Source organism: Neovison vison, chromosome X, assembly GCF_020171115.1.
Source record: "Neovison vison isolate M4711 chromosome X, ASM_NN_V1, whole genome shotgun sequence".
In the NCBI taxonomy this organism is placed as follows: Eukaryota; Metazoa; Chordata; class Mammalia; order Carnivora; family Mustelidae; genus Neogale; species Neogale vison.
The window spans coordinates 35,514,006-35,658,184 of record NC_058105.1 but is presented as its reverse complement, the minus strand read 5'-3'; the positions used below and the strand labels follow the sequence as shown (position 1 = coordinate 35,658,184).

The 144,179-nt window shown below is 42.3% G+C and overlaps 1 protein-coding gene across 5 annotated transcripts; it reads right to left on the bottom strand.

Annotated features, from left to right (window-relative positions):
- Positions 1-67,860: 67,860 nt before the first annotated feature.
- On the bottom strand, positions 67,861-131,203 carry AMOT (angiomotin). 5 transcript variants are annotated; one of them, XM_044234639.1, is made up of 14 exons: positions 130,755-131,203; positions 122,987-123,064; positions 116,399-116,547; positions 113,498-114,431; positions 106,446-106,926; positions 102,197-102,341; positions 101,262-101,354; positions 98,684-98,829; positions 83,729-83,878; positions 82,633-82,823; positions 74,664-74,786; positions 73,688-73,920; positions 71,952-72,632; positions 67,861-71,609 (listed from the first exon to the last, which is right to left on the bottom strand). In XM_044234639.1, the coding sequence occupies exons 4-14, from the start codon at positions 114,367-114,369 to the stop codon at positions 71,512-71,514; spliced, it is 3,213 nt and encodes a 1,070-aa protein (XP_044090574.1). In that variant the 5' UTR covers positions 114,370-114,431; positions 116,399-116,547; positions 122,987-123,064; positions 130,755-131,203; the 3' UTR covers positions 67,861-71,511. The 5 variants fall into 5 exon arrangements, with proteins under 5 accessions (XP_044090574.1, XP_044090575.1, XP_044090576.1 ...); XM_044234640.1 differs by lacking the exon at positions 116,399-116,547; XM_044234641.1 differs by lacking the exons at positions 116,399-116,547; positions 122,987-123,064.
- Between the last annotated feature and the right edge of the window lie 12,976 nt (positions 131,204-144,179).

The window sequence follows — 144,179 nt, the reverse complement described above, 5'->3', positions numbered from 1 at the left end:
GTGTCCTTAGCTAGCAATCATGCTAATAAATACTAAACACTTACCAAGTAGCAAGAACTGTGGTGTTTTTACATAAATTATTTCATTTGAGATTATAACCTGAGCCAAAATCAAGAGTTGGATGCTTAACCAACTGAACCTCCCAGGCACCCCAACATATGAATTTTGAGGGGACAGAAACATTCAGTCTGTAACAATGTATATACTACATTTTTGTTTCCATTTATCTGTCAATAAACATTTTGGTTGTTTACACCTCCTAGCTACAAACTGTGCTATCGACATGGGTATAGAAATATCTCTTCAAGACTCTGCTTTCAATTCTTTTGTATATATACCCAAAAGTGAGATGGTTAAATACTGTGATAGTTCTATTTTTAATTTTTTGAGGAAACTTCATAATGTTTTCTTAGTGGGTTGGACCATTTTATAACCCCAACTGTGAACAAGGGTTTATATTTCTCCACAGCTTCACCAGCACTTGTTATTTTGTGTTTTTATTTTTATGGTAGTCATGCTAGTAAGTGTGATGTAATATCTCACTGTAATTTAATTTTCATTTCTTTGAAAATTAGAGATGTTGAACATCTTTTTATATGCTTGTTGGCCATTTGTAGCTCATCATTAGAGGAACATCATTCAGGTCCTTTGCCCACTTTTATTTGGGTTGATTTTTTTGTTGTTGAGTTGTGGGAGTTCATTATATATTATGAGTATGTTGACTGTGTCCTTTGATGTAAAAAAGAAAGCTGTTAAGTTTGATGTAGTCCCAGTTCACTATTTTTTATTTTATTGTCTGTGCTCTTAGTGTCATTTTCAAAATATCACCACCACATGCAATGTCATGAAGATTTTCCCCTGTGTTTTATTCTAGGAGTTTCAGAGTTTAGGGTCTTGTGTTTAGGTCTTTAATTCATTTTGAATTAATTTTTGTGTATAGTGTAAGATAAGGGTCCAACTTCATTCTTTTGTATATGGATATCAAATTTTCCTAATACAGCTTGTTGAAGAGTTTATCCTTTCCCCATGGAGTAGTCTTGGTACCCTTCTCAAAGATAATTTCACCATACACGTGATGATTTATTTCTAGGCTCTTTATTCTACTCCATTTGTATATATGCCTGTCTTTATGCCAGTAACACACCACTTTGATAGCTGTAACTTTGTAATATATTTTGAAATCAGGAAGTGTGAGGCCTCCAACTTTGTTCTTCTTTTTCAAAATTGCTTTGGCTATGTGGGACCCCCTGAAATCCCACATGAATTTAGGATAATTTTTAGTGCAAAAATAGAAAATTGGAACATCAAACTTAACATCAAACTTAACAATTGTTGTACATCAAAGGACACATCAATGGTCTGAAAAGGCAACCTATAGAAAGAGAGAAAATATTTGCAAGTCATATATCTAAGAAAAGATATCCATAATATATAATGAATCCTGGGCGCCGGGGTGGCTCAGTGGGTTAAGCCGCTGCCTTCGGCTCAGGTCATGATCTCAGGGTCCTGGGATCGAGTCACGCATCGGGCTCTCTGCTCAGCAGGGAGCCTGCTTCCTCCTCTCTCTCTGCCTGCCTCTCTGCCTGCTTGTGATCTCTCTCTGTCAAATAAATAAATAAAATCTTTAAAAATATATATATATATATATAATGAATCCTTTTTCTGAAAATAAATGCTGTTAGGATTTTGAAAGATATTTCATCAAATCTGTAGGTTGCTTTGAGTAGTATGGAAATCTCAATGATTGTTTTCTAATTCATGAACACACATATCTTCCCATTTATTTTGGCCATTTTAAATTTCTTTTACCAATGTTTTGGTGTTTTCAGTATATAGGTTTTTCTTTTTTATTTTTTAATAAGATTCTATTTATTTATTTGAGAGAAAATGAGAGAGAGAGCATGAAAGGGGAGAGGGTCAGAGGAAAAAGCAGACTCCCTGCTGAGCAGGGAGCCCCATGCAGGACCCAATCCTGGGACTCCAGGATCATGACCTGAGCTGAAGGCAGTTGCCCAACCAACTGAGCCATCCAGGCCCCCAGTATATAGGTCTTTCATCTCTAAAGTTAAGTTTATTAAGTATTTTATTCATTTTGATGCTAATGCAAATGAAATTTTTTAAAAATTTCCTTTTCAGATTTTTTGTTAGCATATAGAAATGCAATATATATTTTTGCTTCTTGCGTTTGTATCCTGAAACTTTGCTGGATTTATTAGTTTTGATAGTTTGTATGGAATTTTTTGGGTTTACTATGTATACAATCGTTTCATCTGCAAAGAGGAATAATTTTACTTTTCTTCTAATTTAGATGTCTTTATTTTTTTATTGATTAATTGCTGTGGCTAGGATTTTCAGTACTATGTCAGGTAGAAGTAGTGAGAGTGGACATCTTTACCTTGTTCCTGATGTTTTCTGAGTAAAAGCTTTCAATTTTTCACCATTGACTATAACATTAGTGATAAGCTTTTTGAATATGGCTTTTATTATGTTGTGGTAGTTTACTTCTATTCCTAGGTTGTTGAGGGGTTTTATTATAAAGAGGTGTTGATTTTTTGTTGAATGCTTTTTTTCTGCACCCTTTGAAATAACATGTGAGTTTTGTCCCTTATAATGCTAATGTGATATATTACATTTGTTGATTTGTCTATGTTGAACCATCCTTATATTCTAGGAATATATTTCACTTGACTATGGTGTATAATCCTTTTAACATGCTGTTGAATTCAGTTTGCTGTTATTTTGTTGAGAATTCCTGCATCAATATTCATCATTTTGTATCAGTGTATCCTAGCCTCACAGAATGAGCTTAGAAGTGTTCCTTTCTCTTCAATTTTTTTGGAAGAGTTACAGGAAGATTGATGTTAATTGTTTTTTAAAAATATTTTATTTATTTATTTGAGAGAGAGAAAGAGAGCATGAGTGAGGGAGAGACAGAGAGAGAGGAAGAAGCAGACTCCCTGCTGAGTGGGAGCCTGGTTTGGGACTCAATTCCAGGCCCCTGGAATCAGGACCTGAGCTGAAGGCAGATGCTTAACCCGGGTGTCTGGGTGTTGTTATTCAAATCTTTGGTAGAATTCTGCCTTGAAGTTGTCTGGTCCTAGCTTTAATTTGATAGGAAATTTTTCATTACTGATTCCACATCCTTACTTGTTATTGGCATGTTAAAATTTTCTACTTCTTCATGATTCAGTCTTGATAGGTTGTATGTTTCTAGGAATTTATTCATTTCTTCTATGTTTCCTAATTTTTTGGTACACAGTATTTCACATTATTCTCTTACAAGCCTTATTATTTCTTTGGCATCACTTATAGTTTTCCCTTTTTCATTTCTGATTTTAGTTTTTGAATCTTCTCTCTTTCTTTCTTAGTTAATCTAGACAAGGGTTTGCCAACGTTGTTGATATTTTCAAAAACAATGCCTTCATTTTGTTGACCTTTTTCCCAATATTTTTCTATTTTCTGTTTCATTTACCTCTGTTCTAATCTTTATTATTTTCTTCTTTCTATTAGCTTTGGGTTTCATTTGTTTTTCTTTCCTAAATTTCTTGTTGTGTAAAATTATTTTGTTGATTTGATATTTTTTTCTTTTTTCTTTTCCTTTTTCTTTCTTTCTTTTTTTTTCACACACATATCTTTAAAATTCCCTGCTTTCATTGCGTCACATAAGCTTTAGTGTGTTGTGTTTCCATTTCATTTATCTCAAGGTGTTTCCTAATTTTCCTGTGACTTATTCTTTGATCCTTTGGTTGTTTAAAAATGTGTTGTTTAATTTCCACATATTTGTGGCTTTTCTAGTTTTCCTTATGCTATTGATTTCTAGTTTCATTCTATTGTTATCAGAAAAGATACTTTGTATGATTTCAAGCTTCTTGGTTGTTAAGACCTATTTCATGACCTAACATATGGTCTGTCTTGGAGAATGCTTCATGTATACTTAAGAAGAATGTGTATTCTGGTATTGTTGGGTGAAGTATTCTATATATGTCTATTGGACCCAAATGGTTTGTGATGTTCAAGTCATCTATTTCCTTATTCAACTTTTGTCTGATTTTTCTATAAATTTTTGAAAGTGGGGTATTGAAATCTCCTACTATTATTGTGTTGCTGCCCTTTTCTACCCTGAGTCCTGTCAAAGTGTGCCTCATTTATTTAGGAGCTCTGAGGTTTGGTGCATAAATATTTATAACCACTATATCTTCTTGGTGAACTGACCCTTTTTTCACTATACGATGCCCTTCTTTGTCTCTTGTAACAGTTTCTGACTTAGAGTTTATCTTATCAGATATTAGTATAGCCACCCCTGCTCTTTTTTATTTACTGTTTCCATCACAGTCCTTACTTCTAGTTATCAATATTATATGGCCTCTTTTCAAGATGTTGAAAAGAGTGAGAGTGAGAGAGGGTGCCTTGAGGGTGCCTGGAGTGAGAGAGGGTGCCTTGAGTTCCTTCTAGAAGTTAGGTATATGCTACTAGGATATTTTATTATTTTTCCTATAAATCAGGTGGACTAATGAGCAAGTTCTTTGGTCATCCAGGGATGTAGCTGGCCCCCTCAGAGAAGAAGTTTGTATAATATCCGACACTCTTGCCTAAACATTCATGAGGCCACTTCTTTAAAATCTTCCATTGCTCTTATGTAACCACCTCTGACCAAAGAGTTAATGATTCAACAACTCAAATCCTTTTCTAAGGGTCTCTGATATTGCCTCCCACTGAAATGGAATGGAGCTTAAAGAACTCTAACCTTTTAAACCTTCTTCATCTTGTCTTTTGCCAAGAGTGTTCTGTGACCTTAAAATCCAGACTTGGCTGTGGTCAAGGCTGATGGAGGCCTTTGAAGTCTTTTCTGTGAAGTCAGAAAAGAGAAAGAATAAAATGAGGATTCATGCTAGATCTATAATCAACTTCTATGCAAGTCAGGTTTTCTAAACTAACGTAAAAGTCTGCTTTCAAAGTGAACCTTATCCTTATCTGTATGCTTGGGTTCCAAAGCTACTCTTGGACCTTTCTACTGAGTGGGACCTTTCAAAGCAATCTCTGAAAGCAATGCCTGCAGGGAAGATCACTCTCTAGCCACTGCAGCTATGACTTTACCAATGGCACACATTCCCATTTTCATCTTCCCATACCATAGCCAGTTTCAGTTCTCACTGACTTCCAACCTTTGCAGAACAACATCTTCCTGTAAATGCAAATATTCAGGTTGTCCATAGCTGGCTTTGTGCCTGTGGCTCTTTGATAGAAATAAGGCTAATAATAGAGTTTTGTGTGAAAATAGAGAGCTGAATCACATCAAATAATCATGAGGCATTCTGCTGATTAATGGGCTGATTGTCCTGAAGGTCATATGGTCTGAGCTTGGCTAGAAATCATTAAAATGCGGGTGGTTACTCAAAGCAACAGCTGCCTCTTCTGAGCTTCCATTTTGGCCCCGAATAAGAAATGACAATCAAATTTTTGACTTAAAAATGGACTGTACCTTTAACTGAGGTTGCATCAGTTTGTTTTCTTCTTTCCCCAAAGGGCAGCTAATCCTTGATGCATATAACCTGATTTTCCCCTTTGTGGGATTCCCAAATGTCCCATCTCTAGGTGCTTTTTCTTCTCCAATTTCTATAAAAATTGGCTTTAAAATTGGTTTATTGAACCACTTGTGTCTAAGCCCTTGGTTTCTCCCCTAGTTTTTCTTACTGTCATTTATTTTGTTTTCTTCCTTTGGGCAAAGGTAGGAAAAATGCTTTCTAGTGTTTCCCCTACAGAATAAAGGAAGCCCTTAATAAAAACATTCTATCACTGAAAATAAACTATTGGTAGCCCTACCACAAGGGACAAACAAACAAAATACATCATCAGGAAATGAAAACATCTTGGTAGGTTTCAGTGCGGTAGCTTCCACTTTAGTGAATTTTTACTCATGTGCATTTTTTTTCTCACTCTTTCTCAATTACTTTATTTTCCTTATTTACCAAGAGGAAGCTATTATAATACTTTAATAGAAGATGAGCACTTTGGCTTTGCTAAAGCAATCATTCAGGACTGATCAGAAAGGTTAAGAGATTTCCTCACTAATGATTGTCCATTCTGGGCCTGCTGCTCATCCTGTCCTTGGGTCTAGCAAATAGACCCTCTAATAGGAGTTGGCCTTACCAGAAGGCCTTCTGTGTCTTGAATTTTTACCCCCTACTCCCACCCCCACATACACATAAGAATCCTGAGAGACTCATCAGGCCTCACCGTGTAAGACACTCAAGCCATAAAGTTTTCTTTTACAGATCTGGCATCACACAAATGACTGGAGGCCTTCATGTGTGTTCCCTAGAATCAATGCTTTTTGTTGCTTTTTGTTTGTTTGTTTGGTTTTGAAAATGTTTATGTTCTTCTTTTATTAAAAAAAAAAAAAACTCCCGTGTTTCATCAGCCAAGACTAACTCCTGTGGATCCTAAAAACTTAAAGACATTCTCACCAGTGTCTATCTATTCTTCAATCTTTAAGTAATAACACACTCCACCTCAGGCCAGGCCAAGACAGTCTCCTTGGGGCAGACTTGGTACCCTTGGACTTTGTAATTCAAAATACAAACAACTGGGAGAGTTCAATGTGGTAGACATCCCTTTTCTCATTTTTTCCCTTTTTGGCAAAAGAATGGATTTCTTATCTTTAAAAAAAAAGAATAGTACCATGTAGTTAACTACAGCAAATGTGCAGAATGCATTAGAATGAATGGTTTCCTCATAAAGGCCTAGAGATTACCTCATGGACAACTGTATATTCTGGAACCCTAAGTGTTTTAATCTGAGCATTCTTCTCCCTCTTGAACCCTACCTTCATGTGTAGCTGGTAGACCATCAAAACCAGGGGTTTGCCATTCCAGGAGGTACTCCACATTTTGGCTTTTTAAACTTATTATTATTGACTAGAAGCCAGACCTTTGACAGCCCTCTTGCCTTGCCCAGCCATAAAAATCAGTATTCTCAGTCCATTATCCAGTTAAGCCTTAAAATCTTATTCTAAATGTCTTAACACCACACAAAGAAATGGTGGTCTTCAGGTGTTATCCCACAAAGGGATACTACTAATAGTTACTATATTTTTTGAGATATATAGTTCTTTTAACTTCTCTTTCAACAGCAGGACCCCAGTCATGTGGTTGATCAAGGTGAAACCCTATTCTAAAAGTTTCTCTTTTGTCAATGTCTATCTGTTCTGTTACCTTTAAATAATAGCACATTACTACCCCCTATATCCAGCCTTCTGAGTGTTTCTGGATATTACTTCCATCTGGGCACACATGTGGATAGACATGCAAGCCCTTGGTACTTAGTATACAAGGAGCTTTGAGGAACCATGGCCACAGTTTATCAGTTGAGATGCTGAGAAGAGGTGTACTTGAGGACCAGGCTGCAGTAAGAGTGCTTTGGAAGACCAAGGTCAGTTTAATGTATTAGAGAGGAGGTGGTTGTGAACTTCAGTGGCAATTTGTACTGGCTCTCCTCCACCAGCCCTAGATCTCAAAGGAAGTCTCTAGCCTCTATCAGAAGATGGGAAATCAGGTCCCTCTCCTTGAGCACAGGCCGAGAGGAACCTGAGAGGGAGGCCTGGAGTTTGCTAGGGCAACACTGATTGGTGAAGAAATCCCTACCTCTTTGGCAGGGAAGTTATTAGGTTCCAAGTTGCTGGAAAAATGTGACATAAGTATGGTCAGTCAGAACTGATTTGGAAGCACTCCACCCCCACCCTTCACTACTAACTTCCTTTTTCCCTCTGATAGAAGCAGATACATAATAATCTTCTTGATTTTACTCATACAAATCAGGCCTAACTGATCTGCCAGTGTCTAATGTGGAATTTTGAGGAGGAATGATAGCTGAAAAATACAGAAGAAAATAATCATCGAGGAAGGGAGCCCAGGAGGCAAGGAGAAAGGAAAGAATAGTCATACATCATGCTAGGAGATGCCATGTGCTCCCCATCTACCTGGTGTGTGAAACTTTGTGATGTTGACTGACACCCTGTTTCAAGGCCTTCTAAATCACTTGAGCCATAAATGCATGCCCTGGCACCTCACCACACCCGTGGGTGGTGCACTTCATGTGTTATCCTTCTCAATGACATCTACTATTTTGCACAGCCTTAAAAAAAACTTTTAGAGTATATTTTTAGATGTTTTCTTCTTTCTGTCTTTTGTATTTATTTTATGTGTACTTCTGTTGTTGTTTATTTTCTTCTTGCAATATAAGTGCATGCCCTTTAAGTGCTGTAGTTGTTCAGTGTGGTTCACTGTGTAAGCTGACCTTACTCTGGCCAGCCTTCTCCCTTTTGGGTTTGTCTATTGCCAGAACCTTACCCTGAGCTTTGCCCTTTTTGGACAAAACTAAAAATCAATTTAGCCTCCAGAAATTATAACAGTCAATGAAAGAATCTATGACTGATAAGGCTGGATGTGGTAGTCTCCTGTTTTTCTTGACTTTCATTTTAGTCTTATTTTCCTGGCGAGAAGGAATAATTTGTATCTTTTAATGGAGGATAACTCCTGGTAGTTAGCTAGAGAAAAACATGGGTACCTATTCTGCCCTTTCTTAAATCAGAGCTCACTGTTCCCTTGACCTTGGGTCAAGTCAATGGACCCCTTAAGCAGGGAGCTTGCCTTCCCAAAAAGCCCTTTGCATTAGTCGTGGTAAGTCACTAGAAACCAGTTTCTTGACTGACCTTTCTTACATTCTCACCAACTGCCACAGGAATCCGTAACCCTGAGGAACCCACAAGGCTTTCTTCCTTGAGTTACTTAAACCAAAAAATATTCTGTTAAATATCCTGGCACCGAAGGAAAGAGTGGTGGTTCTCAAGCATTATCCATTAAAGGAATACTTCATGGTTGTCTTCACTTTTGGAAATTTGTGTTTGTTTGTTCTTATCTAGACAATAACCCCCTAGGTCTTGTAGTAGCCAAGGTAAAAAATGAGTGGTCATCACATCAGCTTGGAGAGTCCTTGTCCAATGTCTTGAAGTTCCATAATTAATTAACAATGATGGGTTGTACTCAGTGTCCCCAGAGTAAGCCTTTAGCCAATGGGCTCTTCTCTTTTTCCTTCCTATTACTCTTGCTGTCTTCTTGGATCCTGCTTGCAGCTTTATGTCAAAAGAAGCACGCATACATGTGTACATGCACGCACACATGTGTACATGCACGCACACACACACACACACACACACACACAATGTGTTCTCAAGAAATTTGTAAGTCTTTCACATGCACTATATAAGGACTGATTTGAGAGCCCTTTAGGGTGTTTTCTCCTCCGTGTGAAATGTATAGTTGTTGGGAGAGGTTATTGGCTTTTTTTATTGTAAATTCATTTTATTCTTTGTTGCTTTTTTAGAAATGTTCTCACTGGTAACTCCATTTTCTATAATCCTTAAACCACAGCATATGCTGTCATCTTCAGTCTAGCAAAACTGACCTTCCTGTATCTCAAGACCTTCTTACTTTTTTTCTTCTCAATACCAGGCTTTTATTTCAAGCTTTTCCCAAAAACATTAAGAGATCTTCAAAAAAACAAATATTTATTAAGATGGTCGTAAAAATGACGGGCAAGTCTGACTGTCATAAATCCCAAACATTTCCCCCCTTGTTATGTTTGTTTTCTTTTAAAATGAGAGATTGTTTTATTCCCCCTAGCTTATTTATTTACAAATATCCTCTAACAGAAGTGTATGTTGGCTCTCTGGGTCAAGCAGTGGTGACCCTTCCTTAGGAAGTATAAATTACTGGGCTGGTGCCTTATGGCACGCTTTTAATGCTAAAAGCAAGGAATTCCCATAAAAGAAAAAAAGAAGAAGAATATAACTTTTCAGTTAAGTAGAAAAAATAGGAAGCATTAATTTTTCAGATGGCTTCAAATTTTGCATCCTTAAATGTTTTAATCTGAGAACACTGCCTCCCAAAACCATGAGTCAAATTTATAAACCCTCTTAACTGGAAACCTATCTTTGCAGAAGGTTGTTAGCATTTCCGTTTTCTATTCACAAAATGTGAGCTTTTTGCCTTACCCCTTTCTTTGCCATCCCCACCTGCCTCTAGCCTCCTAAAACCCTTATAAATGACTGGGGGTGGTCTGTAGTATGTTGAAGTATTTAAAAAATTGATCTACTAGATTTGCTTTCCTTGGTAGACTTTTATCTACAATCATTCAACATCATGTGTTCACCCTGAGTGGAGACCCCTTAATCAATGTCTACCTGGGCTGCAATATTTTAATAATTGTGCACTTCAGCCTTTCGGTCCAGCTGACTGACCTTTCTCTGGACAGACTCCTCAGTTTTTGGAGGAAGACTAAGGGAGCACAATCCCAGAGCCTCAAGAGGAGGCCCTCTGGGTGCCATTTGACCAAGAAAACCCACACCAGGACTGTCTATAAGTGCCACATATATGCTAATGTTCAAAGCCCAGAGACAGCCTCTGAACTGAAACAGAACCTGGAGCCTCTCTGGGCCTTTAAGAGATGCACTGCTGCTTCTGCTTGCATTCCACAAATGTGTAGTAGCTCCTCATTAAGGATGAGCAGATCAGACCCTCCCTGTGACCAGATGTGAGATGAAATCCTACACAGGAGGGAGGTATCCTTCAAAAGGCAGCAGGACTTGTGTACTGGTCTTAAAGAAGCCCCATCTTGTTTGGAGAGTCACATCAAATGTGCGAGGCTGCTGGCCACCAAGACATGCATGCCCAAGAGTGTGGCAGAGCCTGATACAGAGATAGATGTGTCAAGAGGACCAGTTCTCACAGGAAAGGCAGCCAATGGCAGTGTTGCTGAGATGTGTCTCTCAGGGACCTGGAGCCCCACTTCTTTGACTAAGGTGGCCTACCTTTCTCATGGACCCAGCAGAGACAGGTGGGAGAATTAGAAGGGAATTGATCCCTAACAGGGGTAGAAAAGGATGAACCTTGGGGCACCTGGGTGACTCAGATGGTTAAACATCTGCCTTCAGCTCAGGTCAGGATCCCAGGGACCTGGGATCAAGTCACTCATTGGGCTCCTGACTCAGCAGGGAGTCTGCTTCTCCCTCTCACTCTCCCTCTGCCTCTCCCCCTGTTCACGCTCTCTCTATCCATTTCAAATGAATAAATAAAATCTTTATTTTAAAAAAAGGATGGTCTTTGGGGGAAGAGGCACCTGGGCCATGAGAAGGGACAGAATAATCATACCTCATGTTAGGAAACCCCGTATGCTCCATGTCTGTGTGCTAGATGTGAAGGTAAACACACAAATGCACTGGGGGGACCGGTTGTCTGGGACCAAGGTCTGCTCTTAGAAGGCCAGCGACCTTCATTCCTCCATTTAAGACCTATTTTTCTTGCTCAAATCTCACTCTCTGGGGCTGGATCTGAATGAATTCAGCCTTCTTAGGTTTATTTCAATGACAACAGTCTCCTTTTACTAGACAATTATACACTGTTCACCATTATACACTATCTGCCATGCACTAGATTAAGACTCTTTGTCCAGTTCTCAGGCAGAAAGCGTGTGGGCCATCAATTTCATACCAAGGGGAAGAACCAGTGAAATCAGTGTGCCCCCACGAGTGTTTCTTGGTGTGTCCAAGGTAGAAGGTGCAACCTTCACACCTTGGGCTTCCTAATTATAAATACCCTACTTTGAGAGAAAGAAAATAATCATGATCTTAGAGGACTAAATAAAATGTTCATCAAATGAAGGTATAAATGAAGAGGAAGCTTTTCTTTGATTGCTTGCCTGTTTTTCCTTCCTTTTTTAGTGACAAGAACGAATTTCTATCTTTAATGAATAATGTCTTGTAGTTAGTTAAAGCATGTGTCTTTATGAGTTGTCATTTTAAAGATTCCCTCCTACTGGCTAAATACTCTGTAACTTAATTTGTTTAATACGACTAATGGTGTAAACTTGGGCAAGTCACTGTCCCACCTAGTTTCCTCATCAATAAAGATTCTAGATTGGAGAATTGACTTAAATTTTGCTGAGTATGACCTACACAAAAGAAATTGATTTTACAAGGATATCGGATTTTTTTGTGTGTAGGAAACTAAACATTTATTATTGACTAGTACCTACCATTACTTGTGGGCGAGGGTCTCTGATAGTTTTTGTTCTATTTACCATTTTAAAAAATATTACTTGTTGTAACTCATGAAACCAACTTTACAGTCCTGTAAGGATGGTGACTGATATTTTATAGATTATGGAACTGGAAAGTCTTAAAGATTTGTTTTTCTGTTCTAATATCTTAAATAAAAATCAGAGGTGTGTATTCAGAACATGGCAAAACAAAATAACATTTATCCACAGTCTTAGTCTTACTGAGTCTTTCCCTTTGACCTTCCTCTACTTATCAACTGTTCTAAAATAAAAGGGAATTTTCTGCATCTCCAAAGAACAAGGTCCCCTAGACACTGGTCTAGGCTTAATCCCCCAATCTGGACACACAACTTCAGGTAGCCCAAGGCACTTAGCATCTCTAAACCCCAGCACCCTCATCTGTAAAAGGTAGCTATAATGGTGACTTTACAAGTTGTGATGAGGATAAACGAGATCGTAGTATGAAGGTGTCCACAAGGGCCATGGCCTGTCGGTCCCTTGAGCTGAACGTGACCTACAGGTGTAGTTTGTCATGCATCGTGCACATCTTCCACTTTGCCATTGTCCATACCATCCATATTTGACATGTGAAAGTAACAAAGGGTGCATACACAGAAGAAACTTGAAGGACATGCACTTTATTATGAATTAGAATTTTGGTTCTCATCTTCTCCTATAAGGACAAGGGTGTATGTTTGCCTGGGCTCCTTTCACTCAAGCAGCCTACCACACAGCTTTGATCCCTTAAACTCCAATTATGAAGCAAGAGAAAGCCCTAGGTTACCTTGCTTCACTACCCTTAAATTAGATGATCCAAGATATTTGAAGAGAACTAAATAGAGGCATTTTAACCTTTTCAAACTTTTTTCCGTATACCACCATCTACTCTGTAGTTGGGTACTTTATCCTTAAGAATTCCATTATTTTGCACTTAGTTCTTATTCATTAAGGGGACAGCTATAGGAAAATGTTTAGGCCCTGAGACAAACCCCACCTTTTCTTCCAGGGGTTAGAGAATATAACTGGTATTTGTTCTAAATATCTTATTTTCTTTTTTTAAAATTTTTTATTTTTTAAAATACATGTAGCAACATGGACGGGACTGGAAGAGATTATGCTGAGTGAAATAAGTCAAGCAGAGAAAGTCAATTATCATATGGTTTCACTTATTTGTGGAGCATAATAAATATCTTATTTTCTTTCTTGACAACTTAGGCCGATGTTCAAATAGTGGTGTTGCTGTTCCTAACAAGGAGAGAACAGTGGATTATCAAAATCCTGTGTATACTTTGAAGCTGCATTTACAGTCTTTGCTTTTACTATATGTATCTTGCTAGAACCTGGAATATAAATGTCTCAAGAATAGAAATGTTTGGAGGCACCTGGGTGGCTCAGTGGGTTAAGCTTCTGCCTTCAGCTCAGGTCATGGTCCCAGGGTCCTGGGATCGAGCCCTGCATCGGGCTCTCTGCTCAGCAGGGAGCCTGCTTTCTCCTCTCTCTCTCTGCCTGCCTCTCTGCCTACTTGTGATCTCTCTGTCAAATAAATAAAATCTTTAAAAAAAAAGAACAGAAATGTTTGTCCTTTGTTCACAGATGAATCTCAAGAGGCCTGGCCCATAGTAAATGCTCAATAAATGTGTTGAAAGGATGACCTGGAAAATGAATAATTAATCCTAGATTCAACTCAATTGGGCTTTACTGAATGCATATATTTCTGTTACTTTATTGCCTCTAGAAGCCACAAGAAATAATTAACCTCAAACCCAAAGTATATGGTAGAAGACATCCTTTAATTCTATTTCATATTTTAAATTATACATAGTTATGTTGTCCAGACTTATCAGAGTACTGTGTTTAAGGTGTGCAAGAAACACACACATTGCCAGACATTTGCTACTTCAAATTTTAACTTTTCTGTAAAATGTAAGATTACAAAGTCTATCATTTTGTCAACTCAGCCTTTTGTTTGAAATTTAAAGCTCTAACAAAATTAATCTCCCCAGACAAACCATGAGAGACTCTTAATCTCAGGAAACAAACTGAGGGTTGCTGGAGTGGATGGACATGGGAGGGATGGGGTACCTGGGTGATGGACGTTGGGGAGCATATGTGCTATGATGAGCACTGTGAACTGAGTAAGACTTATGAATCACAGAGCTGCAATGCTGTACTCCTGAAACCAATAATATATTATATGTTAATTTAAAAAAATAACCTCCCCAAAGATAAGTCAACTTAATAATCAAAATGCACAACTAATTGACTAAGTAAGTAAGTAAATAAATAAATTACTAAAGCAAAGTGAATACCTTTTAAGAAATGTATAAGAATGGTCATCCCCTACCATTTTCTACTGAACCCATTGTCCCAGAAGGATGAGGGATAGTAACATGTTGAAGTCTATGGTAGGCTCATGAACCTTTTAATCCAGGTCTGATGTTGAGTTACTGCCACATCAAATCTCTCACAATTCCATTTCCGAAGCTGCAACTAAACATTAGGAGATAGCAATGTCTGTGCTTATACCCACAAAAGAGAGCAAACACAATCATAACCAATGGGACCACAGCAATAGCCTAATTTAGGTACCTACTCTCCCACAGGAAACACTTCCCAAGCAAAGGTAATGTGCCCCATATCCAATACAGATTTTATAATGTAGGCTACTGTTACCAGCATAGAACATAGAAAATTTTCAGGTGTGATCTGGAATGAAAGAGAAAATGGTCAGATAAGAACAAAGAACAAAGGAAAGGAACGCTCTTTTTTTTTAATTTTTGATAAACATATAATATATTTTTATTCCCAGGGGTACAGGTCTGTGAATCGCCAGGTTTACACACTTCACAGCACTCACCATAGGACATACCCTCCCAGAAAGGAACACTCTTCTTACAGTGAAAAGGGAAGAGTTGGGAAGGGACTCTTGTAAACAAAAAGTCTGTTAGGGTAAACTGAGAGCTGGAAATATAGTGGCTTCTCATTGGCTGGGATTTTGCTGGAGGTGGGAGAAATTTTCCTTCCTCCTGGTCCCATAGTAAAGCAGTATCCAATTAGAATGTAAGTCTCTTCCTGTTGGTTCTGTTATTCAATGTGTGTGGTACCTCATTGGAGCTCCTTCTGCCAACTCCCCATTCTACATTCTAGTGATGTTTCCTTTTATTGTCATACAATTCATTTAGACTTTATTTAATATATTGTGAAATCATGGGGAAAAAGGACAGTTGATCCAACTGTTAGCTCTGTCAGAACCTCTGTAGTTAAATGATTCCAACTGAAATTATCTAAGGTTTATTCTTTACTAAGTTTGAACTTGGGATGACAACCCATCAGTTCCTATTGTCCAGAGTCCAGCATCTGGGAATCAGCACAGTCGAAAAATTCTACTGTCAGGGCCTTGGCCTTGCCCTGAGTAGTGTGACTATTATCACATTGTGTGGCATCTGGAGGTGTGGGTTTCCCAGCTGAATGGTACCCAAAATGCTCCCTTGAGACCCTGGGACTTTGTACCCTCTGGCTTTGCACGAAAAACTGAGGAGGCTGTCCAATGTAGAATCAGACAACTGGGCCCAAGAACCACAGGACACTTTCATTAAAATGCTATATCACAAGTGGACATTGGTTAGGGAATCATGACTTCAGATGGTGCTAGGAAAAAGGAAAGTTTACACAAAGAGGAAAGAAAGGAAGAAAGAAAAGAAAAGAAAAAAAAAGAAAAGAAATGAAAGAAAGAAATATATAAAGAAAGAAAAATGGTATGGTCACCATACACTGGAAAAAATACAACTCTGTGAACTCTCTGCTCTCGGAGTGGTATTTCAGACACTCCTGTCTTCTTGCAAAACTTCAAAAATATGCAGTATGCCACATAAACAAATGCCCCCCAATCACTGAAGCTTACCCATAAAGTCTGTCCCATACATTTCATATCTTTAAATTCCCACATTTCCTATGAACTTTGTGCTTCAGAGCATCTGAAAGTTGAACCGAGGATTGTCTCTATCAAGTAACTTGACCTTCTAGTGAGCAAGGTAACTGGCTACTCTCCAAGCATTCTATTGCCTATGTTCTTCACAGTGCCAGTTTCCTGCCCCTTTTTATCTATACTTATCAAGATATTAAGGTGTTTTTTATCCCTGGGCCACAGGAGCTTGCTTTCGCCCCTGTAATTCTATGCAAACGTCTGACTTATTTACACTAACTGGTGACTACGTTCATAAGGGAAATTTAAGCACATAGCCTTGATTCGTCTTGTTAAACGATAACTAAAACACCCCCTTATTTTATTTTCCTCATTTATTTTGACATTTATTGATGAAGATTTGCAGACTTTTATTTAAGTGGGACACTTTTGTCACAGTTTCAGTTAAAAATCCCAAAGCTGAAGATAGTAAGAGTGAACTACCTTGCCACACATACACATCCTAAAAAAAAGCATCAAGCAGCTGCTAGACACCCACTCTAAGGCTTTCTAGCATATTTAAACTGTTCCTGTGAACCTCACCCCACCCCCACTCCAGTTGAGCTATAGGGTACAAGTATGTTGAATTAAATTAATTCATAGGGACAGTGACTGGTGGAGAGATTAAGGGGTTTCCCACAGTCTGAATATTGCTTTAGGTAAGAGACAGTGGAAATGGAAAGACGTATGCGGATAACAAAAACAAAGTCCCGTATCCTGGTTTTTGGCAGTGTGGTTGTGTGAGGTCTCATGACTCCAGAAAGAAAATACTATGGGATGTGTATCTAAGATAGGACAAAAAGAAACCTCATAAAATATATCAGTGTCCCAAATGTGGAAGAGAAGCCATAGCAAAATTGCTTTGTCCCGAGCAGGCATTGAACAGCAGCTCTGTGCTGGGTCGCATGAGTCATCAGACAGGGACAGTAGCAACAAGGCAATGAGGCAACTTGTGTGAATGCATAGATAAGAACAGGATGGCTCCAACTTTCCCTCTTCCCAATGCTTTGATATTGAAAAAAGGTCTCACTTGAAGGAGTAGCCATTACTTAGCCTAATTATTTTATGGGGGTAGATTCTTAATAAGACAACAAACTTTTTACTGAGGGTAATGGGGTGGGAAAGAATATAGTAGGGCATATTATTATTCTTATCAGGAGACTTGGTGGAGCTAAGAAGAATATTATACTAGGATCTAAGGATTCTTCTGGGAAAGAATCGTATGGGAAGAACCAAGGTGAACAAATTTGATTCAACAGAAATAGACAAGTGTTTGAAGATAGTGGGGAAGTAGAATTTAAGTATAGCATGGTAGATCAGAATGTATTTTAGGCCAGGCCTCAGACACTTAAGTCTGAATCCCTTAGCAAAGAGGATGCAGTAAACAGAGTAAATCTCCATAAGACACCAAAGCCAAAGAATCAGCAGCACTGGTGCCAACAGCTTTGGCAGTAATAGAATGTACTATCTTTGAGGCAGTGTTAGTACTCTAAATGCAGGCAGCTGCAGCATTGTCACAAGGAGGGATTCAGCATCAGTAATGTTGCCTTGGTCCAACAAAGAGTTTAGGCATTAGTGTTCCTGGTGAAGCCTCAGCATCCTGAAGTCATCTGTGGAGAGTAGCAGCAAGAGACATCATAATTGTAGATAGGGACAGAAGTTGGCTGAGATTCTTTAGAAGGAGATTATTGCAAGGGCTGTAAACTGGTTAAATTAATCAAGAAGCTTATGTTCAGATTCTATTTGGCCAATCCCAGTACATTCCAACCCCATTTCACTATCTTAGTCAAGGCTACTGACTGGACAATGGCAAGGAAGGAGGCTAAAAAAAAGCATGGATTTTGTAGTAACAAAAATAAAAGTAAGAAGAATAAAACTCGTATGAGATTCTCAAAGGTGACTACAGAATTCCTTCAGATTTATGGATGAGATCTGATGTGTGTCTAGTTTCTCCCTCCCTCCTTCTCCATTCAAGACAAGGCCATGTGGACACAAAACATTTTTCTAGGCTAACATCAGTACTTGGCTCTTTGCACTGACCCTGCTTAACATTAGGAACCTAGGAGAAAGTGGTAAAGGAAACCAGCATCAATGGTGTCTGATGTGACAAGAGGAATAGTGGGAAATTCAAGTAGAGTACAGAGGATTTGACCAACATGGACATTTACCACTTGAATGAGATAAAGAGCAATAAAACTTTATACTTTTTTTTTAACAATACAATTTTATCTAGTATTACCTTAAGCTTAGTGTAAATATAGAAAATACCCCAAACTGAAGGATTTCCATTTCAGAAAGGAAGTGTGCAAACAAACATCAGCTTTTCTATGTGGGCGGTACCTTCAGCTCCACAGGCCTAAAATGTAGCAGAAATCATGTTACTGAGACCTCTGAAACCTGCCAATATGACCCATAAAAAGGAGTTTCCAATTAAAGTGTCTTTACTCCCAGGAACTTTTAATTGGCATTATTACTGCATAACAGAAATCCATGTGTAACTATTTTTATGGACTGGATGATGACATACAGATAGGGAATACATTTTTTTAAACCAAAAATTGGGGCAAATGGTTTTTCAAAATTTTCTTCTCTGATTTGCTAATGTATTAAGAACATTCCTGCAAGTGAATAAGCATTAAATCACATTTAGTCATACATTTATATCTTCTTTATTTAAAATTAAATAGTAGTATTTACCCTAAAGATACAAATGTAGTGATCTGAAGGGGCTTGTGCTGAATGTTTATAGCAGCAATGTCCACAATAGCCAAACTATGGAAAGAACCTAGATGCTATCAACAGATGAATGGATAAAGAAGATGTGGTGTATATATACAATGGAAAACTATGCAGCCATCAAAAGAAATGAAACCTTGCCATTTGCAGTGACATGGATTGCACTACAGGGTATTATGCCAACTGAAATAAGTCAATCAGAGAAAGACAATTATCCTCTGATCTCCCTGATAGGAGGAATTTGAGAGGCAGAGAGGGGGTTTGGGGAGTAGGGAAGGAAAAAATGAAACAAGATGGGATTGGGAAGGAGAAAAACCATAAGAGACTCTTTTTTTTAAGATTTTATTTATTCATTTGACAGAGAGAGAGATCACAAGTAGGCAGAGAGAGAGAGGGGGAAGCAGGCTCCCTGCTGAGCAGAGAGCCCGATGTGGGGCTCGATCCCAGGACCCTGAGATCATGACCTGAGCTGAAGGCAGAGGCTTAATCCACTGAGCCACACGGGCGCCCACCATAAGAGACTCTTTTTTTTTTTTTTAAGATTTTATTTATTTATTTGACAGAGAGAAATTACAAGTAGATGGAGAGGCAGGCAGAGAGAGAGAGAGAGGGAAGCAGGCTCCCTGCTGAGCAGAGAGCCCAATGCGGAACTCGATCCCAGGACCCTGAGCTCATGACCTGAGCCGAAGGCAGCGGCTTAACCCAGGCGCCCCATGAGACTCTTAATCTCACAAAACAAACTGAGGGTTGCTGGGGGGAGGGAGGTATGGAGAGGGTGGTTGGGTTATGGACATTGGGGAGGGTATGTGCCATGAGTGCTGTGAAGTGTGTCAGCCTGAGGAGTCACAGACCTGTACCCCTGGGGCAAATAATACATTATATGTCAATAAAAATAATAAAAATAAATTAAATTAAATAGTAAAAAATTGGAACTGTTCCAGAAATACCCGTGTGTATTTTTTACTTACTTGTGCAATTAATATGTTGCTAACTATTTCAGCTATATTCAGCAAGCATCCTAGAATCCCTCAATTCCTCACTTTTCCCAGATCTTTACCCTGACACCATATCCAAACATCTGTTTTGTCTCTGCTGAATTCTGCAATAGAAAGTTCGCTTCACTACAAATGTATGCCATTTAATCTCAGTTCAGCGTTAATTACTGATTGACAATTCCTTATTCATCCCTATGTTGTTGCCCCTCAAACAGCTGTTGAAAATGATTTCACTTTTCATAGGCTCTCAATCCTCAAAGAAGAAAACCAAAGGAAGAGAACAACAATTTTTAAAAAGTGTAATTCATGAAAATGTCCCTGAAATAGGATTTAAAGCTACATATCAAAAAAGGAAATTGACCTAGCCAAAGCAACCAACACTGAGATATCTTCTGGTAAACTTAGTAGACTTTAAAGAGAAAAAATTTAGTAAAAGGACCAAAATCACTCATAAACGAGAGGAAAGTAGACTGTCAACAGACTGTTACAACAAATCATTATGCCATCAGAAAATGGAATAACATATTTAAAATACTCAAGGAAAGAATGTGTGAACCAAAAATTTTATACTCAGGCTAATTTTCACATAAAAAAAACACAAACAAATCTGTCAACATCTGAGAATTCAGGGACCATTGTTCCCACAAGTCCCTCCTTATTTTAGAGAATGAGCTTCTAACAACTAAAACACCTGGAGAAATTTCATCAACCTAAAGACTGTTGGCACTGATCATTAATAGCAAAAAAAACATATATTACTATGCTATGAAGTCAAAGGAAAAAAAAAATCTGGTCCAGTCTGTAGAACCAGCTACCCATCTTTAGGAAATTCAGGACAGAGCAACATATTAAACTACAACAGAGTATAACATCGAGTAAAATCTCGACTGTGGGAAACTCTAGAGTTCAAGGTACATTTCTTCAACAAATAAATCACAAAGACAAGCAGGACAGTCTCCAGCTTAAAAGAAACTTATGGGAAAGGAGAAAGGATAGCTAAACTAGTGCTTAGGAAGGAACATTTGAGTGATAAATTTATAAAGAAAATTAAAAATTCACTACCATAAAGGTCATAACTGTGATTACTTTTGAGGAGAGAGAAGGCCTTGTGATTAGGATAAATGGGTTGCAAAATTCTACCTTTTAGCCTACATTGTGGTTATAAAGCTATTTGCCTCATAAAAACCAATTACACTATACATTCGTTTTAAGGGGGTTCTTATTTCTGTTATATTTTACAATAAAACAGTATTTTTTAAAGATTTTATTTATTTATTTGACATACAGAGATCACAAGTAGGCAGAGAGGCAGGCAGAGAGAAGAGGAAGCAGGCTCCCTTCTGATCAGAGAGCCCGATGCGGGGCTCAATCCCAGGACCCTGGGATCATGACCTGAGCCGAAGGCAGGCTCTTAAATGACTGAGCCACCCAGGTGCCCCAAAACAGTATTTTTTTTTTAAAGAAAACACTATATGTTCTTTTGTATAGGTTATTCTTCTATTTTATAGCAGTGAGGTATTAAGATCCAACCCAAAATATACAAAATATACCCAAAACAGGGCAAGTCTGGAATGGTCTAGTACCTTAGGAAATAAAGAACAACTCAGAGCTTATTCAGATTCTTGCAGTGAAAAAGTAGTAGTAGTAGTAGTAGTAGTAGAAGATGAAGAAGAAGAAGAAGGATGAGGAGCAGGAGGGGGGAGGGGAGGAAGGCATGGGGGTGAAAAGGGAAGAGAGGGAGGGAAAGGGAGGGAGGGAGAGGGAAGTAGGGAGAAAGAAGGAGGGAGGGAGAGAAGATAAACATCATGAGATACATTCCTCTGCTTTTGTCCATGAGAAGTATCATCACTTCTATTATTTCTATTATAAGTGGTGTTTCCTTGTGCTTTCAACAAAGTAAAAGAGAATTGTTTAAGAGAACAGTTATGCACAAAGACTTAATCAAATGTTTGCAATTGATGCCATTGCCTGCAGAAGATCAAGGCCAACAAAAGCCATAAACTCATATTCTGCTAAAGTTAAGATTTCCCACTTGACAGTTGTAATTATACTGCCTGTTAACACCGGTGCTTATGGAAGATTGAAGCCAACACATTCAACAACTTTTTCTGGACATTTTGTAATACCTTACTAAACTTTAAGTTTGCACTGTAAAGGTTGTACTTTAAAGTTCAATCCATCCATATGAATAACCGAAGGAGAATTTACCTGGAAGCAAGGTTTGGGCTAGCCGCAGCTATGCTCTAGATGAAATCACTTAAAATTTTGAACCTGTCACCTCACAGGATGAGTGATACCAAAATTTCCTTGAAGTTCTATATTTCTATGTGTTTAACAAATTGGTTTTGAGTAGTGTTATCTTTCTATGGAGTTAGAAAATAATGCTTAAAAGCTCTTTCCAGTGAGTTAACTCTAGTTGAAAAATGCTTCAGGAAAAATTAGGTTAGGATATATTAACAATTTAAAGAATGTTTTAAATAAAAGTTTTAGCTAATTATACAATCACTGGTATTCTGAGGAACTGCTGTTCCTGAGACTTTTTTCCTAGCATAATTTTGGAAATACAAAGAGATGTTTTTCTCTAAGGAGCTGGAAAACTATTGCCTGGCTATCTAATGCAATACTCAGTGAAGAAGTATGTGGAAATAAATAAGAAGAAGTACACTAAAGCAAGATTCTGCTTCAGATAAATCTCAGAGCCAAGTTTTTACCCTGATCTTAACCTCTGGAAATGATAAAATATGGTTAGCATTGTCATTTCTAGAAAAATATTGAACGTGAGAAACACTTCTTGATAGGAAAAGTAATCTCTGGATTGAAAATGCTTGTTCACCATTAATTGAAATTATTAGTGCTCCAAACCTTTCCTCCTACCACCACGAGGAAAGCCTAGAATGTGGCATGACCGAACACATTCTAGTGCTGTCCTTTAGCACATTGCAACTGCCATGTCTTAGGACCATGCCACTCAGAGCAATGAGACACAACTCCTAACCCCTTCAAATACTCACTAAAATAATTATAATAAAACTCAATTTACCTCTTGATATCTTACCCATGTAGAGAAAGGCTTCAGTTTTCTTTTTTCTTTCTTTTTTTTTTTTTTTAGGCTTCAGTTTTCTATTTCAATTCTGATCCTTTTACAGCTGCTCTTAACTGTGAGTGGGGGTGGAGGGTTCAACAACTTACTGGCACTCCTCAAAAGTCCAGGAGCCCAGTCTCCAAGATCTCTGCTTCTATACTGCTGACCTAGCAGATCATGGTTGACTGGCCACTATCTGGCATACATCTCTGTCCACTTCAAGATTTGATCAATGATTCCTGACTACCTAGGATTCTCTGTCCTCTTCTCTTTGCCCATGTTCCTTTTCACTGTAAGATTTCTTTCTGGCTCTTCATTCACAATCGGGATTCCCTGGCAATGTGGTTGCCCACTTTCCTTTCCACTAAGAAAGCAGATTTGCTTTCCATTGTAGTTGGAATTTCCTGTCCATTGACAGATTTCTCATTGGCTGCCAGGTAGCTGGAGTTTCCTGCCCGTGTTAGCTGTCCACTTCCTTTTCTACCATGACCCAGGACAATGTTGCCACTATTCTAGAGTTCCCTGACCACTCTAAGATAAGACTTCTACCACTTCTTTCTATCATAGCTTGCCTCTACCATGTTCTGGTGTTTTCTTCTTACCAGGAGACTCTTTCATGCTCCTACCCATTTTTCTTCAGCAAAATTGCTGGGATAAAAACCAATGCCACTCACATCCACATAATCTTTTCAATAAACAAGTGGCATATAATTCAACTTATCTAGCCATGTATTTGGTGATTACTTCTTTTGTCCCTCTCGTTCTTCAGGCAAGATTTACTTGTATGCATCAGGCAAAACTAATAACCTGTCCAGAAGCAAACATCACTGCAATTAACTTGAGATGCCACTTTTTCTCCCCTTTCTTTAAATCAGCATTTACTTATATTGATCAGGCCCCACTTTTACTAATTTGCCCAGGATCCTAGATCACTGGAACCCTTTTCGCTTTTAGCATTTGTTCCCCTCCTCTTTCATATAAGCATTTACTTAAAATGATTAGACAACACATAGAGTCTAGGAAAAAAAACATCGCTTCATATAATTTGGGGAGTGGCTTTCTTCTTTCTCCCTCTTCAGAGAAGGGGTTACTTATATGGATTAGACCCCATGACTAATTCATCCAGAATCCTATATCATTTGGATTGATTTTGGTGGTGACAGTTTTGCTCCTCCTCCTTCAAATAAATATTTACTTCTGTGGACCAGACAACATAGTAGAGAAACAAACATTGCTGGATGTTATTTTGACAATGACTTTTTAACCCCTCCTCCTTCTGATAAGCATTTAAATGCATTCTCCAGACCCCGCAACTATCCTAGCCAGCCTCAAATAGCAGTGGAATTTATTTCAGTGTTCACCTAGAGCCCAAGATTTCCCCCCTTGGTTTTGTCAGCTTCTTTGCCCAGTCCCAACCTCAAGTCTTGCCCTTTTTCTAGTACCTTTCCTATTGTTTTCACTTTATTTGGCACTGTATGTCACTTTTATTCCCCATAAGAGTGAAAGATATCTCCAACTTGGCACCTCTAAATTATTCGTCTATCTGGTTTAAGGAGTGTCTAAGGCTGACACACTCAATTGGATAGCCAGAGTCCATGTTTAAAGATATAAAGAAGGAGAAAGGAGGGACAGAAGGAGATCAAGATAATACAAAGAAGTTGGCCCCATAATGTGACTTACAATTAGAAAGAGCTAAAGTGTGCCAGCTTTGATAAAAGGAAGAAAATACACATAATAAAAGCAGTTGGTCCACCGTCTATTTAGAATCTTGAGACTCATGATCATATATGATGATCAGTCTCCCTATCCAAAAACAGCGTCTCCTAGGCTCTGCCTTTTATCATATAACTCTTTCCAGAAAGTTCTTTCTTCATTCTTCCACCATCAGGGAAACACCCAGGAGAGGGGAGGTTAGTGCAGCAGTTCCTCAACCAAACTTCCAGAATGTTGTGTCTTCCGGTCTCTGCCCTTGCAGAAATTCCTTGGGAAGGAGTGCTACTCAGCTCTCTTTTAATCAATCATGTTTTGTGCCCACCCGTGATATTTTCCTCTACCACTCACAAGCACTCCTGCTCAGTCTTTTCCTTGTCCCTTAGTCCAATTTGTCTGGCCTCTCCTTCAGAGCCTGGTGCCCAGACAAGGCTCCGAAGTGAATTCTCTCAGGGGCTGTAGCAATGGCAACAGAGGGCTGGTTTAGAGCAAGGGGTCTTATGGATACTATCTGCTCTGCTTCCAGCATGCACCCAGCCCTCTCCTCAGAACACATATGTGGCTAGACATGCAGGTACGGGGGAGTGGGCCATGGACACAGCTCCTCAGGAGGAGCTGCTGAAAAGAGTCATGCCTGAAGCCTGAGCTCTAATGACTTTCTTCAGCTGTTCCTCAGTTCCCTATCAGTCCAGCTTAAGAGCTCTGCCCAGTCATCCAGACCATAAAATAGCTTCTTAAAAATACTACCCTAATGAAATTTATAAATAATGATGAATGGTTTTAGAAAAATAGTCCCATTCCCAGTGTGTACAGTGATGGTATTTTCATGAAGCAAAAAGTAGGGCACGGCTTGTGGCATAAGGACTTAGTGCCAGTCAGAGATTTTGGAATTGAGGCTACCTCGGGTCGATTCAGAGCTTTCATTTCCTGGGGAGTAGGTATAGACTAGTTTTTTTTTTAAGGAATCTGAAGTCCACTTCACTAAAATGAACATAACTCTGTCAGCTGGAATTTATGAGATGCTCATGTGGTCAATGCTGTGTGCTATCATATCAGACCCTCTACCATTTCCTTCCTCAAGAGAATGACAGAAATTGTTCCAGCTCCAAAATATTAGAAGGGACACGAGGTTCTCCTTAAATGTGAACATGTGTAATAGCAGGGACTGCAGGGATTCTGATGGTTGATCAGTGTGAACACCAAGTAAACATGCTCAGAGTGATTATTTATTGGGTGTAAGTTTGTTTATATACCACTGAAAATCAGTATATATTGCAAATATTTCCAAATAATACCTTTTATAGGTACATTGATGGGTGACAAGAGCTATGAACCAGTAATCAGAACACCAGGCAATACCATTCATTAGGTTGTTACCTTAAGCCAGTATAAGTTGCTTAAAGCAAGTTACCTAAAAATCTTTGCCCATGATGGATCAGAGTCTGGACACTTTCAGTTTTCAGGATCCAACAGAAAGGAGAATAGTAGCAATTTGGATTGATAAATTCTTGGCTCTATAGGCCCTCTTCAAGTCTAGGTGTACCTGCAGATCAGCAAAGGCATCTCAAAGAAGGAGTAAGTCCTCTCTTTTTCCAGGTTAAGAAAGATGTTGTGGTCTACACTGCTATGTTTGCTCAAATACAAATGACCACTTTACTCAATAGACTCCTGAACAAGGTACCAGGCATTTCTCTTTTTCATCCGGAACCACATATGTATTGATAAATGTGTAACAACTAGCTTTCTAAGGGGAAAGGAGTCTTGATTTGTAGCATCTACTTATTTCAGTGGTCCAGCTATGGCTTATATCAAGTCAGCAAGGTGATGTCACTGAATCATTAAATCAGTGAAGTATGAGTTACACAGAATTAGTTCTGATAAAATGGTGTGAGCTGGCTCCAGTTCTGTGACCAAAAATATAATCCATCCAGAAGAGAAGACCAAGTTAAAAGGATAAAGAACAGAGGCTTCCAGTGGTGAAAGGCTATCATTTAAAAAAATGGTGTTTATTCATTCTTTACTTCAATGGTGCACAAAACAAGTGGAACAGTCTATGCAGGAAGATGAGTAATTGATATGGACACAGAAGTTAGAGCCAGTTTGGGTCCAAATCCTGGTTCTGTCATTACAAATGTGGTCTGTTTATCTTATGAAACTTTAGAATCCTCATCTAGAATAATTCAAAATGTAATGCAAGCAGGGTTCTAAGAACAATATATGGCACATTCAATAAAATATCAGCTCTTATCAATATCACCATCATTACCATTTTTTGCAGAGTTGGTATAACAACCAGACTGCTTTCCTTAAAAATGTATTACAGGGGCACCTGTGTGGCTCATTCAACTAATCTCTGAATTTGATTTCTGCTCAGTTCATGGTCCCAGGGTCATGAGATTGAGCCCTACATTGGGCTCCATGCTGGGCATGGAGCCAGCTTAAGATTCTCTTAAGATCCCCCTCCCTCTCTAAAAGGTATTACAAACTGAAATATTGCATGTGAAAATAATCTGTATTCTACAAACACTATTCCAATAATTTCCATGATGATTTGCTGACCTCAGAGATGTAAGAAAGCTAAAGGTATTCCTAAAGGAAATGCATGAGTTCTCCAGAAAGCTCTAAAATTAAAAGAGTCTCATCGTCTATGAGGGATCCTGTCATGGTCACAGTCACAGGCAAGCTTCTTAGACATTGGAGATCATTGGATCATATAGAGGTGAAAATAGTTGCTGAAAGTTTAGGAAACTTAATGAAGAGTTAGCATCAGAATTAGGATTAGCATATGGGGCATTTGACTCCATATTCTTGCCACCAAGGGCACATCAGTATTTTACCCTTTTGGAAAAGAACTACTTAAGAAAGAGAGTTGATTTGAGTCAGACACTATGCTAGGTCTAGGAGTGAAGACCTAGGGTAATCTGATTCCAGAGGTCAATTAGACTTGTAGATCCTGCTGTCTCCCAGCCAATGAAGGATAATAATTTTTTTAAAAATTGACTAACTCTTGTGATCAGAAATTAGTGGGAGTTTTGATACAGTTATGTGTTTAATTCAGTACCAGGTTGGGAATTTACTCTCATGATATTTTCACACAGGGTGGAAAAACTGAAGGATTTGGTGTAATCTAAGTTGTACTTCCAACAGTTAACAAAACCAAAAGAAGTTAACAAAACCAAAAGACAACTGACAGAATGGGAGAAGATATTTGCAAATGACACATCAGATTAAGGGCCAGTATCCAAAATCCATAAAGAATTTAGCAAACTCAACACCCAAAGAACAAATAATCCAATCAAGAAATGGGCAGAGGACATGAACAGACATTTCTGCAAAGAAGACATCCAAATGGCCAACAGACACATGAAAAATTGCTCAACGTCACTCACCATCAGAGAACTATAGATCAAAACCACAGTGAGATACCACCTGACACCAGTTAGAATAGCTAAAATTAACAAGTCAGGAAATGACAGGTATTAATGAGGATGTAAAGAAAGGGGAATCGTCCTACACTGTTGGTGGGAATGCAAGCTGGGACAGCCACTCTGTAAAACAGTATGGAGTTTCCTCAAATTGTAGAAAATAGAGCTACCCTCTGACCCAGCAATAGCACTACTGGGACTACTCGGGATTTACCCTAAAGATACAAATGTAATGATCCGAAGGGGCATGTGCACCCCAATGTTTATAGCAGCAATGTCCACAATAGCCAAACTATGGAAAGAACCTAGATGCCATCAACAGATAAATGGATAGAGAAGATATGGTGTATATATACAATGGAATACTATGCAGCCATCAAAAGAAATGAAATCTTGCCATTTGTGATTATGTGGATGGAACTAGAGGGTATTATGCTTAGCAAAATAAGTCAATCCAAGAAAGAGAACTATCATATGATCTCCCTGATATGAGGAAGTCGAGAAGCAACATGGGGGGTTTGGGGGGGATAGGAAAAGAATAAATGAAACAAGATGGGATCAGGAGGGAGACAAACCATAAGAGACTCTTAATCTCACAAAATAAACTGAGGGTTGCTGGAGGGAGGGAAGTATGGAGAGGGTGGTTGGGTTATGGACATTGGGGAGGTTATGTGCTATGGTGAGTGCTGTGAAGTGTCTAAACCTGGCGATTCACAGACCTCTACCCCTGGGGCTAATAATACATTATATGTTAATTTTAAAAAGTTGTACTTCAAGTTATAGTAGAATTCTGGGGTCATTTTTTGCCTGTTCTTTTCAAGCGGAAAAAAAAATTGTCTACTGAGATCCAAAGTGTGATCTTGTCCAAAAGTGCCATCAATTCCCTGAGCCTCAATGTCATTGGCTCGTTTGATTAGAAAATTGTTTCCAGTCCGGAAAACATTTATTGAGTGCCTATTATGTGGCAAATGTTGTGCTAGACTCTGGGGATACGAGGAAGAAGCAGACAAGCCCCCATCCCTATTGACTTTAAGAGTCTAATGGAGGAAACAGATGAAGTATGCTACAAGTGTAATTATACTACAATTTGTGTAATAATAACAATAATATGTACACAGTGCCATGGAAGAGAAAATGACTCCTGGTAATAAGGAAGGCTTCAAACAGCAAATGATATTTAGCCTAGGTCCTAAAGGATGAAGAGGAGTTTAATAGGTGAAGAACTTAAGGTAGAGCACTCTAAGCAGGAGAAACAGCCCTCACAAAGCTAGAGAAGAAACAAAGTGTCTGGTCAGTTTTAGTAACATCAAGAAATTTGGAATGACCTCACTTGAGTGTCTAATAATAGTAGCATCTAACACGTATTAAACACATCATATGGATGAGGAGCTATTCTGGAATCAACATAAAAATACTGATGACATATTGGCTTTCTTTTATATTTGATATGCATTTAATGTCTGCTTACATCTCAGTTCAAACCAGACACATCTCAGGTGTTCAGAAGCCACTCGTGACTAGCAAATGCTCTAAGTTGCTCTCCTTATTATGCTGTAGTGTGTAGAGGGTTTTTTTTTTTGTATTGCTTTGTTTTTTCTTCTGTTTCAACACTATCACAGTTCATAATGTCTTTCAAGGTGATACCCTGTAGATCCTGAAAACCCAGAGACTCCCTTAACCGACCTGTTCTGACTTGTATTCTTTGTATTCTTGGGCTTTCCAGTAACTAAGCGAATGTTTATACCTGTACCTCAGCATAGACTAGATTTATAGCAGGAGATATGCAAGGTGACTTATTCATCAGCATATAATGGTAGTTGAAACCTTGAGAATGAGTAGGTTCATCCAAGGAAAGTATGTATATATGACAGAATGAGAAGACAAGATGGCTGAGGGGCTCAAGAAAGGGAAGAGCAAAGGACGAAAAATGGTCTAAAAGTTACAAGCAGAGCCAGGGACAGAGTGGTGTCTCAGCAGCAAAGGAAGAAGAACTTTTAAAGAAAGGAGTAGGCAACCGTAGCAACAACTGGAGAGAGGTCAGCATGATTAAGGAGTCTATCCGCTCTACCACTATACAATTCCAAGATCAGTCAACTAGTATGTTTTCAAAGATAACCAAGTTCAATTTTTAGTGGAAAGAAAATAAAGATAACAGAGCCTACATTAAATCACCTTTATTTTCATTTTAGCTAAAAGCTCCCTCTTGTGTCTAGAATGGGGATTTCCTTGTCAGCTCACAAAAAGTTTTTAAGAATAGCATCTGTTGGCTTATATTTATTTTCCTAATATTCTTCCATAATACTCATTTTTGTCAATCCATGTGTATTAATGTTATAATCAAACAAATATTATGATAAAAAGAAAAAACAAGACTGTTTTTCGTCTAGATTTAAAGCTGCATTGGACAGAAAGTCATAGTGTAAACACAAAAAATTCCATTCAGTGGTCTGCCTTTCTCAAGGAGGTAGAGGGTTCATTGAAATCCAGTAACATCTGGGAAAGACTGACATGTTTAATAATCAGCTCAGGTGAACCAGATCACTTTGGAGTTTGAAAGCTATCTCTCTGGGCACCAAAACTCTCATGTCTCCAATAAAAGGAGAAAAGAGGAGCAAAAAACTCCGTTTAGGGACCCAGGAGATCTGTAAAGCTCAAGAGTCCAGACACAGGGAATAGAGTAGTCCTGGAAGGTGCCAGAAGCAGAGGTCCTAGCCTGGTTTGTTCCACTGGTGGGTGTGCTGGGGAATTGAGGAAAAAACACTGTCCTAGAGAGTTGGAAGCCTGGAGGCTAACATCGTGAATCTGCCTCTAAATGGCTGTGTGTGTGTGTGTGTGAGAGAGAGAGAGAGAGAGAGAAAGACTGACTTTGAGCTGGCCTTTTCTTTCTTGGACCAGACTTCAGATTCTCTTCTGATGGGACCTTTTCATTCTGTGGTCTAAGAGTCACACCTCAAGGGAGGCTGGATTATAAAGCAGGTGATGTTTCCCATCTTCCTGTCTCACCTATTTTCAGGACTATTACCCAGCATGAGAGTCCAAGGCCCAAAGACCCTCTATTTCAGCACCTGTGCAAACCATGAGCACTTTGGACCAACTTCCTCTCCACAGTGCCGTTTACTTACTGGACAAGTTAACAATACTTTGGCAGTGGTTGCATTTGCAGGATGAACCAAGGGTTGCTGTGCCAAGAGTAGAGCTTTTGCTGTATACCTTTTGTTAAGCTTGGATTGTTTACCATGTACACACTGTGTGGGTACAAGTATATGTTCCCGTGTATGCATTAAGCCACTCCCTACTTTGCCTGTCAGTTGAAATCTGGTTTCCTCATAGCCAAACACAGGTGAGAAAAGTGGATTCCCAGTGAAAGATTACTGGCACCCCACAATGATAGAAAAATACTCTACATCCCAGTAGTGTTGGCATTGCTGCAGGAGGTGTGAGAGAAATAGAACTTCGTAATAGATCCAATAGAACCTTCTTAAGAAATGGAGTTTATTTGAGTCAGACACTGTGCTAGGTCCTGGAATGAGAACCCAGGACAATCTGATTCCTGTGCCTTCCCTCCCTCCACTATATCATATACTTTGCTTAACCCCACAGTAGAGACTGAAAAAGCTATAGCTCAAAGAAATATTCTTTGTGTAATGAAGTGCTGAGCAGAGAAGCAGGGACAGCCACACGAGCTAGGTGTGAAGCCTGAGAAACCGTTGTTTCAGAGCTTTGGTCTTTTTTCATTTCCTTTCTTTTCACTCCGTTCTCCTTTCCTGTTCTTTCCTTTCTTTATCTTACCTTGCCTTTTCTTTTTGTAACAAAGGCTGCAAAAACACCTCTCTTCCTCTCGTCTCCTGGAGACAGGGGTCAATAGAGTGACAGCAGTGACAAGGATGTGGTGATGTGAAGGTTGATGTGTTGGGTGTAGTAGCTGTAGCCTGGCAAGGGATTAGCAAGCCCATTTCCACTGATCAAAGCAAGTCTTACCTTGGATGAGAGCACAGCTGACCTGTGGAGGAGCAAAGAACAGCAGTTTTGTAGGGGAGATAGGGAGGTGTAGGCTGCTGGAACATTGACTAGAGTTGTTTTTCTTCTAAAACTCAAAACTGTACTAAAAGAAAAAAAAAGGTGTGTAGGAAACAAAGGATTCCAACCTCTTCTCATGAAAAATCAAGGGTTACATTTGGATTGGATTGTTACTACTAGTCATTGGGAAGGAAGTAGCTTTGTGGGATTTAGGACACATCTGGTATTAACCATTGCAAGTACAAATCACACATGGAAAAATAGCACATGTCAGGGGCAATGCATATTCTCTCCTTTCTGTCTCCCCTTCCCTCCTCCTCCTCTTCCCTTCTTCTGTTTCTTAATTTCTCTCTTTGCATCTTTCCTCTCTGTCTCCCTGTCTCTCGCCCTTCATTCCTTCCCCTTTTCTCTCTCCCTCTCCTCCTCCTACCCCTTCCCTTTCCTCTCTTTCTCCGTTTTCTTCTCTCTCCCCCTTTCTCTCTCTTTCTCTCTCTCTCTCTCTCTCTCTCTCTGTCTCATAATCCGACCAGAGAGTACCTTCAGAGATTTATTACAATTATGTTGAAAGAAAGCAGAGTAGTTTGGTTCTCTCCTATAAAACCTTATGCACAGATGGCAACTCAGTACTCACCAGGGAGTTCTCTAACTTCCCTTCTCCCTTAGGAGGGAGAGGATGTAAGCAGCTAGTCAGGCCCGCCTGCTGAATGGAGGCCAAGTGTAGTGGAAATGACAGAGTGCTACTCCTGTGCTGTCGAACGGAGTTTGCCTTGAGAGCCAAACCCACTAAAATGGGGTCTGGAAGCTATCAGAGAAGAAATCTGATACATGTATGTTTTTACCCACAGTCGTCCATCACCAAGGATTTTTGCATTTGAGGCGTGTTGCATAGACTCAGGCAAGCTGCTGTATATCAACTGTGATCAATTTTTAACATGCTGTAATAATCTAAAGAGAAACAGCCCTTGGAATCTATACCATTTTTTTTGTTGTTCTTTTACTAATTTGCCTTTCAGTGCCAAAAATTAAAACAAAAACCTGAAAGGCAAGATTTTTAAAAAGATTTTATTTATTTTAGAGAAAGATACAGAAATGAAGACCACAAACAGAGGGTGCAGGCAGAGGGAGAGGGAGAGAGAGAGTCTCAAGTAGATTCCATTCTGAGCAGGGAGCCTGATGCAGGATTTGATCCCAGGACCCTGAGATCATAACCTGAGCTGAAACCAGGAGTCAGATGCTTAACTGACTGAGCCACCCAGGTGTCCCTGTAAGGCAAGACTTAAATTCAGCCATCACTACTTCAGAAAGACCTAACTTACTTGCATGTTTGTCTAGCTACAGGGCAGAGTGCGCATATAAAGGTAAATGGTAAATTCAGGTAATGAGTTGTGTTGGCCGCCTGTGCTCCCAAGCACTGGGTCTGGTGCTGAATATTTTACATAGGTTAAAACTAAGAGGAGGAAACTTTAACTGGGTCAAAAGTGATGTGACATTTCAAAGTATTTTAGGTCAATGAAACAAAGAAAGTACATCCAATTTTCTGCTTAGAGAGGCTTTCAGGTAAGGAGCTCAAAAAACTTTATCGTGAACACTGTCACAAAGCAATTTGCAACAATATTCAGAAAAAGGTACTGTATTAGAAACTGAAAATATGCTGTCCTAAAGTTTGTTAATATCCTCAATTATATAAACTACAAAAGTTTTACAAAGCTCCAAGAAGGAAAGATTGAGGTTACTATACTGGGGTTTCTTACTTAATCCCACAGTCCCTAAAATATACAGTCCAGACAAGTACCAAAATTTCCTGGACCCTCCCCTCTGTCTTCCCCTCAAATGGTGATAATCTTCCAAGTTTTTACCTTTGGCCCTCCTCTGTTCTCACTGTATGTCTTCTCTCTAGGTGATCTCATCCTCTCTTGGTGACTTTTACCATCATCCATCTGCTGATGTTTTCCAAATCTCAATCTTCCATCTTGACATCTCCCTAGAGCTCTAGACTCATATATTGAAAAATGTCCAGTGAACATCTCCACTTGGATGCCTCCAAACCATCTGAAACTCAAGAGGACCAAAGCTAAACTCATCATTTTCTTCCAGATTCTATTCCCTATTCTTTGTCTTGGCTGGCAAAACCCAAGTTCACTCCTCATTTAGCCCATAAATCTGGGAATCTTTCTCAACTCTTTTCCCTTCAACCAGCATATCAAACCACTCACCAAGTCCTGCCACCTTTATCCCCTAACCCCCCCCATCACTCCCCTCCTCTCTGTCACTGCTGCCTGGCCTTAGTCAAGGCCCTCATCATAAGTGTGAACATTCCATGCTGTTACCTACCTCTGCATCTTTGCTTGTGTTATTCCTGAAACTAGAGTAATAACCCTATTCTGACCTTTTCTTTGCTTGGATAACTCTTTTTACCCCCTCAAGACTTCATTCCAGAAGTCCCACTTGTGAGAAGTCTTTCCTGAACCCCCTGCCCCGAGAGCAATGTTCTTTCTCTGTGCTTCTCCAACACCTTATGTGTGTGTGTGTCACTGAAAGTACCACATTGCATCATAACTGTAGGTTTGCCTTTGATTTGGGTTCTGTCTTCTGCACTGTGTTGTCAGCTCCTTGAGGTTAGAGTAGAGGCTACATAGCAGTTGGGCTTATCTCACCATTGGCATGGCTGCCATGTTAGTGCAGACCATCACCATTGCTGGCTTGAACTCTCTCCCTGTATGCAGCATTTTCATGTCCTTGATGATTCTCTAGAGGGTAAAATCCAAAATCTTTAGCTTGGCATACACCAATGGGTCTTGGCCAATCTCCGAGTCTATTTCCTGGCAATACATAACCCTGCTCACGTCTGTAGTCCAGCTATCCCCAACTACCATGCATTCGCCTTTGCATACTTTCACCCCTTTTGATGGACCACCGCAGATGGGCCACCCTCTGTGATGCCTTCCCTAAATCTCCCAAGGCAGGACTGGACATGACCATCTTTGTAATTCCGTTGAATCTGTTATAGCATCTTCTACACTCAATTATAATCATCATTTTAACTTCTCTGGGTCTCAGCTTTCTCATCTGGAAAATGGAAGATTACCATAACTTCTACTTCACAAAGTAGTTGTAGTAAGTAAAGGAGAGACACACAAACACAGAGCCCAGAGCCTGGTACATCATAAGTGCTGAATTCATAGTGGCTAACATTGTTTGAGCTCTCAGTCTGTGCCAAATACTACACCTGCATGAACTCATTTCATCATCCTCATGACATACATAGAATTACTGCCTCTGCATTCCAAATGAGGATAGAGTGACTCAGAGAGGGAAATGACTTGCCCAAGGTCACATGGCTGGCTGGTTAGCAGGAAATGTAGTTGAATTCATGTAGCCTGGCACCAGGACTGTACTCTTAACCATTATACCTCCAAGTATTCTCTTCTTATTCTGACTCCTCAGAGGAGAGGAACCCCTCTAGGAGAGAAATTACTTTTGCCTCCATCTAAAAGTCAGACCCACAATCTCTCTTTCTGATGTGATCCCAAGAGGACCTACGGATGCTGGTGGCCAGCCCTCAACTCTGCTTAAACAACAAGCTCTTGCTCCCTCACTTGCCCCTGTTCTCAGTCCCATTGCCCTAAAACATTTCTAAGTATTTTACATCTCTAAGCCTGTCTCCCACTGCTGCTTTTCTCCTTCACACTGCCTCAATGCCTTTAATACATTCCAGATCTACCTGAGGAACCCGAGTACACTTCTGATAAATAGAATACGGTTCTACACTACATAAGGATTTCAGTCAACATTCATTAACTGTTTTATTGAGTGTAGTTTTACAGTGATTACCAACAGAAATGCAAATGCACCACAGAGGCTGCTATTCTGATTGATACGTCCAGGCTACAATCTGGGAACGATACACACCAGCTAAATTCGACAAACATCGCCATCCATTTCAAAGATGTTAAAAGTTGGTATTGTTTAGCAGTCTTGAAAAAGGCAGCAGCCTATGAAGTGAATAGCTCCAGAATGTCTATACGGGCATCGTTCCCAAACATTGTGTTCATCCTCTGTATTTATGTGGGAAGGGGCTTGAGGAGGCTGCAGAGGAGTAAGGGGTTTGCCTTTAAAGTGCGTTTGTAGAGCAGGTAAGCATACTTTTTGCAAGCATATTTGGGGTACCTCAAGGGTGACTAATATCCTTCTCCCCAAGCCAAATGATACTGTCAGTGAGAATGGCTCACGGTCACCTAGTGAGTCTCAGGTAAAAAGCAAAAGTTTCCACTTCTCCGCTCCAGGTGCAGGGTTCCTGAAAACTTTGTTTCACTGTCCTTTCCAGACTTACTAATTTGGGAGAAGATGGAAACGCTTTGCTGGTGAGAAGTCCCAATTAGAAAGATAAGAGAATCAAGCCAGGAAAGGAGGGAGTAGGGGAAAAGTGGGACAGGAGCCAAGAAGAAGGAAATCACACCCACACCAGAGTCAAGGCAAGGTTTGTAGTTCCCACTAAGAAACCAAGAAAGCTCAAAACAGGAAGAAAGAGGTGAGGTGCAATCCAAAAAGCAATCAGCTCACTGACATTTTATTTATTTTTACCTGGGGTAAATGGGTGTGGGGAGGGGGTTGGGGCCCCCAGCCTGACCCAGCAGCTGCAGCTGCCATAAAGCAAGAAAGTGTTGGAGGAGAGGGAGAGGGGACCAGAGCAGGGAGGGGGGTGGCAGGCAGGGACAGCCTGTTCCTTGCTCCCAAGAGAGGCCCAGAGAATCTGAAGGAAAGAACCTGAAACTGTGTGAAGCCCAAGAGACTAAGGTATTTCCAAGCCTGCAGAAAAGGAAGCTGCTCTCCAAGGACACGGAATTTATCCCAGTCCAGACGTGGAGACCCAGAGGAGACCTCCCTCCCCCACTGCCTTTAGACTACACTGTTCTATTCACCTGGGGCCATTTCAAGTACGGGTGAAGGTAATGGGGGTGCAGAGGGGATGAAGAGAAACTATGCCAGTAAAATATACAAAATTAACTGAAAACAAGACTTTCCTGGGATTTCCCCCCTCTGCCCCCCCCACCCCGGTCTTAGAGCATCTGGTTTCATTTCTCTTCCCCAAAGGAAAAAAAAAAAGAAAAAGAAAACGGTCGGCGGTGGGGGGTGGGGGGGTTGGTGACCAAAGCACATGTGTTTTCAATGGAGTCCCTTTAAAACGTACACAGCTGGAGCCCCTAAAGTGGAGCTCGTGTTGCTGCCAGAGCCAACACCACCCTTCCAGGTGGAGATACCGGATTCTGAGCGGTCCTGAGGAAGTCACTTCGCTCTCCGTCCCAGCTTCTACCTCACAGAACGAGTAGTGAGACTTCCAAAAGAAGTAACAGAAGAAAACACGGTACAAAGCACAGTAACAATGGCACTAACATTTTCTAGAAGCTTTCTTGTGCTTGAGCTGCAATCTCCTTTGATTCCCACAAAACTCAGCATGATTGTTATTCTTATTGTCCCCCTTTATAGGTGAGAAAACTGGATTCTACTGAGGTTCGACTTGTTAATGTCAAAGAGTCATTAATTAGAGGAATTTGAATCCAGCTCTGACTGACTTCAGAGTTTTTAACTGCTAGATCATACAAGGTTAAGATCTGGGGTATTGTCACTAAATTGTACACGTTATCATTTCCATATTTTGTCTGGAGAAGAGATGCGATCGGAATAGGGTATTCTTAATGAACTCTGAGAGATGAAGACAGGAGATACTTCTGTCTGGAGAGTGGGAGTTCAGAGAAGGGCATTTGATGCCACGACCCAAATTCCAAAGTTATAACTGAAGCAAGTGACACCCCCCGCCCCCGCATTAGGCATCCTAGACTCAGTAATGTCACTCTGACCTGGTCAGGGAATGCTTCCACTAAGTACTGAAATCCCCAAACTCTCTGTAATTGTTTTCTCATCTATAAAATGGGGCAATAATAGTACCTATCACATCAGATTTTGTGAGACACAAAAAAGCTTCTAGAAAATGTTAGGGCTATTGTTGTATGTCTTCTGTCACTCAAGTGCACCATCTGGGAGCTTCTTCCAGCTGCACCCTCCTAAAATCCAGATCGTGTCAGGGAAGGAGCATATCCACTAGGTATGGAGCTGTGGAAAGTTCTCCAGAGCTAAAGACGAGATAACGATGTTCCACCTCTAGCTTTGTTTCTCTCTCACAGTATAACCATGGGCAAGTCACTTGCCTGTCGGTATATGAGGGTTAATCACACTTGTCCAGTCTGCTTCCCAGGGCTATAGCCTAAAAGAGAGTGAGTCATACAAATACAGAGTTCTATAGTTGGTTCCACAGACCATGTAATGACTATGCCTTGTAATATCAAAGACTGAAAAAGCATTCTGAGATGGTAAAAGCAGCCTTTTTGCAAAGTGACACTATTATTTTTTATTGGTATGTCACACCATTTTTTCAATGAAAAGATGAGATTTCATCTTTGTCCACACTGAACAGGAACAGCCCCCCACCCCCCTTTACTTCCTAAACCTTAAACATATACATGGGTGGCTAGGAGAGGATACAATGATCAGAGGCAGTGAGTAGAGGAGAATGTGACCAGCCAGGAAATCACCCTGGAGAGAAGAAAATACAACTCTCTTTTCTGGCTATGACTTAGCCAGCAAAGATGAAAAGGGAGTCAGAGAAGTGGGAGACAAAATCCGATAAAGGAACAGAGAGGCAGGAGACAGAGCTGGGAGGCAGAGGGGAGGAAGGCAGGGTGAAGGACAGAGAATTGAAGAAATCCAGATGGGAGTCTTGGGCTTTACACACAACCAGCAGATGCTTGACCCTGGAGCAGACAGGGAAGGGTATACAGATTTTCATTTCCTCCGTGAAACAAAATACAAAAGAAGCCTTTGGCTTACGTGAAGATAGTTTGTGATTTCTTGAGTCACCGATGCTTGCCTGAGCCCAGACACTAAAGGGTGTTTCTGCTATGAACTGACTATACTCTTTCTCCAAGTCTTTCCCATTACCCAAGCTTTGGGCCTCTCAGAAAGAACTGGAAGCACTAGGGTTGGGAGCAGAGAAGGAGAGAAGGATTCAGAACCTAGGTCAGCAGGATGAGGATGGGCTTCCTGGCCTCTGCATGGATTCCCCAAGTGGCCTAGGATGCCAGTATAGTATAGTCATTGGGATATGGGCACCAAAGGTAGCCAGACCTGGGCTTGAATCCTGATTCTGCCACGTACCAGATGTGTGTCCTTGAACTAGTTGCTTCCAGCTTCTGTGCCTCTCTTTCCTCACAGGTAGTGTAAATATAACTCAAACTTCTTTCATGCAACCGTGAGAGTTAAATGGGTTAGGACAAGTAAAAGGCCTGGCCCTGGACCCAAAACCCATTTGTAGGCACTTCACAAGTGTTTGACATTACTCTAATAAGTTGGTACCAAAACAGGTGCCACCCGAGCCATATTTTGCAGAAGCGTCTTGTTTCGTTCAGCGTGATTGCCAGAACCACAATGGCCCATACCCTCCAGGCTCTTGGAAAGGCTTTCTCAAAATCCTGAGAAGGTTTTTCTTTTCTCAGTGTCTTTCTCGCCTTAGCTCTCTCACGCTCTCTGGTGCTCTCAGCCTCTCTCCCCACACCCCTCCTCCCCCGCCATCACCAAAGAAGCCCCCAGTGCTCTAAACAGATATAAAGATGCGGCGGTACACAGGCCTCGCTTCATTTGAAGCGGGGTAGACTTGTCCAAAAGGGATGACAATATTGCTTTTGTTTCTCAGATCCTAGAATCTCCCACAAATCCTCAAGTGGACATTCCAGCGCCTCTTCAATCCACTCCTAGCTACTTCAGCCCAGGCTCTCAGGAATCCAACAGTGCCACCTTTAAGGCCTCACTCACAATTCTGACACCTGCATCCTGGCTCCTATAGAAATGCTTTCCCTCTTCTCAATGTATGTGATGTTGAGAAAACCGCAGGATGAATGGGGAAGGCATAATCATAATGTTAATGGGACTTTAGACATGCAAATGTATGTTCTGAGCATGGGTGAGCTGAACAAAGTCGATGTGAGAGGCAGGAATGGACAAGTGCCATCAGAGCCCCAGATGTGCGACGCTGGGAAGAGAGGACCAGGAGAGGATGAAAGGAAACACAAGGGTTATTTAGAAAAATGGGACATTTGAAGGACTCAGTGAGAGGTGTGTAAATGGACGGACAGCATGAGAAAGTAGGAGAAAGAAGTCTGAGTGTCTGTCTGCAAGGAGCACAGATCAAGAGAATTCTTGAAAGCCAGGGAGCAGGAGAGGAGGAGCCTGGGTGGGAAACTGCCTGCAGCTGGGCGCTTTGTGCTCAAAGGGCGACAGGACACGAGGCCATGGGAGCCTGGGCAATCAGGCTTCCAGGTAGATTTAGAGCTTTTTCCACCGGGGACCAAAGGACCCACCGAGAAATGAGGCTGAAAGGCTCTTGCTTCCCGCTGATGAGTCAAGCTAGACTGTGAAACTGGACTCTTCTTAGCTCTCTTTTCCTTTGCACCTTGCATTTCTTCCCATTGTAATAACGCATTTCAAAATGGAGACCCAAAACTCCTGGCCAAGAGCACCAGAAGAGGCCAAGGGACACAGGGAGGGCCCGCTCTTGCGTCTAGCTCATATCAGTATCTATGCCCCAGGAAACTGCTCTGCTCATAAGTGTTTTTCAGACTGTCCTCTGAGAGAAGGCCGTGTCCTCTGAAAGCCAGACAAGCAAACAAAAGAGTATTTGGTCCCTAAAAATGGAACAAACTGAACTTGAAATGAAATGGCGGTCTTTCCCCAAAAATTTTTCAAAGAAAGCAAAACATTGATGGATTGAGTATTCCCGTAAATTCTGCAGACTTCCTGCTTCCAAGGGCCCATACTAGAACATAAAAGTTAGCGTCTGAGTTATCACAGAATTAAACAGAGAGAAATTTTATGGTTCAAGTATGAATATTTCATGATATTGAGCAAAGAGCGCTGTGATTTCCAGTGCTACGTCACTGAAACAGGATTAAAAGTGCCAGAATCAAGGATTGGGGTCATAATCTTTATCCTGCATGACGATTTTCTCCCTTTTATTTTTACTCTGTTCCTTCATTCTCCACACAGTGGCAAGAATGATCTTTCTCACATGCCACCAGATCATGTCATTTCCCAGCTTTAACCTCTTTCCTGGCTACTCATCGGCCTCAGACTAAAACACGGACTCCTGACCATGGCCCCTGAGCCCAGCGTGAGCTGTCTCCTGCCCACCTCTCCATCCTCATCTTGCCCCACTGCTCACCTTGTTCGCAATGTCCTGGCTAAGTTGGCTTTTTCAGTTCCTCAAATATGGCAAGTTGGAGTCCATCTTCTTGGACTCGTTCATGTTGTTCCCTTTGCATAGAATATCCTTTCGATGTGTGGTAGACAGAATTTGGGACCCCATGACCTTCACTCCTGGGGTTACACTCATTGTTATATAACATTATACGGCAAAAGGAATTATTCAAACGTAATTCTGATTACTGGCAAAGCTCCCCTTAAGACTGAAAGGTTATCCTGGATGATCCAGGTAGGCCCAGAAAGCTGAGAGGAAGCCCCCAGAAGCTGAGATGAAGAAAAAAGGAAGTCAGAGAGACTGGAGGCGTGAGAAGGACTTGAGTGACTCTTCCTGGCTTAAAGATGGAAGGGGCCACATGGAAAACATGAAAAGGAGAAGAGCTCAGAAGTGGATTCTTTCCCCGAGTCTCCAATAAGGAATGCAGTCCGGCCTACCCCTTAGTTTTGGCCTCGGGAGACCTTGAGCAGAGAACCTAGCTGAGCCACACTGTGCCAGGACCACTGACCCATGGAAACTGTGAGACAATAAATCAGTGTTGCTTTCATTGACTAAGTTTGTGGTAGTTTCTTCTAACAGCAATCAAGTACTAACACATCATCCTTCCCTTTTCATGATTATCTCCTCCAAAACTTTTGGATATCAACTGAAATGTCACCACATCAGAGGGTCTGGTGCTGACCATCCTACTCTAAATGAGTCTCCTTTCCCCACTGCCATCATTCTCCTTCTCAGTCCCTACTGTTTCCTTCCTTTGGCACCTATCATCTTTTTAGCTGTTTTACTTATTTGACTTTTTTTTTTTTTTAACACAAGCCCCATGAGAACAAGGACTTTTGTTCAGCATTGTAGTTCTGGAACACAGAAGGATGATTGATCCAGAGTGAGCATTCAATAAATATTTGTTGAATGAATAAATGAATACTTTTTAAAGATTTATTTATTTATTAGAGAAAGAGAGGGAGGAAGAGAGAGACAGAGAGACACAGAGATAGCACATGCAGGGGGAGTGGCAAAGGGAGTAAAAGACTCCCCACTGAGCAAGGAATCTGAGGCGGGGCTGGATCCCAGGAACCCGGGCATCATGACCTGAGCAGAAGGCAGATGCTTAACTGACTGAGCCACCCAGGTGCCCCTGGAGAAACGAATATTTAGTAAGCACCTTTGTGCCAGGCACTATGTTCTGCATCAGATCTATCTCATTTCATTGCAACCTCACAATACCAACTCAGGTTAGGCACTATTATTTTCCCTATTTTATAGATAGATGATACTCAGATGATACATACCTTGTTCAAGATCACACAGCTATACAGTGGGGTAGCCACAATTCAAAGCCAGGTCTTTCTGGCTCCAAAGCCTATTCCTTTCGCCACACCACACTAACTCTCAAGTATTAACACAAAGGCCTATGTTCCGGACCGACAAGAGCTTCACAATGAGTAAAAATTTGGAAAAATGCACATGTGCGCAGGCACATGAAACTTTGGCCACAACTGCAGGTAATTCAGAGAACCCACAATCCTCAGATTAATTTATATACTACCTGCATCAAAGAGTGTTCACACTTTAATAGAGATTAGCTGGGTTGGATCAGATGCATCTCAGACACCCTTCCAGTTTTTAGACACGCATTCCTGAAGGTGGGGAGAAAAAACTCCAAGCCTCGAACACTTTAAAGCCAATAGTAAGATGACAGGTATGGTGGCAGCTAGGATTTTAGGGATGAGGCTCTCTCTAATATTCTCTACGACTGAAAAAACGGTAAGACCTGTGGCACTGTAGGAGTTCCTTCGGTGGAACCTAATATTCCAAGTATTTGTGAAGTCACCAGAGATTTGAGAATAGCCTAAAGCAAAGCAAGTGACAAAAAGCTTACAGTAGAGTTGGGAACTTTGAGGTAGGTCAGGATTCCTAACCACCCAGCTCCTGTGGTTCAAGGTCTGGGAGCTGTAACAGTTTCCCTTGCTTCAAAAGCTCCCACCCAGCGCTGGCTCTGAGGAGCTTTCCAATCCCCCTCTGAGCACTATTTCATCGAAACCAAGTATTTATGTTCCCTCGCAGCTTTGTGTAACACTTGAAATTCCTTCCAGATAAACAACAGGACTGTGGCCAAGAAGGAGCCAAGAAAGAAGTAAGAGATAAGACCTCGAGGCTTGATTTATGAAGTTGAGTTTCTGAAAGCTGCTCCTATCCTTCAGTGGCCAGACAGCAGCGGGCAGATTTCTCCCTTCCAGCTTGGCGGCTGCCACCCGGGAGTTTGCTGAGGCTCTTCTGGTGCCCGTGGCCTTGGAATGCTACTCTTCTTTCCCTCATTTCTCCCATCCCTTCCTCACGGTGAGTCCTTACGACAACCACAGACTCCCAGGCCGGACTCCCCGAGTGCAGCCGAAACCCCTCCGGGACCGACAGCAAGAAGAGCATGCGCACAATGAGTTCACACACAGGGCTTGCTCATGCCCCACAGATAGGGGTCACCCCCCAACCTGCGTTCTCTTAAGGGTCTGGACACTTTCCAGCTATATCCCCTTCACTTGGCTAAATAGCCTCCTCACTCCCCAGAGGCTCTCCCGGGGCTTCTGCTTCGAATTTGCAAGGGCATAACATAGTGGTGAAGAGTCCAGGCTCTGGAGCCACACTGTCTAGGTTCGTATCCAGCTCCACTACCGCTCGCTAGCTAGATTGTGTGGCCTGCAGCCAGTGACCCAACCTCTCTGGGCCTCTTTCCTCCTCAGTAGACGGGAGATAAGAATGATAGCCCTGAACTTGGCCGGGCTCATAGTTCACACTCAGTGGACACTTTTTTTTTTTTTTTTTTTTTTTGCCTATTCTGGAAACATTCTCTCACGTATCCATAGCACAAGTGGATAGCTTACCTGCTGCGTCCAGTGCTATTACTATGTACTACCTAGAGCAGTATGTGGGGTTTTAACTAGGGACCATGCAATGCCCCACTATGATAACAATGGCAGATAGGACTTCTTGAGCACGCACTCTGTTTTGGGACCTGCCCTGTTAAATGCTCCTAAAGTGCATTTTTTATTGAATACTCACTGGAAACCTAAAAGGTGGATGCTGTTGTTTTCTTCATCTACCCCATCAAGGCACAGAGAGATTAAATAACTATGTAATGAAAAATCAAAGTAAGCTTTGCCTAAGGGGTACTTATCGTGGGCTGAGGCAAGAAAGAAATGCTCTAGGGAGAAAACCGAACTTTGATTCTGAATCACATACTAGAATTTGGCCAAGCAGAAGGGAAGAGGAGGGGGAAATGGAAACAGAGGAAACCATGGAAATGGGAGGTGAAAAATGAGCCTAGTGTGCATGGAGTAAGGGCGTACACTGTCCTGAGGTCAGTGATGGAGAAAAGACTAACACAAACCTCATGGAGGTTCCACGAGAACAGCATGATAGAACAACTGAGCCTTGTTAGCAGAATAGCACCACTCGGCACTCCGATCCTGCGGCAAACTTTTGCTTTCCTGCCCTACTCTATCCACTTTAGATCATCATGCCTTCTAGATCATCCCTCTGGGCTCCCCCCAAAATGGCCATTTGGCACACCCTCTGTTTCCAGGGCCACATCCCTCCTTCCTAGCACCCCATGGAGATTCTGCAAGGTGCTTGGGCTGGGTCAGGAGAGTGAGGCTCCTGAGGTTTGAGCTAAAATTGATCTATTCCCTACCTTAGGATCTCAGAGCACTTTAAATCAGAGACAGAACTTTGCCACACTCCCAGACCGGTCTTCATTTAAATTTCTTGTTTCACTGCTGACCCTGACCCTTGGGTTTTGCTCCAGGTGGAGACAGCCCTTTAAGAAAAATATTTATTTTTGTTATAAAAACGTGGGAATCTCTCATCTGCGTGCCATTGGTGGAATCCTATTGCAGCATATGAAATCAAGAGAAAAGAGTTAAGGAGAGCTGGATTTCCAAGGAAGGACATTCAGCTAGAAAAATTTTTTTCCGGGCTAGAAAGGGTTAATGGCAGCGCAGTGTTTTATATTGCAAGCAAAACACCAATGGGGAGAAAAAATAAAAGCCTCTCCGCTTCCTCCCTCCTTCCCTCCCTCCTTCTCTCCTTTGCTCTCTTCCTCCCTCTAAACCTCCCTCCCTCTGTCTCTTCCTTCCTTCCCTCCCTCCCTTCACCTTCAAAAATGAGGACATTGCAAACAGGAAGAAAAGAGTGTCCACCTTCCCATCACCCTCTTCCTGCCCCCCTCCCATTGACAGTTGGCGGTCCAGGCTCTTTGAGTGATGAATCCCATCTTGACAGGAATGAGAGGCCAGGCAGTATGTGAGAATTCTATCTTCTCCCTGGAGCCTGAAATGCATGCCCAAATGTTGCCATGGTAACTCACTAGTAATCAGGCTCCAATCCACACAAGCATGATGCTTCTCCAGTGACCACCCAGTTCCATAGCTTTTATGTTTGTTTCTTCTTTTCTGGACATCAATAACATGCTGGAGTCTTAGCAGATCACAGACTAGTCTGGGAAACAATCACACCACTAGTAAATACAAAAGGAAGAAGAGGAGGCTAAAACAGGTCTGTGAGGAGGAAGATGGTTTTACTTGCAGCTCTGCGTCAGAGCTATGCAAGTTAGCAAGATGCTTCACCTCTCCTGATCTCACATTCCCTTTCTAGTATATAACAGGTGTGGACTCTCGGATTTCCAAGGGCTCTTCTCTCCCCCACAAGATTTTGTGTATATCTTCAACATGCACAGAAATGTCATTGGTAACTGTTTCTAGAGCATCAACTGGGATCCTGAGAATTTTAAAAAGAGGCTGTTTAATGAAAAGCCTGTGAAGGGAGCGAGGAAAAGGGACTAAATGGGGGTTGGAGGTGACTAGGAGCAGGAGACAAACTGTAACATCATACCCTCCAGTTTGGTGGGAAAACACTCAGGGTCAAATGTAAGTGGAAAATGGAGCCATCCTTCACTCTTCTGTCGTTTGCAGCTTCTGGGTAGGTGGTATCCCTCACTTTACTTGGCCTCCCAAGTTCCCAGATTTCAGGAGCTCATGTGCACTTTCTGGCCTCTATGGGAACAGATTTCCCCATCGGAACTCCCTATCAGTTCTACCAACCAAATCCAATGTGTGTGTAGAGTCTAGTGTAAGTCCCAGTACCCCCATGCAAGCTCTCTGTAGCTCTATCACACTACAGGGATCACTCACGCTTCCAAAGTTGTGTGGGATGTGCACCTCCTAATTCTTAATCACAGACGGCTCTCCCATTTGGGATATTTTTATTTTTATTGTCGTAAATGCATTTCTTTAAAAAATTTACTTACTTTCATATTAGTTTTCATATGGAAAGGTACAAAGAAGAAATGAAAATGAGCCATAATTTTCTCCCTCCTGTTGAGGTATTTTTTTTATACATTAAAGTAATAACACATTTAAAGGTGAGCAAATTCAAACTATGGAAAGGTAACAAATGAAGAGCAAAAGATTTTCCCTGCCATCCCAAGTCCCTTTCTCAAAGATCACTATAAAATATTTCGTGTGGCATCCTCCAGAAAAGAAAAGAAAGTAACATAAACTAACATATGTGTGTATCTGTATTCAGGGCATAATTGCTTATCCTAAACCCTTGAGGGCAGAAATATGCTGGAATTCAATGTTTTTAAGATTTTAAGATTTAAGATGATGATGTAGTGCCTTTGACATTTAGTATGTCACTCCCTCAGCAGGGTTTGGGACAGCAAAGACATAAATTATATATGTTTGGTATTAATCAAGCACATTAACATTTATGGAGCAAAGTGAAAATTCACACTGCTTGGGATAAACGAAGATTACAAATAGCCATGTGTCAGTTAATACCAGGTTTTTCCCCAAATGAATCTAGGCCAAATTTGGGGGAGGGTGGGAATTGTTCTGTTTTCAGAGCTTTTGAGATTAAGGAAAAGTAGGTAGGGGATTTCTTTATATTAATGTTCTCTTTCTTTCTTTCTTTCTCTCTCTCTGTCTCTCACATGCATGCACACACAAAGAGGGTATATAGTACTATACCCATACGATACCCACAGTTCTACCCTTGCTTCTCTTTCCCCTGAAAAACATCTATTAGATATGTTTTTGTATCAGCCTGTACTGTTCTAACTTATTCTTTTTAATTTAAAGATTTTATTTATTTATTTGACAGAGAGTGAGAGAGAGAACACAAGCAAGAGGAACAGGAGAGGGAGAAGCAAGCTCCCTGCTGAGTAGGAAGCCCAATATGGGGGTGGATCCCAGGACCCCGGGGATCATGACCTGAGCCAAAGGCAGATGCTTAACGACTGAGCCACCCAGGCACCCCTAACTTATTTTTTTCAAGGCTATCCCCCAACATTCCAATGTATGGCTGTACCAATATTTACCTATTTACTTATTTATTTCTTAAGTCCCCTACGGGTGAACATTTGGGTAATTTCCAGGTTTTTCATTGTGGTTTTTGTTAGTTTGTGCATGTGGTTTGGCTTGTTTTATTATTATAAAAGTTGCACTGAGTATTTCTTCAAACTTCCTGGTGAGCCTTAGCAAGTCTGCGGGTAGGGGAAATTCTTACCAGTAGAATTTGATAACGTTTTATGTGTTTGGGTCTTGCTTTATGGATAGACAGCAAGCTCCAAAGAGCACAGTTTGTATCTTTAAATCCTTTGTATCCACCTGAGTCTTGACATACAATAAGTGGTAGTAAATGTTAAATGACTAATAATGAAGATTATGAAAATTTTGAAGGTAATGAAAATCCTCATGAAGATCTTCATGTAGATCTTAAAATATGTAGCACAAATTTTGTCTATTCTCTCGACAAAAAGATGTAGCAAGAGCTTAAAAATTTCATAGCATTTGATCCTGTAGCTCCACTTCTAGCTTTTTTTTCCTAAAAAAATCATTTTAAATGTAGAAATTTATGAATAAAATGATCGGGTGAAACAGTGTTCCTAATAGCAAAACCTTTGAGAATGCTTCTATGCTCAACACAGCTGGCGTGTAGTGTGCATGTTTGCAAAACTTTTTTATGATATGGGGAAAATTTTAAGATCACGTTGGAGGGGGCAAGTGAGCTAAAAATAATATACACAATTCTCACCTACATAGAGGTGTTTTAAAGGCGCTGGAAGGAAAGCAGACCAAAGCAGAAACAGTGACTGCGTCTAGGTGGAGAGTAATAAGGAACGCTTTTTTCTGCTGTTTTACACCTTCCTATACTATGCTTATTACATTTCCACACCAACTTGTATTGTTTTGATAATTGGGACCAAGATTTTTTCTTTAAGTTAGCCAGAAGGAAAGGGCCATAGTCTATCTGAGTGGCTCTCACAAAATACCATAGATTGGGTAAACAACAGAAATCTATTTCTCACAGTTCTGGAGGATGGGAAGTCCAAGATCAAAGAATCAGCAGATGTCAGTGTATGAGGAAGCCCACTTCCCAGTTCACAGATAGCACCTTTTCTCTGTGTCCTCACATAATGGAGGGGATGAGGAATCCCTTTGGGGCCTCTTTTATAAGTCAGGAACCCCGTTCATGAAGGGTCCACCCTCATGACCTAATCACCTCACAAAATCTTCACCTCCTCATGCAACCATCTTGGGGGTTAGGATTTCAACATATGAATTAGGCAGAGAGCGGGGGATAGGAGCATTCAGTCTATGGCAGAAAAGATTTTTCTTTCTGTCTCCACATAGAGGTAAGGGGACATCTTTCGGTACTTGCTCATACCTTCCCCCACCTGGTACCCTAGTGGATTCTGCCAAGTTCCCCAGGATGCATTGCTGGCCATAAGATATGTTCTGTCATGTACCCTTTTCATAAACTCCAGCCCAGCTTGAACTATACCTTCCTCAGAAAGCCTTTTTCTCCTCATCCCTAGCTCCGGAAACAATTATCTTTCAGACCCATTCTAATTCAGATCAGTCAGGTTGACTACTTGATCATTTTAACAGCTTTTTTCATTCTTGGTATTGTCTCCATAAAAGTTGGCTGGTTTCTCTTTCAGAAGCTTGCCTACTTGAAGTCCCCTAAGACCTGGGGAATAGTCATACCATACATCAGAAGGACAAAATCCAAAGAGGTTAATGAGACAGTCTGTGCAATATGCGTCACTATTTGACACCAGATCTCTTCTGCCTGATTAGTTTCGATGGGTATTTTTTCCTGAGTTCTTTATTCTTGCCTTGTCTTTGGGATTTGCATGGAGGGTGGAGGCTGTTTATAAAGCCACATCTATGTAGTATCCTACCTGCATCCAACCAAAATTTTAGCCTCAAGCCAGTCCTGTCTTTATTATAGCCATAACCATATTTTTTTCCCAACTTATACACATGATCATATGTCCTAACTGGGGGAAGGGAGCCTCTGATCTACATGTTACCTACCACATTAAATATATGGATTCTCTAGGCCAAGAATTGGCCAATGAGAACCTATCTCTCAAATCTGCTCAAGCCGCCTACCTGGGGTGGCCTATGAGCCAAGAATGTTTTCAGTTTTTACTTTTTTTAATGTTTAAAAATGAAAAGAATAATTTGTCATGACCATGGAAATTATATGATATTCCCATTTTAGAGGCCATATATAAAGTTTTGTTTTTGTTTTTGTTTTTTTTAGAGAGAGAGCATGAGAGGTGGGAAGGTCAGAGGGAGAAGCAGACTCCCCATGGAGCTGGGACCCGGATGCGGGACTCGATCCCGGGACTCCGGGACCATGACCCGAGCTGAAGGCAGTTGCTTAACCAACTGAGCCACCCAGGCGCCCCAGAGGCCATATATAAAGTTTTATGCCAAGCCTATTCATTTACAAATATGTCTATGTCTGCTTCTCCACTACCATGCCAGAGCTCAGGAGGTGATTCACAGACTACATGTCCCACAAGGGGAATAGTATTTACTATCTGTCCCTTTACAGAAAAAGTTTGCCAACCCCTCTTCCAGCACATGCTCATCTATTAATTGCTAGCATTCTCCTGGAGTCTTGTACTTGGAGAGTGTCAGTCTGTTGACACAGATGAGGGAAGCAGCCTGGATATAAAGCAATAGGGAAGGAAGTGGCAAAATAAAGAGCACATGTCTATCTAAAGATGACAGCCATGACTTGGGACCATTCATGGTGCAGGCTCAGCTTTGCCATCTTTTCTTATTTTTCCAAGAGAGGACAGAAATCCAGATTTTTATGTGACCTTTCCTGAGTTTTTATGTTGGCAAACACTGCTCAGGTCAAATAAATCATATTTGCCAACTACCAGTTTACGAACTCCTCCTCTACAGCTTCCAACATGTGATGAGCCTGTTCTGGTGGTAAGTCAGAGCCCCACACTGCACCAGCTTTGCAAACCAAGAGTGCAAGCAAAAGACAATTAAGCTCATTATGATAGTCTGTTCTACTACAGGTGCCGCAGTGTTCAGGGGTATGGACTGGAAACGAAAATCAGGAGAGAAGCCCATCAATTTCTTCTGCTGCCTTAGCTATGTGACTTCTCTGGTGGCTTTTCATGTAAGTGACCACTCTGGGATTTTTCTCTTCCCTCTCTAACTTTTTTACTCTTTGTTTCTCTGTCTCCTCTTCTGCTCTCATCTATTTTCTCTCTTTGATTAAACTGGGGTTCTCTCTCTCAAATTGCCACTCTCTCAGGCACCTGGGTAGACAAGGGATAACGGAATTTGCCCTTGGCTCTGTTGTTCTTACAGTTTCCTCCAGAACTACCCAGAAAGTGATAGGCTCTAGAAGGTGGAAACCCTATTTAGGCCTGTGACCTAAGCTATGTACACCAACCCAACTTTCCTAAAGAGCCATGCACCAAGTTTTTAGCCTTTCTATTAAGTGATACTTTGTCCCCCATTTAGATACTGTTCTTTGCAAATCTTTCCCTAAGGAATCTCACAAGAACAAAGACCTGATTGGCAGTGAAAGATTTGAACATGCCCATGTACTGTGGACAAACTCGTAAAATTTCAGCCCAGATCCCAACAGAAATCTTCCCTCTTTGTTCTCTTCTTTCCTCTCTGGCTGTTCTACCCCAGGATCCATTACTAACCACTCTTCTTGTGCTCACCCCTTGTATGCCACTGTGAGCCAGGGTTCTCTTCATGCCCCTTTCTTTTTGCACTCTGTATACCCTTCCTACACAATCTCAACCGATCCAACATACAAATTGATGATTCTAAAGTCTTTATCTTCAATCTATATCTCTCTCCTGAGCTTCAGACCCATATATTCATCTGTCTACTGGTCATCTCATCTCAAATGTCCCAAAGGCATCTCAAACTCAACATGTCCCAAACTAAATCAACTGTCGGTACTCCCTCCTGTCAAACCTTCTTCTCTTCCTGTGTATTCTTAGTGAATCGCCCCACTATTCACTAAGATACCCAGGCCAGAAACCTGGGAGTTATCTTAAATTCCTCTCTCTACCTTCCCCTACCACATTCAACCACTCACTATGTCCTGTAAATGCCACCTCCTAATTATCTCTGACATCCATTCCTCTTTTCCATTCTCTTTGTTTCTGGTTGCCCTAGTTCAAGCATTAATTATTACCTATAGAAAAAGGGGGGAAAGAAAGCTATAGGAACAATGTGTCTCAAGACTGTCCCCTTTCAATCCATCCACGAGAGTGCTGCCGGAGTGATGATCTTCCAAATGCAAAACTGGTCATGTCCCATTCCTGGTTAAGGTCAAGTCTAAATCCTTGCGTGTAGCATGTGAGACTTTATATAATGTGACTTCCGTTTGGACACTCTACTTCAAATACGCCCTGACCAGTTATCTTGAGACTCTGGCCGTCCTCAGTCCCAAACATACCATGCTATTTCTGACCTTCATGCCTTTGCCTGGGATACCCTTCTCCATGCCACCTCTATCCCTTTCAAATCTTATAGTACAGCTTATCAGAGCTTTGCTGGCTGACAAGCTAGCTAACATCTCATAGACACTCATACTGAAATGGCTGGTGGCTACTTCTTGTCAGAGAATAATGCTAGTTACAGCCAATACTTATGTGGTGCTCATTATGTAACAGATGTTCTTCTGAGTATTATCTTATATTAATGTATTTAATCCTGATCACAGCTCTATGAGATAGGTTACCACTAGCATCCTCATTTTATACATGAAACCAATGATTCAGGTTCACAACAGCTTGAAAGCTGTAGAGCAAATTTAAACCCAGGCATTCTGGCTCTAGGTGGTGTGCTCTTAACTCCAGGTCTCTTGTTGTTAATGTCACATTAACTGTATTACCCCTTTGTGGAAAGGCAATATAGTATAGCAGTTCAGACTATGGGCTCTAAGGTCATCTGGGTGGCCCAGTTAGTTAAGCATCTTTCATTGGCTTAGATAATGATCCAGAGGTCCTGGGATGGAGCCCTGCATCAGGCTTTCTGCTCAGTGGGGAGTCTGCTTCTCCCTCTCCCTCTGCCTACAGCTCCCCCTCCTTGGGATCTCTCTTCTTCCCACCATCCTGTCAAATAAATAAATAAATAAATAAAATCTTAAAGAAAAAAAAAGAATGTGGGATCTTCAGACAGAACTTGTTTCAAATCAAAGCTTTGCCCTTTGCTCACTGTGTGACCTTGAGCAATGAACTAACCTCTTTGATTCTCAGCTTCCTGTTTCTTAAATGAAGATAGTTGATACAAAGGTTAAGTGATAAAGTCATAGCTATAAAATACTTAGTGCAGCACCTGATACGTAGTAAGATTTTAATAAATGTAACCATTGATGACTGTTACAGTGAATGAAAACAATGACTCTCTGGTGGAGATTTCAGATATCAAAAAGAAGGGAATATAAGACAGTGGTTAAGAAAACAAGTTTGACCCTTAGCTCTGCTTCTTGACAATTTAGGTGAGTTACTTAATCTCTCCGTGACTCAGTTTCCTCATCTATAAAATAGGGTAATAATAGTACTTATTTCTTAAGATTATTTCGATGGTGAAATGAATTAATAGATTTAAAAATTTAAAACAGTGCCTGGTACTTTAGCAAGTACTACAGAACTCTTGGGTTAAGACAGTGAATTTATTTCTTTGAAGTTCTTGCCTCTTCTGGCCATGTGTATGGTCCACCCTATATGCAACTTTGTTTTGGTAACATTTGTGCCAGACAGCTACTGCTGCTTCTTTTAATCACTAATGTCCTTAAAGGCAGATACTTAACTTCTTCACTATATCTCCAGAGCCAGCACACTATTCTATGACATCATTTGATGAATAAATGAATAAATGAATGAATGAGTGTCAATCAAAACATGAACAAATACACAAAAGAATAAAAAATTTGGGTGAAGTTCTGGCACTGCTACAACATCAGCAAGTAGGATCAATTTTTCTGACCAAACAGTAAAATGAAAATTCCTTCCTGCCCACTCTGGGGATTTATTAAATATTCACTAAATGGCAATATGCACATGACATATTCCCATTCCATTTAGTTCAATGTGCTACTTCAGGCTTCTTCGTTTGAAAGCATGCATGAGAGATCATTCATTTGCCTTATATATCACACATCAGCACAAAATAACTAACTTTTTTCAAACCATGGTGGCCCGAGGGTCTGGAACTGATCTAGTTAAAGAAAGCTGAGACTGACTCTTCTCCAGTTATGTCCACCTCTTAATTTTGGAGGCCCTCTAAGGAAAGGGCTTTTAATCCTGACTGTGTAACAGAATAACTTGGGAGTTTATTCAATAGGCAGATATCCAGGTCTCATAACCCACCTACCAAACCATATCCTCTGGGAACAGATTCCAGGTCCCTGTATTTTGAGAAATCTGCCCCCAATGACTCTAAAGCAGTGCCTCACAGAGAGTCAAGATTGGCCAGTAGTTGTCACCAAATCCTACCTAGCCTACATCCCCTGCCTGTCCTGTTGCCCTAAACTTGATGCATTTACTGAGAAAGCTGTCTGTAGCAAGTAGCTCTGACCATATCTCAGAGTCATCCATAGCTCAGGTCACACAGACCATGAGAGAGAACAAGGGCCCTGGATATCTAAATGTGTTCTTAGGCATCTTGGTGAAGTAAACTTCGTACAGCCTGTACAGGAAGCAATCCTCAAACCTGTGGGTTTGTTTGTTTGTTTGTTTTGTTTTTTGTTTCATCTTGATGCATTGACTGCTAAGATGATACAGTCTGAAGGAGCCACTGTTGGCTTTGGATACCTGGAAATAAATAGATCTGAGCACAGAATCAGAAGCAGCAATAGCAATACTTTAAAAACAAAACAAAAGAAAAAGAAAAATAGTTTACTTTCTACATGGACTTCAATTTTGAATTTACTTTTAGTTCTAAAGAAACAGGAAAAAACCATAGCAGAAGAAGGTACAGAAATAATCCCATCTGCTACAGAATGCTTCTACAGAACTTGACCACTAAAAAAAGAAACAGACTGTTTCTTGCTTCAGCAACTCAGCTTCTCATGGTTGCATCGAGCCAGCCTTACTACAGAAGGTTTCAGCAATTTGCTCAGAAATGTGGCTTTAGTTTAAAACACAAGTGACCCCCTGCTGGAAAACAGTTGTTGATTCCACAAACCTACCACTGACTTTCAGTGATCCTTGTCTGGGAATAATGGCACCACTCATTCACACACCACACACCACTGCTCCCCATGTTTAGGGACCTCAGGTCAGGGTGGAGTTTCCGTTCCTCTTGATTTGTAGCCTTTTCTTCCCCTGCTTCTGTGTTATAAGTCTGCATGTGCCCAAAGTGTGATGAGATGTGTCTTAGTCGGCTCACACAAATACTGTCAACTGCCTGGCTTAAACGACAGATACTTATTTTCTCATATTCTGGAGGCTGGGAAGTCTAAGATCAAGGTCTGCCAGACAGCCATCTTCTTTTTTGTGTTTTGCATGGCCTTTCCTCCTGGCGTGCTAGTGCTCCTGGAGAGAGACATCTCTTTTCCTCTTCTTACAAAACCACAAATCCCATCAGGTTAGAACTCCACCCTTATGACTTCATTCTACCACAATTACTTCCTTTTAGCCCCATCTCCAACTACAGTCACACTGGGGGTGAGGGCTTCACCATATGAATTCTGGTGGGGGGGCACAAATCAGTCAATAGCAAGAAGGCAATGTGGGAAGACAGCAAACAGACACTTAGCCCAGCCTGCAAACAGCTTCTGGAAAGACCAACCCAGGAAAAAGCAGCACACCACAAACAAAGGAAAAGTCAGCTCCCAAAGGGCCAATCAGCACTCCCTAACTCCCATCCTCCAACCCCACAGCCACCCTGTTTCCATCTTCAATGGTTGGATGTGTATGCTCTACCATGGAGTGCCTACTATAACCCACATTTCAACAGTTACTCCAGACAGTAGATTTATGGTCCCTACAGCTCAGTTTTCCTCCCTCCAAAGAGAAGGATTAAGGGAAGTTGGATAAATTAGGTATCAGTGATCATTAGCATGTTATGTTAAAAAAAAAGAATACTAGCTATGTAGCACAAGAGCAAGGATGTGAAATGCTTGTACAATGATGATTACAGTTTCATCTGTAGAGCATGGTTTACTTTGACTAAATGCTTTTTAGCCCATTACCCCATTTGGTCCTCAAAGTAAACCAGGAGTTATTGTTCCCATTTGATAGATGAGGATAAAGATGCAAATGAGCTATGACAGTGCCCAAGATCACAAACCAAGGTACTGGTAGAGTCAGTACTGAAGTCTTAAGGAATGTCAGTAATCATCAATAAAGTAATAGGGACACACTGGCTCCCTGAGCCCCAAAGGTGCTGTTATGTAGGCAGCACCACACATTTAGTACTGAAGTCCTCTCCTATTATTTCACGTACATTTATTCAGCCTCCTCAGATTGTCACCTTCTCAAAATCAGGGACCTAAGTTTTAATATCATTGAATTGCCCATAAGATTTAGTACAGGGATGGGCCAAGAGGATGAACTCCCTAAAAATGCTTAAATGTTAGTATAATACTTAAGAGCTTGCAAAGTGCTTTCACATATATTATTTTATTCCATTTTTATGACAAGCACCAAATGGCATTTTAGGGAAGGTCATGTTGTCTCTTCATCCTTGTGATGCTTATTTTCATTCTATTACAATGCACTCATTTTATGAGACATTAAGAACTTGCTATTATTTTTATCATTAGTAACTAACACTGATTGAGCACCTACTATGTAGCAGGCATTGAACTAGGCATTGTACCAAATGCTGAGAATACAGACATAAATCTTATGTGTCCCTGCCCTGAAGGAGCCTTGTGAATAATTACGCAGTTTGATGAATGCCTGTTAAGTGATCATTTGGCCTCTGGACTGTCCTATTCCAATGATGAGAATCTAATCATCCTCTAAGCAGCTCATTCCATTTTCAGATAGTTCTGATGGAAAACTTTTCTTAACCTTGCATAAATCTTCCTCATTTTTGCTGCCACTCCTCACTCCTAGACCTAGCCCTTAGGGCACAGAATGTAAATCTTCCTTTTCACTTGACAACCCTTCAAATATTCAAAGGCAACTATCCTCTTCAGCCATCCCCTCTTCAGCTTCCCTGTCTCTGCCTCTGCCTGTCCCAGCTCCCCACAAGTTGGCCTACTGATCTACGCCTAGCCCATTTTCTGAGCAAGTGAAGTTTGAGGTAGGAGGTGCTCAAGGGGCCACTCTTAGCCTCCTCTATTCCACATTCCAATCACTGTCCACCCCTCTTCCCACATTAGGGACTCTCCTTGTTCTCTTAGTTCTTCTGCCTTTGAAGATGTGTCTAGCAAGAAGTTGCTGTGACCAAGGTCAAAGAGGTTGCTATTTGTGTTCTCCTCAAGGATTTTGATGGATTCCTGTCTCACATTTAGGTCTTTCATTCATTTTTTAGTCTATCTTTGTGTGTGGTGTAAGAAAATGGTCCGGTTTCATTCTTCTGCGTGTGGCTACCCAATTTTCCCAACACCATTTGTTGAAGAGACTGTCTTTTTTTCCATTGGACATTCTTTCCTATTTTGTTGAAGATTAGTTGACCATGGAGTCAGGGTCCATTTCTCGGTTCTCTGTTCTGTTCCATTGATCTATGTGTCTGTTTTGGTGCCAGTACCATGCTGTCTTGATGATGACAGCTTTGTAATAGAGCTTGGAGTCCGGAAACATGACGCCGCCGGCTTTGGTTTTCCCTTTTCAACATTCCTTTTCTATTCAGGGTCTTTTCTTGTTCCATACAAATTTTAGGATTATTTGTTCCAGATCTGTGAAAAATGTTGATGGTATTTTGAGAGGGATTGATTTGAATGTGTAGATTTTCTCTGGATAACTTGATACTTACTCTTTGTTGAAAACTCAAAAGAGTCCACCTCAAAATTTTTAGAACTCTGACAGGAATTGAGCAAAGTGACAGGATATAGAATCAATGCGTAGAAGTAAGTTGCATTTCTATACACTAACAATGAGACAGAAGAAAGGGAAATAAAGGAATTGATCCCATTTACAACTGCACCAGAAACCAAGGGATACCAAGGAATCATCCTAACCAAAGAGGTAAAGGATCTGTACTCTGAAAATTATAGAACACTTATGAAAGAAATTGAGGAAGACACAAATAAATGGAAAAAACATTCCATGCTCATGGATTGAAAGAATAAATATTGTTAAAATGTGTGGAATACATTCTGAAAGGAACAAGAAACTGGCCAAGGGCAAATACAGAAGTTCCCAGCTGAAACTGGAGTCTCTAAATGTGTAGTGGCACCAGTTTCTTCATCTTTCTCCGGAAACTACAGTAACTTAGTTACAGGAGTGGAGAATATAGTTTGCTGGACTGAAAAAAAAAAGAGTTAGTAAGTATTTACTTTTTTTTTTTTATTAAGTAGGCTTTACATCCAACGTGGGGCAGAGGTTGGGGTGGTTCAAACTCAGGATCCTGAGATCAAGAGTCACTCAACCAACTGAGTCACCCACTTACTTTTTAATGAGGCACTATTCTATACTCTAAGGATATAATAATATGCAAAAATAAGGTCGTTTACAATATCAAAGTAGTGTATTGCAGTATCAAAATAGTACATTTTTCCCATTCACTCTCTGGGAAATCATGCAAAAGTAACAAGGAGAACAAAAGATACCTTACGAGCTTCATCTATCCACTAAGACAGATATATACAGACTCAAAAAAAATTGCATCTTCCAAAAGTATCTGAGATAAGAGAGGAATGGGAAGAAGGGATGGGAAGTGAAGAACTGAGAGCACAGCAAGGGTATAGCTGATCTTAGGAAGCTTCAACAAAAATATACTTCCTGTAACTGACTGGTACATCCTGAGTTATAAAAGCTTTGTCTCTAGTTTGCAGCAACATGTCCAGGCATTGGGACGGATAGAGCAGGGGTAGATGCCTTCCTGAACTAGGTTTAGCTCAGAGAGACTGATGACAAGGGACAAGCCAAAGAACCACTCTGAGGAGCCACATTTGCAGTAAGATATCCACCTTTTTGCCTGTAGGGGATAGAGCTTTTGGATAGTGAAGCATGGAAGGCTACTCTGGCCCATTTCCATAGCCAGAATCTTCTGCAAATAGCCAAGACCAGATAATCCAAATCATTCAAGGATGAGTAATAAAAACGGAACTGACACAGTACTGACAAAAGTATACTATCTTTTAAAAAGTGGAAAAGTGCAACAAAAACAAAACACCATAAAAATTATACCACTGAGTAGATGAAAATTGTATGCAAATGTTGCTCCTTAAAATTAAATAGTGAGGTAGCCAACTCACTGACAACACAAAGCAGACATGAAGAAACTGGAAGAGATGGTGATGCAACAGAACATTAAACTAGCAGAACTCAGTGGGAAGATCAGATTCTGGGTATATTTTGAAGGTGGAACTAATGAGATTTGCTGATGGATTGGATATGGGATGTGAATCTCATGGGCCCATTCCAGTGCTGTGGGAGGGTCTCTGCAGTGATCGGTAACTGTGTGTGTCAACTTTACTAGGCTATGGGGTCCAGTTGTTTGGCAAATACCACTGGAGGTGTTGCTACAAAGATATTTCTTAGATGCAATTAACATTTAAATCAATAGACTGTATAAAGCCGTTTATGCTTCATAATATGGGTGGGCTCCACCCAATTAGTTGAAGGCCCTAACAGCAAAGACTGAAATTTTCCAGAGTTAAAGCAATTCTGCCTCAATATTTTGGACTTGCCAGTTTCTCTCTCTCTCTCTCTCTCTCTCTCCATATACATATACAAGTCATATACATACATTTATACTGTTGTCATTTCTCTGGAGAAACCCAATATAACTGCTGTCTCTTTCCACTCTGACATCCTCTCTCATTCTTGAGATCTAACAAAGGGGAAGTTCAGTTGGAGATAGATTTAGTTTGTGTTCAGTGACATGTATTTGTGGTTTGCAGTCAGTCCTGTGTATAGATAAATCATTGCTAAAACATCCTGGTAAAAGAATAGCTTCCAGAAATACCCCAATTGCTCACTCTGCTGACTTCTCTAGCACGGTAGTAGAAAGGTTCAAAGCCAGAGGTCTTATCACTATATGAATGTGTCTTATGTTCCTTGACACTGAAAATATGTGGGTACTGAAGTGAGGTTTGAAATGTATAGATCCAGATTCTGATCCACAGAAAATGCCTTTGATCACCTGATTTGCAAAACGGGATGCAGAGTATTCAATTCTCACTAATGTATAAAGACAGAGGAAGTTTTCTTCTGTTAGGAATACACTCAATAATGTAGTGTATACAGCTATGCATAATATTTTTGTTCATTCTGTGATGGGAATTTCATGCAGTACAATTTATCAGAATTCTTATGTTTATAGAGTACAAACCTGGGTCAGTTCCATAAGCATCAGTTCTGCTTCAAATGTGTAAATTTGCGTGCATTAGCTTGTCAACTATTGATAATAACAATACATTTTCATCAACCATGCTAGTGAAAAGACTAAATTAACTTCCTGTTCTCTTGACAGAAAATGATATTGTAAAACCATTAGCATATGAAGAAGCAAACACAAAATGTGAAGACAAAAGTATAGGAAAATAGTACTATTGAGGTGTGTTGGACAGTTAATGAAAAATAATGTGTTGATAACACCTCACACCTGTCAGAATGGTGAAAATCAACAATACAAGAAACAACAGGTATTGGAGAGGATGTGGAGAAAGGGGAACTCTCTTGCACTGTTGGTTGGTATGCAAACTGGCACAGCCACTGTGCAAAACAGTATGGAGTTTCCTCAAAAAGTTAAAACTAGAACTGCCCCCATGATCCAGCAATAGTGCTACTAGCTATTTATCCTCCAAAAATACTAATTCAAAGGAATACATGCACCCCCATGTCTATTGCAGCATTATATGCAATAACCAGATTATTAAATCAGCCAAAGTGTCCATCGACTGATGAACAGATAAAGATGTAGTATATGCGATGGGATATTACTCAGCCATAAAAAGGAATGACATCTTGCCATCTGCAATGACATGGATGTAGCTGGAGAGTATTATGCCAAGCAAAATAATTCAGTCAGAGAAAGACAAATACCGTATGATTTCACTTATATGTGGAATTTAAGAAACAAAAAAAAATGATCATGGGGGAAAGAAAGACAATCCAAGAAACAGATTCTTAACTCTAGGGAACAAACTGATGGTTACCAGGGGAGAGGAGGGGACTACGTGATGGGGATCAAGGACAACACTTGTTGTGATGACCTTTGGGTGTTGTATGGAAGTGTTGAATCACTAAATTCTATACCTGTAACTAATATTATACTCTATTAACTAACTGGAATTTAAATAAGAACTTTTTAAAAAATGTGTTTTTTCTTATTTATTATCATGTTTGTGATATTTGTCAGCTTTCAAAAATTATAATTAGCTGTGATTTCTCATTCTAAATAAATACTTTAGAATCTAGTGTATGCATAACATTTTAAGGTCTTTTTTATTAAGAGGGTCTTCCAAATTGTCTAAACTTCAAGAATAACAAGATGTGGCTCTCCCCCTGGGCATGAGAGAAAGAAAAGAGTTTTTAAAAATACATGCTTTTAATTTTTTGGATCTTTTAACTTTGGTCATTGGGAAGAATACATGTTTTTTAGATTGATTATTTATTTATTTATTTATTTATTTATTTATTTGAAAGAGAGATAGCCAGAGAGGGCACAAGCCCTGGGAGACAGGGGGCAGAGGAAAAAGCAGACTCCCCGCTGAGCGGGGAGCCTGATGCGGGGCTCTATCTTAGGACCCTGAGATTATGACCTGAGCCCAACGCAGACACTCAACCACTGAGCCACCCAGGTGCCCCGGAAGAATATTTATTGTATGTGTTTTTTGCACAACTAGTTTCTAACACCTAACAGGTTACCAAAAGAAGTTATTTCCCTTTCCCCTTTCCCCAGCTTCACTTAGTTCCTTGGGTGTAATGGTGGCTCAGCAACTGTCATCATTTACTTGGCCATCCACTGCAACATGACACATGTCTTGATTATTTCCCTTGTACTCTCCCTTGTTTGTGCCACCCAGTCCCTTACAACTGGATAAATGCAAATTACCATTGACTCATGGTTTAAAAGAAATGTAAACTACCCTGCTTTCCTCCTGTTTTGATCTCAGATTTTCCTGGGAAATTTATTCTTGTGGACATGTCTTTGTTGGAAAATGACAGGCCTAGTAGGAGAATAGAGTAGGTATAGCCAAGACCAAATAAAAAGTCAAGTGTGGGCACAACCAGTGGGGAAAAGAACTGAAGCTTGATGAACAGATCTTAGGCCTGTAGAATACTTTCAGTTTATTCAGATTTTAAAATGTCTTTTATCTGTGCTGCACAGTCAATTTTGGATGCATGTGAAAGAATTTATGAACTCAGAGGTAGTATTTAGTCTCGTGGGGTCAAGGAATGTAAGAACCAGAAGGGACATTAGAGATCATAATCCTGTGACCTCATATTATAGAATGGTCACTGAGGCTAAATAAGCTGGCTAAGATGATAAATATGTTTGTGGTTGTTTCAAAGACTATAAATCATGTAAACCAATAACAAAAGTGACCAACGACATGTCTTGTTTGATCAGAGCAGTAAATCCACCCACCTAAGAGTCATATCTGGGAAGAAAAGACAACCATTTTGCCATCAGTACTAAGGGTGAATGAAGAAAATAAAATAGCTGCCTATTAAAGTAAGGGTATGTTAATAGCTAATGTCCAAACTGGATTTATTCATTTAACTATGTGCACTTGGGTGTCAGTTATGTAGCAGGGTGGAAGGGTGGAAGAGTGGAAGGGAAATAAGATAAATGCCCGGAAATTCTCAGCCAGTATTTGTCCAAGTATGTGCTGTCAGGACAAGCTACATTAAAATCTCCCAGGAAGCTTGTTACAGTGCAAATTCCAGGGGCTTGCCCTGGAACAACAGGGTAAACTGTTCTGGGGGGAAGATCATGGGGTGTGCAGTGAATAAACACTTGAGGTGATTCCAATACAGATGGCTTGGAGATGACTGCAAGAAATACTGTTTTAAGTTAACATCAGAGAAGATAATGACATCATAGCAGTAGTGTCCTATAAGCATGAGAACAAAAGATATTCAAAACAAAGCATGATGATGATCCTGCTGGAATAAAAGTCTGAGATATCTGGGTTTTTAGTCTTAAATCCATCAACAGTAAAACTTTGAGTTAGTTGTTTTATCTTTTGTGGCCCCATTTTATTCACTTTGCAATGAGAAGCTTTCAAAAGATTTTAAGTAGGAGAATAACAATATGATTTATATTTGCTGCTGAGTAAATATAAAATTTTATATAAATATATATAAATATATATTTCTATATATGTTCTATAAGTAAATATATATTCTATACATGTATATATACATATGTATATATGGAACACATATATGTATATGTAGTATACATATGTATGTATATATATAGTAGAACAAAAGTGGACATGGCCAATAAGTTAATATGCTATTGAAATGGGCTAGGCAAGAGGTGCCTGGATAGCTCAGTCTGTTAAGTGTCTATCTTCAGCTCAGTTCATGATCCCAGGGTTCTGGGATCCAGCCCGGCATCGGGCTCCCTGCTCAGTGGGGAGTCTGCTTCTCCCTCTCCCTCCACCCCTGGCCCATTCTCTCTCTCTCTCTCAAATCAATCAATAAATTTTTAAAAAGAGAAGAACTAAGCTAGGTGAAAGATAATGGTAGCTTAAAATAGGTTGTTGACTATAATTAGATAGTGGATGAATTTTTTTCATTTTGTTAGGATTGATGGTGGATTGGATATCAGCTATGAGGAAGAGGGAGATGTTAAGGATGACCCATGAGGTTCTGGTTTGCAAAGAATGGTTGAGATTTTAAGGGTTATATATGATTCCAGGTGATTGAGCATGATGTCCAGATTAAGTAGGTTGGGGCTAAAGGTGATTGAGCATGATGTCCAGATTAAGTAGGTTGGGGCTAAAACCTAGGAAGAAAAGGGGGACATCAAAGGATTTCAGGTCTCCTGGAAGTCAAAGGGCAGATAAAGTTAGACTAGAAGAACTGGAAGGATGGGAGCCTGTGGACAGAGCATGGAGTACTGCTGTATGTGATTTCCATGGTTGTTCAGTTCTCCCTGATGATCAGGTCTGGGTTAGCTGTGAGCACAGCAGGCTGAGGCAGAGTGTATGTGGAGGTCAGTAGAGTTGGAAAGGACAGTGAGCTAATAGTGCAGGATGCTGATTGGGTAGTTTGGGCCTGGAGAGCACAACTGTGACTTAGGGGCCAAAATCATCTGAGCTTGGGATAGTGACCTAATCAGTAGATGAAGATAAATAAAGAACAGGTGGAGGACAGGGACTTTAAAGAAGCTGGAGCATTTTATATGAGTGGAGGAGAAATAATAGCTTAGAAGCTGCACTGGGGAGCCTTTAAAGAAAATATATTCCCCTTTGATATTTGGATTATGGGAGAATGAACCCCTCTATTTTTGAGAAAGTAGGTTTCTGTTTAAGGCAGGAGCTGTGAGATCAAACAAAGAAGCTTTGTCAATGACAAAGCACAGACGGGCTGTCATCTTGTTTGGGTTCCAGGAGTAGCACTTCACACTTTTCATTATTAAAAGTTTCATTTTTATGAATACTGAAATATTTATGGATGCACACTAGGATGTCTGGGATGTGCTTCCAAATAATATGGGGCTGATGGGCACGGGTGATAAATGAAGCAAGATTCACTACACATCGATAATGCTAAAGCCCAGTAATGGACACATGGAGTGGCCTTGTCCTATTCTGTTCTATATATGTTTTTTTTGGTTTTGTTTTTTATTTTTTATTTTTTCCAATTTATTTATTTTCAGAAAAACATTATTAATTATTTTTTCACCACACCCAGTGCTCCATGCAAGCCGTGCCCTCTATAATACCCACCACCTGGTACCCCAACCTCCCACACCCCGCCACTTCACACCCCTCAGATTGTTTTTCAGAGTCCATAGTCTCTCATGGTTCACCTCCCCTTCCAATTTACCCAAATTCCCTACTCCTCTCTAACACCCCTTGTCCTCCATGCTATTTGTTATGCTCCACAACCATATGATAATTGATGCTCTCTGCTTGACTTATTTCACTCAGCATAGTCTCTTCCAGTCCCGTCCATGTTGCTACAAAAGTTGGGTATTCATCCTTTCTGATGGAGGCATAATACTCCATAGTGTATATGGACCACATTTTCCTTATCCATTCATCCGTTGAAGGGCATCTTGGTTCTTTCCATAGTTTGGCGACTGTGGCCATTGCTGCTATTAACATTGGGGTACAGATGGCCCTTCTTTTCACGACATCTGTATCTTTGGGGTAAATACCCAGGAGTGCAATTGCAGGGTCATAGGGAAGCTCTATTTTTAATTTCTTGAGGAATCTCCACACTGTTCTCCAAAGAGGCTGCACCAACTTGCATTCCCACCAACAGTGTAAGAGGGTTCCCCTTTCTCCATATCCTCTCCAACACATGTTGTTTCCTGTTTTGTTAATTTTGGCCATTCTAACTGGTGTAAGGTGATATCTCAATGTGGTTTTAATTTGAATCTCCCTGAGGGCTAATAATGATGAACATTTTTTCATGTGTCTGATAGCCATTTGTATGTCTTGATTGGAGAAGTGTCTGTTCATATCTTCTACCCATTTTTTGATGTGTTTGCCTGTTTCGTGTGTGTTGAGTTTGAGGAGTTCATTATAGATCCTGGATATCAACCTTTTGTCTGTACTGTCATTTGCAAATATCTTCTCCCATTCCGTGGGTTGCCTCTTTGTTTTTTTGACTGTTTCCTTTGCTGTGCAGAAGCTTTTGATTTTTATGAAGTCCCAGAAGTTTATATATGTGTTTGAATTTTTCCTTAACAGACGTTACAGAAACCTCATCCTTATAAATTCATCCCATTGTTTCTGACTGGTACCTTTTTATGTTCTCATTTTATGAAGCTTTCTTACTCCCTCTCCATGAGGTCCACAAAAACGAGTATTTATCCCCATTTTACTGATAAACCTCTCTGATCCTGTTAAGGGATTTAACAAAGGTAAACAACTGTTTAGCTGCAGATTTAGGACTAGACACCCATGTTATTTCAACTACTGGACCAGTACACTACATTCTACCACCTAATCCGGGAAGCTTGTAAATTTCCATTTAGAGGTGTTAGAATTCATAGTTCTCTCAGGCCTTTGATCTTGGAAACAGTCTTCATTTGATCACAGGTCCAACAAAGTAACACTGCCTTTGCACATGCTATTCCTTCTGCATGGAATGTTCATCCCCATTCCCTAGTTCACCAGGTTAATGCTAGTACATCCTTCAAAGCCCCCCCTTAGACCTCCCCACCCCTACACACATACTCTGTGCCATCCCAGCAAATATTCTGTCCTTTGCACTAGTTCTGAATCTTGTTCAAACATTTTTCATTTCATATGCCAGAAAGAATTGTAAATGTAGGTATGCGCGTGCATATGTGTCATTTTCTCTAGTAAATTAGAACCATGGACTATGTTTTTGTTCTTTTTTTTTTTTTTTTCAAACTCTGAGGCCTTTTACATAATGGCAACATCTAATCCGCAGTGAGATTCCACAACTCATACGTGCCTGAAACCATTGATTAGAGGTATTCAGCAAGCAAAAAACCCGTGGGAGCCTAAATAAATAAATACCTTGAATTTGGCCAGCTGGTGCATCTGAGCATTTGTGGTGTGGTATGAAATTTTGGTGTCATTTCCTTTTTGGAAACTAAGTCCTGTCCTCCACAGGTCTTCACTCAATTATCATGATGATAGCCAAGTAATTTAGAAAGTATTCTAAAACTAAATCACACACTTTTTTCCTCCCATAAAAACCTCCCTGCAGGAGAAGAGGGAGGTGAAGAAGGTGGGAAGCAGCAGGTGTTTTTGTTTTTTTTTTTCCCTGCAACTGTGGAACTCACATAGACTGTGAATAGCTTCACAGTAGGGAGGCCCACAGCAAGGGGAGATGAAGTACCCACACAGATGATCAGATCAGTTATAATACCAGCTAATTCTACAAAGCTCCTACAACGCAATCTCAGTCACTTTTGAAGGAACCTGTTTCTTTCTCCCTGCAAATGACTGCTCATTAAGAACTGGTCACAATATACTTCTGAAAAAAAAAAAATGTTTCACAGAGCTTTGTAAGGTGCGGTTGAGGGCGCCTGGGTGGCTTAGTGAGTTAAGCGACTGCCTTCCGCTCAGGTCATGATGCCAGAGTCCTGGGATGGAGTCCAGCATCAAGCTCAGGCAGGGAGCCTGCTTCTCCCTCTCCCCCTCTCTCTCTTCCTTTCTCAAATAAATAAATAAAATCTTAAAAAAAAAAGATGGGTTCACTTAAAGCCATCTTCATCCCCAAAAAGAGGAGTGGGCTTTCATACCTAGTGTGACGTTTCCAATGTATTCATCATAAATATGGAGCGAATGTAGCCCGACTTCATTATAACAAATCAAATTTAGAGTTTAATGAATTCTATATCCCCTTCCCATACATTTTGCAACACCCATCCAGCCAATTTCCCTGTAAGAAGTGTCATTTCAAAGCCCGTGTTGTAAAGACCCAGTTGCAAACAGGAGGTGCAGGGAGGGCAGTGGAAAGGCAGCTTTAACATTTTTGGTGAAAAAAGCCAACTTGTTTGCGGTTTTGATTTGCTTTTAATAACAAGCTCCCTCAACCAAAACTGATGAATTGGCATAAGAACAAGGGTACAAAAGAAGCATCAAGGGGGCCTTCCAAATTGCTAACTAAAGGATGAATTCTCTGCTTTGGGTGGCCATCATTTTATCCCTCTGAAACGGGAGATAAAAAGATGCAAAGCTTTTAATATATGCTGCCCGAATACAGAAAGGAACCGATTAGAGCATGTGGCCTGTGGTGTTGTCTTAATACTTTATAATCACACTCCATACTTTAAGCTGCCCTTGAAAGGCAATTTCACTGCATACTAAATTCAAAGTGATCACCCATACAGTGTAAATAAAGCCTCTGCTGGGTAAACACCAAAACATTTTCCACACGGCACTGCATTTTAAAATAGCTAACTTTATTGTCAGTGAAAAGATAGGCACAAAGTGGATTCAAACCTGCTTATCTTTATTGGAACTAGCTCAGTCGATTACAGAATGGGGTCTCAATCATTATGGGGCCACATACATTTTAAACCGAAGGTGCTTCTTCTCTAGCCATCTGCCAACCCCAGCTATCCATCTTATAAACACATGCCATTAATCACAAGGGAGGCCAGAAGGAGGTTTGACAACTCCATGTAACCATCGTTGCTACTGGAAAAAAATAAACAAACTCCCGACACTTGTCCTACTGATGATGAATGATACTTGGGAGATCTCTTTCCAAGGATCATGGCGGGCTGAAATTGATGGCAATTAGCCCATAGCTGATGCCTTCCTGTGACAATATGTTCAGGAAGAAAGCACACATTTGAAGTAACACATTCCATATGTGAAATGAGTAACTGAGATAACAGGAGATTGTATGGCTAACAGACATGAGAATATCATTTATAAAAGTTAGTCCATATGTATGCACTTTAAGCTGCCGCATTCTGAGTGTTTAGGCTGTTCCTAAAAAGTAGTTTGCACAGTCACTTTGTTCATTTTCCAATCGTTGTACCCACCCAATTGCGTAACAAGAGAACACTTGGTGTTTCCTGCAGCAGATGATGGCAGATATCTCAGGTTTCTGCTATCCTGTCATCCCGAAGCTCGAAAGCAGCATGGAAAATAAATCCTTCATTGAAACAACAATCCAGATACATGATTTCAAAAGAACATTCAAGCTACTTTTATTTAATAAAAATTGTTAATAGCAGTTTTATATCAAGTAAAGTTCGTTCTAATGAAGTTTTTCTGTACATGGGACATTGGGGTACAATTGACTGGAAAGGTCCCCAGAGACCACTGGGCAGTACACGTTAAGACAAGGTCACCCTTCTGTCCTGAGGTGCCGGTAAAATGCATAGATAAGCGGGAGTCCACAAAGATCCCCCAAATGTTACATATCCACACAACTGTGAAAAGGTGACTAACTTGACATTTCTCCCATAAACCTGAAATTTTAAAAGGACACCTATTAGAGATTTTCTGAAAAGGCTGAATCTACCTTCCTCGTAAACATAATACACTGACATGGACTTCCTCCATCTCTCGGATGTACGGTATTACTTGAGCCAATTACCAGGGAGTAAAAACTGAGCCAAAAAGGACTGCCTCTGGTGTGAGGCGGCAGAGATGCGGCGGAAAGTTCAAGGTAGCACTCAGCCAAGAACTTCCTCCTTTCCCAAAATGACATGAGTCTAAAGAGATGGCTGCCACACAGTATGGAATGTATGACATTTGTCACCTTACAGAGTGTGATTAGAATGATGGCTCCCAGAGCTAGCAAAAATTCTGGCAGTGTGTTATAACCATAAAAGGAGTAGATGAAAGGTTTAAATTTATTTGGATTTATTTATTTGGCTAGAAAGTAGCAGTCCCGAAGTTTGCTACCTGTGCCTTCTACTAGTTGAGGACTTTCCTCCTTATGACTAAAGGGTAGTATGAACCAGTATTAACACAACTGCACTTTTAATTTCTATTTGGGATTCACTTGAGGACAGAGGACTAACGCGTAGGATGATCACTTCATTACTAAAATGTCAAGACTGGCTGAAAATCACATCAGTCTCCCTCTTGTCTCTCCCTCCACCCCGCAGGATGATCCCTACGGAAGAGAATTAGGAATGGCGCAAAAATACTGTTAAACAGGCCACCATTCCCGTGGTCACAGAGGAACCCTGTAAGATGATCTGAGGCAGTCAATCCACAGCAAGAGAAGAAGTGAGGTCGTTTCCTTCGGGGTTGGGGTGGGGAAGAGTTTCATGTGACTCAGTATGGAAATGAGGACCAGGACAGGGAAGCCCTTGCAAAAGGCACTGCAGGAGAGGCAAAGTAGGAATTCAGAACCCTGGACAAACTACTCAAGCCAGGAACGTTTTACAAAATATGTATGCCCTGGTCTGACAAGATTCCTTTTCTCAAAACGAGGCTTGCTGTAGATAAGGATTTCCTGAAAGAAGCATGGTAAAATGGAAAGCTGTGTTGTGTGATCTTGAGAAAGTCACGTAACCTCTCCGGATCTCAGATGCCTCATCACTAAACTGAGAGTATAGGGCTCTACTGCTACAGTTCTTTCCAGCCACTATGCCTCACAACGTAATATTATCAGGCCTACTCTTCTATTAATCTGGTTTCTAACTAACACATCCCCAAACTTCTACCCCCCACCCTTCCCTAACCCCCCCCACTTCCCTCACCCTCCCATACCCCTGAAAACTGATCTTAATGACATTGTCAGCAGATTTGTCACCTTAATGAAGGGCAGAGAGGTGACACAGAGCAGGGACCTGTGGCAAAAAGCAGCTCTTTCGTCCCTCGAGGCAGCCCCATGGCAAAGCTTGGAGCTACGGTCTCCTTGGTCCCTGTCCACATGCACATTTCCTGCTGCTCTCCGAAGGTGTTCTGAGATGGAGTCACTGGCAGTGAGAGGGGACAGCTAAGGACACATCTGCAACCCACCTCTCCCCCGGCTGCAGCATAGTACTTTGGGTTTCTGAGGCTATTCCCTTGGAGGTGAGAGTCAATGATGCCTTTTAAGACGTATGCTAAGAATTGGGGAAAACAAAAGGAGTTATTTCAGAGGAGTCACCAGAAATTCAAAGCATTCGGCCCATCACTGAAAATGCTTCCTGGTTTTGTCAACGACTGGAAATTTGAGACTGGTGATGCAGCCAGTGGGTTCATGCTGGAGAAGAAATAAACACTAAGCAGACTGGTCTCAGGAAAGGCAAGCCAGCTGTGTTCGTGGCCGCACACAGCACCTCAAACAACTCTCCATCAAGGCCTCTGATGGTCTAACTCCCTAAGAAAGAGGAAGTTGTACATCACGCAGCTAATTTACTGTCCTAGCATCTGAAAGCAATATATTAATTATCCAAATGCATAAATTACTCCAGAGTATATATATGAATGTATGAACCTCCATGAGGGAACCAAAAGAATCCACTTCCAAAGCACCACTGAAATGAAGATAAACACAATCTCCTGGTACAGGGCAACTGGGAAATTGGGAGGGAAAATTAGCTCCAGCACCCTTCCACACCCCCAAATTCCCTGCCTTTTCTCTAGCTTACACAGCTCCCAAAACTATTCCCTTTCACGAGCCCGAGCTGTAGAGCTCTCTCTCTCTCGACGCTGTGTAGATGGTTAAGTATACAAAACAGCACACGTGCAAATTCTCTCCGGCTTCCCACTTCTGAACTACATGTTACAAACTGTCTTCCAAACGTACTGTGCTCTCCAAAATGCTAAATAAAATTATGCACGTTGAAAACATTCATGTATATCCAGCTATCAACAGTCCAAGTATTTGTCTAATTCCAAACAGTAAACTTTAGAGCACATTCTGATAATCGGTCTTTAGAGGTACTCTCTAAGCGTGTACCAGAATAGACTGGAGTTTGTATAGTATTACTTAGGTACTAGGTCGTTTCAATAAAAAGTCCCTTTAAAAAACATCCCCCCCAACCCTTGTCCTCACCCTCAAAATAAGAACAAACAAAAGGGAAAACTGATTAAAAGCACTCTCGCTGATAAACTGCAGCTCTCGAATACGCCGTTTAGATGAGATATTCCACCATCTCCGCATCAGGCTCTTGTCCCAGGATCTGAATGGGAGCTTTTCTTTCCAGAGTATTGGAGTGGAACACAGGGCCATCTAAATGGAAACAGGGATTGGAAAGCACTTAGGAACAAGGTAAAGCCGCAGATTCCTAAAAATAGACAGCTTGGGGGCCATGAAGCCAATGGCGAAGTGAGACTTGCCTGCCACCCTCTCCCACTGTTCACCTGAGCATTTACTTCTACTGAAGAATGGTCTTGGCTCATTCCTCTTCCTATCCTGGTGTCCCAAGGAGTCATCTACAGACTCTGCACTTATGTCTTGTGATCAATCCCCTCTGAGAACATGAACAACTCTGGCCAAATGACCAACAGGGTCTACGCGGCAGGGTGCCAACAAACAACCTGTAACTGAGGGCAGAACCCAAAGAATCTTTACCTGTCTTATCCAGATTGCAGGTCAGGCTTGGTATAGACAAACGACGTGACCCAGAACTGGCAGCTGGACTTGCAGAAGTCTCAGCCTGAGCCAGAGCCGGAGCTGGAGGAGCAGCCGCAGCTGGAGCTGGAGCTGATGCTTGAGTCTGAGCCGGAGCAGAAGCCTGAGGTGCTGTTGGAGTCGGAGCCGGAGCTGGAACCGGAGCCGGAGCAGCTGGAGCAACCTGAGCAGCAGCAGTGGGAGCAACAGCAGCAGCGGCGGCAACAGCAGAGGCAGCGGCTGGACTCTGAGCAGCAGTAGCTGGAGAAACAGCAGCAGCGAGAGCAGCAGCAGCAGTTGCGGGAGATGGGGTGGCGACAACGGCGGCGGCAGCAGCCGGAGAGGCAGCGGCGGCAATCGGAGCAGCGGCTACCATGGTGGTGGTGTTGGTAGCGGCGGCCGCAGTGTTGGTGGCAGCGTTGGCAGTGATGGCGGCAGCAGTGGCGGCGACAGCGGCTGGCGTAGGAACAGAGATTGGAGCGACAGCTGCGGTTTTGTTCGGTTCTGCTCCCCGCTCCGTTTGGGTGCTGCAGTCTCGGCTGCCTGTCTTGGAGTGAGCCGAGAGCAGGGGAGTGGAGGGCGGCACCGGCGATGGTGTGGAAGGGACAGACTCAGTGCGGTAGTCTCCACCCAGGAGAATACCTAGGAGGGAAAGAGGGAAAGAGGTCAGAGAAGTACAGGCTCTTCAAACGCAGACGTCTGGTTGCCTCTTCTCTCCTGCAGAAGGTTCGGGAGAAACTTTCCCTGTGCCTCTAGAGAACCCAGTTATCAGTTTGGCAGGCACATCCCTCCTGGTCCTGGCTCTCCACCCCAAACCAAGGTATGAAACCTTGAAGTGTCGAGAATCTGTTTTATTTCTCCAATGGCAACTCCTTTCCAGCAAGCTTTCAGAATGCTTCCACTCAGTTCCACTTATCGCCAACATCATTTACCAACAGACAACTGGAAAGGATTGGGGGAAGAAGTCTGTGGTCATGGATGAGGGTGATAATAATTGTGCAACCGAAGATTCTAATCCTGACCATGATCCCCAGAATGCCTCTTCTACCCAACGGACGCTGCAAGTGTCAGAGGACCAAGAAAGGTATTAGAAGCAACAAAGAGACCTAAAATAAAAATACAAAGTGGGCTTTCTCAGGCTTTAAAAATGTGCCTCGTGGTAGCTACGATATTTCTGGGGTTTTGATTAGAGGGGAAGGAATGGACAGGAATGGAATGAAAAAGTACATTTGATTCTCATCTCAGAACATACTGGTAACAAAAACCTGCCACCCGGCTCCATTTAGCTTAACTAGAATTCTGAGTCCTCCTATTCCACGAGAGGAAAGAACAGAGAAAATGTGAAATTTTGAGATATTGACTGACGTGAAGGACACATAGGCTTTGGACAAAGACAAAGGGTCTCACTTGGCAAGACCAGATCTGAGAATTTTTAAAAGGAAACTGAAGTTGTCTTCCTTCCCACCCAAACAGAACTCAGAATTCTTATCTTCTAAGGCCTTGGTTTCAACCAGTATTCTCTCGGTGACTCATCAAAGTGTGGAGGAGCTCCTCTTAGGAGGACAGAAACCCAACCTGATACATCGTCCTTTCTAGATTCTGGACCATCACTCCTTTTCCTTGCTGAGTGGGTACATATCTAAGTCGGGGCTCTCCTTAAAGGCGTCATTTTCATCTTCTTCATTTACTGCCATTACCTAGGCTCCCCTTCCAGCTCTTGTCATCCCGCTTCTCCTCCATGATGGGGGCACCAGTCAGGGTGGAAGAATGTGAGAGCAAGCCTGACCCGGCGTTGGAAATGGACATCAGAGACTTTGCAGGTCGCATGGACGACAGTTGCTCTGTCTTACTTGGCTCCTTCCGGGAACGCTGCTGGAGTACTTTGATCATGGCATCCTTCTCAATAATTTGGGCATGGAGGGTCTTAATCCTAGGAGCCAAAGACAGAGAACATAAAAAACGTTGTTGCCTCCTCCATGTTATGGCCTCACTGCCTGCATGGACTTGAGCTTCCAGTATCTTTTCGACAGAAGAGTTGTTTAGTTATTTCTGGGGTGTAAAGCAAGGGACTGCGTGCCACATTTCTTAAAATGCCTTTCTTAATACCTAGATGAGTATAGCAGAGCATCCAGGACTTGTTTTAAAAATTAGGAGGCCAAAGTAAGGTCATGGTGGAAAAGAAGACTGTATATGAGAGAGTAAACTGATGTAGGGGTGAAGTGAGCAAGCTTAGTCAATGGATGATGTCTTTAATGAAAAGATGAGAACTATGAATGGGCCACAATTTCAGCTAATAAGTAAATGATCATGAGTTTATAAAAGGTATCAGGTACCCTACCTCCAAGTTGGAATGGATATTCTCTTACTGTGCATGCTGCTGTATCACAGGGTTGAAGTCCAAGGCTAGAAAAAATACCCCAGAGTGCAAATACCAGCAATAAAGTTCTGGCAGAGGGAAGATGGAAAGCAATTACCAAGGCCGATGGGAACAGCTAGGCAAAAGTCATTGCATTTCAAATACCAAGTAAGAGGCTGGCAGGGGTGCAGGGGTTGGGGGAGGCTGCATTATCAGGCTTCCCGGTTGAGCATAAAGATGCCTGCCCTTCCCTTCTGACCTATCTGGTCTCGATACATTCTTCTCTGTTCTACCAGGGTCCAGATTGGTATTTTTACCTGCCCTCCATGTCAAGGCAGCGCTTGTTGGCCATCAAGATTTCTTCCTCCTCTTTCTGGATGCGAGCTTCCAGGGCCGTGTCATAGCTGGTGTTGGGAGAGTGGCTGATGACTGTTGTGTCCCTGAGAAGGAAGATAGCAGTGATGATGATGACAAGGCAGCAAAATCAATGAATCCTATCAACTCCATCTCAAGTCAAAGGTATTGCCGGAAAGCAGTAAGCTACAGTCAAACTCATTAGGAACGGTCGATTTCTGGATGACTCACTGAGAAGAACCTCCAAGATGGGGAAGCACAGCTTTCAGAGTTAGAAGAGGTTTTTGGCATGAGTACAGCTGCAGAAGTCAGTGAGGGATTCTACACGAGGAGCACAGGCCTGCCTTCAGAACTAGACAGCCTCCCAAAGCCTTCTGGCAGAGTCCCTTTGAGGTTTTTGATCATGGCCAGGTAATAGGAAGATATTTATATTTCCACTTTATATTATTATTTATATTTATACTTATATATACTGTCTTATATGTAATATAAATAATAATTATTATTTATTTCCACATTGTTTTCATGACAGTTATAAATGGGAAAAGTCTAGACTTTGCCGAAAGACAGTGAATGTACTAGACAGTTGCTGCTACAGATGTGTACCAACAACTACACCGAGTGCTAGAAACAAACTAGAGACACGTCAACAGTGAAGGTCAGACGGAGCGTGTGAGCTGACTAAGAAGTAGGGCCTTTGAGTCAGTGCCACTTAATTCCTATCTGACCTACATCAGAAACATTCTAGTGCCAAGTCAAGGAGTCTCTTCCCCAACTACACTACTGGTCTCTTGCCAGAGTCCCAACTGCATGAGGCACCACCCAGTTTCATCTGAAAGTGTCTCAGGCCATTTACTCAAAGACTAAATAATGAGTGAAGTGTGTGTGTGTGGTGTGTGTGTGTGTGTGTGTGTGTGTGAGAGAGAGAGAGAGAGAGAGAGAGAGAGAGAGAAAGGAGAAGAAGGCGTGGGGGAGTAAGAAGAGGAGGAGGAGAAGACGCTGCTGAGGAGAGGGTCTAGCCCATGGACAAGGCTGATGTCTAAACAGCACAAGTCAAAGATATAGAGAATCCTGATAAATGAGGTCATGCATCCTTCTTCAGTGCATTTAGAACTAGTGGTAGACAAAAGAGGGAAGGGAATGAAGAAAACTAGATCTTCTTTGAATCACTTGGAGGGAAAAAAAGGGATTAGGAAGAATATTGATGTAATTATATGGGTCTTCAAGGAAAGCCGACAATAGACCAAGAAAACAATGAACTGGCACAGCTTCATTACACTTCCTTTGAGAATGAGGATCTGTGGGAGAATTTTCTGCTGGCAGCTAGCTGTGTTCTCTTAGCTTAGAGATTGTGACCAGTGCAGATGGAAAGGAAAGGGCAGGGGAATGAAGAGGCAGAAAGTTGGTATTAAAGTTAGAGAATTTGGGTGAGTTTCTATAAACCTACTGTTTCCCCAAATGCTTGCACTTTACATGCAAGGCTGAAACAATGTACTTGAGTGGTGAAATAATTGGGAGAGCAAGAAGCACAAGGACTACAGTGGCTCATGTCAATTGCTAAATCTGAAACATTTTACCATCTCAGAATCCCACACTTGCTCTGGTGAATTCACCTGCTTCCAGTCCCATTGGGGATGGCTCTTGTGTTCCAAAGTACCCAAGGGGAAATGGCATTGTGTAGGTGGAGAACACAGGCTCTAACTATAGACCACACCAGGGTCAAATCCCACTTTCTCAAGTACTCTGCCACTAACAAATTCTATGAGCCCAGGCAGTCAGTTAACCTCTCGAAAGCTCAGTCTCCTCATATGCAAGATAGAAATCATAATTATACCTCTAATCTTGTGGCATTTTGGGGGGATGAAGTCAAAGTATGCATGTAAAAGACACAGTGCCAGGCACAGTAAAAACATTCAACAAAGCTACCTATTACTTAAGAGAGAAAAGTGCATAGATAGAAGGAGAGTAACATACAAGAGAGTGTGACTCTAAAGAATTCCAGCTCTGGGATTATATCCCGGAGGCAGTTCCTACAGCGCACAGTTCCAATGGAATGGTTGCTTCAGAGCCAGGCCTCTCTAGAGAATTCTTGGTGTCTATGGACACTGGGGACATGAGCATACGGTTTGTCACTGGGGGAGCCAATGCTGGCTTACTGCCACTTTCACTGCATAAAAGACCATTTTGGGGACTTAGAGCCCTGCCAGCTAATTGATATGGACACTGTGAGTTCCTCAGGAATGGAGCCTGAAAATGTGGGACACTTAGTGAATTCCTACAGAGCTGCCAGGATGGCCTTCAACATCAATCTTCCTTCTAGAAGACTGGAACTACTAAGCCAATGGTTCAGGCAAAAAGCAAGCAAGCACAGTGCTGGAAGGAGCAACTTGACCTGCTAACTTCCAATACTCTGAGACAATCCTTAGGCACATCTGCAGTAAGCTCATGTCTTGAAAACACCACGTGTATACTCCAAAATATAGATCCCCAAATTTGACATCCTACATCTAAATTCTTAAGTAAAGGAGTTTCTGGTTGACCCTCCCCCTCTAGTCATCTCTCTCCTTCCTTTCTCCAATGAAGTTATCCCTATCCTGTTGCCGACATTGTTTTCTCGAATGTCACCCATGACTTCCTCATTAAAACATCTAGTGTTTTAAACTTTGACACTTCAGGGCACCTGGGTGGCTCAGTTGTTAAGTGTCTGCCTTCGGCCCAGGTCATGATCCAAGAGTCCTGGGATCGAGCCCCACACTGGGCTCCCTCATCAGTCACTGTGATGCTAAAAAGTGGCTAGACATGCATAAGACTAATCCTTGACTGCAGGAGACTTGCAAGCTGAGGTGAAAAAAAATACAGGTAAATAATTAGTTATTACAGAAGTGAGTCTGAATTTTATTCCAACAGGCACTGAAAACCATTAGACATTTTTGATGGGACTGAGATGATCCAAGCTGTGATTTAGAAAGATAGCATTCTCTCTGGCCAAAACGTGATGGGAAGATGTGGGGGAGGATACACTGGACTTGGGCAAACCAGTCAGGACTGGTTAGTGTAATAATCCCATCCAGAGATACTGAAATCATGAACCAATTCAACAGCAGGGAGAATGGAACAGGCCTTAGGAGGCAGAATTGCTACAACTTAGAGACTATTTAAAGGTAGCTGTTAGAGAAAGAATGAATGAGAACTTGGGTGTTTCTAATTCAAATGCCTAGAAAAGATGGCATACCACTCATTTTCTGTGCTAAGAAAATAAGGAGAGATCTCTGGGAAAACACAATAATGCGTCTTGATTTTTAGTTACACTGGAGTTAACATGTCTTATGAATAGCCATATGACAATACCTAACAAGTTGTTGACAATTCTAACTTTAAGGGATGTCAGACTTACTATTTGAAGTTGTAATAGAGAACAAGATAACTAAGACAGAAGGTAGAACAAGAAAGCCTAGGATGGAAACTGAGGAAAGCCTACAAGGAAGAAATAGGAAGGCATGTATGATGTGTGCAAGCAGCTTCTACCTCCTGTTTTCTCCTTCCTTCCTTCTTTCCCAGATTTACAGCACCCAAAATAAAAACAAAACATTGCATGTTTGGAGAAGGTTAACAACCTAATTCAGGAAATGCACTTGTAAATTGCAGAGCCGATCAAGTTTGTTATCTTTTTATCCTTTTGCTGCTATTCAGAAATATATTCACCATTTGTAAACTTCAATATGCACTGCCAAATCTGTTCTTCTAGGATGAACTACTTTGTAATAATTTCCCTTATCTATATTAAGCATCTAGAGAACCTCTAGGAGCACAACAATATGGGATTATAATTTGGGCCATGTTATTGTGATTATATAGTATTTTAAGTCACTAAATAAGAAGCCTCAAATGGGAACTCTTGAACAGTTCATAATCCCTATTGTACCATCTTAAAATCATCATATCTGGGAAGGAGCAGAGGATAGTGGTCAAGGTGTCAAAATCTCATTTTCAATCCTAGTTCTTCTTCTTAGTAACTGTGTGTAATCTTGGACAAATTATTTTACCTGTTTTTGCTTCAGTTTCCTCACCTATACAATAGACAGTTGTCTTATCTCAAAGAATTTTTAGGAGGATAAGCAATCACTGTAAACTACTTAGCAGAGTACCTTATACAGAAAAGACTACCTGTGATTTCTTTTTTTTTTAAAGATTTTATTTATTTATTTGACAGAGAGAGATCACAAGTAGGCAGAGAGGCAGGCAGAGAGAGAGAGAGGAGGAAGCAGGCTCCCCGCTGAGCAGAGAGCCCGACACGGGACTCGATCCCGGGACCCCGAGATCATGACCTGAGCCGAAGGCAGCGGCCCAACCCACTGAGCCACCCAGGCGCCCCAAGACTACCTGTGATTACTTACATTGACCACTTTCCCTTTGACAAGTGGTGCTTGGTAGAATTCAAGTGCTAACATGGGCATAAACTGATCACCTAATAGGTTTTCTCACTTGAGAAAAGACAGTTGTCTGTTATTATATTCAAATCTATATTTTATTATTCACAATGGCCCAAAAAGAGAAACAATCCAAATAGCCATCACCAAGTGAATGGATAAGCAGCTGTGGTATGACCCAAACTATGGAACACTGCTCAGCAATGAAAAGGAATAAACTACTTATACATGCATCAGCTTGTATGAATCTCAAAATAATGATGCCAGGTGAAAGAAATCAGACATAAAGAGTATATACTCTATAAATCCTTTTTTTTACAACATTCTAGAAAAGGCAAAACAATAATGCCCAAAAATGTTGTCTCTGGTCATGTGGGGGAGGAAGGGATCTAGTTGAAGGAATGCAAGAGCACTTTAGAATGTTTCCTCTATTTTGACTGGGGTGGTGGTTCCATTACTGCATTCACCTGCCCATGTTCATCAAACCATACACTTGAAATAGGTGTTTTCTTAATATATCAATAATACCTCAATTGAAAAAACTCTGTAATTACCACTGATATCACCCAAGCAACATTTCCCAAATTTTACCTCCATATAAGCTATTACATTGGGGTGGTGAAAAAATAATGAATACTGTTTTTCTGAAAATAAATAAATTGGAAAAAAAAAAAAACCAAAGCTATTACATTGGGAACAGATTAAGCCTGAGATACTGGCAGAATACACAGGAACCAAGCAGGTCATTAAAATATGGCACTAGATTTAGAGATTTAAGTTATAGAATTGAAAATCATTTCCTTCTCTTTAGCTTTTTTTTTTTAAAGATTTTATTTGTTTATTTGACAGACAGAGATCACGAGTAGACAGAGAGGCAGGCAGAGAGAGAGAGAGAGGGAAGCAGGCTCCCTGCTGAGCAGAGAGCCCGACGTGGGACTCGATCCCAGGACCCCGAGATCATGACCTGAGCCGAAGGCAGCGGCCTAACCCACTGAGCCACCCTAGCTTTTTCTTTTCTCTTTCCTCCCTTTTTATTTCTTTCTCTCCTTCCTTACTCAAATACATGTTGAGCACATTCTATTTGCCGCCAATACCCTAGGCACTTAAATATTATTTAGAAAGAAAACAGAATGTAAGGTTTTTACCACGGAAAGGGGCAAAGAGCAGAACCGTGGTCAAATTTTTAGGGTTGAGAAGAGACAGAATGAAACCACTGGACAGGAAAGGAATGACAAGAGATGCCGGAAGGCAAGGCAGAAGAATTCACAGGTCCTGAAATAAACTTTTCTGAATGCTGCCTTTCGAATTTGAAATCCCATTGAGAAAGGAGAAAAGGGAAACCAGTCTCTGTGGCCAAGTGTAAGAGGCATTACCTTTGGGAAAAAAATTAGTATAATCCTAGAAATAGAATTACCTAGTCCAGTTCTCTCATTCTGCAGGAATTTGAATACAATCTCTCAATTTCTCCTGTGGACTGGATTGACAGGCATGCAAAAGGTATACAGTCCAGATACAGGAGGTCTGCCTGAGGAACTAACTTAAGGTGTTTCTACTAGGCAGAAACTAGCTGCTTTTTATCATATGAAGTGATAAGCATGCACATTTAACTGGAAACAATGATTCTACCTCCTACCCGGTGATTTAAATGAATTTGACTTAAATCTACCTTAGAGAAGCCAATAGATGCTGGAAAGAAACGCATGAAAGGGGGTTTCCCCTCGATACCCAAAACTTCCAGAAAGAAGGAAGGAGGAGTCCTTTCTTTATACAAGATCCTGGGGACAACCTCCCAGCTTTCCTGCCTCTCCTGACGTGAAGTCTATTCTGGAGTCAGTTTTAATAGCGAACATCCCAGCACCGAGAACCTTGGCTGCCCAACATTTTCTCACACTGCACACCTTTACAAGCGGTGTCTGTCTCAGTTTCTGCACAAAGATGACAAATCATCCTGCATCTCCTTTGCAGTTTTAGGGTTGCCTGAACAACCTTTGTTAGATAAGGACAGAGCACAGATATTTCTCTTGGGATACAGAAGCTAAAATGACACTTAATTGTGCTTCTAATCTACCATTTGCAGAAAAACAAAGACGGGTAAGCTTAAGCCCATGAGGGCCTCAAAATTGGGGCAGAGGCAATTCCAATCCATTTAAGGTTTATAGAGGATACCTGGAGACGGGCAGAGTGTGTTACAGAAATGTAAGATGTCTTCTTGGAGAATTGAGAGTAGGTTTGCAAACCACCAGACCAGCTCTTCAGAAGGAAGTGAAGGCATGAGAAGGAATTACAGATAAATGTATCCGCCACCGCCTCTGCACAGCACACACATCCCAGCCCTAAACTCTGGCAAGCGTTTCCAGATTCCTCCAGCTCACCACATTTAGGAGCACTGTGGATTTTAATAACTTTCTAGGTAGAGGCTCTGGACTCCCTCAGATACCCAACCCCACCCCAGGCTCTGTCCGTCTCTCCAACAACCCAGGCCACCTCCTGCTTCAAACTTCATTTTTGTTTTGTTTCTTTTTTTCCAACTCATGATTCCGAGCAGCAGCAAGACAGCTAGACAAGGTAAGAGCACCGTCTCCTCCAAAGACCAATATTTGAGGGACGCCTGGGTGGCTCAGTTGGTTAAGCAGCGGCCTTCGGCTCAGGTCATGATCCCAGAGTCCTGGGATCGAGTCCCACATCGGGCTCCTTGCTCGGCAGGGAGCCTCCTTCTCCCTCTGCCTCTGCCTGCCTCTCTGTCTGCCTGTGCTCGCTCTCTCTCCCTCTCTCTCTCTCTCTCTCTCTGATAAATAAATTTTTTTTAAAAAAGACCAATATTTGAAATATTGGTATGTGAATATGTGAAAGGGGGAAATGTCAGAGGCAAAAAATATGTAAGAAATCCTCCTGCCACTTTCTCTCCCTGACCAAATGGAATGTGACCGTTTCCATGTGACCCACTCACGGATGCAGAGAATGTGGCTTTCAAATATAGACCTGCTCAAAGGGCAGGGATGGATCTGTGTTGAGCACAGCCTTTGGCATACTTGGGGTGAGCCAGAGCTATCAAATGGCGGCCACCACTCCTGAGTGACATTTAATTCGAGTAGCATTTCTCCGGAGATGCCTCCACTCTAGTCCCAGGGCTAAACAAAGAAAGCGACACACGTGGCTGCAAGAAGCTGTGGCTCTGGTGGAAAGAGGTGTGCGAACGTCGGGGTGATCCCACCTGCAATGTTTCTGGCTCCCAAGGAAAGCCGAGCTAGGATTCTGGTCAGTTTATTAATTGATGTTAATTTACCAATTCCTGACCCTCTCCCCTCCCAGTCCCTGCTTCACCAGATGAAAGAAAACACACTTAAGCAGAGATGGGCCGGGAAGGGGAGGGGAGGGGAGGAGGAAAGAGCAAAGAGCGTTACAGGAAATATACTGAAAAATCTTTTCATCGGTGCCCTTTCTGTTCTGCCCCCCACGCCCACCCCCAGCCACTTGAAGGGCCTGACTCTAACAGCCACCTCCTTACCTCTGAGCAGCTACAGTTGCAGCAGCGTCTAGAGCGAAATGTCTCATCACGTTCTCCTCCAAATACTTCTGCTCCCACTTAGTCATATCGGCTTCCAGGGCCAGGATCCTCTCTTCCTTCTCCCGGAGGAGCTCCATCAATGCTGTGGCATTGTATTCGGAAACGTTGGTGGGCTGAGAGTTTCCCTGGCGCTGGGCGGGGAGATGTGGAGAAGCCTCAGGTTAGTGAGCGAACCACGGTGGCCAAGTCCCCTTCGTAGAGCCCCCATTCTTGGAGCGGATTACTCCCCCAGCCGCTTCAGTTTGGATTTTGATTCAGAAGCAGGGGACATTCAGATTTCCTCCTAAGGCCTCAGGGCTGTCTACCTTGGGATCAAAGAGGAGACTCTTTTGATCAGGAAAGAAGCTTGCCAAATCCCATGGTATCCCATGGTACACAACAGAAATAGACATTAAAAATCTAGGACTGGGGCCTGACCTTGCCCCTAACTTCTTGTGTCGCCTTAAGTGAGTCATGCAACCTTTTCTGAGTCTTGATTTTCTCCCATCTAAAATGAGGAGGGGTATGGGGCAACTGGGTGGCTTAGTTGGTGAAACGTCTGCCTTTGGCTCAGATCATGCTCCCAGAGTTCTGCGATCGAGCCCCACGTTCGACTCCCTGCTCAGCGGGGATCCTGCTTCTCCCTCTGCCTGGCGCTCCTCCTGCTTGTGCTCGCTCTCTCGCTCTCTGACAAATAAATAAATAAAACATTTTCAAAAATAAAATACGTAAATAAAAATGAGGAGGAGTATGGCCAGATGATTCTAAAGACCACATTCAATTCTAAAAGGTCAAGAAGTCTATTTGTACAGTACGTTGACTTCTTACAGGGTCTACTTGTTCATTTGAAGATAAAAGGCACAAGATTAACAGGCATTAAGGATTTTGCTGGAACAGGAAAGCTAAGGATGCCGACTTCGTCTTTACCATGAGGAGTCAGTCTGGAAGTAAAGTTGGGCGGGACAAAAAACCCAGAAGATGAGCCAATCTTCACGTCAGACACCAAATGAAACATAACTGGCCAGGAACAATCTCATTTTCTTTAAGTTCTCCATACCTGCTGAATTCTGAGGGACTCCAGTTCCCTCTCCAGCCGTGTCCGGAGACGATGCTCCAACTGCTCGCGTTTTTCACATGCTGCCTGGAGCTGTACAAGGGCTTGCTGCATCTTCTCCACCTTATCTACGTACACCTGCTTCTTTTTCAGCTGAAATTCCAGGGTGGGAGAGTTGCAAGATGGAAGGAAAGAGAACAACAGGGTCAGGTGTTTAGCTCCCAAATCCATCCTTGTGTTTCGATCACTTTCTGTCCAGCTCCAAAAAAAAGAATGAATGGTAAGAAGGTCCTTCATGAGGAGTAGTTGCCTTGTAGTTAGCACACACAGAATGTGACGAGGACGAGGAATTAGGAGCTCCCTTTTATTTTTGCTTCTTTCCCCCACCTCTCTGTCTTCCCCAGACCTACTTCCATCAACAAAGTCTGTCTTTGATGGCAAACTTTTACAATTGTTAAAATAATCATCCTGATGGATTATCTGCTCTTCTTCATTCTAAAATGGAATACTCTGGGAGCAACAATATATTATTTTGGTCATTACAGTACAGAAATTCGAAAAAATAAAATGGGGACTCTCCAGGGAGAAAACCTTAATTTGGTATGGAAAGGAAACCTACCCCCACCCTTATATAGATGTCTCCTCTCCTAGTGACAGAGAAAGGGTGCTGGAGTTACAAGGAAGCCAGAATTGTCTTTTTGAAGTCTGTGGTCCTTATAATTACCCAATATGGTTATCACTGCTCTCCCGGACAGTTTCTGCTTCTCAAAAGTGAAGTTACCATCAAAGTGATAAATAAAGTGATAAACACGTTGAAGAGTTTTTAATCTCCTCATTACCTAGCACATGCCCCACTAGATATTTATTAAAAGAACACAAGTTATTTGCAATTTCTGCCTCAGTCATGAGCCTGAGCTGGTAACAGTGGACCGTAATTTCTCAACTTCATTCTGGGACCTTTAAAGATATCTAAAGACTCGAAATAATGAATCAAATCTAAGAGTAAATGAGTCAAACATGATTCTTCCTCTTTCCAAGCCTATGAACCACAACTAAAAGCAAAGGGGGAAGCAGGTTGGGACTAAGAAACTGAGTTCTTTGTACCCTTGTAATTCATAAACTTAATCCTGGCTCCCCTGGAATGGAGGAATGAAGAGGATCTCAGGGCTCTTTACGGAAGGCATATATATATATACCTCCTCAGCATTTAAGAAGAGAGGGTAAATGCAGCCTTACCAACTTGTTAGTCAATGAGGAGGTTCTGCTTTTCATCATATTTGTGGGGTACTATCTTGCTAATAAAATCAATGCATGGGCTCTTTCTCAAACAAAAATTCCTCTAAGCTAGTCACAGCTGTCATTAACACTTTCATGGAAGCTGAGGTTAGGGATACTTTTACTATTAAGATCCAAATAAAAATATTATTGTTAACCTTGTCAAAAGGAAATTGAAGAATTCAGCTCAACTCTAAGTTTTCAACAAATTCCCAAGCCCCTCAGCTACCTAGGCAGATAGTTGCAACGTGGGAAGTTACCCACCCTTCCAGCCTTGCCCACCCCCATTTAGCTGGGGCCAAGCCAGCAGAACCACCCCAGCTTCCCCACTGCAGAAACCAGGTAACTTCTTAACGGTAATGAGACCAAATCACTTCTGTCTAGAATGTCCGGTCAGACAGCAAAAGCATGTGCTGAACTGTCCTTGTCTTGTAACTGTCTTCTCCTAATGTTGGAATTGCTGAACTTTATCTTGGTTTCAGAAAACCTATCTTGTATTTTCCCACCAGACCTGTGGTATGCTTTGCCTAGGTGACTGAGAAAACTTAAAAAAATTGTCTTGGGGTGCCTGGGTGCTCTGTGGGTTAAAGCCTCTGCCGTCAGCTGAGGTCATGATCCCAGGGTCCTGGGATCGAGCGCCGCATCAGGCTCTCTGCTCCGCGGGAAGCCTGCTTCCTCCCCTCTCTCTGCCTGCCTTTCTGCCTACTTGTCATCTCTGTGAAATAAATAAATAAAATATTTTTTAAAAATTTTCTTATAGTTTCTTGTCATTTTGTTTCATTCCAAGACCTAGTTCAATTTAGCCTTGTAAACCAGTTGAGGTGAGTTGGAAGTCTACATGCTTTTATCCAGTAGACCTTTGCCTAGGAAATAAAATGAACAGTAATAACTGTAATCTTCCTCTCAGTAAGCTAACTCTTTTCTTTCCTGGAATGGGTGACTGTAACAACAGTGACTAGGGCAGTGAAGACTGTCAGGCCCCAGATGTCTCTGCCTTCCTATTTGCTAAGCTTTGAATAACTGGAGAGCAGGGAATATTCTCTATCTTCACCTTCTGGGTTCTATAATCCTCATGAGCTATTTAAAGTTGAATGCATTTATTTGTGAATCACTGAAAATCCTAAGGGAGCAGTGCAATGTTAATGCAGAGGATGTTAACTATAATTACTCAGGCTTACAGCAGTTATACTTAAAGGCAATTAAAGTGAGCATGCAGTTCTTGCCTTGCTGGTAAAGTACTCTGGTATACGCACAGAGAACTGAAAAAGAAGCAGTCCAGGGCCAGGTGGATATCTCCATGTCTTCCCTTTCTTGAGAAAGGAAACCTTAATATCTTAGCAAAAGCATCTCCAGCAGTCAGAGTCACTGAGCCACTGGGATGATTACATGTAAGGTACCAGGACCACTGCTGCCGGCCTAATTCTCCTCCTACCTCTTTTACAAGAAGAATGAGGATAGCTCACCCATAAATACCAGGGTCACCTAGGAAATGCTTTATCCCTAGATAACTTATGACAGAAAAGGACAACTCTAGGATGCTACCAATGCAAGACCCTATAGATTAAATCAACAAGTCAGCTATATTCTCAGTTATGTACTCTGTTTTCTAGATCTCATATTTATTTGTTTCTTTGTTTTAGAGAGGGAGGAGGAGGGGCAGAGGGAGAGTAAGAATGTTAAGCAAGCTTCACCATCGGTGAGGAGTCCAACACAAGGCTTGATCTCACAACCCTGAGATCATGACCTGACCCAAAATCAAGAGTCGGATGTACTCAATTGACTGAGCCACCCAGGTACCCCTAGATCTCATCTACATTTAAAAAGGAACAAAGGTCTATATGATTTATTAATTCCTTTACTATTGTTATAAGCTTCACTTTTACCTTCATCATGATAAATCCCATTTTCTTTTCCCCTTTTCTTTCCTGACTCTCTTCTGTATACTTATTTCCTGTGCGTATCTCCTCAAATGTTAGATCGGTAATTAGGACACTGTGGGTGCCCAACTTCACCTTCCAATGTCATCAGAAATGTCAGTGATTCCTTCTTAGGTAAAGAGAGAGGCCACATAGTACAATGGTTGTGGTTATGAGCTTTGGCCTCAGACTGTCTGAGTTCAGAACCTGGTTCTCCCACTCACTAGGTATGCAACCTGAGGTAAGACAATCTCTCTGAGCTTCCATTTATTCATTCATCAACAACATGGAGATGATGAAGATGTGCTATACCTCTATGAGAATCAAATGAAATAACACATGAAGTACTTAGTAGATCACCCAGCACAAAAAGGACTTTTTTTTTTAAAGAAAAAGTTAATGCCAAATCACACATGCTCTAAGCCTTTCAACTTGGTACATTCATGCCAGATAGCCTTGATATGGTTTTCATTATTTCAGTAACTCTCATTATCACATCAGTGTCTAATTAAGACAAACCAAACAGAGAAATAACAACAGAAAGAGAAACACATTGATAAATACAGAGAACAAACTGGCGGTTGTCAAAGGGGAGAGGAGTGGGGGAATGGGCAGAATGTGTGAAGGGGATTAAGAGGTACAAACTTCCAGTTATAAAATATATAAGTCATGGGGATGAAAAGCACAGCATAAGGAATGTAGCTAATAATACTGCAATACACTTATCATGGTGAGCATGTTATCATGTAAATAATTGTTGAATCACTGTGTTGTATACCACCAAGTAGTAGTATAGGACAACTAGACTTAAAGATTAAAAAAATAAAACTTAAAGACATTAAAAATACAGTAATTTCCCCTAGGAAAACATAATAAAATTAAGCCTCCAGGCACTTGGGTGACTTAGTCGGTTAAGCATCCTATTGTTGATTTCAGCTGGGGTCATGATCTCAGGGTCATGAGATCGAGCCCCATGTTGGGCTCCACACTGGGCATGGAGCCTGATTAAGAGTCTCTCTCTCCCTCTGCTCCCCCCAAAAAACAACTAAGCCTCAAACAGTTCATATGACAGAGCTTCAGGATCTTTATAGGTTAAGGCCAGTCATTGGTGGTACAATTAGAAGTAAGCACTAAGTAGCTGCAAGGACACCGTATTTTCTCCAAATGACCTCAGTTTTATGAGAAATAAATACTTTTGGTCAAAGGTACTGTTCAAAGAGCCACAGGCAGAGCTCATTCCCTACCACATGCACACACGCACATACACAATCAGGTATTTCTATCTGACAACAAATGAAAGGTAAAGGAACAAAGTGGGAATCAGGAGACTTGGATTCTAGTCCTAGCACTGCTATTGATGGTAATTTGCTTCCCTGTTTTCAGTCTCAGAGTCCCCATTTGTAAAGAATGAGGAGGGTTTTAGGAGTCAGCCAAGCAAACTGGTCAGCAGCAGGCCAAATCCATCAAACCCCATCTACATACATACTGGCTACAGATGCCTTCTGGCTAGAACGGCAATGCTGAGCAGGCCTAAGGTCTACAAAGCAGAAACTATTTACTATCCGGTCCTTTGTAGATAAAATGCCAGGCCCTGGAGTGATTTTCAAACTGTTCTGTGGAGTGCTTCAGAGGCCACTATGGTGAGTAAGTTGCATCAGATGGCTTCTCTTTTATGTGTTTTATATATATATTTATATATTATGTATGTATTTTAGGTGTTTTCTATATATATGTATTTTTATATATAGGGTTCTACGTAAAAGTTAACTTCCAAAAAAGATTACTACATATATATCATATTACCTCATTCCATTGTCTTTCACACTTAACTTTTCAGCATGGTTAAATTATTTAAGGTTCCCGAGGACCCCATGGCATTTCACGCCTCATTGCCTTTGGGTATGGCATCCTCTCTCTTAGGAGAAACCACTGACCAGTAGGTTTCAAGAAGTTAAAAAAAAAAGCTACATAGGCTAGACAGACTGTCTCAGATGGTCTCTGATGGTCTTTCAATTCACAGGTATTTTATCTGCTCTTCCCCTTTTCACCTTCAACACTGACCAATAATTAAGAAAGGAGGCAAAATGAAATCCTAGAATTCTATATGGGCACATTCTTGGAGGTAAAAACAAAACAGAAGTTGTGCCTTAGTTTGTGTGTATGTACATGGAAAAGAGAACATACAATGTGTGCGCTCCCCATAGGCTCCCAGATGATTTATTTGTCTATGTCTTCAGTAGTCAAGGAAGTCAAAGTTCACTTGAAAAGTTTCTAAAGCCAAGGTAGTGGCTCAGGTCTAGAGATGAGTACCCATGCACCTCTAGAAGAAGCCAAGTTAATCCATTATTTAAACCAAATTCCCTTTGGATATTCTGTGAATAGGGAAATCATTCCATCCATTCAAGTTTTCTTACCAAAGGCCAATTTTCAAAAACTTGCCAAAGCTCCCCTTCCCTTGCTTTCCTTAATTCTGTATTCTCCGAAAGTGGTTCCTTAAATCACTCTTACTTTCTGTGTTGATATTTCAGACCCACCTTCCCTCCCAACCCCATTCCTACATCTCACTATACCACAAAGGTCTAATCTATGAAGTTTATTCTTTTTGCCTCTATACCAATGGTTCTTCTTTAGGAATCATGGAGCAATGTGTGGAGACATTTTTGGTTGTTAGAACTAGGGGTAGGTTACTACTGGCTTCCTGTAGGTAGACACCAGGTATACTGCTAAACATCCCACAACGTACAAGGCAGCCTCCTCTATTACCACCAGTAAAATATTATCTGGCCCCGAATGCCAATAATATTGAGGGTGAGAATCCTTGATCTACACTTCAGCACTACTGGAGATGTCATTCATGCCATACTTTGAACAAGTGCTTATATTCACATTTTAAGGTTATCATGCTCTCTTTAGTCACAGACCTCTAGCTGAGTGCAAGATTTCTCACTCTGACACTTACTGTGTCCTAGACTGCTTTCATCTTCTCCAAAATGCTATCCTTTTGATAGTTCAGTCATTATCATCACTTACTCTATTTTTCCAGTCTCAAAATCTTGAAATTATTGTTCCCTCTTTCCTTTGTCTAACATATCCAATCTCTCACTATTACTATGTGTTAATTCTAACATATCTCATATTCTTTTGTTTCCTTATATTTTCATGGCCTACATGGCTTTTTTCTTAAAAGATTTATTTACTTTAGAGAGAGAGAGAGAGCACGCGTGCATGAGTGGGAGGGGCAGAGGGAGAGGGAGAGAGAATCTCAAGCAGACTCCACGCTGAGTGTGGAGCCTGATGCCGGGCTTCGTCCTACAACCCTGAGACCACGACCCGACCTCAAACCAAGAGTCAGATGCTCAACCAACTGCATCGCCCAGGTGCCCCTTTGGCCTACATAGGTTTAAGTACTAATTTCACTAATTTCACAACGGAGCTATTGTAATAATAACCTAACAGATCTCCTTTCAGCTGCCCTCTCCCATCTACATATAAGCATCTGTGCACATAAACACACACGCACAATCAGTCCATCCTATATACAGTGGCTATAACAGACTTCTTCAAGGAGTACATTATGGCATTTCTTTATCTAAGAATAAAGCAATCCACTGCTAGCATATCCATTCCAGTAGTATTAATTAGGTATCTACTATACCCAAGGCACTTTTTTTTTAAAGATTTTATTCATTTATATGACAAAGAGAGAGCACAAGTAGGCAGAGAGGCAGGCAGAGGGAGAGAGAGGAGGAAGCAGGCTCCCCGCTGAGTAGAGAGCCTGATGCGGGGCTCGATCCCAGGACCCTGAGATCATGACCTGAGCCGAAGGCAGCGGCTTAACCCACTGAGCCACCCAGGCGCCCTCAATAGTGATTATTCTTTTTTTTTTTTTTAAAGATTTTATTTATTTATTTGACAGAGATCACAAGTAGGCAGAGAGGCAGCCAGAGAGAGAGGAGGAAGCAGGCTCCCCGCTGAGTAGAGAGCCCGATGCGGGGCTCGATCCCAGGACCCTGAGATCATGACCTGAGCCGAAGGCAGCGGCTTAACCCACTGAGCCACCCAGGTGCCCTCAATAGTGATTATTCTTTTTTTTTTTTTTAAAGATTTTATTTATTTATTTGACAGACAGAGATCACAAGTAGGCAGAGAGGCAGCCAGAGAGAGAGGAGGAAGCAGGCTCCCCGCTGAGTAGAGAGCCTGATGCGGGGCTCGATCCCAGGACCCTGAGATCATGACCTGAGCCGAAGGCAGTGGCTTAACCCACTGAGCCACCCAGGCGCCCACCCAAGGCACTTTCTATACCACCTCTCTCACTCTTTAGGCCAGAGCTCTTCTCTCTCATTCATATCTCAAGCTACTTGATGCTTTTCATTTCACCCCCAGTCTGCTATCACCCCTGTCCAGTCTAGACACAGCTCTTAAAACTGCTTTTATCAAAATGTTTCTGCCTCCTACTGCCTTAAAACTCAACCATGCCTACCTTGCAAATAATCAACCTTTGTATTAATCGGATCAGATCATTTCTCTTTCTTTTTTCAGTCTGATCACTTTTTCATCCCCCCCCTCACCATATCACTAAACTCTCCAGGAGTTTCTCCTTTACTAATCTTAACTGACCCTGATTGCTGCTTTTCTCAAAAGCCTCTCGTAATGTATACTCTATTAGCAGTCACTATAAAAGATTTTATTCATGTATGGATTCATTCATTCATTCAACAGGTATTTACTGAATGCTTATCATATGTCAGGCCCTATTCTGCATCGGAGAGCAGTAGTGATGTAATAATGGGAAGCAAGACGAAGCCCCTGCCCCACTGGAGAGCAGTATCCTATAAGCCCCATAAGGGCAGGGACCTTCTACTCTTTTGCATCTGTTCTAGTTCTAGTTTACTGTTCACTACACTCTTGGTAACCAGTTAATATTAATTAGCTGTCAAACAGAAGAATAAAAATGAGCATAGCATAGTTTAGCTATAACACTACAAATATATGAATAAATACACATTCATCAATGTATTTACTTTGGCAAGTCAAGGGTTTCAAGTCACTCTGATTCAGAGATAAATTTTTAAAAAGGAATCATAAAGTGGGAGGAACAACAGAAAGGCAATCCAATGAAGAATAGGGCAAATACTCTCGAGCCCAATCAATCATATTTTTCCATTACACTTCTGCAATAATTTGAACCCATTCCCAAGCATTTGGCAGATCTCTTAACCCCCTTCTGACTCAGGAAAATCTGATCCCTGCAAATGAATACCACGTGATGGCATCTCTTCCCTCCCTCCAACAACTGTGGACGTCTTTCAAATTTATTTTTTAAAAGATGGCTACATTCAAAATTGCTTCTCAGACCCCTAAAGTTACCCATCTATCTCAGCCATTTGCAAGGAAGTCATTTAATCACTGACCTTTTGCTTGTATGCACTGGTGGACAAAGTGCAGGGTAGGATATTTTGGAATTAAGCGATCTGGGCTTTGTTCTAGATTTATCACTAACTATAAAATCTGTCTACACTTTAATTTCCTAATCTGTTAAAAGAAGACAAAAGTTTCAAGGTTCATGGTGGGAGATACAATACAGATTTGGAAATGTTTTTGAAAAGTTAAAAAAAAGTATGTAGGGGGGTGAGGAATACAGAATACAGAATTTTTAGGGAGTGAAAATACTCTATATGATACCATAATGGTCGATACATGTCATTATACATTGATCCAAACCCCACCAAGAGTGATCCCTAACATAAACTATGGACTTTGGATCACTGATGTGTGACCATAGGCTCATCAACTGTAACAAATATGACCTCTCTGGTGGGCAGTGTTAATAATGGCAGAGGCTATGCAGGTATGGAAGCAGGGGGTAGACAGAAAATCTCCCTACCTTACTTTCTATTTTCCTGGGAACTTGAAACTGCTCTGAAAAGTCTTAATAATTAATAAAAAAATATACAGATGGATAGGTAGAGGGGTTAGGCTATTGTTATAGGCTAGACTAACACCATCATAGGCATACACTTACTTCATTGGCTAGAAGACACTGAAACTGGTCACACAGAACTCAGTGCAGTGCCATAGAGGACAGCCTTCATTATGTTTGATTTTCATCTTCCTGTCCATTGCCACAACTCCACTCACTATGTCACAGATGTCACAGTTCAAGTGTATTTTCTTTGCTCTTCTCCTTTGTAAAACTAGTTCATATGTTGCTCCATGAGCCTTCAGTAATTTCTGTGTAATTTGATTTAGCCTTACTCAGGAGCCCCTGGCTCCAAGTAAGAGTTCCCTCTGAAGTAATTTGGTAACACTACCCTGGTATTAGCAAGCTGCCTCTGTCTATTGCCAAGAGGCTGTGGTCCACTGGTGGATATTAAAAGAACTGAAGAGTAGAAACCACCTCTAGAAACTTGCTACCAAGAGAATGAAGTTCATTCTGTTAAGGAGACTAAAGAAATTATACAAGGCTTCCATTTGGGAATTTAAAAAGTGAAAATCATACGAAAAACTGAGAAAATCAAGTTTTCAGTGGTCACTCAATCTTTATTTGGGGTGGGGACATAATTTCTTAACATATTGGGTGCAACAACACCTACTTCAAAAAACTATGTTGCCAGGGCACCTGGGTGGCTCAGTGGGTTAAGTGTCTGCCTCTTAACTTCAGGTCAGTTCATGATCTCAGGTCATGAGACTGAAGCCTCTGTTAGGCTCCACATTGGGTATGGAGCCTACTTAAGATTCCCCCATTCCTCCCCATCAACACAAACACTTTCTCTCTTAAAAAAAAAAAACACGCCATAAATATGGGAAATGTCATCCTTAGATGAAATGCCCTTCAAATAAGCCAAAAATCCAACCTGAGTAAAGTACTTTATCTGAATTCCTATCAATACTCTAAATGCACACATAATTAGTAACCTCAGATCTTCCATCCACATTTATAATCCATCGTAACTATTGTGTGAGTTTTACCTACTCACACGATGCGCTATTGTCTGGAGATGATTTTGGATGAAACATAAATGTCTATGCCTAGTACATCTTCCTCCAGTACTGGGAAAGGAGACCTTCTTATGGTACTATGTGGATATGTGTGACAGCAGAAAACTGCCCATCTCCAAAACCAAAATGACAAATCAAGTAAGTAGCAAGGGAATTAGAAATAAGAAAAAATATCAGCCATAAAAGAATAATGGTGGAAATGGAAGGAAACAACATGAACTTTGTTTTGAAGAATTGAGTGGAGCAGCAAATGGACATTGGAAAATGCATGGGCATCAAGAGTTATCAGTGTGATGTCTACATCATCACCAGCTTCTGTAATTCAGAAAAGGTTAACACTTGGGCCCCTTTTCCCTGAATCTCTGTGGCTGTCATTCTAGCCTAAAGCCAAAGAACAAGGCTCACTGACTTTTTCTGCCAGCCCTCCCACATTCCACTCTCTCCCTTCCAGGGCCCTCTGCTCAGTAAGCAGCCCACCCGCAGCATCTTCCCTCTTTGGTCTTGCCAGGGCCTTTTTCCCACCATTCCTGAAACAATTACCCAAGCAGTGGCTCAGCTCTGGATCATCATAAGGCAGTAGCCAGCCAGAAGTCTGGGCGGCCTTGAGCCTTGTGAGTGGATATGCCAGGCATCTGTCGAAACTCTCCAGTGAGGTCAAATTAGTGGCAGCATGTGTTGGGGGTGGGAGGGAAGTTGGGGGAGGTCCCTTTGCATGGAAGAATACCATAATTGCTGTGGACAGAGTTCTTTTGCCTTGGAGTTTAATGGGCCTCCACTTCAACATGACCTACGTGTCCGCAAAGATAAGGGCAAGGATGGAAAGGCACCATTTACCTTGGCTGCTAGTTGCTGCATAGGCCGCAGATTGGAGGCAAGACCTGGGTCATAGTGAATCACTGAAAAACCAGGTCTCTCCTGTAGTAAAAGTGCTAGCCCCTTCCAGCAAGATACCTCCCCAGATATCAACAGAGTGAGGTGCATCAGAGAATCTCTGCTGAGCTTGGAAGAGGAAGAAGCTGTGATTGTGGGAAAAGGTTCTCTGTAAGCCTGAGGCACATTTCTGTATAAAGCTTAGAGCACAGTGAATTGTACCATGGGCCAGAGACTTAATGGGATTAGAAAACTGAAATGAATTTGAAGAGCATCTAAATGAGAACTTTATATGCAGAAAGACATAAATACATGCAAGGGTCCTTGGATCATTAAACTAGTCATAATCTTTCCCTGGCCTTCTTCTTTTTAATTGTGATATATTTGACATATAACATTATTATTAGTTTCAGATATACAAAATAATAATTCGATATATGTATTGACCTGACATTGTACTTAGTAGGCTAGGAAAACACTCCCTAGACCAACTACTTAATTTGGGAAAAGTTTCCCTAACTCTCATTTGCTAAGTAGACTACAGAGGTTTCTCTTGGAAGAACTTCTAAGGAAAAATAATGGTACCATTTGTAAGCCATAATTAAATTCTCTGTTTATAGGAGACATAGCAAATATCTGACATATCCCTCTGTCTTCAAAAATGATTTTATGTGAGTTATCTCCAGATAGGGAACTACATTTTCTATTCCTGAATACCCTCCTCGATTTAGAGATGTTAACTAATTTTGTGAACACTGAAGATTCCTTACTAGATTAGGTCCAGAGCTACCTTCCGTAATGTTCCACTCTTAAAAATTTTACCCCAGACAGAAGAAGCCTAATGGAGGTTGAGTCACAGCAGGTGAGCGGAAGTTCAATAATCAATTCCTGTATTTGAGATTAAGGATAAGGAATGTTTTCCTCTGAATATTGTAAAGGAGATAAGGCAACCACCACCCAGGTGCAAACCAAGGTCAGATAGGCTGCTAAGACAGAAAAGATAATAAGAATTAGTGGCTTTTTCCTGAGACCTGGTTTCAAGCCCCTACATGTGCTAGAGGTGACCAGGCTTAAGAGTCTGGGAGACATTACATGACCTCTGCCTTTGTGATTCCATTGGGTAGAAGGCTCTTGGCCCGTTCTCTCCATCAAATGTTGCACCTCCTTTAGCAACAGCAACTCAGATTTCCCAACAATCAGACTCTGAGCAGAAGTCCAAGTTGGGTGAAGACTAAAAATTAACAATAATCAATGAGCTCATTTAAGATACCTGGCCACCAGGTGCCATGATTGAAACCTAGCCCAATATTCAGAACTTCTTTTTTAAATCATAAATCTGTGTGTTTTGGGGGCAGGGCCCTAGAAATCTAAATCCTAAAAATCTCTGGAACGAACGCCCAGAAAAGCCTCAGAAGCCAGAAATATATTTCAGGCAACTGTTGCAGTGAGGGCTGCCCAGTGGGAACTACAAATTAACATCTTCTCCTTAGATGTATATTGTATATTATTTTCATGATTAACAACCAGTTACCACTGAGGCCTAGGACACAGCAAACCAAGATAGTTGCAGAGTCTTTGTCCCCATTTACCTCCTACTGGATGGGTACCCTTCCTGGAGGGGCAGCAGGGCTGTGTATACAGCCCAATCTCAAACCACTCTGGACAAGCTTCTCACAGTCTGGTTGAGAAAGAGGGGCCTTATGAGTGAAACTTTTTTTTTTTAAATGAAAAGACGCAGGGGTTACTAAATTTGAACAAGCGCCCACATTTTCTCTTTGGGAAGAGAACCAAAGGATGATTCAGACAGGGAGACAAGCAGCAAGGGTAGGGAATGAAGAGTCATGAGATTCCAGTTTTATTCCTGGCTTTACCCAAGACTTGCCATGTGACCACCAGCAAGCTACTTCTCAGCCAGTCTCTCAGTTTTCCCTTCTCTCAAAGAATACAGTCTTATCCTTGTCCTGCAATTTACTCTGTGATTTCCTCATTAAAGGGGGAAGGAAAAGCATTAATGAGGTATAGCAAAAGGTTCAAGGGTGTGCTGCTTAGGTCTGGATACCAGACATATACAAGCATTCCTCATGTTCAATAAAGAAACTTAGCAGTATTTCTCATGTAGACAGCTCAAGAAGCAGGACATGAGCCCGATTTATCCAACCTGAAGTTTAATGATTAAGCAAATCAGGTCAAGGATAATATAGGTTAGGTGACATTACCTACTGGAAATCTATGAACCCACAACCCATAAGCATTTTTTTTAAATATTTATTCATTTGATGGGGGGCAAGCAATGAGAGGGGCAAAGGGAGAGGGAGATGGAGAAAATCTCAAGCAGACTCCCGCTGAGCTTGGAGCCCCATCTCAAAACCCCTGAGGATCATGACCTGAGCTGAGATCAGGAGTCAGTCACTCAACTGACTAAGCCATGCAGATACCCTCCAAAAAGCATTTTAATCCCTACCCCCAAAACCAAAGGGTATCTGTAAGTCAGATCTCTAGGAACTAGAACCATTCTTACTGAGGGAGAAGCAGCAGGCAATGAAGGAAGGTAGGAAGGACAGCTCATACATAAACACTTCTTTATTTTTTTTTTGTCTCCAGTTGATAAGGCTTCCAATGTTACAATGGAGGCTATTTTTTCCTCTTAAAACAAAATTCAAATTTTAGAATAGTTAGTGAGATATGAAATTTTCTTCACCACGTTACACTTTGGCATCAATTTTTGCTGGAACACACCCATTCCCTGAAGTATAAAACATCGAAGACTTAGTAGTACTTCAATACAATGACAGCTGACAGGCAAGATTAATTAGTGACAGGCCAGCAGCAACACTGCCTGTATTTCACATGAACACAGTAGTGTTGCAATCGAGTAACATCTACATCAAGACTAATCAGATACGTATTTATCATATGCTTAGTAGTTGGGAGCCCCTGTATTTGTCAAAGAAAGACTCCAGCCTTGCACACAAAAAAAGTGACAATTTTACCCCACCACATACCTACATTCTACAACCTAGCCAGGAAGAGCCAGGGCACCGCTTGTGGCCTGCCACGAACTGTAAATTGTCCCTGGGTCCCATCCTGTTTGAGACTGCTTCTATTTCAAAACCAATCTGTAAAATAAATCCTAGGACAAGGGGCATAGCCATCAAATTTCATTTATCTTATTAATTTTCACCTAAGGGGACCAAATTCCCACTGAGTATGGGAAGACAAGGACCATTTTGATGTTAAGATCCCCGGAGTACTTTAAAATTATGGAATCATTTTTCAGCCCTTCTTTTAAAAAAAAAAAAAAGCTTTAAAGCCCTGTAAGGGCAGGAATTAAAAAGTATATATTGGTCACAGACTTGAAGTAAGGCTATGTCTACAGTGAGAACTTGTAGGGGGGTGGCTAGCTTCTTAGATGAATGAGCAAATGGAAATTGCTCCTTGACCTTGGTGATTTTCTATTCTGGAGCCAAAGGAACTTGCAGAGAAGAGAAAAGAAATCAAAGTCCACTCACATCAGAACAGCTATAACTAGAAGTAGCAGATGGCAGGGCGCCTGGGTGGCTCAGTCAGTTAAGTGTTCGACTCATAATTTTGGCTCAGGTTGTGAGATGGATCTCTGAGTCAGTCTGTGCGCTCCGTGGGGAACCTGCTTGGGTTTCTCTCTCTCCCTATTCCTCTGCCCCTCTCCCAACTTGTGTTGTCTTTCTAGCCCATGCTCTTAAATAAATAAATAAATAAATAAATCTTTTTTAAAAAAGAAGTAGCAGATGGTACTTTCCTACTGGGGGATTGTGTAGCTGCCAGTTCACCAAAGTGGGGAGTCCCCAGCACCCTTGATCCCTTGATTTCCCAGCTTTTCCCCACCTCAGCCTCATATGCTACTTAAGGAAACTACACATACCTCTTCTTCCAGCTTGACCACCTTGGCCTGGGCATTGCTCAGGGCCTGGTCTCGGATTTCAATGTGTCGCCGTTGGTCCTCATTGGTAGAACGGGCAGTGGCCAGCTCGGCCTCCAGCTTCTCCTTCTCCCTTTGGCTTTCCTTATCTATCAAGACAAGAGTTGTCATTACTGCCACTCCGGAGCTGGCTCAAAACCTTACCTGAGTAAAACTGACAATGAGACCCATTGTTAAGCATTGTCTAACACACAGCTGAAAGAACCAGCATAGCCAAGATCAGGACTCTCTCACTGGCTCTACCACCAACTTGCGATGTAAATTCAGAAAAGTCACTTAACAGAGGTTGTTGTGCAGAAGCATTATGTAAAAGGGGATGTAAAAAGTGTGATGAAAAGTATGATGGAAAAAATACACACATATCAGAAGAACAGGTAGGCTTGTTTCTTCAATTTTATTTCTTCAAGTGGTCTTGTATTAGCAAAAGAGCCACTGAGTTTTCCTTATTATCTTGGGACAGTATATTAAATCAATCTAAAAATGGAATCTCACAGACTGTGTAAAATTCCAAATCCTACTCTTTCCTAACGTTATTTTCCAACTGAAGTATAAGTCCAGCACTGCATCGTAGGGAGAGAAGACCAAGACACATGTAGTCATCCCCTCTGCCTTTCAGGTCCCTCCCCTTTTAACTAGGGCAGACCTCATACCAAAAACTCAAAAGAGCAGTTCTGATTCTCATTTGGAGGTACAGTGCCCTTCCTCTGGAGACCATGATACCTGGGTTTAATAGTGCAGCCTAACCTCCCTTCCCACTCTGACATTACGTATCTATTCCGCTGTACCTTGGAAAGAAATGAGTATTTGTTGAGTACTTATTACCTACCAAGTACTGTACTCTTAGTCCTCAGAAGGACTCCCCTGCAAGAAAAGTGTTATTCTCTTCTCCGTTTTGTATATGAAAAGACAAGAGACCCAGAGGGCCTGAGTAACTTGTATGAGGTCTTACAATTAGTCAATGAATACAGAGCAGAACCCATGCTTATGGCCAGGCTGTTCTGAACTCTTTCTAACCAGACTGCCTTCTCCTAGGGTTGTGTTGGTTTGGCCTCTCAAGGATGAGTGGAGCCCATTCCCCACGGAGGCTCTTCAAGAGGGCTTTCTTGCCTCTTACCACAGTTCCATCCATGCAGCACACTGTCGATGTCCAAAGGCAAAAAGAACTAAGAGGCCACAAGTCATGCCCTCTTCTCTGCTTGTTAAGTAGAGTCCATTTTTCCCTTCTAGAACCATGCAGCAGCCTTTCCCCTTGCTGTTAATACAGTTTTTATCTACTGCATCCCCACATTTTATAAACCAGTAGCAGAGCTCCCAGGACCCCTGAAATACCATTACCACACAGGGAGGAGGAGTATGAACTAGCAGACCTGGGGCAAGAATCCATACATTTTCTCTTTTGATTTGTTTTATCCTGGGAGGTCACCACCTTCTCCACGAGGCAACAGGCTTCCAGGGGCACCGTGATACCCCCAAAGCAACTGCACAACAATTTATACCAGAAAAACTGCGCTCTTCCCTCTGAGACATACCGACAAAGAACAGGAGGCTCAGGGAAATGAGAAAGAAAAAAGCCCCACTTCTGAGGCCAGTGCACCACAGAGCAACCCAGGGAGGGAGGGGGATATTGTAAGTGAAGATCAAACAAACTTGTAAAAGCAGACTGGAAGCTGCACGGAATGACTTGAAAGGGTCATGTGGAGGCCCAGCAAAGATGGGGCCTGACAAGTCCCCTCCGTGCGCTACTCCAGCTGGGAGCCGCAGGGAGGGAGGCTGGGGGTCGGCAGCACCAATTACGGGCACATGCAGAGTGAGGTTAGTTCATCTGTTTCCCCCTATGGGTTCAATCCACTGCAGAGTTTTTATTGCCGGTTTTATTGTGGTAACTGCAAAGAATGAGGCATTGTCTAGCTGGGTGGAGTCTATTAGGGACCGATAAAGAAGAGGATTAGTTCATTGTCACGGTCCTTGGAGTATTTCCAGACAAAGGAAACACTATTATGGGGAAGACGTAGCTCTGCCCTCCCCCACACCCTCCAACTGGGCGACCAGAGTCAGTAGCTCAGGCCATGACAGTGGTCCTCCTCTAGCTCCCTTTGCCTTGGCCAATATGGAATGATATATAATACAGGGTGTTTAACTAAGGGAGCCGCAGGTGCGGATTAGGTATTCCAAACGCTACCATCCTGCATGTTAATCCCGTCTCTACCACAGCCAGCCCACAGAGCCTTCAACAATAAATCCCTCCAACATTAAGAGACCCCATGTTCACTAAGGTCCTTTTCAGCTAGCCGTGACAAAAGCAAGGATTTCGAGGAGCCATACTGATGTGACTAAATGTGGCAAGCAGCCTTCTTGGCCTCAAAGGATAAAAGAACAAGATGTTTGAACAGGAAAAAGAATCCCTAGATGTCATTTGCTCTGTCCTGGCTGTTCTAGAAGGATATGCAGATCTGTGTAACCTTTTTACACATCTGGCTCCCAACCACACATTAATACCTGCTGCCAGAGCTTTCAGACTTACTTTTTGCAAAGAGCTGAGAGATGGTTTTTCTAGTATCCTCTGATCCCTCATATTCCTTCTCCGCAAGCTGCTTGTTGGCAGTCTCTAGACGCTCTGTGGAATTCAGAGACAATCAACAGGGCTCCATATACAAATTTCCAAGCACATGGTGTTTGCTCTCTAAATACTGATCTTGGGCAAAACAAGCCTGCTTCTTCTTGTTACCAGGGAATAGGTGACACAGACACAGATTCACCAACGTGGAGCCCCAAACAAATCTAAGCCATGGTTGGGAAGGAGGAGGTGAGCACTTAACAATTTCGCCCCTCCCTCACTAAACCGAAGTGCAGAATTCTTAATTCTAATGAAGGAATCTATCCCTGAATACATGACATCTTTCATTTGCCAGGAAAAAGAGCATCAAAGTTATCATGATGTCTTTAAAATCATGTAACATCAAAGCTAGAAGGGGACCATGGGCAGTGTCTAGTTCAGTTGTCTCATTTTATCAATAAGACATTTTAAATTCAAAGACAGAAAATAACATTCCCAAGGTCATCAGTTTTGAAGGTGATTAAGGTGGTCTTTTCTAACCATCTCCAGTATTATCATGTTAAGGTAAAAATAAAAGGAGTGAGTCCCAGAAACAACAGAGGACATCACTATTTCAAGCTTGCATGGCCAAAAGACAGACCTCTGCAAAACCTAGAAAGGAAAGAGGCAACACGGACTGTGGGGACAAGCCAGGTGGATCCAGGAGTCCTGGGGGGGATACTGCCTGATTAACACATCAGCTCATCCCACTTTCATGAAGCAAGCTTGCGACCAAGTTCTGATGCCATCCCCAAAACCTAGCCTGGTCTATGCTCTGCAATTGAGCCTTGAGAGCCCCAATGTATGCTCCTCAGCCCTTCCCTTCGCCATCTTGGCCAATGCTTCAGAAGGGAGTCCCTCACCTCTCAGATCCCTGTTGAAGTCATGCATCCTTCGAATTTCACCCTCAAGCTTGTTTCTCATGGCTTTCTCCAGGGCCTCTCTTTTGGAGGATGATTTTACAAGGTTCTCATACGCCTCCGAGACACGCTGGATTTCTGTCTCCACCTGGATAAGACAAAAAAAAAAAAAAAAAAAGGAAAGATAGTGGGAATGGTAGGAGCTTAATGGAATACATGGTCTGAAAGGATATATGCAAATCCTTAATGACAGCTTCTCCCAGGGCTTTACAGATGGCTAAGAGGCCTGCCTAACAGATAAGAAAAGTTTCCCAGAAGAATTTCTTTAAAAAAAAAAAAAGATTTATTTATTTAACTTGAGAGAGATCTATTGCGCATGCACAGGGTCAGGGGAGGGGTTGAGGGAGAGTAAATCTCAAGGAGACGCTGCACTGAGCACGGAGCCCCGCGGCGGAAGCGGGGGGCTTAATCCCAGAACTCTGAGATCAGGACCTCAGCCTAAACCAAGAGTCGGTCGCTTAAACCAACTGAGTTCCCCAGGTGCCCCCAGAAGGATTTCTAAAGTCAATGTTCAGCTAGCTCAGAAACCAGTTCAGGGGGTCATGAGAGTTCCTCAGGTTCAAAACAAATATGGTTTCTGCCTTCAGAGAAGGTGGTAGGAGAAAATAAATTTCATAAGTACAGTTATAAATGATTTTAATTTCTGCACAAGAATTTTCTTAATTTTGAAAATATGATTAATAATGTATATAATATGTCAATAACATTATTTCAGAGTGTCCAGAGGGCTTTCACATGTTTATTTCTATTTGCCCCGCTATCTGCCTTCACAGGGACTCCGCTCCCCATTTTGGCACAGGGAAAAGTGAAACTGACCTTTCTGAGATCAAGTTAGTGGCAGCGGCGAACCCTAAAAACTCAAAACCTCGGCCTTATCCAGTGGTTCAGTTCACTCTAACAAACCTTTACCAAGGGCTAAATATTTACAGAGATCTTTAAAATAGCCGTAGGGGCGGGAGCACCTAGGTGGCTCAGTGTTTTAAAGCCTCTGTCATCGGCTCAGGTCATGGTCCCAGGGTCCTGGGATTGGGTCCTGCGATCGGGTTCTGGAATCGGGTCCCACATCAGGCTCTCTGCTCAGCGAGGAGCCTGCTTCCCCCTCTCTCTCTGCCTGCCTCTCTGCCTACTTGTGATCTCTGTCAGATAAATTAAAAAAATTTAAAAAAAATTTTTTTAACTACCCATGGGGTATGTAGGCATGAACGAGGACATTACTGTTTCCCTTAAAGGAGCTTTCAATCTAATCAAGTAAAAGAATAAAGAGAAGGATGCCTTACTCAGAGCAGTAGAAGTAAGTGCTACAAAAGTACAGGGAGGAAGAGGTTACTCCTGGTTGGGGTGAGGGGAGAGGAGACCAATTTCAGGCAGGAGGTGGCATTTTGAGTCAGATCCTAAAAGCTAGGTCAGATTTCAATGAGCAGAGGTGAGGGGAAGGGTATTCTATTCTGAGAGAGCGAATGCATTCCCAGAATGACCAGTAGTCTCATTTGGCTAGACTCTGTGGGGTACACAGAGGGAAGCTGGTGAGATCTGGCTGGAAAGATAGACTGGAGTCAGATCATAAAAGCTTTAATGCCAGGTATTTGGACTTTATCCCCTAGTCAGTGGGAAACCAGTACAGATTTTTGAACGGAAATTCACGATCGGAGTTATGTTTTATGATACCACTGCAAATCTTATAAAATGGGAGGAGAAAAAAAACATACACACAAAACCTCGAAGGGAAAGGGTCTTGCCCCAAATCAGCCCGAAGAGAGAAGAAAATAAGAAATTAGGCTCCAGAGTCTTTCTGTAACCAGTACAGCTTCATTGCACTTGAAATAACTACAGAGATATTTGCATAAAATTTGTATAAGATAAATAAACCCTGTGGCCTATTCAGCAATTTGCAAATTGAATTTGACTCCTGCAGCCACTCTGCATTCCTTCTCAGTTTCCCACTATCCTTCTTAACAAACTCAGGGTACTTTATGGGGAGAACTATCAGGTCCCCAGTGGGAGACTGGAAGAAAGGTGGGGTTACCAAACAACTCAGATTCCACCTGCCCAGCTTCAAAATTATGCCCAAGGCAGGACTGCCCGCAAACAAATGAGGCTTACACCACAGAAAAGAGCAGGCTCCAGAGTGTTTTTCTCCTTGCAGATGGCACCAAGATAGCAGCACAGAAGGTGAAAACTGGTAGTGAATGGCATTTAGAGACAAGATCTGCAAGGCCTGGGCCTGATAAAGCTTTTGCATGAAATTCAAGTGCGGGGTACAGAAAATAAACATTTCCATTTGAAAGAGCAGTCTTGGTATTAGTCTGAACTGGGCAGCCTTTAGACGGACGGCAAGCCTTTCCAGTTCCCCACAGAATGAATGCCACACCTGGAAAGCAGGCCCTTTGCTCACCTTGTTCAGAGTACTATTTCGAGATCTGTACCAATCTTTCTCTTCCCCGCCCCATGTAGAAATACTGTACCCTCCAAAAGGGCAAGTTTTACATCTGTCAACAGGCTCTTCCAGGAAAAGAAGTCATAGAAAGGCAGACCCACTGGTTTGGTTGGGGATGGTGGGGGCAAGGAAGAGGGATGTGGTGGTGGGTTTTTGTCTCATTATTCCCCTCATGAGCCTCGGGCCTCCGTATTTTTTCCTAGCACCAGCTGGTATCTCCCATATCTCCCTTTTCCTCTTCCAATCCCACTTAGGCCTCTAATCCACTGCAGCATCGGGTCAGCCTTCACTTTCCCCAGCACTCAGTTACACTTGGTGGAGGCATCTTGGCCCTCGCTGGGAACAAGCAACAACGAACAATGCCACAAATCCTGTTCCACTCCTCTTCTCTGTCACCCACCTTCCTGATTACTGCATCAGAGATGGGGCTGGGGCCACCCTGAATAGAGTTTGGGGAGGGGTGTCAACGGTTAAACCCAATCAGCCACACCAGGCCAGTCTGCTTTTAGTGCATGGGTAAGATTAATTTGTAGCACCGATGTGATTTGGGGGTGGGGCATATAGTTAAATGAGAGGAGGCAGAAAATGGAAAACTGGGGGTAAAGCCACAGAGAAACAGTCCTCTATGAACCCCAACATACCCCACCCAGATCTGGGCACACTGTGAGGGGGGGTGTTTCTGTTACATAAAAATACTCAGCTGACAGTAAGCCCTCCTTTACTTTAGGACCCAGATCTGGTGTTTATAAATTCTCAGTTTCATTCAGGCCCCTGAAATTTCCACTCCTGGGTGTCTCCTAAGGACAGAGTTGCTGAACAAAACAGGGCAATGTACCCTCCCTCCCACACCTTCACCCTCACCTCCCGGAACAGTCCACATTGTCGGGAGATCAAACCACAGGAGATCCACAATGACAAAAGCTGCAAAGAGGCTGCCAAAGGTATAACCCTATTCAGGGACAGCCACTGGAAGCCAAGAGCTAAGGTTCCTAGGTTAGGGCACTCAAGAGCTAAAGTCCCAGCTGGAGGAGACAAGAGGGGCCCAGGAAAGAATAAGAACTCTATGGGAAATACGCTCCTTTTCCTACTTCCTCAGCCTAGGGTGGTCACCTGTCACCCAGCTGTGGTGCTAAGCCCCTCCTGCCCCCCCACACACCAGAGAAAGACAGCAGATGTTGAATGTGAGCTGCAGGGAAAAACCAAAGCAAAGAGGAGGCAACGGAAGAGGTGTTGAAAAAGAGTTACGATGAGAACTCCCACTTGGAAAAGTGTTCTAAGCCCTTTCCAGAACAAGGCAGAGCACGATCTAACTTCAGTGGTGAGATGTTTGTGGGAATTACCTAATTTAAGATCCAAATTTAGTTTAAGATCCAAATTCAGTTACGAGGGAAGATATCATCAAGACAAAAGGTCTTTAGGCTGGCAGGACCCTCACCTACACAGGCATTGCCAGTGTTCTTGACCCTATGAAGAAGTTTCTCGGCCTTCTGGAAAACAATTACGTTTTCTTTAGGGCTATGGTATCTGGGAAAACTGTACCAATATGTTCTTTTCTCCCCCACACAAATGTAAAATGTGACTCCTCCTAGGAAGACAGGCAGAAGGCTTTTTTTCCAGTTTGGTCCATATCTAACCTTCAGATACAAGACTCCAGAAGACCCGAGTGCAAGTCACGCAGGCACCAGCGAGTGGAGACGTACATCTCTAGGCAACACGTGATTGAAAGAAGACTCTGCTAGCCCGAAACGGAGGCCTCACCTTCTGCAGCCTCGCCACCTTCTCGTAGCATCCTTCCAGCTCCTGCCGCAAGTTCCGGTTCTCATCTGACAGGATCTCAACCATCTGCTGGGCTCGGGAAACGATGGCAAATGGGTCTGCCGGCATCGGCTGGTAGGAAGCGGAGGACTGCTGAGCCCGAGGCATAGCTGAATAGGGCTCGGCCGCCTGCTGTTGGTGATGGTGGTGGTGTGGCTGCTGCTGCGGCTGGCTCAGGCTGGGCTGAGGGAGCCGGTAATGATCGCTCTGGTGAGCCGGGGTCGGGAGGAAATGCTGCTGAGGCCTAGGCAGGTGAGCTGAGTGCTCTCCTTGGTTTGGGACCAACGGGTGTTGGGCAGGAGACAATCTCGTGGCTGGCGGAGACTGCAGCAAGGACAAGGAACCCCCAGACGTGAGGGAAGAAGTAGGACTGTGAGGCCGTGAGCTCCGGGCCGACAGAGGTAATGAGATGTCCTGCGCCGGCCTGGAAAACACGGTTTACACGCTCAGGTTAAGCTTTCTCCCGTGGCACCCGGGGAGAAGGGCACGAGAAAGTGAGATGAGGAGGCTTCCGGGGCCCGCTCCCCGCCCCCAAGGAGACCTGCAAAACGAGGAGCAGGCAGGGTTAGACTCGGAAGTCTCTGCAAAGAGCTCCACAGCCCTGTCCAGGCCTGACCCGTGAGTGATCCCACGGAGGATGGAACCAGGTGACCTCCAGGGTCGCTTGGTGAAAATCTGAGTGACATACATGAGTCTTCCAGAAGGTAATTTTCACATCATTATTTTAAACAAAACCTCTGACATTCTGTATGTGGTCAGCGCATGTAAAGGGTCAAATTCAGAAAATGTGTTCCACTTGCCCACAAGGAAATGGCAAACCGCAGTCAAAATTAGTCCTCTTCTCGCTATTGGCAACTCTCTTTCATAATTCATATATTCACAGAAAATTACTTGAGGATGTGTAGGTCCTTATTATGTTAGAGACCAAATAATTATTGTTGATTACACTTAATAATTGAATAAGGTCTATTAGCAGTGATGATACCAAGAATTGGAGAGGATTTACAGGCAACACTGTCATACTATTTTTGATGACCTGACCACAAAATGTAAGTACTGGAAAAGCCTTCGAGAAATCATTTAATCCACTCTGTCACTGGACAAATGAGGAAATTGAAGTCCAAGAGAGAGGAAGCAATCTGTCAGATATTACAGAATGACTTATTGGTAGTACCAGGGTAGAACCCCTATGCCCAAATTCCACTTTTCTGCTCCTTCCACTACCATAATACATTGACTTCCACACAATGATATTCAGATCCCCAAGTGATTTCTTATAGAAAGTTCTAGAAAGAGAACTTCAGTACATTGTTTAGTGTGGCTCTCCCATTTTTGTACCTACTACTGGACTGTTAGCCATCAAGGGAAATAAGGACAGTATGTAAATGGATCACTTTCACCATCTCCACCAACAGCAAGAATATTTGGAAGTATACACTAAAGACGAAAAGCTTGTTCATCCCCCCAGCCCATGCCCAACTAACCTCATATACTCCCACATCCTGTGGATGCTTGTCCTACAGTTGATATTTCTCAATCCAGGGAAGACAGATGGCTAAGAGCATGGGATTTGGATCCCAATAGAATTGTGAGACCTTTTCTACTGCCTACTGGCTGTGTAACCTTGCTCATGTTACTTAATCTGCATGAGCCTGTTTTGTTCCTGAGGTCACCGATGAATTACAAAAATACTGGGCTCCTCTCATTTTTGAGCTCTACAGGAATTACAAAGAGTCCCTTATCTATCTTCCAGTAAGATAGGTTGACCCTGTTAGGGATTTTACTTATGGGATATTAATTTAACCTTTGCACCACATTGCACGGAATACATGGTGGAACTGGGACAAATCACTAGGAGCAATTAACTTTTAACTGGCATTCCAGAAGCTAAAGCACATCCCTCCCACATACATTTCAGTTATCATTATTGCTCACATATCTATCCCAACAAGAGATCCTCACTGTAAGGGCTTTTTTACGGCTGCAAAGTCATTTCAAACACTTGCTGATGGCTACCCAATAACCCAGATGCTTGCAAGAGCCCTCAAATCTTCTCAAGCCCTCAGTTCTGTATCTCAGTCCCAGGGATGCCGTACTACTATTATACTGTAGTACTGTATACTGTAGTAGTATTATACTGTAGTAGTACGATATTCTTACAATTCCATATACACAACACTATCAATAATTGCCGAATACTGAAGAGGGCACGCGACCTATTTGTGGACAGAAGAATTTACATGACTCCCATTATTACACCTGGAAAGTTGCTACTGTATATTACCTTTCTTTGGAAATGTTCAAAACACTTGTCCAATCAAAAGCCTAGGAGCTACTTATAAATTTATTTGGGGAAGTCTTTTTTTTTTTTTTTTTGAAAAGTTTATTTTTAAAATTTTTTTTTTTAAGATTTTATTTTATTTATTTGAGAGAGAGAGACAGTGAGAGAGAGCATGAGCGAGGAGAAGGTCAGAGGGAGAAGCAGACTCCCCATGGAGCTGGGAGCCTGATGTGGGACTCGATCCCGGGACTCCAGGATCACGCCCTGAGCCGGAGGCAGTCATTTAACCAACTGCGCCACCCAGGCGTCCCTATTTGGGGAAGTCTTAACCCATTTTCTGTACCGTGGATCTTCAGTTTCCTTAGGGGTCAAATGGACACTGTGCTCTTTCTCTTCTTTGAGTAAGAACTATTATAATTTTTATATATCCCTAGAGTTAAAATATTATGCTCTGGATTTGTTAAGGCTTTTGGATCTCTTGGGCAGAAGAGAGGAGCTTAAATTTCATATTCTCCAATCCAGCTCTGAAAATTAAAAGGGAAAATGGCCAAATTAATCTTCATCTTTGTTGTCAGGATTTGGAAATCCCTGGCCTGGGAGGTATTCTCTTTTAAAGACTGAATGCCCAGTTCTGAAATGCGCTTCCTCCCCTCAGCTCCTCTGGGCCCCATCAGCAGTCCAGCCTCTCTCTCAAACAGGCTGGCCACTGGCCTCCCTCCTGCCTGGAGGCTGATAGACCCTTCCATGCCCTGGACAGTACATGGCCTCCCAGGGGCCTCAGGAAGGAGGAGACCACAAGGTCTCCAGGAAGAGGTCTCTGGAGTCAGATAAGCCCAGGACAGCAGTGGCTCTGGCCATGACTCTGAGCTCTACTTAGAGATAACAGAGACAAGGTAGCTGCCCCTCTTCGGCTCCCCAGCCTGGGAACGAAAGCAGATTTCAGCGCACTATGATGTTGGGAAAACCAAGGCAGTCCGTCCCTGGCAGGTTTGCAAACATGAAGCAAGGCTTGGGCAGTCACAAAAGGAGAGAAAGCCCTCCAGCCAACCAGCTCCATCTGGGCCCCAGCATCCACCCACCACAAAAAAAGCAGGACTCTATTAACACTCCTGTGAGGTTCCCCCTGAGAGGAGGGGACTGAGGCATGGCAGGGATGAAGAAGAGGGTGGGGGGCGAATGTCAGAGGAAGCTAAAGTACATTCAAGATGAAATAATAAGAGTAATAGTAAGGACAGTAATAATCCAGGTGGCAGCTGGGTGAGTGGCGCGCTCCCCAAGTGCTTCAACGGCACAGCAGTGTGAATCGCTTCCCGCTGACATATTAACCAGGAACAACAAGTTGCCAGCAGACAATAGAATCACGTGATTCCCGTGGAGGCCCTGACCTGCCTCCGGGCCTTTCCCTCCCTACATCCAGCTCCTTCCCAAGACAACCTGGGTCCCTGGGACTGGGTGGAAAAGGGGAGGGCAAGGCCTAAACGCAGGGCAGAGAGCAAGGACCAAAATCAGCATCCTTCCCCAAAGCGGGGGAGGGAGGGACTCCCTCCGGAAGACGGCCTGTGAGGACACAAAGGGAAAGCAAAAGCCGGTCCATGGAGCTGACACAGCACCTTCCACCCTGCCACCTCACTGGGAGCCCCTGCCTTCCTCAGTCACACACACACCCCCCGCCCCCTCCCCACACCCCCACACCCCACACAATCCTGGCCCACACGTGTGCAAAGCCACACATGCACACTCTCACCAGAGCAGGTGCCACCAACAGCCTGGAACCCAATTTATTCTCCCCACAGAAACTGCCTTTCCCAGGCTCTGTGACCGTGAATCTGTGAATCCTGGAGAGGGCTGCAAATTCTTGACTGTTTCTCTTGCACAACCAGCTCAGCTCTGAACTACAGAGTTAGGTCACCCTTAGATTCCACTAAGAAAGGATTTCAAGAAACCTCAGATCTGGGCATGATTTCAACAACTGAAAGGAAGTGGCTGCTTTACAAACAGAAAGGTTTTAATTTTTAAAAGCAGTTGATAAATGTGTAAACCCCAGATGCAGAAAAGGCTCAGCACTTAGAAAGACAAAGCTTCAGAAATTTTTTTAATTCTTCAGATGGCTTGGCCTTGTTTCCCATCTGGAGTTCTGGGCATTCAGGATATTTATTTTTCAAGCGGGGAGGAGGGCACAGGGAAGATGAAGTAATAAAAAAAATTGTTTATAACATTTTGTTAATTCTAACAGCCAATCTCTAGCCTTTCACTGCACCTCTAAAAGCAAACAAAGGTTTTCTGAACAGCAATTTCTTCAAAGAGTTTGCTGTGCATTCTTGATCTGTAATTTATGGGTTAAGAACTAAGAATTTCATCGTCTAATTGATGTTAGCGGCAGTTACTTGGAAAGGTACTCACAAAGTGTCTAGCAAGTTGGTTCAAGGAAATAAAGGAGGAAAAATGTGTCACCACCTAAAAGCAGTCCATTTCTGGAAAGTGGTTCAACTACTTCCCCTTACCAGTAATTTGTCAATAGGTGCCACTCCCTCACCCCAGGTCCTAAAGAAATTTTATTGCCAGAATTTGTCTGATGCAGACCCAAACTTCACACAGAGCATCTTCTGATGAGGACCATTTTAAGTCTGATTATTCACCAAGCATATCAAGTACCCTGTTCCTCTCTTATAGAGGGGGAAAAAAAACTACAGAGCTAACCTGTGTATTAAAATTCTGCTCAAGAGAGGGGAATCAGCATGGGCTCTACTGCTTCTGGGGATAGGGAGAGAGCTCCATAGATAACATGGGAGGGAAGAGAAGCTACAAGTATCTTCCTGTGAAATATACGCAGCTAAATTTCTCTGGTGGCTTAATCAGTAAGGGAAGAAAAAAAAATCTCTTTGGGCTCCTTATTATTTATTTAGGCAGATCAAAGGGCTTTTCCATCTAGCTTCAAACACTGTGGGAGTCATTTCAAATCACAAACAATACTGGTGAATGAGTTCTGAAAATAGCTTTCCTCGGAAGGCGGGCCTTGCACTAAGCGGGGCTTTGGATTCTGCTCCACACCCCAGCCAACATACTCCCCCTCCCACAAGGCAACAGACGTCAGCCCATCCACATAAGGGACAGAGTCCCACAGACTCTTCCATGCTGAAGGGAAGAGCAAAACAAAAATCCCCAGCTTCATTGACATTTTGCTGGCTTGGATGGGTTTCCACTAAGCTAAGCAGTCCAACTGACCAACCCCTCCCTGGGTCTTCCGTTTCACTGGGCAGATGGGAATCGGGTTCTTGCTCTCATTTAAACGGGAAGGGCCCTGTCTGTTACCCCATATCCTGTTCTAAGACACTTATCAGAACTTAGGCTCCTGCCCTTTGAGAGCTGTACAGAAGGGGTTGAAAAAGGTTAGGATATCAACCTGGATTAAGAAGAAAAACGTCCTAAACTGGCCAAGTTATGGGTGGAGCCCAAAGTGAATTGCTTCTGGCTATAAAACAGGACCTGGAGGGGGGAAAAAAAAAACGAAGTACCAGGAAATGCCAGGTGCATTCTCTTACCTTCACCCTAGTTGACCCCCTGACTGCCTTCTCTCCTGAGTCACCCAATGAACTTCAAGCCAAGCGGCTCTTTCCCAAGTAAGTGAGGAGATAGGAGGTGAAGAGTTAGACATCAAAGAGATCACAGGCCTAACCTGGGAAAGGGCCCCCCTAGGTGCAGGGACTTCAAACCTCGCGGTCATCCATAATTGCCCATGGTGACAGGGCAGGAATGCCAAGCAAAACTGCCATCATTGTTGGCCATGGTCAAAACCTCCCCCCTGCCCCATATGCTGAACTGCTACCAATCAGAGACATGGCCCAAACAGTAACAAAAGAAACAACAAACAGAATCATGGCATCCTAAGGTCCACTCGGCACAGCGATGGGGGCACAATGGGCCTCTGAATAATGCAAACGTACATTTAGGAATAACTGGACAATATGAAACCGTCCTCCTGAATTAATGACACGTGGTAAAGAAATCATGGGAATATGATTCTTTCTGCATTTTTGGCAACTGACTAAAAGTTCTATGTGACATGATGTCGCATAGATGTCACAAAAACGTGACAGGCAACTAACAAACGCTCTAAGGAATAAAGATGAAACAGTCCCAAGTTCATGAACTGCAAGGACATCAAAGGCAAGTAACATCTGAACCTGCACATATCCAGTTCCCCCCACAGTACTATCTAGGTGTTTGTTTCGTGTCCAAAAGAATCATAGGAATTCTGCAGAAAGATTCGTTCCTAAAAGGAAGTGATGAGAGTACTATGGAAGGGAATAACTGAAAGCGATAGGTTATTCCAGATTGAAGTCCAATATAATTTGCTTCTACTCCTCCAGGAAGGTCTTAACAACTCAGAAGAAGAGCCAACACTGACCCTTCCTTCACAATCCCGGGAGACAGGACAGCATGTAGCTGTAGAAATCAAGACTTGCGCTCCTGTTCATCCATTAGGCAGTTGGGGCCATGCTCAACCTATAAGGTCAAGAGAATGTTAATACAGCACTAATTATGGCTGAAGAGGCTAGAAATCCAGGTTGGCAGGAAATTTACTAAGCCAGGGGCCAGCCATGCATTGCAGAGTTTGTTATACCAAACACCTGCCCATTCCTTCCCTTCAGATTCCCAACACACAGCAGAAGCTGGGTGGGGATGCCAGGAAATGACAGAAAGGGAACTCTCTTACCTGGCTGCTCCATACTCAGGGGGATGCTGATACCTCATCAGTTGCCCCTCTGTTCTCCCTGGCTGGTTCAGACGATGCTCACTATAGAAGTGCCCTGGCTCTTGGGGCTTGCACACTACAGATTGGGGTGGCATGCCCTTGAAGGGATACTCTGGTGGGGGACCTCGGTGTTCCATGCCCTTCAGGCTATGCTGGCTGGGAGGTGGCCCCTGGGCCTTGTAGAATTCACTGGAACTTGTGGGAGTCTTGTAGAGGTCACTGGGTTGTGGTGGGGAGAGGGGAGCGCTGGTAACAGGTGGATGGGCCTTAACTCCACTGGTGGCCAGTGACATCTGCATTAGTCGTTCACTCAAGGAGCGGACATGTCCTTGCTTAAGGTCTCTGAGTCCTTCATCCTGGTGCATCTTCCCAGGATTGAGTCGCTGAACTGATGGGCGTCCCTCGGTCCTCATCTTCTGGTTGGTGACTCCAGTGACATAGAAGGCAGCTCCAACACTGGCATGCTGTTGGCCCCGAAAGTACTGGGACTGGACCTTGGCTTCTTCATAGGTTGGGAGTTCTTCATTATTCTGCATTCTAGGGGAAAGCTGCTTCTCCATGATGATGTTTTCTGTCTGGATTTCCTGCCCCTGGGGTTCTTGTCGAGCAGCATGAGCCACAAGCTGTTGGTGGTGATCTTGGGGACTCAACACATCATTCTGAGGGCCTGGGTTCCCACTGCTACTGGGGAAAGGAGGGCCATTCCCTGTGGCTTGCTGGTGTATGGCAAGCAGGTTGCGATTCTCATTAGGATTGCCATAGCGAAGCTGCTCTTGTAGCAGACGCTGCAACACTGTGGTTCCTCCACTTGGCTGTTCTTCAGAATTTCTCATCTCTATTGCTTGTGGTGCCTTGTGAAGAGAGAGAGAAATTGGGCACCTGGGCTGCCCTTGACCTGGGAAGGGGAAACAGGAAGCTTAACACCCAGTTGATGGATAAATCATTTCTTCTAAAGGGGAAGAAAATGGTATTTGGGGGTGAGGATTCCACTCCAGAGACAAAGGAGAGAATTGAACTTAGAAGTAATAGGTTAATTGTTTGGTGACTCCTGGTTCTAGCATTGATATGACGAGGAACATGGGGACGTAAGACCTCACTGTTTCCTCTTTTGCTTTTAGCATGGGTTAAATATACAATCTTGACTTGACTTCTAAGAGAACTGGGGAGACCTGGAGCAGTCAGGTAGGGTGACCAGAGAGGGCAATTTTCCTAGGTCCTTACTCAGAAAGTTCACCTCTCTGTGTTCTATTTAAATGAAAAATCCAACTCTTAAGGCCATGACACCGGGGGCAGGCCAGTAGGGAGAATTTACCCCACAGGCAGGATCTGTGAAGCAGGTCATCATGTGAAGGGAGCTACAAAATGCCAAATAATCACTAAAATAAATAAGAGGTGAAGAGAGCTTGGCTTGCACTTAGTGGAAATGATCCCCACTTGATGCAAATCATTTTCTCTGATCTCATAAAACTCTGAAAGATAGCCTTTTTAAAAAAAAAATCCTTTTTGTATTGTCCATTTTGGATTCTCTTTGGCTTAATAAGAGAAGGGCTTGAGATAACTGCTACTGACAAAGTTTCTCTTTCGGCCATCCAGGAATAATCATTGAGTTTTGGGGTTTTCTTTGTGAGGATTTTTGCTGTTGTTCTTGGCTAGGAGGAACTTAAATGGAAAGCCCTCTTTCATTTGAAGTGTGCCTCTGACAGCATTTAGAAATTGAAAAATTAAAAGGTCACCCTTCTAGAAAGGGTCTGATTACCATATCCCTCCCCCTCCACCACCGCCACCACCACCACTAATTCTTCTTAAGGAAGAAATATGGGTTGAGTGAAACCGGTGTCGGTGGTAAGACAACTCAAGATTCAAATTCTAACCATGATAGTGGATTTACAGGGTAACCTAAGCAACTGATTTCTATTTTCTTGTCTTCGACTTTCCCGCCTGAGAAATTAGCCGTAGATGACCCCTCTCTCCTTCTCTTTCTCTCTGCATGGTATCGGACACACAAATTCATCATAAAATCATAAAATCTTTGGACAGAATCTGTCATGTGAAGTATTGCAATTCAGTATTCACGTTCAGTAATAAAAATTTTACTCTAAGGATCTTAAGCGGTGTTGGAGCATGGGCATAATGTCACAGAAAAAGTCACAATAAAGGTCAACCTAGCCAGCCTCGGGTTCTTAGATGAGAATTCTGGAATCCTGGCTCCCAGGCTCTGATTTCTATGATAGTAAACAGCCTCCAATCTCTGGAAACATGACCCCTTTCCTTTAGTTGTGCAGGGAATGGCCAGAAGATGTGTATGGTAGATAGCAAAAGGTCATCTTCTCTTCTTTTTTGCACTTCTTGCATGATTACTTCTACCTGGTCTCAAATTGTTCTAGGGACAAGTTGACCCCACAGTTAACCTTCCAAAGGCCCTTTTTAAATCCCATTCATCATATTCTCTGAAGAAGGGTGCACCAAAGGGCCTTGCCCTTTCCCTCCCTCCCCGTGACCATCTGGGACTCCTGTATTTAAACTGTCAGACTGGGGTTTTCTGATAGGCTGACAAGCATAACGTGTAAATGTCTTTTGGTGCCTTTAAACTGGGAAGATGACTACCAAGCTAACCTTCCTCTCTCAAGAAAATGGGAATGGGAGCCTGTATGGTTGAATCACAATCACTTGCAAACCCATCCTACAAGGCAGGGAAAGAAACCCTGACACTGAGCGGCCCAGGACCCTGAAAGTACACCACCCCCTCCCAGTCCACACCCGCCCCACCCTGCACACGCACAGGCTCACACACACGCAGAGGAGCACACAAAGACACGTGTGTGCACTCACACACACAAACTCACACACACGAATGATCCATACCTATTTCTGCTTTCTTTTAGGCTTAAAGCCTTGATCAGGATAGGGAATTCTTGCTTATGAGCAGCTCCAGAAACCGCAACGGCAGATTCCCTCTCCCCTAACACTCAGGTTCAGGGTAAGCGCCGCCAAGAGTCCAACCACTGGTCACTCTGAAATGTTCAGGAGGGGGAGGGAGGGAGAAATAAAAACGTCGTTTCTATTTTGCCACCAATGGCCAACAGTTCACCAAACCAGTCTTTCCAAGGGAATGACTTCACCTCCCGTGTGTTTGCCTTTTACGTGAGTGGCAGAATCCATTTCCATTAGGACAATAAGAAACCTCACTACCAGCAGCTGTGTTCAGGAGGTCACCCAGTTTCCAGAGGATGGAAACGTTCAGGTCTGGGACCGGAAAAGATTGCTCTGTTCTAGCCTCGCAGCCCCCAAATGCTGCTGCTTCCACTCTGAGTTGAAATGGGGGATGATGACAAAAGACATAACCCACGTCACTTGTAAGGTGCGACCTTGAAACTGCCACCAGTAGCAGGACACATGAGTCAGGCTCACTCCCCACATCTTGAGAGGGAAAGCCAGGATCAGAAGACAGGTTTTAGGTTAAAAAAAGGCGGGGGGGATGCTCCATAAAGCTCCCGATTTCAGTGCCACACCTCAGATGGACAGAGGGAAACCAAAACTTCTTTTCCACCAAGTCATTTAAGTATTTATTGCATGCTGGCTATTCCAGCTGTTCGTCAGCCTTGTGCTAGGCACAAAGAAGGATACAAAAGACACACAACATCTGGTTCCTGCCCTCACAGAGCTTACAATCTAATTGCGGGTCCATTTATTCTTACTGGAGAAGCAAAGGCGGTTGTTCTTCTCAACACACAGCAGCAACTCTTCTCTCTGAGGACAAGATGCCTCCCTCCACTTGCTTTCTCAGCATTTCTACAGCCCGGCCCAGGGCATCTCCCCAGAAGTAAACTCCTAGACTCACACGGTAAGAGGTTAGATGCAAACACCTGCCAGGTATGGATCTGCGATCATCTTCCTTTCTAATTACTGTGCTGGCCCTCTGACAAGCCCAGTAGGGCCAAGAAAAAATGGTTATGAAACCGAGGAATTTGTGTTTAGGTGAGATGCACATGATCCACACTCCTATTTTCTGTCCCAGACTCACCATGACTCACTCATGTCACTTAAAAGAAAGGCTTTAATCCACATCAGAGATGCCATTTGAAGAGCAAGGCAATGCAAAGGAAGCCCACAGCGTCTCTGTATTTTGGGAGCCTGTCCAAAACATCCAAGTTAAAAAAAAAATCCACAAAACCACACAGTGATTAATTTAACGTTATTTCCTTGCAATGATGCCAAAAATAAAGTGAAGAGATACGGAGTGAGCAAACACGGAAATTTGTCTTTCAAACTTGTTTTGGCCCAACATATAATCTCAATCAAAAGGAAAATCATCTCCAATCTGCAAGGTAATTATTTTAGGGTGTCTTCCCTAATTTCAAAGCAGAGGAACAACTTAAGTTGGAATCAAAGCTGGACTATTAACAGAGTGTGGTAAATAACCACCGTGCTTCTATTGTGTGATTCTGAACAAAACAGTTGTCTTTTCTTTTTCCCAACCAAAACATGCAGAAAACAGCCTTAGGCCTTTAAACTTGAGCCCCTGGCGAGAAAGCACCATACAACTATTTTCCAGGACAATTTCCATTCTTCATGCCGATTTTGACTGCCTTGTTCCTCATACCTAGCTTCTCACAAAGAAAACTTTCCTTGCCCCAAATCTTACTCTCTTCCCTTAATTTTGTCCCCTCTTGTCCATATCCTTTTCAAAACCCAAATCACTTTATGTCAACTGAGCACAGATTGTCCCTCCCCACCACCCCAGGGCCCTGTCCTTTTTCATTTCTGTCTAAAAGAGGAAAAGAAATCAGCCTTAGAAAAAAACTTGGCTGATTCCTCTCCAGTATACTGATTTTTTTTTTTCTTCAAGAACTTATGTTTGTCTACATGTTAAGAGTCACATAAGAAGGAAAACACTACTCCATTTATTTATTAGAGAAAGGAAGGGAAAAGATGCCTTGTCTCATGCCAAGAAGTAAAATAGTATGAACTCCACAACCTTCAGTCTGCTTTAATCAGCTTTAATCCCGCCACTGCCAGGGTTCTGACGTCATCGTCAATCGATAAAATAACCTCGTTTCCCCTGGACAAACAGATGGTCTCCGAGGGCATTTGATATGGGAAGAAAGGCTTTTCAATGGTTCTCTCTTTAAAAATACATTTTGAATCTATATAGTCATCTCTTCTGTAACAACAACAGGGCAGCAAGGCCAATCTCAATTCTTACTATACCTGCAATCATTGGCCTCTCCCAGTATACCTCAATTAAACCCAGTTCTGGTTAAACCAAATCACATGAGTGAGAGCCCGGATGTTTCTCATGCTACGTCCCAGAAAAATCAGTGTTACAAGCTGGCCAGGATAGACCAAATTCCTGCCCTTTGAATAAATGTGAAATATGCCTGGAAGACCTTCTTTTTATCCCTTCTGCCTCCTCTTCCTAATCTTCCCTCAACCCTCACTCTGCCAACCAAGATGAAGAACCTAAGTCTAGGAAACCTGTTTCTCTGATAAATCTCCATCAACTTGTTCCCTACAATTACTTTGAGCTAAATGGAAAGGAGCCAGCTCAAAGTTTCCCCTATGTCTACATATCTACGTGCATATCTATTTGTGCAGAAAACACACATGCACGCGTGCACACAAAGCCTCCCACAGAAAGAGGCAAAACAGCCTTCCGAATTGTCTCACATCCTCTCGGGTTGGTCCAGGTTTTGGCCTGAAGTGTCCTAGAGAACACCTCGCTTGACAGTCTTCCCACCCAGGATGCTAAATCACTTCCTCCGGAAGGTAAGAAATAATAATCCCTTTGCAGGTTATCTCTAACCTTTCAATGTGTGACAGGCAAACAGTATAATGTCTATGGTTAAGGGCCTGGGCCTAGATTCACACTGTTTAAGTTCAAATCCTGGATCTATGGCTTATTAGCTGGCCTCATACATTTCTTTTGATCTCCTTAAATCTCATTTCATCATATTCAAGATAGGGATAACAGTGCTCATACCTCACAGTGTTGTTATAAAGATTAAGGGAGGTAATTCATGTAAAGTGCTAAGCACAGAGCCTGGCACAAAGTAAAGGCTCAATAAAATCTATTACTATTATTATTTCAAAGTGGCCTTTTTTTCCAGAAGACTATAGCAATTTTATGAATTAAAGTTTTCTTTAAAACCTTTACTTGCAACTCAGTCTTTGTGCAAGGGCTCTCAGATCAGTGAAGGTCAGAACTCAAAAGACTCTAAGGAGACCATCTAGTGGTCCAAAGCCCTCTTTCTGTATATGAAGGTGCCAGAGCTTAACAATGGTCAGAGCCTGGGCCAGAATGCAGGTTTTATGACTCCCAGGGCAACAGTCCTTCCACTATAACATATTATCTAGCATATTAGTTTGTACACAGAAGATGCCTAATAAACATTTACTGAATTGAATTGACTCTGGTTTTAAGAGACTATAAACCTGGCTCAAAGCTACCATGTTCCAATTCCACCAGAAGCCAAATGTTAACAGCAGGAGGAAAAATTCAGAGTTGAGAGAGAGAGATGTGTGTAGCTAGAAGCATGGCAGAAGGACCTTGCAAAATCTTCCTTCTTTAGGCCAAGATTTGTAGGTGGGTCAGAGAGTAACATGAACCTCCACTGATCAATGTCTCCAGGCCTCCGTTCTTGGTCTCGCCAACATCAGACCAACTTGGAACTTGCCCTTACGTAAGTCCAGCACTAAGAAAAGGCTTTGAGTTGGTCCTGCCTCTTTGCTTCGAGCCCTACCGCTATCTAGATTATGTTGGAAGATTATTTTAAGAACCACAGCAAGGCCTTGGCATTTCCAAATCATACTGACAGTGTCAGGTATCTGTTTCTGAGATGTTTAACTCAAAGGTGCAGCCAACTGGATCCCAGTTTTACCTTTCTGTACTCTAAAGCAATTAACTTGAACATGTTAACAGGCAACCGAGGTGATTAACCCTGAAGTGTACATGAGCAATGGCGTATTGAGTAACAAGAAGAATCCTGTTGCCACCACACCACCTCCCTCCACACACACCCGTTTCAAGGGAGGAAGAGGCCCGTCATGACATCCCATGTTTCCTTACTTCAGAAAAACGATACGCAGTCCGTGACATCAGACTGAGCATAAACTGAGACAAGTTCAGGAATATACCTAGAAGCTGCCTGCTTTACCATTTTCCTATCTTTGATGCTACACTACTCACTTTTATTTTTGTTCCTATTTTTATAAGTAATATAAACACAACATGCAAATATTTATAATGAAGAGGAAAAAGAAATTGCCCAAGGTCCCAGCACCTCAACCTAAACGTTGTTACCGGTACAGATTATTTCTTTTATTCCTCTGTGTATTTGTGTTTTTACAAAGTCATGGTATATTGACATATATATAATGTCGGATCCTACATCTCACTTTCTCATAAGCACTTTCTCCATGGTATAGACAGACTGTGGTGTAGACTTCATAAAAACATCCCAATGACTGTGTAATAGTCTGTGACAGGAGTGTATCAAGATTCACTTACCCATTCTCTACCTATTAAGACATTTAAATTGCTTTCAATTTTGTGCTAGTCTAAATAATGTTACGAAAACATCTTTAAGACTTAGCCTTTTTCAATATTTTGGATTGTTTCCTAATGACAGAATCCCACAAGTGAAATTAATGGGTCAAGGTGCAGGAACGTTTTTTAGACAGTCAACTAAAGAAATAAAAGCAGGAAACACCAAAGCCCCACAAAATCTCTCCTTCATTTAATGAAGAGTTCTCCTCTCCCATTTTTCCACCAGGGCAGAGCAGGACTCCTGGGAGGGAAAGAAGCCAAGAGAAGCACTGTAGTATCCCAGAGACTTGCGAAATGGCAGAGTGGAATGTGGGCTCCCCTGTGAATCCAGCTTGCATGCACTTGCCCCAAATTGCCACCCGGCCAAGAAGCTAATTAGTAAAAGCATCAGGTGGGTGAGAACAGGTTCATGGCCTGTAATGGCTTATATCATGTTTCATTTTTGCCCTTGGAAAGATCTGACAGTCAGCTTGAAGACATTCAGTTCTAGTGACCCAGCCTGCTACATTCTGAGAATTAAATCTGTTAGTTTTCAGACACCAATCTTCCCTCCATTTTAAAGGGTATCTTTCTGTGTAGAACTAAGCATACATGACCAATGAGCCTGTGTGTGTACCTCTATTTTCAGCCACAGTTAAGGCGGCACATTTAAGGTCAGCTCTGTTTAATATTATATGAGTTAAGTGGCACCGGTCTGAAATGGTCAACATGTTATAGACAGAGGTTTATTTGCAGACTCAACCATAAGAGTCATCCAGTGCTGAACAGAGAAGGCAACAGGCTTAGCAAGCGCAGACACCACAAGGCATTTCTTTCCTCGGCTGCTTAGTCAGAGCTCTCCTAAGAGGCCAGGTCCACTTGCCACCGTGCCCTTGGAGGTTTCTCTCTAAGCCTCCACCATCTTGCCTCTGCCCCCAACTCTGCTCAATATGGAAAATTAATTCTCTCTCCTTGATGGCGCCCTGGACTTTGTACACAGCTCAACTGCAGGACAGTCATGCACACACCATGTAGTTTCCACAAACATTTATTGAGTGTTTGCTGTAGCCAGGCACTGTCTAGGCCCTAGGGTGGATTAAAAAAAAAAAGAATGAAAGAAACCAGAGATCAGTCCTCAAGAAGCTCCCAGTCAAGCAGAGGGGGCCCAATCCAGCCAGAAGCTCTGGCAAAGCAGAGAACCCTGCCAAAAACTCTGTACCCCCCCACCCCCAGCAAAGCTTCCCAGAGGAAAAGACCAGGAGCTGAACAGGAGACATCTGATAACCAACCTGATGTTGAGGAAGTTGGAAAGGGAAGAGCCAAAGATAGGATGAGATAGATCTTCTGGAGACATTAGCATTCAGATAACAGGTAAGGTCAAAGAGTGGGTTAGAACAGGCATGGCAGGAGGCAGAACAGGAAGGATAAAACTAAGGAGGGACCTCTGAAAGAAACCATCATTCAAGGGTCAGATACTTTGTAATTGTGGTAGTGAGAGGGAAATTTCTTTATTTACCCCAGTGCTTTGTACTCCCCCCATGCCTTCAAACTAGACGTTGGAAAACATGCTTCAGAGACAGAAGTCTGCAGTTACAATGCAGAGAGGGAGACAGAGCCAGAGAAAGAAAGAGATAAAGAGAGAGAGGGAGGTTAATTTTGTCTTCTAAGCTTCTAAATACCAAGGCAGAAATCACTCTGCTAGGTTAAGCCAGAAATGGAAGATCTTAGAGATCACAGGTTGGGTGCGTGATTTCCCTCTGTATCCTTCCCAACAGCAACAACGTTAACTGGTACATGAGATACCCAGAAGAACTGCGTATTGCCTATGGAGTAAATCACAACTTCCCAAAGACTTTGCTGGAGGCAACAGCAAGACAAGACAAGGGATGAAAGACACAGAACAGCAAGAACAGTAATTCTGTTACCTTTAGTTTCTCAGCTTTTCTTCTAAGGAGACGAAACCTCTTTCACTTCTGTTATCTTATTTGTCCCTCTCAGCCACTCTGTGAGGAAATAGAGGCAGATGTGATTGATTCTATTTTACAACTGGAGAAGCTTTAAGCCCGAACAGATAGCTAATGATAACTCATTTGACCAAGGTTTCACTGTAGCTTACTTGTGGGGCCAGGATCAGAACCCGGGTCTGGTGACCTCCTCCCCTCTGCAGAGTTACTAGACACAAATTCCTGTGGATTGGACTCTCCATTTTTTAAGGAGGACTGTTCACAAGAGAAACTCGTTAGGAAAGAGAAATTCTCTCAGGACTCTTAACAGTACCTTGAGCAAGCCGGGGCACTGCACCCATAAGAAAAAAATCTAAGACTTTTCCTGTACTGACACTGGAACAGTGAGCTATAATTTGCAGCGGTGCTGCACTAAAATAATCAGTAGTTCCCTGTTCTGCTGCACCCCTTTCGAAGGGAGCCCCATCTGCCTTCGGTCTGGTTTTTGTGTCTGAGTGGGGCTCAGGTGCTGACTGCAGGTGTGGCATCCAGCAGGTGCATGGAGAGGAGCCAGAGTTTCATATCTTCATACCAAAGGGCCTGAGTCACTCGGCAAAGGCAGCCCCTCCTCCTCACACCGACTTGCAAGCCCCAAGAACCTGTCTTCACCAAGTTGCCACTGCAAAACTAAATCTACACTCTGACTTCCAAGGAAGGCCTAGGGTAAAATCAGTGAAAAGTACAAATCGTATAACCCAGCCAACTGAAGCTAGTGTAGGCAAATGCCGCAGGCATAGCGTCAGGGGACATGTGTACAGAACGACTGTTCCCCTGCTAGCTATGGAGAAAAGGAGGACCACAGCAGGCCCATGTTATGTATCTAGCTAGAGAGTACTTAATTCTATTGGAAACGGCCCTAAAACCTCACGCACAAGTATTCAGTCCTCTAGAAAATACAGAGTACGGCAGAAGGAACACACTAAGAATCCTGGACTCCAGTTCCCATCAAGACCAGTCTCCTTTAGGCTGCCAAGAGACAACCACTTAGCCTAGTCACAAAAAGTACCAGGTCAAAAAAGTCATCACATTGCCCTCATGGAAGCCCAACAGAGAGCCTAGGGCAGACAGAATGCTCTTTGGGGATAGAGGGGGTCATCCAAATTTTCTTAGCTGCAAAAATTGTTTGCTTTTAAAGAAACAATCTGCCTGCCCCAAAGACACACACACACACACACACACACACACACACACAGAAGAGCAAAGAGAAATTAACTGCAGGGGGAAAAAAAAACCCAAATGTTAACTTAATAAAATGGCTTATTGTCATTCATCATATTTCTCCAATTCATATGGAAAACTCAAATTAATAAGCTTTGGTTTACAGCTGGTGATCCCAAAAGTAAAACTGGTTACTGAACTAAAATGTTATCACTGTATATAAACGGAGTGAAACAAAAATCTGAGCTGAAAACCTAAATGCAATAAAGAGGAAATTAAACTTCTTCAAAATAGGCTATCTAAATAATTTTCCCCATCTGTGATTTTTATCTTAGTTTGCTGTCACATGGAAAGAAATGCCATTAATTCAATGCAAATCCTGCCCCTTGAAAACAACCAAAATGAGTAAGTGATGTACTAATTAGCTTCCTAATGGGGAAGGTTTTAATTGAACTCTTCTATAACAACCTTCATCAAAGTTTCCAGGGCAACTTCATAAAAGGATGTCAAACCTGGCCCATATTTTTATCCCCTTAAAAATAATTCTCAATGCACAGAAACACAGAAAGCTTATTTCTCTTCAATGCTGTTAACACTCAGGCCACTACATTTTCTGATGTCAGCAATCCCCTTCCCACAAATATTCCAAGTATGCACCACCGTCATTCTCCTTTCAATTATGTGGTTTCTCTGCTCCTTTACTGATTGAGTCCAGGCCTCTTGGATAATGAGAAGCATGTGCAGGGAAAATATGCTCTTAAAAAACACATACATCAGTTTCATCTGCATTTTGAAGGGGGGAGATCATTTGTCCATATCAAAAGGATCAAAATGTGAAGTCTGCTATGGGATATATAAAGGAAGAAAAAGATCGGCAACAATGCCTAAAGTTGGGGGGGGGCAGTTATGGTCATCTGAAGCAACACCAGTAAGAATAAGGGAGACCCCCCAAAATCCACCCTTTCTAGCTTGGCCACATGTATATTTAATGTTATCTTAATGTTGCTTTGGGGGGTATTTGAGTTCTGACATACGCATGGAAATGAGCCACGAATTGTACAGCAAGCATAAATATTCCATCATTAATAAAAACCAGCTGTGTATAAAACACTACAATGGCTGGGTTTCAGTTACTGGCTATCATCAGTATGTGTCACAAGCAAATATTACTCAAAACTTTCTCCCTTAAAACACACACACATTCACACACAGACACACGCAGAAATTTGTTGTACTCTTTTTAATCTTTTGGAAGTGCTCTGAAGAACTCGCTGATCTCTATGGCACATTTCAACTAATGTCTCTTTTCGAAGCGATTTTTCATCACCCTGGAAGAGGCCAGAGTCCTCTTACTAGAATTTCAGCTTACCACATAGAATGAAAATGTTTAATTGTTACGAGCCAAGAGGGTCAATAATACAAATGTTGGGATGATCAGTTATAGTCAGTAAGGCAATGGGGCACCAAAGGGTGTGACAGGTTATGAGAGAGCAAAGCTCATTAAAAGCGAACACCTGCTCAGGACCTTATAATAAACGGGCTCTGCCATCATGCAAACACCTTTCATCCAATGACCTCGAAGCATGTGTCCAATATGAAGCATGCCTAGACACCTCTGTGAAGTATTAATATCCCTGCTTCCCAGAAGGGTAACTGAAGCTCAGAGCAGCTAATTCATTTACGCCTGGTCACATGGCAAGTCAAAGAGGGTTGGGCACAGAAAGCACAGACCCTGGCTTCAAGTCACACAGTCTAATGGTATTTCATGCAGTTGGGGCAATAATGAAAGTGACTTTACAAACGTCAAGGGCACGCCTATAGAGTTAAAAAAAAAAGTAGATTTTCAAAAAATATCTTCGGAGGTATTAGGAAATATATCCATCTGCATTTTCCCCATGAATACATATCATTAAAAATGTATTTAACTTGGAGCTTTCTACGGACTAAAAACTCATACTTCACTTTCCTATCCTGGTTAAAGAAATATAATCTAATTTACGATGAGCCACTGGTTTCCAGGAATGAATTCTCCAAAATGGAGATCATATGTGCAATATACCTCCTCTTTATCAAAGGAAAATTAAAGGACCGGTAACTGAGCTTCCACTGTACAGGGAAAACCTCAAATGAAGAACCCATTACGTGTGGGTTATCCTGCCCCACCTACATCTCTTTGTCTCACATCGTAAGTTCCCTTACTATTTTTTAGTATAATTTCAACATATTATTTTCAAAGCCATGAAACAAAAATTTGTGCCTTCCTGCTTTTCCTTTCTCATTGGGGAAATTTTATAGTCCACCTAAATTTGTACTCTCTGGATGGCATATCATGATACAGTGATTTAAGAATCCATCGCTAATGGTTTAGACAAAGTAAACAGTGGAATGTAGTTTTCTTTTTGCTTAAATAGAATAAGGGAGGGGTAACAGGAGGTCAAGGGAGTGGACTGAACAGCCTTGCTCGATACATGAACACCCCTAAATCACAGAAAGGGCGAGGGATTACTTACTAAATCTAGAGACTAATTAATATTAGTCTCTCTTGGCATTCAAGGAACAGACATACATGATTCTTCATGCGTACTTAGTCAGATTCTCACTTCATTTTTCCCCACAGGTTTAAAAAGTTAAGTCTTAGGTGAGCACTTATTTAAAAGAAACTGTAAATTTCTGTGACCCCACCCCAACTACCTAAAATTCATGTTAAGTACAAAAACAAAGACTTGAAAGGAACTAAGAAAAATGAAAGTGGATGATCTGTTGGGTCGATGGGATTCTTGATGACGTTCTGGGTAGGATCCTAGCTTTTTAATTTGATATGTTGTTAAAACACAAAGCACAATGCATTTATATTGATATATCCTTTAAGACATTTTTTATAAACATCCAGATGATTACATGATTGCATTTTCTAACAATTATTGTGCCTCCTTCTAGTAGGAATCATTCAATTCACACCGCAAGTAGAGGTGGAGGAAGGGAACCATAAACTTTTGAGAACTGGTTCTCAAAATCACCCTGTTCAAATTCTCACAATTTATAGAGGAGGACCTGCCAAGGGTGGTAAACTAAGTTAGAGGTGGGCCTAGAGCCCACATCCCAATCTCCAAGAGGCTCCCTAGGAAAGTTTATTGTAGATTCTTCTAATAAAAATGGCATTAGTTGCTGCTATTTCCCAGAAACAATCTTCTGGATCTTGGATTATTCAAATACAATAACTAGAATTAAACTGTTTGACCTATTTGGGGTAGACGGTCCCATCCTTAGATTTATCAAACTCTGCGAAGTCTGATTTATTTCCAGAAAGTCATACTAGCTCCCTTCTACAAGTGGTTGTAGGCTGAAGCTGAACGTGGCCAGCATTATTACAAGCCAGAATGATTTAGACAATTAACTCCACCCCACATAACAAAAAGATTTCAAAGGCCAAATAATCGCCTTACTTAATTCAAGCTATAGTCACTACAACAAAATTCTAATATCTTCCTTTATGCAATAAATACATTTTTGAGAAGTCCCCGTTATAGTAAACTGTATATATCAAGTCATAGCTCAAAAGCACAAACTAGGAAAGCTAGTTCTTTCAAAGAAACCTGTAGTGGATTCTTTTATAAAGCAAATGACCTCTTATTTTCCTTCCTTTTCCTTTTCTTTTAAGTTCAGATTTTGTGGTGTGTGTGTGTGTGTGTGTGTGTGGAAGGGGCAACTTCCCTCATTTCTCTGGGTTAAAAGGGGTCAGGAGCCCACCGTGGAGGAGAGCAGTGCAGGATGCACAGCCTGTTTTAATGCCCCCTTAGTTCCTGGGACCAAATTCTAACCTTTGACTTGGGGGTGGGACCCTAGATTTTGGACCAAAGTCCACAAAAGGCATCAAGGAATGAAGAAGTAAGCAAGACTAAAGACAACACATCATAGAAAACCACCAACAAAAATTCCTGGGGACAGGAAATCAATGGAGCACAATTCTGAACAAATTGGTTTAGTCCCAAGCTAATTAACTTGTCAAGCAGATCTCCAAACCTACTGAATCCATGGGGGAAAGAGGTGATGTAATTGGAGACTGGGGAACATTTTACCATCCTAAAAGGCTCAGCCTGACCACACACACCTCTCTCCACCCCTTTCAGTGGGTTTTAGCCACACTTAATGGGTGCAAAGGACAGTTTCTTCCAGACAGTCCCTAAGAATAGACTGTTCTCATGCATTCCAAATGCTCAGTCTCCATGGAGGAGGCTACCTGGTCACAAGCATTTCCCAAGAGGGAATATATCCCCTACTTCTCCTCACTGGTAACATCCCCTCCACCCCAACAAAACAAAACAACTTCTAACCATCCTGAGAACTTAGGGGGACTTTTGGGGGAGAAAGGAAAAGAAACCTTAAGAGGGGAGTAGGAGAGTGTGAGAAACTCCTCTTGTCTCCAAATGGAAAAAGGGCCTTAAAAAGCTGGATCAAAGGAAGAAAGGGGGATGGGGGAGACAGGCTGCTTAATTACAAAGACACCCTTTTAAAGAAGGCACAGGCCCTGGGAGAGGGCTCTTAGGAGAGGCACAGAAGCAGATGTACCCACTTAGAATTCTGGCACTCAATGGGACCTCAAGGTCATAGCATCCATCCCTCTGTGTTCTGAATAGACTGTTCTTAAGGGCATTCTAGAAAGAGTCTCATTCGCTCTTTACAAAACTTTAGAAAAAGCAACTCCACAAAATGCCTTGGGTATGCATCTGTCTAATAATTCCTACTTCACAAACCAGAGATGAGCTTTCAATACCCAAATCCAAAATAGTATTGAATTTAAAATTTCCTTCTAAAATATTTTAAATAGGTAAGTAGATCCACAACTTTCACATAAAAGTTACTCTGCATACAAGCATAGTCAGAGGTTTACTGTGTATCTAGACAATGAAGTTAGAAAAAGCACTTTCAATTTTACAGAGCCACAGAGTTTTCCAAAGAAAGAAGTATCTTAAAATGAAGTATGATGTAGTGCCAGAAAGTGTCTGTAAATGACACCAGATAAACCCATACGGAATAACTGGAACCTGAGTTATCATCTGTAAATAGATGCAACTACTCTACAACCACCTGGCTATTAAAATGTCCCAGGCCAGTTATAAAATGTAGTTTGGTCAGGCCAACTTTTCCCTCCCAGCTGATCTGAAAGATGATAGCCTTTAAAATTGTCGCCCTGTGCCGTTCCTTCTCTCCCTTCGTGCTTTCCTTTCCTGTTAAAATCAACCAACACAACTATTTAAAAAAATAAGTAAATAATTTGTTTTCAAACAAACCATGGGTTGCTGACAATTTGGTTACAGGTCTTTGAATACTACCACCCTTCTCATTTGGCCATGTTCACCCAGTTGGAGATAGGTGGGAAATGGGAGAAAATTTATCCTGCATCCAAAATGGTATTGTGAAGTATTCTTAGCTACTAAACAAGGGTGCTGAAAGGTCTGAGAAGGCTTCACAAAGGCTGGCCGGAGATAGGGCTTTTCACAAAACCTAGTTCAAGGAGGCTTAAATTACCTTAGCCCTCCATTATTGAAGATTATGGTGACTAATTATCTTCCTCTCTGAATAAAAGAGAGTCATATTTTTAAAAGTTTTAAATGCCTCCCAACTTCTAGTCTTAACGTGGGGGTGGGGAACAGAAGGAGATAGGAGAACTACATCCAACACAACTCCACAATTCTTTCAAAAATACATGCTAGAGACCGAAAATGTGGTTTCTCACAAACGTCCACTTTCCACTCTCATTTAATTGTATCTAGTCCCTTGCTGCAAATTATTATTATACTACTATTATTGGCAATTTATCAGGCTACAAAGGCTGTCACCCTCCGTCTCGCTTTTCCTTTTCTTTTTTTTATGTATCGATAAATCCATTTTGCTGTTGAAGCACCAGTGTACAGGGACCCAGACTTGGGACCCTCAAGACACCTGCATGATCCTGAGAAAACTGGTCACTAACATCTATAAACCATATACTGGGCAATTCCATCCTCACCACCACATACACACACACACACACACACACACACACACACCCCGAAAGGAGTGTAAAATTGTAGATTACTCCCAGACTTTTAGACTTCAAGAATTCACAGCCCCCGGGGGAGGGAAGTGTGAGCCCCCACCCCAACTCTAAGCATTCTGGAGGAACGCATCTAGCAATCAGAGATAAGCACAGACATTCCTCCTGAGGTAAATGAAGACCTGAAGTTCCCTCATTCCTTTTGTGCTTAGTTACCTAGAGACCCACAAGGACCCCAGGAGGCAAGGAAGTAAAAGTACCATGAAGTAGTGGTACCCACTAGCATCTCTGTAGGACGAGAAAGGAGCGCACACTCTTCAACCGATTTAAGTTGCTGCTCATCCCGGAAAACTCACGGCCAGCTGCAAAGAAAGTAGAACACACGGGCATCCCCACACGCATCTAGATCGACTCACTCACGCCGAGGGCACGATCAAGTTCATGCCACCATGGATTCCTGCCCCAGTTCCCCGCGAAAAGTAACCGTGCGTCTCCTACCCCTGAAGGCACCGAAGACCAGGTGACGATTCTCTGTGCGCTCAAGTGGTTCAGTCCCGGGCCGGAGGCCAGGGATGGGCAGGGGGAAGCCCCAACTCCCGGCTGCTCCGCTCCTCGCCGCTCCGTCCGGGCTCTCCTTGGTGGCAGTGGACAGGCAGGATACCGGGCCGGAGGGTGGAGCAGCGGATGGTCGGAGGCAAGACAGGCTGGAGGTGGGGGTGGAGGGGGCGGTGAGAACTAAGAGAAGATGAGGCGAAAGAGAGCGGAGATGGAGGAATAAATCAGGGAGTCTACTAGCTTGGGCAGCCAGAAAGCTCCTCGGAAGGAAGGGGCGTGACTGCGATGAAGGCAGCTCCTGGGCAAAGGATGGGAGGTAGGGGAGGGGGGCGAATGGGTGGCTTTTCTTCTTGCGGTGAGCGGCTAGGACCGCCCCGGAGCGGGAGGGTGGACTAGAGAGTGGGGCGGAGTAGAGGGCGGGGAATGGAGGGAGGGAGCCGGCCTGGACCCAGGGACTTGGGGGGTGGGGGGGCGGAAGAGAGGCGGGGCCAGAGGGCGGGGAAGTTTCAAACAATTGAACGGCGGGGACCAGCCACTCTGGAGAAAGTGGGGGGTTCCTAGCTCTTGTCCTTCCAGTAACGTGGCTTAACGCGCTCGCTGCAGTCCTGAGAGGCTACGCAAGCACTGGCTGGGAGGAAGGAAAGGGTTCTGCAAAGACTACAATAATAATCTACGACACCAGCGGAGCGGAGGCGCGTGGGAGAGCCCGTGCAGCTCCCCGCCCCACAGCGGGAGGAAGAAACACAAATAATAGAAACGCTGAAAAGCAGCTACTCGCAGAGCCTGCTCAAAATAATGCAGGAAGGAGCAGCGCTCCTTCGTCTTCCTTCCCCTCTTGCTTCCTATTACCAGCAGGCCCCCACCCAGGTCTCCGTCCTACGCGACACCCTTCTTTCTTCCTCCGCTCCCCCTAGCCTCCCCCCTTCCCACCCCACCCCCGCGTCCCCGCCCCCCTTCCCTTTGGCGGGCCGCGCCGGGGACAGGGGCCCTGGGCGGAGCTCCGCGGAGTCTCCGCCTCTTGGGAGGGCAGGCCTGGACGGAGCCGGTCTCGAAGAGTAATCCCACCCACCCGTCTTTTGTTGCTAACGATTGGCGAATCCCAGCTCAGGATTCGCTCGCGATTGGCCACTTGCATCGTCGATCCGATCTTTTTGTCCCACCCGCCCTCAAAATTAATAAAACTGAACAAGAGACTATTGTCTAGCTCTCCGTTCTCCCCCAGCTACTGCTAAGAGAAAGAAGAGACGGTTGGTTTCTCGGTCTGAGAGAGTGCGACAAGTGTGTCGGCTGTCTCCCGTACACCTTTGTGGCACTGTCCGGCCCTCTGGGAATAGGTAACTTTTCATCCCCCTTAATTCGTTAGGCCAGGAGGGGTAAAAAGTACGTGAAGTGCCAATGTGGTATTCACGTTTCCCGGCTGCCAAAAAAAAAAAAAATGGTACTGACTGCCTGAGAACACAGAGTTGAGAACAGCATCCTGGGACACTGAAAATCTACCATTTTACATCTGGGAAACAAAAGCACAAAGAAACCGTGTAAGGTTAGCAGAATAACATGGAATTTGGAACCAAAGGAAGAACTCATTTTGCACTGTAGCACTTACCACCTAGTTGTGCGACTTTTGTTGAGTCAGTTAACTTCTCTGAGCCTTGATCTATCTTTAAGTAAAGGCTGTAAGACATTTCCTATTAACTTAACGACACTGATATATGAAAATAAAATGAATTGTGTGTGAAAACTCTGTAAACCACAGAGCACTCCACACATGTATGCCTTTCTCCTTGCATATGTCCCATGTCCAGGGACCAAACATATAGTTCCTCTGTGTTAAGCATCTACATCCAAGGTGTGTAGATTTTGTGGCTTTATTTTTAAAAGTCAGCTCTTTTTCTACAGTTTTGAGTTTGGATATGAAGTCAGATCCCTGCAGTTAGAATAATAAATTACCCCCTTTCTAACCAGGGTGGGTGAGATTTCTCTTTTAAACAGTTCTGAAGTGGCGCCACAACCTACATCTATTGTGGCGTTGGTACTGAAAGAGGAAATCATGCTGTGTATCTCCAAAGTGAACTTGAGAAAACAAACATGAGGGAACACTTACCATGGAAATCACCATTCTCCACAGATCCATATTTCCTAGAAAACGTTGCAAGGTGGAAATGAGTTTAGTTGTAAAGGTCTTGGAAATGCAGAGCTATTATAATGAGCTCGTGCAAATAAAAAATGACATCCATTTCAAGTCCCCCAAAGGAAGCCTTCTGAGAGCCATGGGTCAAGCCATGCAAGAGGAAATGGCCTCAAAGGAAACACTATCTCACTGTGAACGGGGTCCCCGAATATAACGGGGTCCAGGAAGAGTAATAGGCTGGTGGCATGCTGTGGGGTAGCCTGGGTATGCAGGGTGCTCTGCTAGGGCTGCTCGAAGATTCAGAAGCAGGAACACGAGCAAAGTAGATTCTTGGTGTGATTGAGGTTATGGGTAAGGTGAAGGTATTTGGGTGATTTTTCATGGGGAAATTAAGATTTTGAGTGTTCAAAACATGGGCACCTGGCTTATGAGGCAAGGGAAGACTATTTCAGCCTTATTTGGAGTGGGGGACAGCAGAGCTAGACTAGATGGGTATATGCTGCAGACTACTACCGATCACAATGGCAACAGGATTCTGGTTAAAATGAACAATGCTGGTCAAATGGAAAAAGTAACGTGCACATGGTAAAATCAAAACTGTACTGAAAGGAGTAAAAAGTTCCTCTCTGCCACTGTTCTCACAGTCCCTTTCTCCCCTTCTTTCTCTGCCTGTGTACAATCTTCAAAACATACTATTTACATATAGATGTTCCATTTTTGCCCCTTCTAAGTGGGATCATCAATCACAGCACACCTTGCATTTCTTTCCTCAGCAATATCTCTTACTACTCTTCCATCTCAGGATTACTTCCTTTACTTCATTCTTTTCCGTGATAGCTCAGTGTTCCATTGCACAAATGTGCCAAAATTCCTTTATGCATTCCCCTATTGAGAGGCCACGAAGGCTAGTTTCCATCTTTTGCCATTACAGAAAACGCTGGGAAGCAAATCCTAGTAGCAAAGGCATGGTGGCTCTTTGTCGGCTGTCTGTCCCCAGCTTTGAAGTTGCCCTCAAAAGACTTTTCCAGCCTGTCTTCCCTACAGCTATGGGGCCCTTCATGCAATGGAAACCCCTAAAACACTTAAATCCTTTAATACCCCCTCCTCAGATCCTGCCTGGGGCATTGCTGTTCTTCCCTAAGTATGAATTTTGATGGAGTAGAGTGAGCAAGAGCTCTGAGTTTAATGGTGGATTCAGGCTGTGCGTGAGTCACTTCTTAGGCCTGTGGCAAACTAACAACAGGTTTTTTGGTACCTGGGCTTGGCCCAGGTCTTCAAGCGTCTTAGGTGTTCCTTTTCTCCCGCCACGCAAGACTTCCTTTTGTTTTTACCCTGAAAACCCTTGAGTTTGTTTAAACTGGGCTTGAATTTAGAGTTATGCTTTGCCAGCTCTACTTAAAAGGAAGGGGGAGGGGGAGGCCAACATCAACAAACATTGATCAAGCTGCTATTATGGACAGGACTGAAAAAACAAAGAGGGATGAGACTTGGCTCCTGCCTTCAAGGGTATATACAGAAAAAGACAACTAACAAGCGTATGCTAAGTGCTAAATGAATGGGATTGACAGTAAAAGCTGTAGAAGTTGAGAGCAGGGAGCGAAAACTAGTTCCAGAGAGTGAGTTTATACAGCAAAGTATGCCACACACATTTAACTAATCCCCAGAGCATCCCTGTGTCTTCATAGCCTGACTATAAAATATGGAGAGGCCTCTGGGGGATACCAGGAGAATTAACCACTAACTGTAAAACACCTGTGTAAAGACACTGGGTTGCCTAAGTACATCAAGACCCTCTGTATATTAATAATGGATATAATGATCATTTGAAGCTTATAAGTAAAGAGCCTCTACACCAAACCACCTGTCCTGTTTGGTCTTTTTTTCTCTAATAAAATGCAACTCCTCCTTGCAATAAAATGCAATAAAAATCAGTGTCTATGCTTTTTTTTTTTTAAAGGCAACTTAAAAAATCAGTTTCTCCCTTAGAAAACCATTATGCTAAGTGAAAGAAGCCAGACACAAAGGGACAAATGTCTGATTCCACTTACATGAGGTGCCTAGAATGTGCAAATTTATGGAGACAGAAAGTAGCATGGTGGTGATCAGGGCCCGAGGGGAGAGTGGAATGGGGAATTACTGTTTAATGACCATAGTTTCTGTTTAGGATGATGAAAAAGTTCTGGAAATAGACTGTGGTGATGGTTGAACAACATTTGGAATGTATTTAATGCCGTTGAATTGTGTGCTTAAAAATGGCTAAAATTGTAAATTTTATTTACATGCATTTTACTGCAATAAAAAGAAACACTTTTTTAAGGTAACAACCCTCAGGCTAGATGTCAGGAGACAAGACTGATGATGGAGGCCACCTTCTTCTTGGCAGCAAAGGGGGCATGTAGAGGGGGCAGCTTGGTTAACACCACGGGAAATGAGGCCCAGTGTGTCCAGAACTTCTGAAAGAGAAACCAAAAGTGAAATGTTTTAATGTAAAATTTCCTGGTTTTTAACGTTGGCAATTAAGAAATGTTCTAATTTTTAAAAATCTGCCCTTTTCATGCAATATTTTGCCCAGCATATCGGAAAAGTAGGAAGGAGAATGTGGCTTGTAATCTATTTCTCAACCCCTGGCTAGGTTCTTCTAGAGGAAAAGACCACAAAACCAGAGTGCTTTGTATTGAGTGGCATTCTCCTCCACCCACCAAGTCAACTGGGAGTGTGAACCGAGCACATCTTCCTCTAATTGCCTGGTGAACAACTAAATCATTTAAATGCATCTAGAAACAAAAGCAGAGGGAAGCACGTACACCAGGGAAAATAAATCCTAAGGATTTATGGCTAGGCATAACTCTCCCCTCCCCCTCCAAAAAAGCACCCTACAAAATACATCAGCCAAACAATGAAAAGGAGCCTTCTTGAGGACATCTTCTAAACTCACTTCTATTTTTTTTAAAGATTTTATGTATTTATTTGACAGAGAGAGATCACAAGTAGATGGAGAGGCAGGCAGAGAGAGATAGAGGGAAGCAGGCTCCCTGCTGAGCAGAGAGCCCGATGCGGGACTCGATCCCAGGACCCTGAGATCATGACCTGAGCCGAAGGCAGCGGCTTAACCCACCGAGCCACCCAGGCGCCCCTAGACTCACTTCTATTTATGCAGAGGCAGAAGCCAGCTGATCAGAATATAGCAGCTTTATCTAAATGGGAAAGGAACAAAGGGACACATAATGCAATACAAACTCTTCCTTTTGGATCCCTCCTCCCCCTTCTCCACCCTTTGCAAGCATATAAACACACATGCGCACGCGCGCACGCGTGCATGTGCACACAAATGGTCCAGACACAGGAAGTTTGAAGCCTGATCCATGTGTGGAAAACAGCAATGTGGGAATTCAGGAAACAACCACCACGACTGTGCTCCAAGGCCAAGACCTGCTCCAGCATCTGGGAGCCAAGTTGCTCCTGGGATACTTGTGGGCCCCAGCATTCTGGAAGTAAATCGGCTGTAGAAAAATAAAGTTGCCTGCAAGACTATTCCCCAAGCACTTCCTAGGGTCCTGTTTGAGTAACCCGGGTTCGCCTCTTTATGATTTATGCAGGGCTTCACTTCAGCTTAACTAAATACCATATCTCCTTCAGCAGCTTGAGTTTCTGGAAAGGCCCTGGCTGTCCATACTTCTCAATAGGTTTTGTAAGGAACACATATCGAAGTCTGCACTCCAAAAGGTAGGTGGTGGGATGAGAGAAAAAATACGATTATTCAATGATAAAAACAAATCAGTGAAAGCAAGTCAGAGGGAAATCAAATTCCTGAGCCAGTAAGCTCTTCAACTGTATAGAGTTTGCAGGATTTAGAGGAAGTCCGTCTTCTGACATTACCCTTTGCAAATAAACTCTTGATTGATTCTGCTCTCTCTCTGTTTCTATAGTTGCCAGAGAGTCTGAGAGCTGTTACCCCAGTTGGAGGAGAAGAAGCCTGGAACAAGAGTGGAGATTTATCTTCCCTGGCACACTGCCCCACTTCAGGAACTACAGGAAGTAGGTAGGTCAACGCCATTCCGGTGTGATTTAAGGCAGGCCCACCCTGCCCTCCCCAATCAGCCTTCCTTCCCAATCTGCCATGGTCCTGTGAGATTCACACAGGAAAGACCCTTGTTAAAGTGCAAATATGTAACCAGGGAAGGGTTAAATATTAAGCCGTCTTCGGTATGCTCTGATGGAAAGGGTATAGACTTTTTGGAGTCACTAGAGCCTGGATTCCGGTCACAGCTCTGGTGCTTACCAATGAGGTAAATAGCTTAACCACTCTGGGCCATGGTTCCCTCATGTGTAAACAGGGGATAATAATTCTTCCCCCACAAGGAGTTGCTGTGAGAATTAAATGAAATAACACATTTAGGGTTATTTATCATGACGCCTGGCATTTAGTAGTAGTTAACAGTTTATTTCCTCATGCCCCTCCATTCAATTTTAGGGAATCCCAGGGGGTAGGACAACAGGTTTGCTTAGTGGCCTTTAGGATTTAAGGCCCTTATAATTGTTCTTCCCTAGGAACCCTGCTCAGAAGTGCAGTGTGGTACTAAGTATATGGGCTGTAACACCAAAGGGACCTAGTGTCATAGTCTTTGTTCTGTTGCTCACTAGCTGTGTGACTTTGGGTACATTTGGAGCCTGTTTCCTCATTTGTAAAGAGTAATAATAGCACCTATTTCAAAAGGTGGTGGTGAAGATCAAATATATAAATATTAGTTGATATTGTTCATTACAATGGTTTATACAATGTGCTGACTAGTTTACTTTTTACACCAAGCAGTTTCTAATCTAAACCAGTGGTGGTTTGCCACTCAATACAAGCAAGCAAGCGTGTTGAAAATCCTTAAACAATGATAGCTATGTGTTCCTGGCTTCCTGGTCTCAGCTAAGGAACTTGGGGGTGGTGCTGGAGCAGCTACAGGAGTCTCAGTTCCAGGCTTTGGGACCTCCTCCCCCAAGATTTTCAGCATTTGGGCAGGATGTGAGCAAAAAGGAACTCCTGGGAGGGCCTGCAAGACATCCAGGGATAATTGAACATTCTCACTGTGGAGTGTGGGCCTGGGACCCTCAGGCCTCCAGTTCTTTAGATCCTGCATTTTTTCCCTGTGCTGGAACTCTTCTTGTACATGTTATCCTTCCTGCCAAGGACACTATACACACCTCCCTCCACGCTACTCTCTTCCCATCCTTCTGCTTGCTCACTGAATCTTATTCATCAGGCCTCAACTCAAATATCACTTCTCTAGGGAACTATTCCCTGAGCAGTCACCTCTATCCCTGTCTCCTATTTATCTTTAGATTTTTTAAAAAAATTTCTTTGACAGAGAGGGACACAGTGAGAGAGGGAATACAAGCGGGGGAGTGGGAAAGGGAAAAGCAGGCTGCCCCTGCCCCCGCCCCGAGCTGGGAGCCCGACATGGGGCTTGAGCCCAGAGCCCTGGGATCATGACCTGAGCTGAAGGCAGATGGTTAACCACAGAGCTACCCAGGCGCCCCTCCTGTTTATCTTTAAACATTAGTGTGAATTAGGTATTCCCCGTGATAAACTATATCAGAAGTGGTTTAAACATAAAAAAAGATATTTAAATTATTCAATAGGTGAATTCTTTAACTTTGTCTCCCAACTTAGAAAATTACTGGTCCAGGAAGAAGCTTCAGGCTTATTCTGTAGTTTTGTGTGCACCCTGGTGCTCTCTTGCCTACTCCTTTAGTGATGGTCATGGCCTGGCCCGAGTTAGGTGTTTTTTAGAATTATTCCTGCTCTAGGTGGGGACATTGAAGCAGATGATGTTTGGGGTTCCTTGCAAGTCTCCACTGCTGACAGTTGTCGGAGTGCTGACAGGTTTTCTGAATGCTGGAGTGAGAAGCTTTATCAGAAGTGCCATCCACATCTTCCTTCCTCCCAGTGCCTTGATCTAGGTGTATAATGGGGAGTTTTGAAGAGTGCTGTGGAAATGTGGGTGTGAACAGTTTCAGCAGAAGGTGGTATGTTTATTTGGTGTCTAGCAAGTGAATGCTTCAAGATCAGAAGGAAGGCATGGCATGAGTGCTGGAGAGTAGCTGAATGAGAAAGGCATCAGAGACTTTGATGGCAAGAAGATGGTTCCAGATGACTTTATAGATGGTGTGACTTCCTATGTCCATCACAACCATAAACCAGGAATAGATTTTACCAAAAGGCAGCCTAGTACAGTGGAAGAAACAAAGAGATTTTCATTCGGATAGAACTGGGTTAAGATTCCCACACTCAGTTGCTTATGTGACCTTAGATAAATGACTTAACCTCTGAAGTCTCAATTTTATAATCTGTTGGCTATGTATTAGGATCCACTATGTCTTCAACACTGTTCTAAGCACTTGGGAAGCATTGGAAAACAAAACAGGCAAATGCCTACCCTTATGAAGATTGCATTTTTCAGCGATGTGGGAATGGTGGGTAGACCTTTAAATCTGTGAAGATTTAGGATATTGTCTACACAGTCCTGGAATATGATGAGTACTCAATAAATAGTAGCCATTATTATTATTATTAAATAAAGCAATCACCATCTGTGAAACCAAGTAATTTCTAAACAAGTTTAAATTGCTATACAAAGGATTGTCAAAAAGAAACAAAGAAAAAAAACTCAGGTGAAGCCAAGTAATTTCTATCTAAGAGACAATAGATGGCTTGAACAAAGTACTTGCGGTTCTTGCAATATGGTAATAGCGGAGGCTTGTGTGAGTTTTTCTGTCCTAAGTGGTAATGTTCTTCTACTATCATTTCCTCAGCAGCAGTTTCATTTGTGGCAAAATTTAGCCCACGGTGGCCCTAAGCAGTAGGTTGAACCTCCATTTGGATAAACTTTCCTCTGTTACCTCCAGGCAATCAAAGAGCATAAATCTGGGATCATAACATTATCCTACGAGCTCTCTAGTCATACTCCTACCCAGATGACATTAACCAAGCAAAAAAGTTTGGTGTTCCAGCCTTCCAGTCCCATAGTCTCCTTTCTAGAAGCATAATGTCAGAAGGGGGAAAAGAAGGGAATACTGCTCATAGGTTTTCACGGTTCATAGTTCCTAGCTTGATTTTAAAAAAAAAATGCAGTTTTTACCTTGTTATAGAACAAGAGAACCACGACTTACATTTCACAGTTTATGTAGTTCATTTCAGGAGGTGTCATGTTTCATGTACTATCACATTTCTGCTCCCCTCCTGTGCTGGAGTGGGACAGGCATTGGGTCAGGGTGTTAGGGAAGCATGGTGCGCCATGGACTTCCTCCTCCTTACCCTGGGCTTCAGGTCTGATCCTAGTTCCTCTCTCTATCAGATTATTTATCACATTGTCTTGTAGCTATTTATTCTCTGGATTCCCAACTAGACTTTAAGTTCCCTTGAGGTCATGGGCAGTGTCTTAATTCGCTGCTGTATCCCCAACATCTAGCATTTATAACCCTCTTCAATTCTCCCATCCTACTTTGTGTTTTAAAAAAAAGACCAGGGGCGCCTGGCTGGCTCAGTGGGTTGGGCCGCTGCCTTCGGCTCGGGTCATGATCACAGGGTCCTGGGATCGAGTCCCGCATCGGGCTCTCTGCTCAGTGGGGAGCCTGCTTCCCTCTCTCTCTCTCTCTCTGCCTGCCTCTCCATCTACTTGTGATTTCTCTCTGTCAAAAAAAAAAAAAAAAAAAGATCAAAGCTATTTTTCTCAGTATCTGTGACCAGCCGAGCAGGTAGTCATTGCTCTAGTGTATCCCTCTGGGTCAGGTGAAAACCCTGGAAAAGCCTATCTCTGTGGCTTTACCAGATTAACCTCGACATTTTAAAAATTCATCTCCCTATTTCCTTGGAATGCAGACTCTGGCTTTAGAACTGTTTCCATTTAAAAGCCTTTAAAGGGGCCCCTGGGTGGCTTAGTGAGTGGAGCCTCGGACTTGGTTTCAGGTCCGGTCATGATCTTAGGGTCCTGACACCCAGACCCACATCAGTCTCCATGCTTCCTGGACAGTCTACTTGAGATTCTCTCTTTCCCTCGCCCCCAGCCCCCCCACCAAGCTCTTGCGCATGTGTGTATACACGTGCTCTCTTACTCTCTCCCTAACATAAATAAATATCTAAGAGCCTTTTCAATTCCCAGCCTTCAGAAAGCCTTACATTTCTTCACAATTCTATCATCCTCACCTTCTAATTGTTCCTTTTCATCCTAACCGCTGTAGCTCCCAAGTGGGTCCCCTCTCCCAGGGATGTACTTCTTGGCCAGCCATTTCCCACCTTGATGTTTTCTCGCTAAGAACACAGGCAGTTGTGTAAACATGAGCATTGCATTTGGAATCTTGAGAGATTTGAGCATGGTGCTATTGCTTGAAGCTGTGCGAAATTGGACAGGGAGCTCGACTCTTCTGAGCCTCTGTTTCATTACCTTGTAAAACTTGGGAAAATAATCTCTGTCCCATTTTAGGATCACACTGGCCTGTGAGCTTCAGATCAAACAATGGTTGTAAAAACACCTTGGAAACTGAAATACACGGTTATTTTTAGGACACCTGTGGTAAGTACTGTTCCCACCCACACTAACCCTTCCTCCTCCCAATTAGGCACTGAGCATTTATTCAGTCTCGAACACTCTAGCCAGGGGCAATAGTTGGGTGGGGGAAAGCATTGTTCTTCCTATCTTCCTGACAAGTTGATCTCAGCTTAAGACTTGTTGCCCTCAGGTCTTTTCAGTCAGCATTTGGTGGAGGGGGGGCCTCCCTTGGTTTCTCAAAAGCATATTTGTCAGGTGTGCTTTAGATACTCTGAAGTTTCTACCTTCTGGCCTGCTTTGTGCTCCCTAGTGGAAAGTGGTTCCTGTGGGGGATGGGGAAAGGGAACATCTCTAACCTCTTCCTCTCTTGCACCAGAACTCCCAGTGTCCCCAGACTCCAATTTTTCAGGCATAATTTCTTTATATCCATCAGGGTATACCCCGTAAGGTATTTTAGACTGATCCCAGGCAGGTAAGTTACATTTTGCAGAAATTTCACTTATTCCCAAAGTGCAATCTCAGCTGCTTGGTAATTAACAAAGCCCAGGACTTCCCCCTGCCTTTGTGGTCAAAAAACAGCCTCAGCATTTGCCTCTCCTTGACCCCAGCTTCCAGACTGCCTTTGGGTCTGTTCTGAAAGCTCCTGGGGGAGTTCCCCAGCTTTAATTTGGCCAGATGCTCAGTGTCCTGCTCAAATCACACTCACCAGTTGTTTTTTTTCCATTTTGAATAGCTTTTGCACAGACCCTTAGATTCACCCAAACCTGCTCCCCTCCTCCAGCTAGCACTCTGTGCGCAGAGTACTTGCTCTATTTGCTGGCAAAGGATCCCTGATTAGAGTGTCTTGGTTTTAGTCTGTCCCTCATTCAAAAATCCTCTTCACATTTACCAGAGACGGTTTCCATTGCCGCTATTTCCACTGCTGATTCTGCAGTTAATCTTACCATAAGAAAATAATTTTTTGAGTTGAAAGCTAATTGAAATTTACACGTATGCCATCTTTTAGAGCAAAGGTGCACAAGCTGCTGCTACAGTTTTTTTAAAAAACATACTTAAAGGGTCGTTAAAAGAAACTAAGGAGAATGTGCCACCAAGACTCTGGGATTGCAGCTTGTAAAGCCCAAAACATTTACAATCAGGCCCTTTATAGAAAACGTTTGCTGACTCCCAGAGTTTCTCTTGATATCCAAAAACAATGCGGAGGAGTTTGACCCTATCACCTTCTCTCCCAAGGTTACAGGAAATTTCTTATTTATTGCCACATTTTATCATCTCATCTATCTCTTCCATTCAATTTCTGGTCTTGCCATGAAGAGTTTAAAGGGTTTCTGTTCTACCTTCTGAACTCACATTTCTTTTCTTTCCCAAGGAATGAACTAATTTCCTTCGGTGAGATTGGCTTCTTGCTTGCCCCTCCTGCCTCTCCTTAATGTCCCTTTGGCTTTGGTGGACACTTTGCAAAATGAGAGCTTCTTGCTCATTTTCACAGAGTCTTAAGAAAAATGCTGAGGTAATTTGAAGACGGAGCAGATGTTAAATATACGGACATTTTTCTGGAGGCCTACCTAAAACCATGGAGACACTTAAAATCCCCTTGCAAATGAAGACTAACTCTGTTTCACCCACAAGGTGATTTATTTCCGTAGCTCTTTGGAAGAAGGCAGGATCAGTTTACTAGGGCTCAGCTTACTCAGCAGAAGGGCTAATCTCCTCTGTTAAAATGTATTTTCTGCTGAATTTAATCTACAGTCATTGGTTTTCCTTGTGAACTACCTTCATAGTTAGAGGGTGGGCCACACCTAAAGAATGTTGTCAAACTCAAACAAAGAACATCAGCAGCTAGTCCTAACACAAATACTTACTGAAAAACTATTACATACCTACCATGTGACTGCTGCCATGTGGGGTACAAAGAAGTCTAAACTTGGTATTCAGCCTCTAAAACCTCCAGTGTAGCAGGAGAGACAAAATACTAAAATAAGAATGTGAGGGGTTCTCTGACATGATTCAGAGGCCATTTTAAATGGCCTCTCCTTAATTGTCCCAGACCACACATGTATTTGCCAAATTGTCATTTGATTCTGAATATAGGGTTGCTGTGACCATGCTCATTATAATAGAGAAGAGAGAGGAGAGAGCAGAATGTACTTTGATTGGCAAAGTAGGTACACAGTTATGTGTTAAATGAAGAGTCAGTGTAGGTAGAGAAGTTAGTGGACGGTATTCCAAGTCATGGAATAATAGCATTAGCAAGGGTTTACAGTCTGAAAATCTCTGGTTTGTTTTCGGTACAAGTGAGTAAACAGTCTGTGTAGAGGCTAGGAAAGGTTTAGTTCAGCTATGTGAGGTAGGACCAGAGTTTTGAGGAACTTGAATGCGAACTAGAACAATTGGAAATTGTTCTTTGAGAGGTTTGGGGGACTGATAAAAGTGGTGTTTTATGGACAGTAATCTTGTGGTGTACAGAATGGTTTGGAGGGTGTACCAGCTGGAGGCCAGGAAGACTTTACAAAGCATTAAGAACAAAGAAAGCCAAGAATGTACAACCTCATATTTATTCTCTCCAGTTCTACTTGATGCATAAATGCTATGTAGTGAGGGAAACAAGACTGACAGGCCCCACGTTGGACTTTCTAGGGTCTCTTATCACTCTAAGGCCAATAAAGAATGGCCTTAAGAATGGTTAAGAATACCTTAACCACTGCC

Excerpts from the sequence above, each read along its gene's own strand:
- AMOT (XM_044234639.1), bottom strand. The coding sequence starts at position 114,369 with ATGAGAAATTCTGAAGAACAGCCAAGTGGAGGAACCACAGTGTTGCAG. Across the intron at positions 102,342-106,445 it reads AGGTGGCGAGGCTGCAGAAG|GTGGAGACAGAAATCCAGCG; the intron begins GTGAGGCCTCCG and ends TGTCTTATCCAG. Across the intron at positions 101,355-102,196 it reads CTTCAACAGGGATCTGAGAG|AGCGTCTAGAGACTGCCAAC; the intron begins GTGAGGGACTCC and ends TGAATTCCACAG.